The following is a 104168-nucleotide window of genomic DNA, read 5'->3' as shown; positions in this document are numbered from 1 at the left end:
TGTAGGTGTCAGTGGGTGTAGGGTGTTTCCGTGTAGGTGTCAGTGGGTGTAGGGTGTTTCAGTGTCAGTGGGTGTGGGGTGCTACTGTGTCGGTGTCAGTGGGTGTGGGGTGTTTCTGTGTAGGTGTCAGTGGGTGTGGGGTGTTTCTGTGTACGTGGTTCAGTGGGTGTGAGGTGTTTCTGTGCAGGTGTCAGGGGGTGTGGGGTGTATCTGTTTTGGCGGTCAGTGTGTGTGGGGTGTTTCTGTGTAGCTGTCAGTGTGTGGGGGGGTGTTTCTGTGTAGGTGTCAGTGGGTGTAGGGTGTTTCCGTGTAGGTGTCAGTGGGTGTAGGGTGTTTCAGTGTCAGTGGGTGTGGGGTGTTACTGTGTCGGTGTCAGTGGGTGTGGGGTGTTTCTGTGTAGGTGTCAGTGGGTATGGGGTGTTTCTGTGTCAGTGTCAGTGGGTGTGGGTGTGTCCGTGTAGGTGTCAGTGGGTGTGTGGAGTTTCTGTGTATTTGTCAGTGGGTGTGGGGTGTTTCTGTGTCGGTGGTTCAGTGTGTGTGGGGTGTTTCTGTGTAAGTGGAATTGGGTGTGGGGTGTTTGTGGGTGGTTCAGTGGGTTTGGGGTGTTTCTGTGTCGGTGGTTCAGTGGGTGTGGTGTGTTTCGGTGTAGGTGTCAGTGGGTGTAGGGTGTTTCTCTATCGGTGTCAGTGGTTGTGAGGTGTTTCTGTGTAGGTGGTTCAGTGGGTGTGGGGTGTTCCTGTGTCGGTGGTTCAGTGGGTGTGGGGTGTTTCTGTGTCGGTGGTTCAGTGGGTGTGGGGTGTTTCTGTGTAGGTGTCAGTGGGTGTGGGGTGTTTCTCTGTAGGTGGTTCAGTGGGTGTGACGTGTTTCTGTGTCGGTGGTTCAGTGGGTGTGAGGTGTTTATCGGTGTCAGTGGGTGTGGGGTGATTCTGTGTAGGTGTCAGTGGGTGTAGGGTGTTTCCGTTTGGCTGTCAGTGTGTGGGGGGTGTTTCTGTGTGGGTGTCAGTTGGTGTGAGCTGTTTCTGTGTCGGTGTCAGTGGGTGTGGGGTGTTTCTGTGTCGGTGTCAGTGGGTGTGGGGTGTTTCTGTGTAGGTGTCAGTGGGTGTGGGGTGTTTCTGTGTAGGTAGTTCAGTCGGTGTGGGGTGTTTCTGTGTAGGTGTCAGTGGGTGTGAGGTGTTTCTGTGTAGGTGGTTCAGTGGGTGTGGGGTGTTTCTGTGTAGGTGTCAGTGGGTGTCGGGTTTTTCTGTGTCGGTGTCAGTGGGTCTGGGGTGTTTCTGTGTAGGTGTCAGTGGGTGTGAGGTGTTTCTGTGTCGGTGTCAGTGGGTCTGGGGTGTTTCTGTGTAGGTGTCAGTGGGTCTGGGGTGTTTCTGTGTAGGTGTCAGTGGGTGTGAGGTGTTTCTGTGTCGGTGTCAGTGGGTCTGGGGTGTTTCTGTGTAGGTGTCAGTGGGTGTGAGGTGTTTCTGTGTAGGTGTCAGTGTGTGTGGGGTGTTTCTCTTTTGGTGTCAGTGGGTGTGAGGTGTTTCTGTGTAGGAGGTTCAGTGGGTGTGGGGTGTTTCTGTTTCGGTGGTTCAGTGGGTGTGGGGTATTTCTGTGTCGGTGGTTCAGTGGGTGTGAGGTGTTTCTCTATCGGTGTCAGTGGGTGTGGGGGTTTTTCTGTGTCAGTGTCGGTGGGTGTGGGGGTTTCTGTTTGTATTCACTGGCTGGTGAAGCCATTTTCTGGGTGGTCACCGTCAATGAGTATCCGCATCCTCACCTCTGACCCATCACTCCCTGACGTCAGTGTTCACGGCAGTTCCCTAGTGCCATGCAAGGACAGTTTTGTCTGGCACTTCTTCTGTAGCATTTGTTGACCTGTTTCGTTTCTTCCTGTGTGGATAAGAATTTAACATTTTAAAATTAATGGCCACTCCTCCATGTGTTGAAGTGATGTGACGATTTGCAGACAAACGATGCAGTCCCTGAGAGAATGAAGGTTTCGTCACGTCACTTCTATCAGACAGTGTCTGCCACAATGTCACTGCTACTGCACTTTATGCCATGTTGTTGAGATGCACTGAAAGCCAAGTGAATGGTTTGACTCAGAAGTTTTCATTCACAATATCTGGAAATTTAATGCAGATGCTTATATCTTTAATCCAAAATAAATTATCATGTTAAGCTTTAGATTTGGACTCTTGGTTCTTCAAAGGGAACAGGAGCAGTGTTGTGGCCGTCAGGCTGAGTGTTGACCACCACTGCTGTCGCTGATGTCCGCAGAACTCCAGGGCTGGGAGCTGTGGAACATGACAAGTAGTCAGCCAGATGATTATCTGAGGTATACATAAAACATAGAATAGTACAGCACAGTACAGGCCCTTTGCTCCACAATGTTGTGCTGACCCTCAAATCCTGCCTTTCATATAAGCGCCCACCTTAAATTCCTCTATATACCTGTCTGGTAGTCTCTTAAACTTCACTGGTGTATCTGCCTCCACCACTGACTCAGGCAGTGCATTCCACGCACCAACCACTCTCTGAGTAAAAAACCTTTCTCTAATATCCCTCTTGAACTTCCCACCCCTTACCTTAAAGCCATGTCCTCTTGTATTGAGCAGTGGTGCCCTGGGGAAGAGGCGCTGGCTATCCACTCTATCTATTCCTCTTATTATCTTGTACACCTCTGTCATGTCTTCTCTCATCCTCCTTCTCTCCAAAGAGTAAAGCCCTAGCTCCCTTAATCTCTGATCATAATCCATACTCTCTAAACCAGGCAGCATCCTGGTAAATCTCCTCTGTACCCTTTCCAATGCTTCCACATCCTTCCTGTAGTGAGGCGACCAGAACTGGACACAGTTCTCCAAGTGTGGCCTAACCAGAGATTTATAGAGCTGCATCATTACATCGCGACTCTTAAACTCTATCCCTCGACTTATGAAAGCTAACACCCCATAAGCTTTCTTAACTACCCTATCCACCTGTGAAGCAACTTTCAGGGATCTGTTGACATGTACCCGCAGGTCCCTCTGCTCCTCCACACTACCAAGTATCCTGCCATTTACTTTGTACTCTGCCTTGGAGTTTGTCCTTCCAAAGTGCACCACCTCACATTTCTCCAGGTTGAACTCCATCTTCCACTTCTCAGCCCACTTCTGCATCCTACGAATGTCTCTCTGCAATCTTTGACAATCCTCTGCACTATCTACAACACCACCAACATTTGTGTCATCTGCAAACTTGCCAATCCACCCTCCTACCCCCACATCGAGGTCGTTAATAAAAGTCACGAAAAGTAGAGGTTCCAGAACAGATCCTTGTGGGACACGACTAGTCGCAATCCTCCAATCTGAATGTACTCCCTCCACCACGACCCTCTGCCTTCTGCAGGCAAGCCAATTCTGAATTCACCTGGCCAAACTTCCCTGGATCCCATGCCTTCTAACTTTCCGAATAAGCCTACCGTGTGGAACCTTGTCAAATGCCTTACTAAAATTCATATAGATCACATCCACTGCACTACCCTCATCAATATGTCTGGTCACCTCCTCAAAGAACTCAATCAGGCTTGTTAGACACGATCTGCCCTTCACAAAGCCATGCTGACTGTCCCTGACTGTTTTTCAGTTAAATACGCAGGTATTTAACCGAAAAACAATCACCAGTGAAGACTGAAAACAGGGAGAGCACAAAAAATCTCCCTGAGATATCAAACTTCAGATATTGGGGCATCACACAAAGTGTGGGATAAACCCAGTGGGGTCAGACAGAAACACACAAAGTGTGTGAGAAACCCAGGCTGCATCTGTAAGAGAGAATCAACAGTTGTTTCATGTTGAGACCACTGAAAGGTAGAAGGGAAATATAATCATAAACCAGAGGAACGTACAGCACGGAAACAGGCCCCTTGGTCCGTCTAGTCCGTACCAAGCCATTTAAACTGTTTAGTCCCATTGCCCTGCACCCGGACTAAGGCACGTCATTCTTCTCTCATCCACATCGCTTTCCAAACAGCTCTTAAAAGTTGTCATCAAGCCTGCACACACCAGTTGTGCTGGTGGCTCATTCCACATTCTCACGACCCTCTGAGTGAAGAAGATTCCTCTCATGTTCACTTCAGCCTTTCACCCTTCTAGTCACAGTCACACTTTACTGATCCCGGGGGAAACTGGTTTTCATTACAGTTGCACCATAAATAATAAATAGTAATAAAACCATAAATAGTTAAATAGTAATATGTAAATTATGCCAGGAAGTAAGTCCAGGACCAGCCTATTGGCTCAGGGTGTCTGACCCTCCAAGGGAGGAGTTGTAAAGTTTGATGGCCACAGGCAGGAATGACTTCCTATGACGCTCTGTGTTGCATCTCGGTGGAATGAGTCTCTGGCTGAATGTACTCCTGACCCATGACCTCTAATTGTAGTTTCCCCCAACCTCAGTGGAAAGGGCTGCTTGCATTTACTCTATCTATACCCCTCAGAATTGCGCATACCTCCAGCAAATCTCCCCACAATCTTGTATGTTCCAAGGAATAAAGTCCTACTCCACTCAATCTTTCCTTATAACTCATGTCCTCCAGACTCAGCAACATGCTTGTAAGTATTCGCTGTACTCTTTCAACCTTGTTTACATCTTTTCAGTAGGTAGTTGACTGAAACTACACAGAATACTCCAAATTAGGTCACACCGATGTCTTATAAACTTCAACAGAACATCCCATCTCCTGTGGACAAACCTTTGATTTATGAAGGCCAATGTACCATGGGTTTTCTTAATGATAATCCACATACAGAGGGGTTAGTAGAAGGACAGGAGTTGGCTGCTGATGTGTGGATTGCGGGGTGCGGGTGGGTGATGTCAGAAGCTTAGCGGTCTGAAGATGATGGAATCTGAGAGGAGAGCACAGTGGAGCGTGGAATAAAGGGAAGGAGATGGGGAGGAAAACCAGAGGAAGGAATATGTGGGTGAGGTGGATGATGTGAGGAGCTGGGAGGTGATAGATGGGAGGAGATGGGGAGGTCACCCTACAACAGGAAATATTTACAAACATGTTGCCTACACGTGAGGGACTGAGGGAGAAATTGGGGGCTCCAATTTTTTTTCCTTGGAGCACGGGGACATAAGGGGGAGGGGGCTCATCCACTGAATTCACATTGCACCTTTCTAATTTTTGAGTTCTGCCAATCACTCTGAAGGGATTATACCACAGACCCGCAATGTGCTAGCTTGAAAGCCAGGCCAGCAAAAATAATTATTAACAACAAATGACTTGTAGAATCAGAGGAACCAACACACTGGACCATTGGTACACCACCATTAAGAGCACTTACACACCCACACTTTGCCTGTACTTTTACTCCTAAGTATAGGCAGAGACTGAAGACCACAGTATCAGTAGTGAGGACCAAGAAGGTACGGACAAGGAGCGCCTACAGGATTGCTTTGAATCAGTGGACTGGACTGTATTCAGGGATTCGGCTTTGAGTCTGAGTGAGTCTGCTGCAGCTGTCACTGACTTCATTAAACCCGTGAGGATGAGTGTGTGTCCATAAGAACTTATTGTGCATACCTAAATCACAGGTCCTGGATGAACCAGGTAGGTGACTGACCCTGCACACAATTCTCCAAATTAGGCCACACTGCCATCTTATAAACTTCAACAGAACATCCCTCTTCCTCCTATAGTCATCTGTTGAGGGCTAGATCTGTGGCATTCAAGTCTGGTGACCCAGGTCTGTACAAGAAAGCCAGGTACGACTTGCGGCGGGCTATTTCAAGAGTGAAGGAACAATTCCGTGCAAGGCTGGAGGTGACATTGGATGCACGTCAACTCTGGCAGGGATTGCAGTCCATTACTTCCTACAAAGAGAAACCCAACAAATCATGAATGGTGGTGATGCTTTACTCCAAGATGAACTCAATGCCTTTTATGCTGGCTTTGAAAGGGAGAATAAAGTTAAAGCTATGAGGATCCCTACAGCACCAGGTGACACTGTGATCTCTGTCTTGGAGGCTGACGTCAGGCTTTCAAGAGGGTGAACCCTCACAAAGTGAACCCTAACCCGCCCTGTCGTGGAAACACGAAGAACACCAGAGTGACTTCGAGATTTGTTTTAAGAGCTTATTAACATGATATCATGGAGAGTCTGCAGCAGTCTCCGCCACCACCAGAACTCTGATTTTCAGGTTATACCAAGCTCATAATTATGCTGCAAGACAAACAACTTCACATAACTTTGTTTGGCATCCCACAGTCAGTACATGATCAATCGTTTAAAAGACATGTCAATTATCTCAGTACGAGTCTAACAGTCCTCTTTGCTCCCTGTTATCAGGGCTCACGATTTACCCTCAGTTGCTTCCTCCCTCCTGGTCCCAGGGGCTGAATATCCTGTTTATTTGAATTCCCAGCTCTGCACTTGATCACCCAAGGTTATACTCGACTCACATCAGCAGTCTTATGTCCAGTTGCTCCAGAATGGTCAAGTATCCCATCGTACAGAGGCTCTAACCATTTCACCCACCGACTCCGATAGAGTACCTGTTAACCTTTGCCAACCAACTGGTGGGGGTGTTCAATTTCTCATTACTATAGTCAGAAGTTCCTCCCTGCTTCAAAAGGGCAACAGTTACTCTGGTACTCAAGAACAGCAGGGTGAGCTGCCTTAATGATGATCGTCCAGTAACCATAGAAACCATACCATAGAAACTACAGCACAGAAACAGGCCCTTTGGCCCTTCTTGGCTGTGCCTAACCATTTTCTGTCTAGTCCCACTGACCTGCACACAGACCATATCCCTCCATACACCTCCCATCCATGTATCTGTCCAATTTATTCTTAAGTGTTAAAAAACCCGCATTTACCACCTCATCTGGCAGCTCATTCCATACTCCCACCACTCTCTGTGTGAAGAAGCCCCCCCCCCCAATGTTCCCTTTAAACTTTTCCCCCCTCACCCTAAACCCATGTCCTCTGGTTTTTTTCTCCCCTTGCCTCAGTGGAAAAAGCCTGCTTGCATTCACTCTATCTATACCCATCATAATTTTATATACCTCTATCAAATCTCCCCTCATTCTTCTACGCTCCAGGGAATAAAGTCCCAACCTATTCAACCTTTCTCTGTAACTGAGTTTCTCAAGTCCCGGCAACATCCTTGTAAACCTTCTCTGCACTCTTTCAACCTTATTTATATCCTTCCTGTAATTTGGTGACCAAAACTGAACACAATACTCCAGATTCGGCCTCACCAATGCCTTATACAACCTCATCATAACATTCCAGCTCTTATACTCAATACTTTGATTAATAAAGGCCAATGTACCAAAAGCTCTCCTTTCGACCCTGTGACGCCACGTTTAGGGAATTTTGTATCTGTATTCCCAGATCCCTCTGTTCCACTGCACTCCTCAGTGCCTTACCATTAACCCTGTATGTTCTACGTTGGTTTGTCCTTCCAACGTAGCACTCAATCTATGGTGATGAAATGTTTTGAAATGTTAGTTATGGCTAGAATCAACTCCTTCCTCAGCCAGGATCTGGACCCACTGCAATTTGCCTATTTCCATAATCGGTCAATAGCAGACACGATCTTAATTGGCTTTTCATGCAGCCTTAGCATAGAATTGAATTAACCATATTTCTTACATCCTTCACATACATGAGTAAAAATCTTTATGTTACATCTCCATCTAAATGTGCAATGTGCAATTTATAGTAATTTGTACTAAATAGTATGTACAATGGGATACTCAATATAACATAGAAATACAACTGTATCAGTATGAATTAATCAGTCTGATGGCCTGGTGGAAGAAGCTGTCCCGGAGTCTGTTGGTCCTGGCTTTTATGCTGCGGTACCGTTTCCTGGACGGTAGCAGCAGGAACAGTTTGTGGTTGGGATAACACTATTCCCCAATGATCTTTTGGGCCCTTTTTATGCACCTGTCTTTGTAAATGTCCTGAATAGTGGGAAGTTCACATCTACAGCTGTGCTAGGCTGTCCACATCACTCTCTGCAGAATCCTGTAATTGAGGGAAGTACAGTTCCCATACCAGGCAGCGATGCAGACAGTCAGGATGCTCTCAATTGTTCCCCTGTAGAAAGTTCTTAGGATTTGGAGACTCATGCCAAACTTCCTCAACTGTCTGAGGTGAAAGAGGTGCTGTTGTGACCCAGCTGGTATGTACAGATCACGTGAGATCCTCGGTGTATTGTATGCCAAGGAACTTAGAGCTGTTCACCCTCTCAACCCCAGATTCATTAATGTCAATAAGGGCTAGCCCATCTCCATTCCTCCTGGAGTCCACAACCAGCTCCTTTGTTTTTGCAACATTGAGGGAGAAGTTGTTTTCTTGACACCACTGTGTCAGGGTGATGACTTCATCTCTGTAGGCTGCCACATTATTATTTGAGAATAGGTCAATCAGTGTAGTGTCGTCAGCAAGTTTAATTAACAGATTGGAGCAGTGTACAGGAATCAGCTGTACAAGGTAAGCTGAAGACTGAGGTCTTTAAGCTTCTTGTCGAGCCTGGAGGGAATTATGATGTTGAATGCTGAACTGTCGTTCAAGAACAGCATTCTCACATAAGCATCCTTCTTCTCCAGAAGTGTAAGCACGGTGTGTAGAACAGAGGCTATTGCGTCATCTGTCGAGCGGTTGTGTCGGTAGGCGAATTGTAGGGGGCCCAGTGTGGGTGGTAGCAAGCTGCAGATGTAATCCTTGACCAGCCTCTCAAAGCAGTTGCTTACTATCGAGGTGAGTGCGACAGGACGCTAGTCGTTCAGGCATGTTACCTTGGTTTCCTAGGTACAGGAATAACGGTGGATGTTTTGAAGCAGGAGGGCACTCTACACTGGGAGAGGGAGAGATTAAAAATGTCTGTAAACACACCTGCCAGTTGTGCCACGCACATCCTGAGTACCCGCCCTGGGACGCCGTCCGGTCCCGCAGCCTCGTGACTGTCCACTCGTTGGAAACATCTGCGTACTTCAGCCTCAGAGACGACCAAGGTGCAAGTCGCCTCAGTGGCTCTCCTCGCGGGCTCAGTGTTGGCCACATCGAAACAAGCGTAAAAAAGATTTACCTCATCTGGGAGAGAGGTGGCAATGTCAGCAGCACCACTGTGCTTAGCTTTGAAGTCTGCGATGATGTGCAGACCTTGCATAAGCTGTATGTGTTGTCGGTGGAGAGTTGTGTCCGGATCTTGTCCCTGTATTGTCATTTCACTGCCTTCATGACTTTGCACAGATCGTAGCTGCATTTCTTGAGGCTCCTGCTGATTACCGGCAATGTCAGCTCTGTCTCGCGCGATAAGTGCTGCTCACACAGAACTGTTGATCCAGGGTTTCTGGTTTGGGTAGACCCTGACCGATTTCTGGGGGACAATATCCTCGATGCACTTCCGGATGAAGCGCGTGACCCCTTCTGTAAACCTGGAGACATCCTCATCACGAAAGAGATTCCAGTTGATGTCATCAAAGCAGTCCTGTAGCATAGGACCAACTGGATGGTTTTAACTATGACTGCCTCTTGTTTCAGCTGCTGCCTGTACCTCAGCAGAAGCAAGATGGACGATTGATCTGATTTTCCAAACGGTGGGCAGAGGGGCATTTTGTAAACATTGCAGAAGGGGAGAGTAGCAGTGGTTGAGTGTGCTATCTCACGTGTCTTCACCTGGATGTGTTGGCAAAATTTTGGAGAGATTTTAGAGAGCGACGATCTATTAAAGTCACCAGCAACGATGAGGGCAGCCTCTGGGTGTGCAGTCTCCAGCATGTTGATGGCCTCGTACAGTTCCTTGAGAGCCAGGTCAGTGTCAGCCTGCAGTGGAATGTACACCGCTGTTATGATATCAGCTGTGACCTTCCTGGGCAGCCAGAAAGGCCTACACAGCAGCACCAGGTACTCCAGATCTGGGGAATAAAAGGATTTGAGGGCTTGCACATTCCAGGGGTCGCACCAAACATTATTGACCGTGAAACATACCTCTCCTCCTTTACTCTTCCCAGAGAGATTTTTGAACTGTCCACCCGGATATGGTATATGGTGATCCGGTATCTCCTCCGTCAGCCAGGTCTACACAAAGCAGAAAACGTTACATTCCTTTGTTTCCCGCTGATAAGAGATTCTGGCTCTCAGTTCCCACAGCTTACTGTCCAGGGACTGAAAGTTAACCAGGAGTACGCTAGGGAGCAGCGGCCCATTAGTACGCCATCTCAACCTCAGCAGGACGCCGGCCTCTCTCCCTCACCTCCGGTGCCACCTCCGCCGTGGCGGTGCTGTGATAAATGAGCCTCCTACTGATCTCGTAAGCAAGGGTTCCCGGTGTAGAAAAAGTGGCACTTCATGGGTAAATGCCAGCTTCCAATGTTCAGCAGAGTCTGACCTGAACAAGCTGATAGGCACCGGGACAATACAAGTACATTTGCCAGGATGCTGTTTATTGAGTACAGCTTAGTGTTTAACATCACCATTCCTACAGTTAGAAACATAAAACATAGAAAACCTACAGCACAATACAGCTCCTTCAGCCCACAATGCTGTCCCAAACATGTCCTTACCTTAGAAATTATTGAGGGTTACCCATAGCCCTCTATTTTTCTAAGCTCCATGTACATGGAGCTTTAACATGGAAATTTAACCAACTTCACCCGGGATCAATAAAGTATGACTATGTCCAAGAGAATCTTAAAAGACTATCATATCCGCCCCCACCACCATCGCCGGCAGCCCATTCCATGCACTCACCACTCTCTGCGCAAAAGACTTATCACAGACGTCTCCTCTGTACCTAATTCCAACCACTTTAAAACTGTGCCCTCCTGTGCTAGCCATTTTAGCCCTGGGGAAAAGCCTCTGACTATCCACACGATCAATGTCTCTCATCATCTTATACACCTCTATCAAGTCACCTCTCATCCTCTGTCGCTCCAAGGAGAAAAGGTCGGGTTCACTCAAACTTTTCTCATAAGGCATGCTCCCAAATCCAGGCAACATCTTTGTAAATCTCCTCTGCACCCTTTCTATGGTTTCCACATCCTTCCTGTAGTGAGGTGACCAGAACTGAGCACAGTACTCCAAGTGGGGCCTGACCAGGGTCCTATGGAGCTGTAACATTACCTCTCGGCTCCTAAATTCAAACCCACGATTGATGAAGGCCAATGCACCATATGCCTTCTTAACCACAGAGTCAACCCGCACAGCAGCTTTGAGTGTCCTATGGACTTGGACCCCAAGATCCCTCTGATCCTCCACACTGCCAAGAGTCTTACCATTAATACTATATTCTGCCATCATAGTTGACCTACCAAAATGAACCATCTCACACTTATCTGTGTTGAACTCCATCTGCCACTTCTCAGCACAGTTTTGCATCCTATCAATGTCCCGCTGTAACCTCTGACAGCCCTCCACACTATCCACAACACCCCCAACCTTTGTGTCATCAGCAAATTTACTAACACATCCCTCCACTTCCTCATCCAGGTCATTTATAAAAATCACGAAGAGTAGGGGTCCCAGAACAGATCCCTGAGGCACATCACTGGTCACCGACCTCCATGCAGAATATGACCCATCTACAACCACTCTTTGCCTTCTCTAGGCAAGCCAGTTCTGGATCCACAAAGCAATGTCCCCTTGGATCCCATGCCTCCATACTTTCTCAATAAGCCTTGCATGGGGTACCTTATCAAATGCCTTGCTGAAATCCATATACACTACATCTACTGCTCTTCCTTCATCAATGTGTTTAGTCACATTCTCAAAAAATTCAATCAGGCTCATAAGGCACGATCTGTCTTTGACAAACCATGCTGACTATTCCTAATCATATTATGCCTCTCCAAATTTTCATAAATCCTGCCTCTCAGGATCTTCTCCATCAACTTACCAACCACTGAAGTAAGACTCATTGGTCTATAATTACTCGGGCTATCTCTACTCCCTTTCTTGAATAAGGGAACAACATCCGCAATCCTCTGGAACCTCTCCCATCCTCATTGATGATGCAAAGATTATTGCCAGAGGCTCAACATTCTACTCCCTCACCTCCCACAGTAGCCTGGGGTACATCTGGTTCCATTCCCAGTGGCTTCTCTGACTTGATGCTTTCCAAAAGCTCCAGCACATCCTCTTTCTTAATATCTACATGCTCAAGCTTTTCAGTCCGCTGTACGTCATCCCTACAATCACCAAGATTCTTTTCCGTAGTGAATACTGAAGCAAATATTCATTAAGTACCTCTGCCATCTCCTCCAGTTCCATACACACTTTTCCACTGTCACACTTGATTGGTTCTATTCTTTCACGTCTTATCTTCTTGCTCTTCACATACTTGTAGAATGCCTTGGGGTTTTCCTTAACCCTGTCTGCCAAGGCATTTCCATTTCATTCTTAAGCTCCTTCCTACTAGCCTTATAATCTTCTACATCTCTATCGTTACCTAGTTTTGTGAACCTTTGGTAAGCTTTTCTTTTCTTCTCCACTCTTCAAGAAAGTAGAGAGGCAGAAGAAAGGAATTTACAGGTCAATTACCCTGAGCTCAGTGGTTGGAGCTGACTGTTGGAGGTCTCAGGGTAGTTGGAGCAGCATCATGAAGTAGGCCACACACACAAAACCATGGAGGAACACAGCAGGCCAGGCAGCATCTATGGAAAAGAGTCAAAACGTTGACTGTACTTTTTTCCATAGATGCTGCCTGGCCTGCTGAGTTCCTCAAGCATTTTGTGTGTGTTGTCAAGATTTCCAGCATCTGCAGATTTTCTCTTGTTTAAAATAGGACAGGGTCTGGTTTCCTGAAGGGAAAATCTTGCCTGACAAATCTGTTGGAATGCTTTGAAGAAACAACAAGCAGGATAGACAAAGGAGAATCGGTTTACTTTGTGTACTTGGATTTTTAGAAGTCCTTTGGCAAGGTGCCACACATGAAGCTGCTTACAAGCAAGGAGCCCATGGTATTACAGGAAAGATTTTAGCATGGATACAGCTGTGGTTGATTGGCAGGAAGCAAAGGGTGGGAATAAAGGTAGCCTTTTCTGGCAGGCTGCCGGTGATTAGTGGTCTTTCACAGGGGTGTGTTGGGAAGGATTCTGATACACATTTGTCAATGATTTGGATGATGGAATTGATGGCTTTGTTGCAAAATTTGCAGACGATATGAAAATAGGTGGATGGCCAGGTAGTTTTGAGGAAGTCGAGAGGCGACAGAAGAACTTACACAGCTCAGGAGAATGGGGAAAGAAGTTGACCATCTACAACCACTCTGGCTTCTCCCACAAAGCCAATGTCTACTCCAAGTTATCAGCTCATCCTGAATGCCTGGTGACCGAAACTTCTTGACCAACCTCTCTTGCAGGACCTTCTCAAATGCCTTACTGAAGTCCATGTAGACAACGTCCACTGCCCAGACTTCTTCAACTTTCCTGGTAACTTCCTCAAAAAACTATAAGGTTGTTTAGACATAACATACCACGTACAAAGCCATGTTTAATCAGTCCATGTCTATCCAGATACTCATATATCCAGTCCCTTAAATTTATCTTCCAACAAATTTCCCACTGCTGATATCAGACCCACCAGCTATAATAACCTGGTTTAGTTTTAGAGCCTTTCTTAAACAGCAGAATAACATTAGCTATCCTCCAATCTTCCAGCACTTCACTTGTCACTAAGAATGATTGAAACATAGAAAACCTACAGCACAATACAGACCCTTCGGCCCACAAAGCTGTGCTGAACACGTCGCTACCTTAGAACTACTGAGGCTTACCCATAGCCCTCTATTTTTATAAGCTTCATGTGTCCATCCAGGAGTCTCTGTAAAGACCCTAGCATTTCCAACTCCACCACCACCGCCAACAGCCCATTCCATGCACTCACCACTCTCTGCGTTAAAAACTTACCCCGACACCTCCTCTGTACCTGCTTCCAAGCAGCTTAAAACTATTCTCTCTCGTGCTAGCCATTTCAGCCCTGGGAAAAAGACTCTGCCTATCCACATGATAAATGCCTCTCATTATCTTGTACACCTCTATCAGGTCACCTCTCATCCTCTGTCGCTCCGAGGAGAAAAGGCCGAGTTCACTCAACCTATTCTCATAAAGCATGCTCCCCAATCCAGGCAACATCCTTGTAAATCTCCTCTGCACCCTCTCTATGGTTTCCACGTCCTTCCTATAGTGAGGCGACCAGAATTGAGCACAGTACTCCAAGTGGGGCCTGACCAGGGTCCTATATAGCTGCAACATTACCTCTTGGCTCTTAACCTCAATCCCACCATTGATGAAGGCCAATGCACCATATGCCTTCTTAACCACAGAGTCAACCTGCACAGCAGCTTTGAGTGTCCTATGGACTTGGACCCCAAGATCCCTCTGACCCTCCACACTGCCAAGAATCTTACCATTAATATTATATTCTACCATCATATTTGACCTACCAGAATGAACCACCTCACACTTAACTGGGTTGAACTCCATCTGCCACTTCTCAGCCCACTTTTGCATCCTATCAATGTCCCACTGTAACCTCTGACAACCCTCCACACTATGCACAACACCCCCAACCTTTGTGTCATCAGCAAATTTACTAACCCATCCCTCCACTTCCTCATCCAGGTCATTTATAAAAATCACGAAGAGAAGGGGTCCCAGAACAGATCTCTGAGGCACACCACTGGTCACCGGCCTCCACGCAGAATATACTCGTCTACAACCACTCTTTGCCTTCTGTTTGCAAGCCAGTTCTGGATCCACAAAGCAATGTCCCCTTGGATCCCATGCCTCCTTTCTCAATAAGCCTTGCTTGGGGTACCTTATCAAATGCCTTGCTGAAATCCATATACACTACATCTACTGCTCTTCCTTCATCAATGTGTTTAGTTACATCATCAAAAAATTCAATCAGGCTCATAAGGCACGATCTGTCTTTGAAAAGTCATTCTGACTATTCCTAATCATATCATGCCTCTCCAAATGTTCATAAATCCTGCCTCTCAGGATCTTCTCCATCAATTTACCAACCACTGAAGTAAGACTCACTGGCCTATAATTTCCTGGGCTATCTCTACTCCCTTTCTTGAATAAGGGAACAACATCTACAACCCTCCAATCCTCCAGAACCTCTCCCGTCCCCATTGATGATGCAAAGATCATCGCCAGAGGCTCAGCAATCTCCTCCCTCGCTTCCCACAGTAGCCTGGGGTACATCCCATCCGGTCCCGGTGACTTATCCAACTTGATGCTTTCCAAAAGCTCCAGCACATCCTCTTCCTTAATATCTACATGCTCAAGCTTTTCAGTCCGCTGTAAGTCATCCCTACAATCACCAAGATCCTTTTCCATAGTGAATACTGAAGCAAAGTATTCATTAAGCACCTCTGCTATCTCTTCCGGTTCTGTACACACTTCTCCACTGTCGCACTTGATTGGTCCTATTCTTTCACATCTTATCCTCTTGCTCTTCACGTATTTGTAGAATGCCTTGGGGTCTTCCTGAATCTGTCTGCCAAGGCCTTCTCATGGCCCCTTCTGACTCTCCTAATTTCATTCTTAAGCTCCTTCCTGCTCGCCTTACAATCTTCTAGATCTCTATCATTATCTAGTTTTTTGAACTTTTTGTTTTTCTTTTCTTCTTGACTGGATTTACAACAGCCTTTGTACATCACAGTTCCTGTACCCTACCATCCTTTCCGTCTCATTGGAACATATCTACGCAGAACTCCACGCAAATATCCCCTGAATATTTGCCACATTTCTTCCGTACATTTCCCTGAGAACATTTATTTCCAATTTATGCTTCCAAGGTCCTGCCTGATAGCCTCATATTTCCCCTTACTCCAATTAAATATTTCCCTAACTTGTCTGTTCCTATCCCTTCCAATGCTATGGTAAAAGAGATAGAATTGTGATCACTATCTCTCAAATACTCTCCCACTGAGAGACCTGACAAGGTTCATTTCCCAGTACCAGATCAAGTACAGCCTCTCCTCTAAATATTGCGTCAAGAAACCTTCCTGAACACACTAAGAAACTTCACCCCTTCTAAATTCCTCACTCTAGGGTAACGCCAATCAATATTTGGGAAATTAAAATCTCCCACCACAACAACCTTGTTATTATTGCTCCTTTCCAGAATCTGTCTCCCTATCTGCTCCTCGATGTCCCTGTTACCATTGGGTGGTCTATAAAAAAAACACCCAACAGACTTATTGAATCCTTTCTATTCCTAACTTCCACCCACAGAGACTCCGTAGACAATCCCTCCATGACTTCCTCCTTTTCTGCCGCAGTTACACTATCTCTGATCAACAGTGCCACGCCCCCACCTCTTTTGCCTCCCTCCCTGTCCTTTCTGAAACATCTAAATCCTGGCACTTGAAGTAGCCATTCCTGCCCCTACAACATCCAAGTCTCTGTAATGGCCACAACATCATAGCTCCAAGTACTGATCCATGCTCTAAGCTCATCCGCTTTATCCATAATACTCCTCGCATTAAAATAGACACATCTCAAACCGTCGGTCTGAACGCGTCCCTTCTCTATCACCTGCCTATCCTCCCTTTTTCATTGTCTCCAAGCTTTCTCTATTTGTGAGCCAACCTCCCTTTCTTCATTCCCTGTCACAGCCACTGTTGAGCCATTAACATGCGAGGTCATGACCCGCGCGTCATCCATGTCAGCGCGGGAAGGAGGTCAACTCCTCGAGCTTGCAAATGGCGGTGGGCTGAAAAGTATGTTTGACATAACATATCTGCCGGCATTCTAGATCAAAGTCAAGGCTGAATATCCTGAGATAGCCATGAAAGCACTGAAAACGTTGCTTCCATTTCCAACATATCTCTGCAATGGATGCAACGAAAACTAAATCGCGGAATAGACTGGACATAAGGAATCCCGTTCGAGTATCGCTGTCTCCCATCACCCCTCGATGTTGCAGGGAAACAAGCCCAGGGCTCCCACTGATTCAGCGATATTGGTGCGTTGCAATGATTTTATATGTTCATATGGGGGAAATATGTGCTGTGTGTTTAATATCCAAACGTTACTTAAAATATTATGATGCTATTGATTTACTTATATAACCATATAACAATTACAGCGCGGAAACAAGCCATCTTTGCCCTTCTGATCCGTGCCGAACGCTACTCTCACCTAGTCCCACCGACCTGCACTCAGCCCATATACCTATCCAATTTAACTTTAAATGATAATATCGAACCTGCCTCTACCACTTCTAGTGGAAGTTCGTTCAACACTTACTTCAAGCTCCCCTGTCCTCCCCTGCTAATTGACTTATCACTATATTCATGCGAGGAAAATATGCGCTGTGTGTTTAATATTAAATTCATTAGATAAACCCTTTTAGAAATGAAATTGAGTGATTTAGCCACTTATCACCCATATTCTGGTCGTGATTAACACCCCCCCCCCCGAACAGAATCGTCAAAAATGATTTTCAGGGAAAAAAAAAAATCGGCAGGTCCGCAAGGATATTGTCAATATTAGACCAGTCCGCAGTGCAAAAAAGGTTGGGGACCCCTGCTCTATGAGATCGAGCAGTAACTCTATAGAGGGGGAGAGAATCGTGAGGGGCTCAGACAGGGTGAATCCTCTCAGTCTTCAAGCTCTCAATCATCTGCGCCATCTCCACCAGATTGGGGGTGGGGGTGAGGGGGTGGGGGCAATGGGCATGTACTTGGCCCAGTTCCTGAAATCAATGACCTGCTCTTTTGTTTTGCTGTCATTGAGGTAAATGTTGTTTTGACACCATGCCTCTCGGCTCTCTACCTCCTTCCTGTACCGGTTAGAGTGGAGGGAAAGGCTAGCAGGATGAGGTAGTACTGGCTGATGAGGGACTGTTCAGGCCCCTGTCAGGAAAAAGATTGAGGACAGAGGACACACTCACATTTTCAGGCCAAGCGTCGATGTGCATGACAAACAGCAAGGGACACAGAGCCCATCCCTGTGGCACATCAGCAATCAATGTCCTGAAATCTGAAACACAGCCCGTTTGCTCCTGATCCGCCCCCCCACTGCCCGCTGAGACCCCCTAGTTGATGAGTTCTCTCTGGTCTGCAACTTCCGAACCAGGTTCTCATTCAATGGCTTATCAAAAAGCCTGTGGAAGAGTGGAAATGTCAAACAGCACGATGATGTCACTTTCAGGTTGGAGGATCAACACCTCATATTCAGTCAGAGTAGCCTCCAACTTTATGGCATTAAAATTGAATTCTCTAACTTCTGGTAATTTCCCCCCCCCCCCCGCTCTTTTATGCTTCCTCATTCCGGCTCCCTGCTCACCCTTTCTCTTACCCCCACCCCACCTGCCCATCACCTCCCTCTGGTGCCCCTCCTCCCTCCCTTCCACTCGTGGTCCACTCTCCTATCAACTTCCTTCTTCAGTCTTTTTCTTTTCTGCCTACCACCTCCTATCTTTTCAATTCGTCCACACCCCACACTCACCTTTCCCCATCACCTGGTCTCACCTGCCAGCTTGGTCTTCTTCCCCCTTTACTTTCAGTCCTGGCGAAGGGTCTCTGACCAAAGTGTTTCTGTTTATTCTCTTCCACAGGTGCTGCCTGAATTTTGTGTACGCTGCTTTTTGACGAATTCCAGCTTTTCCAAGTGTGGACTCACAAAGTGATTTCCAATAGCTTACCTGGCACTGACATTAATTATTTGCCTCATTGCCATTATCCTTCTGGAATATAGAGACCACAGGTAGTCTCTGCCACTCATCTGACACTTCCCTGTGGCCAGTGAAGATTTATAGATCTGTCAGGGCCCTAGCAAATCGTCAACTCCTCATCCAGCACTGCGGATACATTCACTATCATTTTACCTCCTTTCATAATGATGGGATAAGCTTGCATTTCTTATGCTTTGGGAGCTGGTACAATGGGAGGATCAGTGTTACCTGGGGCTACACACCACATGTGGGTAAATGGGGCCAGTACCGTAGTTAGCTTGGACATGCCAGGCCGAAGTGGCCTGTCCCCGTACTTGACAACACTGTGACTTGATGACAGAGGTGTATACAATTATAAGATAGAGAAACGATAAGGATTTGTTTTATTTGTCACAAACACATTGAAACTTACAGCGTCATTTGAGTCAAATCAGATAATCAGCGAGGTGTGCTGAGCAGTCCGCAGGTGTCACCACACATCCAGCACAAACTTAGCATGCCCACATCTTACTAACCGGAACCCGTAATTCTGTGGTATGCGGGAGTAAACCCACCCAGTGACAGGGACAGCTTGCAGACAGCAGCAGGAATTGAACTGGCACTCCCATGACTGCTGATAATAAGAAAGCTTATGATCACAGAGGTGTCGAGGACAAGAGGGTAAAACCTCAATATTATGAGGAAGAGGGTTTGAGGAGGTTTGTGAGGAATTGTCTCATGCTGATGGTGGTAGAATTCAGGAGCAAGTTTCCTGAGGGGAGAGTGGAGGCAGATAAGGTCAAACACTCTGATCAGCAAGACAGAGATATCCATAAAGCAGCGTGTTTATTCTGCATAGGTAGCTGGTGGTCAGTATGCAGACAGAGGGTGGAAGGCACTGTTTCTGGGCTGTGCCAGTCTATGGCTGTCAGTACATAGTGCCATGTAATGTCATTAGCAAACTGTGTTGGGAACTGCCAAGAGCACTGTAAGTGGCTGGAAAGTATTCTCAATGGCGTTCCATCTGACATTGTGCCTGGGATAGTCAGAGGCTTTTTCCCTGGGCTGAAATGTCTCACACGAGAAGGCACAGTTTTCAGGTGCTTGGAGATAGGTACAGAGGAGATGTCGGGGTAAGTTTTTTCATACAGGGAGTGGTGAGTGCGTGGAATGGGCTGCCAGCGATGGTGGTGGAGGTGGATACGATAGGGTCGGGTCTTTTAAGAGACTCCTGGATGGGTACATGGAGCTTACAAAAATAGAGGGCTATGGGGAACCCGAGGTAACTTATAAAGTAAGAACATGTTCGGCACAGCATTGAGGGCCGAAGGGCCTGTATTGTGCTGTAGGTTTTCTATGTTTTTATGTCATCAGTGGAGTGTGATAGAGTGCGGCGTAATCAGTGCAGAGCGGCAGTGTGCGGCGTAATCAGTAGAGTGTGAACGAGTGTGTTGTAATCACTACAGAGTGACAGAGTACAGTGTAATAACTACAGAGTGACAGAGTGAGGTGTAATCACTACAGAGCGACAGAGTGCGGTGTAATCACTACAGAGCGACAGAGTGCGGTGTAATCACTACAGAGCGACAGAGTGCGGTGTAATCACTACAGAGTGACAGAGTGCGGTGTAATCACTACAGAGAGAGAGAGTGCGGTGTAATCACTACAGAGAGAGAGAGTACGGTGTAATCACTACAGAGTAACAGAGTGTGGTGTAATCACTACAGAATGACAGTGTGAGGTGTAATCACTACAGAGTGACAGAGTGCGGTGTAATCACTACAGAGTGACAGAGTGTGATGTAATCACTACAGAATGACAGTGTGAGGTGTAATCACTACAGAGTGACAGAGTGCAGTGTAATCACTACAGAGTGACAGAGTTTGTTGTAATCACTACAGAGTAACAGAGTGCGGTGTAATCACTACAGAATGACAGGGTGCGGTGTAATCACTATAAAGTGTGACAGAGTGCAGTGTAATCACTACAGAGTGCTGTGTAATAACTACAGAGTAACAGAGTTTGATGTAATCACTACAGAATAACAGAAAGTGTTGTAATCACTACAGAGTGACAGAGTTTGGTGTAATCACTACAAGAGTAACAGAGTGTGGTGTAATCACTACAGAGTAACAGTGCGGTGTACTCACTACTGAGTGACAGAATGCAGTGTAATCACTACAGAGTGACAGAGTGCGGTGTAATCACTACAGAGCGAGAGTGGTGTAATCAGTAGAGCGCAACAGAGTGTGGTGTAATCAGTAGAGTGTGACAGCATACTGTGTAATCCATTTGAGTGGTGAAGTGTAATCAGTAGATTGGGAGTTTCACTTGTACACAGGTCTGACGATGAACCTGAGCGTGGAGAAAAGGCCAGACTCACAGCCGAAGAAGAAGAGGCCTTGTCCCTTAAAGGACGGCATCAGCGCACTGCTCTCCTTCACATCGTGCACGTAGGAGACATAGTGGTTGCTACAGAGAAGCAGGACCTTGTTGTAGTAGCGGATGTGGCTGTCTTTGCTGTGGCCAGTCCCGTGCAGCGTGGCAATGGGGTAGATAGTGTAGGGACACGGCACGTTGCTGCTCTTGCAGCTTTGAGCATTCAGATGGTAATATGCTGTCCAAACTACCTTGTCAGCAGCATAGAATGAGCTGGTGTACTGGCTGGTCTGGAAGGAGATGGTGGGCGAGGATGGTTGGGTGAAGCTGACCTGATGGACGTACTGGTAACCATTGTAGAAAGAATTTGAGGAGCTGTGGACCAAGCTACTCCTGTCAACGTGGAGGGGTGCACTCCACTCCGAGGATGTGTAAATTCGGGGCTCAAGCTCAAGGTCGGACACATGTCTATCTCCGTTCAGCTGTTCCACGGAGACAGAGTGGAACTCAAAGGCTTTCAGGAATCTCTTCAGGAAGAAGCTGTCGTGTTCTTCATAAAGTAAAGACTGCAGCTGGATCTTGGCGAGGTCCTCGGGTGAGATCATATGGAAACGAATTTTATCCATCAGTTCGTGCGTGAGCTGTGTTTTCTTCTTATTGATAATCCAGCTCTCCACAGCTTTGAACAGGGTCAGCTCATTCCAGATGACAAGATCTGACCTCAGCAGCAGGGTGTTGAGCTGATCGTCGCTGAGTTCAAACCACGTTGGAGTTTGGATCAACAACTCACAGTTCCAGGCAAAGAACTCCATGCAGATCTCCTTCAGAAGGGGGTCCTTGACTGCCTCTGCATAGTTGTACAGTTCCAGCTGGTGTTGGAAAGACGGGTCCTGGGGTAGGAGTTTGTAGAAGAGTTTATCGCAGTAATCACGGATAGCAGTCACACCATAGTCTGAAGCCAGTCTGTGGATACACTTCACTGAAGACAGGTTGATGTCAATACTCTTGGTATAAAAATATCTGTGGGAAGAGGTGGAGAAATTGTGTCAGTCTATGGTTCACCAGATAGCAGACACCAGACTATCATGCTACTGTTTTCCACCTCATACCAGGCCATCACTCTGTTGTGGGCCATCAGACACTGGACCATCACTCTGCCATTGTCCATCAGACACCAGACCATCACTCTTTGATGTCCATCAGACAGCAGACCATCACTCTGTTGTTGTCTGTCAGACTCCAGACCATCACTCTGTTGTTGTCCATCAGTCACCAGACCATCACTCTGCTGTTGTCCATCAGACACCAGACCATCACTCTGTTGTTGTCCATCAGACTCCAGACCATCACTCTTTGATGTCCATCAGACTCCAGACCATCACTCTGTTGTTGTCCATCAGACACCAGACCATCACTCTGCTGTTGTCCATCAGACACCAGACCATCACTCTGTTGTTCTCCATCAGACTCCAGACCTTTACTTTACAGTTGTCCATCAGACACTGGACCATCACTCTGTTGTTGTCCATCAGACACCAGACCATCACTGTGTTGTTGTGCACCAGACACCAGACCATCACTCTACTGTTGTCCACCAGACACCAGATAATGATTCTGCTGTTGTCTACCAAGTTCCATGTACCTATCCAGGAGTCTCTTAAAAGACCCTATCGTATCTGCCTCCACCATCACTGGCAGCCCATTCCATGCACTCACCACTCTCTGAGTAAAAAAAACTTACCCCTGACATCTCCTCTGTACCTACTTCCAAGTACCTTAAAACTGTGCCCTCTCATGTTAGCCATTTCAGCCCTGGGAAAAAGCCTCCGACTATCCACACGATCAATGCCTCTCATTATCTTATACACCTCTATCAGGTCACCTCTCATCCTCCATCGCTCTAAGGAGAAAAGGCCGAGTTCACGCAACCTGTTCTCATAAGGCATGCTCCCCAATCCAGGCAACATCCTTATAAATCTCCTCTGCACACTTTCTGTAGTTTCCACATCCTTCCTGTAGTGAGGTGACCAGAACTGAGCACAGTACCCCAAGAAGCTTCTGACTAGGGTCTTATATAGCTGTAACAGTACCTCTCTGCTCTTAAACTCAATCCCACGATTGATGAAGGCCAATGCACCGTACACCTTCTTAACCACAGAGTCAACCTGCACAGCAGCTTTGAGTGTCCTATGGACTCAGACCCCAAGATCCTTCTGATCCTCCTGTTACGTACACGCAACCCTGTAAAAGTACCAGCAGCAAAGGACCACACCTGGAGTCAGATCTTGTGGTTAACAATCACTTGCCCATAAGGATATTGGTTCCCCCCGGGTGGGTGTAACCCTTCCCTTTTGTACAGGTCATACCTTCCCCAGAAAAGATCCCAGTGATCCATAAATCTGAACCAATTCCCCTTGCACCAGTTCCTCAGCCACACATTCATCTGCAAAACTATCCTATTCTTACACTTGTTGTTGTGTAGCAATTCAACATTCTTTTTCAGCTTTCTACCTAACTCCCCAAAATCTCTCTCAGGGACCTCCTCACCTGTCCTACCTTTGTCATTAGTTCAAGATGCACAAGGCCTCTGGCTACTCTCCCTCCCCCTTTAGAATGCCGTGCACCCGATACTAGAAATCCCCGACCTGAGCACCTGGGAGGCTTCATATTATCCGAGTGTCTCTATCTTGCACACATAATCTCATCTCTGTTCCTCTGATTACCAGTCTCTTATCACCAGTGTGATCATCTTCACCTCTCTTCTCTTCTGAGCCACAGCTCCAGACTCAGTGCCAGAGACCTGGTTGCTGTGCTCTCCCGGGATAGGTTGTCCCCTCAACAATTTCTAAAGTGGTATACTTACTATCGAGGGCAACAGCTACAGGGGTATTCTGCACTGGCTGCCCACTTACCTTCCTTCTCCAGACAGTCACCCAGTTACATGTCCCCTGTAACCTAGGGCCAACTACCTGCCTGTAGCTCCTATCGATCACCGCCTCACTGTCCTGTATGAGCTGAAAGTCAAGGAGCAGCAGCTCCATACGTTCTCTGAGGAGCTGCAGCTCAGAGTAACTGATGCAGACATGGTTATCAGGGAGGCTGCGAGTCTCCCAGGATTCCAACATCAGATCAAATGTCAAGGCGGCTGGAAATAAGACCATAACACCATAAGACAGAGGAGCAGAATTAGGCGATTAGGCCGTTAGGCCCACAGAGACTGCTCCACCATTCCACCATGGCTGATCCTTATTTTCCCCTCCTCAACCTCTTTTTATGCTGTATATAAATGATTTAGATGATGGAATGGATGGCTTTGTTGCCAAGTTTGCAGATGACATGAAGATTGATGGAGGGGCAGGTGGTGTTGAGGAAACAGGTAGGATGCAGAGGGACTTAGACAGATTAGGAGAATGGGCAAGAAAGTGGAAAATGAAATACAATGTTGGAAAATACAAAGTGAGAATGCACTTTGATAGTAGAAATAAATGTGCGGAATATTTTCTAAATGAGAAGAAAATCCAAGAATCTGAGATGCAGAGGGACTTGGGAGTCCTTGTGCAGAACACCCTGTAAGTTAACTTGCCCGTTGAGTCAGTGGTGAGGAAGGCAAATGCCATGTTAGCATTCATTTCAAGAGGTCTAGAATACAAGAGCAGGGATGTGATGCTGAGGCTTTATAAGGCACTGGTGAGGCCTCAGCTTGAGTATTGTGAACAGTTTTGGGCCCCTCATCTTAGAAAAGATGTGCTGGCATTGGAGAGGGTCCAGAGGAGGTTCACAAGAATGATTCCAGGAATGAAAGTGTTGTCACACTAGGAACATTTGATGGCTCTGGGTTTGTACTCACTGGAATTCAAAAGGATGAGGGGGGATCTCATTGAAACTTCTCGAATGTTGAAAGGCCTGGACAGAGTGGATATGGCAAGGATGTTTCCCATGGTGGGAGAGTTTAGGACAAGAGGGCACAGCCTCAGGAGAGGGGCGTCCTTTCAAAACAGTGATACGAAAAAATTTCTTTAGCCAAAGGGCGGTGAATTTATGGTATGGTAGGATGCAGGAACCGTGGTGTACAAAGGCTATAATAAATCTAGTCCAGAAGAAAAGAAATGCTTACAAAAGGTTCAGAGAGCTAGGTAATGTTAGAGATCTAGAAGATTATAAGACTAACAGGAAGGAGTTTAAGAAGGAAATTAGGAAAGCCAGAAGGGGCCATGAGAAGGCCTTGGTGGGCAGGATTAAGGAAAACTCTAAGGCATTCTTCAAGTATGTGAAGAGCAAGAGGATAAGACGTGAAAGAATAGGAACTATAATGTGTGACAGTGGGAAAGTGTATGGAACCAGAGGAAATAGCAGAGGCACTTAATGAATACTTTACTTCAGTATTCACTATGGAAAAGGATCTTGGTGATTGTAGTGATGACTTGCAGCAGACTGAAAAGCTTGAGCATGTAGATATTAAGAAAGAGGATGTGCTGGAGTTTTTGGAAAGCATCAAGTCAGATAAGCCATTGGGAACGGAACCAGATATACCCCAGGCTACTGTGGGAGGCAAGGGAGGAGTTGGCTGAGCCTCTGCCGATGATCTTTGCATCATCAATGGGGACAGGAGAGGTACCGAAGGATTGAAGGGTTGCGGATGTTGTTCCTTTATTCAAGAAAGGGAGTAGAGATAGCCCAGGAAATTATAGACCACAGAGTCTTACTTCAGTGGTTGGTAAGTTGATGGAGAAGATCCTGAGAGGCAGGATTTATGAACATTTGGAGAGGTATGATATAATTAGGAATAGTCAGTATGGCTTTGTCAAGGGCAGGTCGTGCCTTATGAGCCTGATTGAATTTTTTGAGGATGTGACTAAGCACATTGATGAAGGAAGAGCAGTAGATGTAGTGTATATGGGTTTCAGCAAGGCATTTGATAAGGTACCCCATGCAAGGCCTTTGATGCCATGTTTAATCAAGCTTCGCCTTAAATACACCCAATGACCTGGCTTCCACAGCTGCATGATATAACAAATGCCATAAATTCACCACTTTCTGGCTAAAGAAATTTCTCCACATCTCTGTTTTATATGGACACCCTTCTATACTGCGGCTGTGCCTTCTTGTCCTAGACTCCCCCACCATGGGAAACATCCTTTCCACATCAAAAGGTTTCGGTAATATCCTCTCTCATCCAACAAGTACAGACCAGGAGCCATCAAATATGGCTTGTATGATAACCCTTTCATTCCCAGAATCATCCTTGTGAACCTCCTCTGGACCCTCTCCAATTTTAGCACATCTTTTCTTAGATGAAGAGCCCAAAACTGTTCACAATACTCAAAGTGAGGCCTCACCAGTGCCTTATAAAGCTTCAGCATCAAATTCCTGCTCTCACATTCAACTCTTTATATGAATGCAAGGATGCAGTTTTCTTCCTTACCACCTACTCAACCTTCAAGTTAACTTTTAGGGTGTTCTGCACAATGACTCCCAAGTCTCTTAGTATCTCACATTTTTGCATGCTCTCCCCAGTTAGAAAATAGTCTGCACATTTATTTCTACTACCAAAATGCATTACCATGCATTTTCCAACATTGTATTTCATTTGCCACTTCCCTACCCATTAGCCTAATCTGTTTAAGTCCTTCTGCAGCCTACCTGTTTCCTCAACACTATCCTTCCACCAATCTTTCTATCATCTGCAAAATTGGCAACAAAGCCATCTATTCCATCATCTCAATTATTGATATACAGCGTAAAAAGAAACAGCCCCAACACCAACCCCTGCGGAATACCACTAGTCACTGACAGCCAACCAGAAAGGGATCCTTTTATTCCCACTCGCTGCCTCCTACCAATTAGCCAATGCTCTAACCATGTTAGTAACTTTCCTGTAATACCATGGGCTCTCAACTTGGGAAGCAGCCTGTGTGTCACTTTGTCAAAGGCCTTCTGAAGTTCAAATATACAACATCTACTTAAGGCATCCGTTAGTCTTGCGAGACCTGGAAAATCTTCACTCTCCAGGGCGCAGGCCTGGGCAAGGTTGTATGGAAGACCAGCAATTGCCCATGCTGCAAATCTCCCCCCTCCATGACACCAATGTTGTCCAAGGGAAGGGCACTAGGACCCATACAGCTGGGAAGTAGTGTCGTCGCAGAGCAATGTGTGGTTAAGTGCCTTGCTCAAGGACACAACACGTTCCCTCGGCTGGGGCTCGAACTCACGACCTTCAGGTAGCTAGTCCAATGCCTTAACCACTTGCCCACACAACTACATCCCCTTTATCTATCCTACATGTAATCTCCTCAAATAATTCCAACAGATTTGTCAGGCAAGATTTTCCCTTAAGGAAAGCATGCTGACCTTGTCCTGTGACACCAAGTACTCCATAACCTCATCCTTAACAATTGACTCCAACATTTTTCCAACCACTGAGGTTAGGCTAACTGGTCTATAATTTCCTTTCTGCTGCCTTCCTCCTTTCCAAAAGAATGGAGTCCAGTGATTTTAGAAAGATCATTACCAATGCCTCTTCAATCTCTCCTGCTACCTCTTTCAGAGCCCTAGGGTGGGATTCATCTAGTCCAGGTGACTTATGTAGCTTTAGGTATCTGCACCCATTTCTCTTCCTTCACACACTACAACAGCTGGCACACTGCTAGTGTCTTCCACAGTGAAGACTGATGCAAAATACTCATTTAGTTCATCGGCCATCTCCTTCTCCCCTGTTATTATTACTGTCCACTTTGATATTGTTTGCTAGTTTGCTTTCATATTTCATCTTTTCCCTTCTAATGACTTTTTTTAGTTGCTCTCTGTAGGTTTTTAAAAGCTTCTCAATCATCTATCTTCCCACTACTTTTTGCTTTGTTGTATGCCCTCTTTTGCTTTTACGTTGTACACATCTCACGCAAAGAACATAACACAGCCCTTGGAATCATTCTCGCTGAACTAACTGTATCCCAACAGGCTAGGAATGGAAAAAAAAAAGAAAAAGAGAAACTTACCAGATACTTACCTTGCCCAAGCCAGATCTCACCAAAGACTGATGAACCCAGGCCACCCTAAAACTGGCCCACTCACAAAAGGCCGTCGCAAGAATCAAATCAAATCAAATTCATGTTTGATGGCTGCTCCACTTGTGCCTGCCTTATCTTTAATCATCCTTCCTAATGAATCTCGCTCAGTGATTGATCGCAGTCCAACTCCGTAAAACTGCACTGAATGTATCCTTAGGGACAGTGATGGACACCACATCCCTCCTGCACCCAGGGGGACAGTGACGGTCACTGCTCCATTCCTGCACCCAGGGGGACAGTGACGGACACCACATCCTCCTGCACCCAGGGGAACAGTGACGGTCACTGCTCCATTCCTGCACTCAGGGGGACAGTGACGGACACTGCTCCATTCCTGTACCCAGGGGAACAGTGACAGACACCACATCCCTCCTGCACCCAGGGGACAGTGACAGACACCACTCCCTTCCTGAACCCAGCGGTGATGGTCGGTGGAGAACAGCTCACTTCCTGAACATAAGAGAATGGTGAGTGGACACCGTGCACCCGTGGAGACAGTGGGTGGGGACCACTCCTTCTGCACATACACTGCCTTACCTCATCACGCTCCTCCTGGTCCCAGTGGGTTCACGCCACCTCCTTCCTGCACCCAACGTGTGCTCCCTCCACACAGACACTAATCTTCTTGCACCCAAGGGAACGGTAGGAGCTGAACACCTGGGGATGAATGTCTGTTGGACGACACGGGTCAAGGTCTGGGCAGCGGGCAGGAAGTGGTGACAAGTTCAAACTCCGATCAGCAGCCATCTATCTGATTGATTTCTTTAGAAATACGGCTCGAAACATGCCTTTTCAGCCCAGCAACACACTGATTTAACCCCTGGGCTCATCCCAGGACAATTTGCAATTATCAATTAACCTGCTAACTGGGGAAGAAACCCAGAGCACCTGGAGGAAACATACATGGTCAGCAGGAGGACCTACAAACTCGTTACAGACAGCGTCGGAATTAAACTCCCATTTCCAACAGCCCTGAGCTGAAATGGTGGCTGTTGAATTGTAGATAGTAAGCAGGGGTGATGGACCAAATGGCCTGCTCCAGATCCTAAGCCTTTTTCTTTGTTCCTTGCATGGTCTTGCAGATACCAATCACTGAGCTGGCAAGGTAAACAGGTTTCCTGAGCTTCATCACTGTCAGCAGGGATTGAGCCCGTGTCTGGCTGTGGCCTAAAGCAGGTTTGGCCAAATCACAGAAAAATATGTGGAGGCACAGAGTGAGGCCCTTCAGCCCAAGTGGTCCATGCTAACCCAAGGCAATGAGTGGGAATAAAGGGAGCTTTTTCTAGTTGGCTGCCGGTGACTGGTGGTATTCCTCAGCGTTCAGTATCGGGACCGCTACTTTTCACATTGTTTGTCAATGATTTGGATGATGGAATTGATGGCTTTTTTGAAAGGTTTGCAGATAATATGAAGGTAGGTGGAGGGCAGGTAGTTTTGAGGAAGTAGAGAGGCTACAGGAGGACATAGACAGATTAGGAGAATGAGCAAAGAAATGGCAGATGGAATACAGTGTTGAGAAGTGTATGGTTATGCACTTTGACAGAAGAAATTAAAGGGTTGACTATTTTCTAAGTAGAGAGAAAACAAAAAAACTGACCTGCAAAGGGACGTGCAGGATTTCCGAAAGGTTAAATTGCAGGTTGAGTCTGTGGTGAGGAAGGCAAATGCAACTGTAATGCCCTGGTTTACATTTTAACTGTTATGCTGTATGTACTTCATTTTGGCAGTTCTGCACAAGCAGTCTGTTCTGTTTTCAAGCTTGCTTGGGTTACTGTTGAAGATGGAGAAATATATGCCATCCAATTAGGCTGTTCAGATTAAGGGGAGGTTTCTCTGGTGAGGGAGACTGAGGTTGGGCTTTTGTTCGTGAGGAGATAAAGAGAGAAGACGCTGGGGAGAACCAGAGTCGTAACATACAATCTGGGAGGAGACTCATTTATTCGAGACGGACTGCGAGCGACGTTCGGAAGGTGGTGTGTGCTTTCACGTTGACCGAGGGCCCAGCGCGTGGGTGACAGAGAAGTTCAAGATGAGCTCCAGTTTGTGCACATTTGACTGTTTAATCAGAATGCGCCCTTTCCTTTTTGGTATTCTTTACTAACTCTTCAGTTAAGATTCATAAATATAATTCCTTTAATCATATGCAGTGTTATTTTGTGGCATTAATTTGTAACAAATGACACAGCATCCACACAGATAGGGGTTTGGGGTGGGATGGAGCGTGCCTCAGTCTGACGAGTTTGGTGGGGCCGGAGGTTGTCTTCTCTAGACCTACGCAGCCGAGGAAGCCAGGATGTTTCACAATGTTAGCATTCATTTCAAGAGAACTAGAATATAAAAGGAAGGTTGTAATTCTGAAACTTTATAAAGCACTAGTGAGGCCTCCGTTGGAGCACTGTGAGCAGGAGTGGGCCCCTTATATTAGAAAGGATATGCTGAAACTGGAGGGTAATAAGATTATAATAAATAGAGAAAACGTAGAATTGGCTGGCTGCATCGGAAAGAAAATGTGTTGATTGCACAAAAAATAGCTGGGTGATGTGCACTGAACAAATTGAACAGTATTTTAACGCAAATGGAACAGCCACTGAGAAGTGAGTGTCAGTTTTACTGAGTGCAATAGGTGAAGGAGCATTCAGTTTGCTTAGTTTAACTGCTCCAATCAAACTGGCCAGAATTAGCTTTGCTGATATTGTTAACATAATGAAAAAAGTATTTAGAACCCAAACCATTGTTGATTGCAGAATGCTTTAGGCTTCGTAAGCAGAATCAAGAGGAAAGGGAGTCCGGTTCAGCATATGTGGCTGAATTGAAGCTGTCTGAGCATTGCCAGTTCAGTGATGGGCTTAATGATGCACTGACAAATAGCTTAGATTGTGGAATCTTATAAAAAAGAATTCAAGATCAGCTCTTAACTGAAGAACAACTATTATTCAAAAGAGCAGTTAAAATTGCTGTATCAATGGAAACAGCAGACAGAGACACAACTGAGCTGCAGTCAGGAATGAAAATGAATGGGAACCAAATTGCTGCGTCTGGACAGAAACTGATCTGGCCAAACAAATTGTGTTACCGTTGTGGCAGAGGTTCACATAAACCACATAAACTATGCCGGTTTAAAAGCAAAGCATGCCAAAAATGTAACAAAGTAGGACACAGACAAAGAGCATACTGGGTAGACAAAAATAAATGGACTTCAGAAGGAAGAGAAAAAGATGAAAAGGCAAGTTGCAGTTTCAAAAAGAGCACTAATCTGCATGCTGTTGATGATCTCAAACATTGAAAATCTCAATCAGAATCAGATTTATTATCACCGGCATGTGACGTGAAATTTGTTAACTTAGCAGCAGCAGTTCAATGCAATACATAATCTAGAAAAGGAATAAATAAATAAAAGTATATGTATTTTTTGAATAGATTAAAAAAACGTGCAAAAACAGAAATACTGTATTTTTAAAAAAGTGAGGTAGTGTCCAAAGACTAAATGTCTTTTAGGAATCAGATGGCAGGGGGGAAGAAGCTGTTCTTGAATCACTGAGTGTGTGTCTTCAGGCTTCTGTACCTCCTACCTGATGGTAACAGTGAGAAAAGGGCATGTCCTGGGTGCTGGAGGTCCTTAATAATGGACGCTGCCTTTCTGAGACACCGTTCCTTGAAGGTGTCCTGGGTACTTTGTAGGCTAGTGCCCAAGATGGAGCTGACTAGATTTACAACCTCCTGCAGCTTCTTTCGGTCCTGTGCAATAGCCCCACCATACCAGACAGTGATGCAGCCTGTCAGAATGCTCTCCACAGTACAACTATAGAAGTTTTTGAGTGTATTTGTTGACATGCCAAATCTCTTCACACTCCTAATAAAGTATAGACACTGTCTTGCCTTCTTTATAACTACATCGATATGTTGGGACCAGGTTAGATCCTCAGTGATCTTGACACCCAGGAACTAGAAGCTGCTCACTCTTTCCACTTCTGATCCCTCTATGAAGATTGGTATGTATTCCTTCATCTTACCCTTCCTGAAGTCCACAATCAGCTCTTTCGTCTTACTGACATTGAGTTCCAGGCTGTTGTTGCGGCACCACTCCACTAGTTGGCATATCTCACTCCTGTACACCCTCTCAAAACCACCTGAGATTCTACCAACAATGGTTGTATCATCTGCAAATTTATAGATGGTATTTGAGCTATACCTAGCCACACAGTCATGTGTATATAGACAGTAGAGCAGTGGGCTAGCACACACCCCTGAGGTGCACCAGTGTTGATGGTCAGCGAGGAAGATGTGTTATCACCAATCCGCACAGATTGTGGTCTTCCAGTTAGGAAGTCGAGGATCCAATTGCAGAGGGAGGTACAGAGGCCCAGGTTCTGCAACTCCTCAATCAGGGGTAAAAGCACATCAAGAGTAAAATAGTGTTAAATGAATATGCCACACCCTCGTTTTGCAAAGCCAGTATGGTTCCTTATCAGAATCAGGTTTAATATCACCAGCATATGTCATAAAATTTGTTAACTGTGAGGCAGCAGTACAATGCAATGCATGATAAATATGGGAAAAAAACAATTACAGTAAGTGTGTGTGTGTATATATATATATATATATATACACACACACATATATATATATACACACATACATATATATATATACATACATGCACATATACATACATATACATATATATACATATACACATACACACATACATACACATATATACATACATACACACACATACATATACATACACATACATACACATATATATATATACACACACACACACAGTATGTTAAATAATAAAATTAAATAAGTAATGCAAAAACAGAAGTGACGTAGTGAGGTAGTGTTGCAACACACACAAAATACTGGAAGAACTCAGCAGGTCAGGCAGCATCTGTGGAAAAGAGCAAACAGTCGACATTTCAGGCCAAGACCCTTCATCTGTTCAGCATTTTGTGTGTGTTGCTTGGATTTCCAGCATCTGCAGATTTTCTCATGTAAGTGAGTTTAATGTCCATTCAAAGCTCGGATGGAAGAGGAGAAGAGGCTGTTCTTGAATCACTGAGTGTGTGTCTTCAGGCTTCTGAATCACCTTCCTGATAGTGGCAATGAGAAGAGGGCATGTCCCGGGTGGTGGGGGGTCCGTAATGATGGATACTTCCTTGTTTGCTCCTTGAAGATGCCTTGGATACTATGGATGCTGGTGACGAACTTTACAATTCTCTGCAGCTTACTTCGATGTTGTGCAGAAGCACCCCTATACCAGGTGGTGATGCAGCCAGCCAGAATTCTCTCTAGGTACAGATGTTGAAGTTTTTGAGTGTTTTAGGTGACATACCAAATCTCCTCAAACTATGAAATATGGCAGCTGTCTTGCCTTCTTTATAGCCACATTGATATGTTGGAACCAGGTTAGGTCCTCAAAGATATTAACACCCAGGAATTTGAAATTTCTCACTCTCTCCACTTCTGATCCCTCCATGAGGACTGGTGTATGTCTCCGTCTCATCATTCCTGAAGTCCACAATCAGCTCTTCGGTCTTACTGATGTTGAGTTCAAGGTTGTTGCTGCAACACCACTCAACTAGTTGGTATATCTTACTTTTATACGCTCTCTCCTCACCATTTGAGATTCTGCCTGCAATGGTTGTATCATTAGCAAATTTATAAATGCCATTTGAGCACAGTCATGGTTGAAGGCAGAGTAGAGCAGTGAGCTAAACACACATCCCTGAACCATACCAACATTGATCAGCAGCAATGTTATTACCAATTCATACAGATCATAAGAAGTTGAAGATCCAGTTGCCGAGGGAAGTACAGAGGCCCTGGTTCTGGAGAGTTTTGATCAGGACTGTAAGGATGATGGTGTTAAACATCAAGCTATAGTCAACAAACAACATCCTGACATTTGTATTGTCCAGGTGATCCAAGGCTGCGTGGAGAGCCATTGAGATTGTGTCTGCCTTACCTATTGTGACGATAGGCAAATTGTAGTGGGTCTGGTCCTTGCAAAGGCAAGAGATATACATCCATGGTAAAACAGCCAGTGAGCCTGATGGCGATGGAGGCTGAAGGAATTGTTTCCAAAGTTGAATAGAGTCCATGGCAATGCCAGTGATCCCAGTAACCAAAAAAACAGGTCGGTGAGAAAATGTGGTGATTTTAAGGATATCATCAACCCAGCACTATTCAATAGCCTCTGGTCAGGATAGTGGATATCTTTGCAGATCATTCTGGAAGGAAACATTTAAGCAAAGCAGACATAGCTGCAGCCGACCTACAGATGGAGATAAGCCCATAAGACATAGGAGCAGAATTAGGCCATTTAGTCATCAAAATGGAAGAACAGTCCAAAGTCACCGTAAACAATCACAAAGGACCTTATTGCTAATACAGTATAGGCTTATTTTTGGAGTGGCACCTGCACGCGCACTCTGACAGAAAGACTCCGACCAGGTGCTGCAAGGATGCCCGGGCACTCGGTGCCAGCAGTAAGGATGATAAGGAGCATTAGTGGCAGACCAATCGATTCAGAGAGTTTTGCACAGGTCGGGGAGAAAAGTTTTTAAAAAGGAGCATTTCACGGGTCTCGGTGCATTAGTGGCAGAACAATCAATTCGAAGAGAGAGAGAGAGCTTCACACAGATTGGGGAGAAGAATTTAAAAAAGGAGTGTTTCGAAGGAGTCAGTGCACTAGAGTGGTGGGTATGACTGTGAGGCCTGTTCTGGCTGTCAGACGTGGGATGTCTGGGAGATTTCCAGCCTCCCTGATGGCCGCATCTGTGCCAGGTGCATCAAGCAGCAGCTCCTTAGAGACCGAGTTAGGGAACTGGAGCTGCAGCTCGATGACCTTCGGCTTGTTAGGGAGAGTGAGGAGGTGATAGACAGGAGTGACAGGCAGGTAGTCATTCTTGGGCCATAGGAGACAGATAAGAGAGTATCACAAGAGGGAAGGGAGGGCATCAGGTAGCGGAGAGCAACTCTGTGGCTGTCCCCCTTAACAATAAATAAGTACTCCATTTTGAGTTCTGTTGGGGAGGGGACAACCTACCTGGGGGAATTAGCACTGGCCGTGCAAAAAAATAAGGATGGTAATTTGCCTCCCAGGTGCCAGGGTTCATGATGTTTCTGAGCGCGTCTACAATATCCTGAGAAGGGAGGGTGAGCAGTCAGAGGTCGTGGTATATATTGGTACCAACAACGTAGGTAGAAAAAGGGTGGAGATCCTGAAAGCAGAATACAGGGAGTTAGGAAGGAAGCTGAGAAGCAGGACCTCAAAGGTAGTAATCTCAGGATTGTTGCCTGTGCCATGCAGGGAACATTTGCATGGAGTTCTGCATAGGTATGTTTGATTGAGGCAAGGAAAGGATGGTAGAGTTAAACAGCCATGATGCACAAAGTATGTAGAAAATCTAGTTAAGAAGAAAAGCTAATGAAAAGTTCAAGAAACTAGGTACTGTTCAAGCACTAGAAAATTACTAGGAAGGAGCTTAAGAATGGAATTAGGAGAGCCACAAGGGGCCATGAGAAGGCCTTGGTGGACAGGATTAAGGAAAACCCCAGGGCATTCTACAAGTATGTGAAGAGCAAGAGGATGAGCTGTGTGAGAATAGGACCAGTCAGGTACGATAGTGGAGACGTGTGCACGGAGTTGGCAGTGGTAGCAGAGGTACTTAATGAATACTTTGCTTCAGTATTCGCTAGGGAAAAGGACTTTGGCAATTGTGGGGATGACTTACAGTGGACTGAAACGCTTGAGCATATAGACAATAAGAAAGAGGATGTGCTGGAGCTTTTGAAAAGCATTAAGTTAGGTAAGTCACCGGGACTGGATGAGATATACCCTTGGTTACTATGGGAAGCGAGAGAGGAGATTTCTGTGCCTCTGGCGATGATCTTTGCATCATCAATAGGGATAGGAGAAGTACCGGAGGATTGGAGGGTTGCAAATGTTGTTCCCTTGTTCAAAAAAGGGAGTAGAGATAACCCAGGAAATTATAGACCAGTGAGTCTGACTTCAGTGGGCAAGTTGTTGGAGAGATCCTGAGAGGCAGGATTTATGAGCATTTGGAGAGACATAATCTGATTCGGGATAGTCAGTATAGCTTAAGGGTTAGGTTGTGCCTTACGAGCCTGATTGAATTCTTTGAGGATTTTTTGAATCCTTACTGATGAAGGCAGAGCAGTGAATGTGGTGTATATGGATTTCAATAAGGCATTTGATAAGATTCCCCATGCAAAGCTCCTTCAGAAAGTAAGGAGTTACGGGATCCAAGGAGACCTTGGTTTGTGAATCCAGAACTGGCTTGCCCACAGCAGGCAAAAGGTGGTTGTAGATGTTCATATTCTGCATGGAGGTCGGTGACCAGTGGTGTTCTGCAGGGATCTGTTCTGGGATCCCTCTTTGTGATTTTTATAAATGACCTGGATGAGGAAGTGGAGGGATGGGTTAGTAAGTTTGCTGATAACACAAAGGTTGGGGGTGTTGTGGATAGTGTGGAGGGTTGTCAAAGGTTACAGTGGGACATCGATAGGATGCAGAACTGGGCTGAGAAGTGGCAGATGGAGTTCAACCCAGATAAGTGTGAAGTGGTTCATTCTGGTCAGTCAAATTTGAAGACAGAATGTAGTATTAATGATAAGACTCTTGGCAGTGTGGAGGATCTGAGGGATCTTGGGGTCTGTGTCAATAGGACACTCAAAACTGCTGCACAGGTTGACAGTGTTGTTAAGAAGGCGTATGGTGTGTTGGCATTCATCAGCTGTGGGACTTAGTTGTGAAGTAATACTGTAGCTATATAAGACCTTGGTCACTCCCCACTAGGAATACTGTGTTCAGTTCTGATCAGCTTACTAGAGGAAGGATGTGGATATTATAGAGAGAGTGCTGAGGAGATTTACAAGGATGTTGCCAGGATTGGAGGGCGTACTTATGAGAATAGATTGAGTGTACTTGGCCTTTTCTCCTTGGAGCAACGGAGGATGAGAGGTGGCCTGACAGAGGTGTATAAGATGATGGGAGGCACTGATTGTGTGGATAGTCAGAGGCTTTTTCCCAGGTTGAAATGGCTAACATAAGGGGGCGTAGTTGTAAGGTGCTTGGAAGTAGGTACAAAGGGGATGTCAAGGGTAAGTTTTTCACAGAGAGTGGTGGGTGCATGGACTGCACTGCCAGCTAAAGTGGTGGAGGGTACAGAAGGGTCTTTCAAGAGCCTCTTAGATCGGTACATGGAACTTAGAAAAATAGAGGCTATGTGCTCGGGGAATTCTAGGCAGTCTCTAGAATAGGTTACATGGCTGATACAACATTGTGGGCCAAAGGGCCTGTAATGTGATGTAAATTTCTATGTTCTATCTCCAAAATCTCAAGACAGAGTTAAAATGATTAGATGATTATGGGCCCAGAGCATGATGCAACAAGTGTGAATTCTTTAAACCAAGCATCACCTACTGTGGTCAACAATTGCCGTACAAGGATATAAGTGTGCCAAGAAAATTCAAGCAGAGATGGCCCCAAGACCAAAGGATGTGTCATGGTTGTGATCTTTTTAGGATTTGTCAATTACTATAACAGGTTCTTGCCAAACCTGGCCACTGTGCTCCATCCCATGAACTGTACTACAGATTGGAAAGAAATCACAATAGATGAAACAGTGTGAGGTGGCTTTCCAAAAGGCGGAGGAAATGGTGATGTCAGACACAGTGGTCACACATTATGATCCACATCATCCAGTGAAGCTTGCCTGTGACTCCTTGCCTTCTGATATAGATGCAGCCATGTCACATGTTATGAGTGATGGGAGTGAATGACCTGTAGCATTTGCATCACGTTTTCTTACCGTTATAGAGAAAAAATAAGCACAGGTCAACAGAGGGGTCTTGAGTCTGGCTTGGGGTGCAAAACATTTCAACCAGTACCTGTACGGGAGAGAATTTACCCTCATTACTGATCATCAACCACTAGTATCCATTTTCAATCCACAAACAGCAACAGCATGAATGCAGAGATGGGCTCTGTTTCTTGGAGGATACAATTACAAGATCAAATTCACGAGGGTAACTAATCATAGAAATACCTATGGAAAGCTGTTTACCTTTGGAAAAGGAATTAACTGAAAAATTTACAAAAGAGGACACTCCTCTTGCCGTATGACCCTAGTCAGTTTGGATTTCCAACAACATCTCTTCTTCAGTCTCCATCAGCGCAAGTACAGCAGAGGCTGTGTGTTCACCCCCTTCTGTACCCACTTTTCATGTATGATTGTGTGGTTAAGCACAGCTCCAATGCCAAACACACATTTGCTGATGACACCACTGTCATAGGCTGAATCAACAGTGATGATTCAGTAAGTAGGAGGGAGATTGAAAATTCGCTGCAAGGTGTCACAACAAGAACCTCTTACTCTATCTCAAGACCAAAGAACTGATTATTGACTTCAGGAGAAGGATACCAGCGGTCTGTGTGCCAGTCCTCATTGGAGGATCAAATGTGGAGATTCCTCGTTGTTATCATTTCAGATGAGCTGTCCTATGCCCAGCACGTAAATGCAATTAGAAAGAAATCACGGCAGCACCTCTGCTTTTTTAAGGAGTTTACGAAGATTCAGCATGACATCCAAAGCTTTGACAAACTTCTACAGAGGTGTGGTGGAGACTGTTTTAACTGACTGTATCACAACCTGGTATGGAAACACTAATGCCCTTGAATGGAAAATCCTACGAGTATTGGATACGGCCCAGTCCATCACAGGTAAAGTCCTCCCCACCATCGAGCACATCTACAGGAAACGTTGTCCTAGGAAAGCAGGGACCTCGCCAACCAGGCCATGCTCACTTTGCACTGCTGCCATCAGGAAGGAGGTGCAGGAGTGTCAGGACTCACACCACCAGGTTCAGGAACAGTTACTACCCCTCAACCATCAGGCTCTTTAACCCAAGGGGTTAATTTTACTTGCCCAATCATTGAAATGTTCCCACAACCTATGGACTCACTTTCAAGGACTCTTCATCTCATGTTCTTGATATCGATTGCTTATTTATTTATTATTATTAGTTCTTTTTTTTGTATAGTTTGTTGTCTTTTGCACACTGGTTGAACATCCAAATTGGTGTGGTGTTTCATTGATTCTATTATGGTTATTATTCTGTGATGGATTTAGTGAGTATACCTGCAAGAAAATGAATCTCAGGGTTGTATATGGTGACATATACGTAAATTTACTTTGAACTTTGAATATTCTCCCAAATATTCGCGTGGCCACTTCGGTGGTGATGTCTGTTATCTGTCAAGTAGGGGACCGTGCACAATTCTGATTTGATGATAGGCCTCCAAATAGTAGCCAAGATGTGGGATTGAGATTTCAAAGGGAGCTGGAAAAGGCATGTAATAAGAGTAATGACACAATTGTAATGGGGGTCTTCAATATGCAAGGTGATTGGGAAAATCGGCTGGTGTTGGATCGCAAAAGAGGGAATTTGCTGAATGCCTGTGAGATGGCTTTATACAGCAGCTTGTACTTGAGCCTGCTCGGGGAAAAGCTATCTTAGATTGGGCGTTGTGTAATAACCTACAGCTTGTTGGGGAGCTTAATGTAAAGGAACCCTTAGAAGACAGTGATCATAATATGATTGAATTCAAACTACAATTTGAGAGGGAGAAGCATAAGTCACACGTATCAGTATTGCAATGGAATAAAGGGAATTACAGAGGCATGAGAGAGAAGCTTGCCCAGGTGGATTGGAGGAAGATACTGGTGGAGATGATGGCAGAGCAGAGGTGGCTGAGGTTTACGGGAATAATTCACAAGGTGCAGGATAGGTATGTCCCACAGGAGTAGTTCTCAAATGGCAGGGGTAGGCAACTGTGACTGACAAAGGAAATTAAGGACTGCATAATAGCCAAGGGAAGGGCATATAACGTAGCAAAAGTGAGAGGGAAATTGGATGATCGGGAAGTTTTTAAAATCTAAAATGAAACTGAAAAAACAATAAGAAAGGAAAAAGATGAAATATGAGGGCAAACAAGAGAAAATCTGCAGATGCTGGAAATCCAAGCAACACACACAAAAAGCTGAAGGACTCAGCAGGCCAGGCAGCATCTCTGGAAAAGAGTACGCTCGACGTTTTGGACCAAATCCTACTGAAGGTTCTCTCCCACAATGTCAGCTATACTCTTTTCCAAATATGATGTCAGACTAACCAATAATATAAAGCAGGATACCAAAAGTTATATAAAGAGTAAAAGGAAGGTGAAAGTTGATATTGGACCACTGGAAAATAATGCTAGTGAGGTAGAGGGACAAAGAAATGGCAGATGAACTTAATAAGTACTTTGCATCAGTCTTCACTGTGGAAGCCACTAGCAGTACTCCAGAGGTCCTTGAGTGTCTGGGAACAGAGGTGAGTGCCATTGCAATTACAAAGGAAAAAGTGATAGTCCAACTGAATGGTCCGAAGGTGGATAAGACACCTGGACCAGATGGACTACATCCCAGAGTCCTGAAAGAGTGCTGGAGAGATAACAGGTGCATTGGTCATGATCATATAAGAATCACTTGATTCTGGCATGGTCCTGGAGGACTGGAAAATTGCAAGTGTCATACCATTCTTTAAGAGGGGAGGAAGGCAAAAGAAAGGAAATTATAGTCCAGTTAGCCTTACCTCAGTGGTTGCGAAAGTGTTGGAGTCCATTATTAAGGATGAGGTTTCGGAGTACTCAGAAATTAATAATAAAATAAGTCAAAGTCAGCATGGTTTCTGTAAAGGGAAATCTTGAATGACAAATCTGTTCGAGTTCTTCAAGGAAGTAACAAGCAGGGTTGACAAAGGAGAGGCAATGGATGTCATTTACTTGGATTTTCAGAAGGCATTTGATAAAATGCCACACATGAGGCTGCTTAACATGATAAAATCCTATGGTGTTACAGGAAAGATACTGGCATGGATAGAGGAATGGCTGGCAGGCAGGAGGCAGCGAGTGGGAGTAAAGGGGCCTTTTCTGGTTGGCTGCCAGTGACTAGTGGTTTTCCGCAGGGGTCAGTATTGGGTTGCTACTTTTCACATTGTTTGTCAGTGATTTAGATAATGGAATTGATGGCTTTCTGGCAAAGTTTGCAGATGATACAAAGATAGGTGGAGTGGTAGGTAGTGCTGAGGAAACAATGTGATTGCAGCGGAACTTGGAAGAATGGGCAAAAAATTGGCAGATGGAATACAGTGTTGGGAAATGCATGTTGGTAAAAGATAGAATAGTGAAGACTATTATCTAAATGGGGAGAAAAGTCAAACAGGAGAGGTGCAAAGGGACTGAGGAGTCCTCATGCAAGACCTCCACACAGGTTGAGTCTATGGTAAAGGCGGCAAATACAATGTTGGCATTAACTTCAAGGGGATTAGAATATTAAAACAAGGTGAATATTAAAACAAAATATGATGAGACTTTATAAGACACTTGTCAAACTATACTTGGAATTTTGTCAACCGTTTTGGGCCCCATATCTCAGAAAGGATGTGTTGTTATTGTAGAGAGTTCAGAGGAAGTTCACAAGGATGATTCCGGGAATGAAAGGGTTAACATATGAGAAGTGTTTGGCAGCTTTGGCCCTGTGCTCACTGGAATTTAAAAGAATGCTGGGGGGATCTCATTGAAACCTACTGAATGCTGAAAGGAGTAGAGTTGGAGAGGATGTTTCCTGTGGTGGGAGTCTCCAGAACTAGGCGACACAGCCTCAAAACTGAGAGGCAACCCTTTACAACAGAGGTAAGGTGGATTTTTTTCAGCCAGAGTAGTGAATCTGTGGAATGCTCTGTCACAGGCAGCTGTGGAGGCCAAAGCCAAAGGTATATTTTAAATCAAAAATTGATAGTTTCCCGATCGGTCAGGGCATCAAAGGTTATGGTGGGAAGGCAGGTGTACGGGGTTGCGTGGGATCCGGGATCAGCCACGATGGACAGCGGAGCACTCCTCTGTCTGCGAAGTTGAATCGTTTATATGTATATTGCATACATTTCATGTACCTGCTGAGCAGATTAGACAAGCTGAATGGTCTCCTATGTCTAATGGTCTTACGGTAAGAGGATGAAGGGTGGGAGAGGATGAGTGGGTGGAGAGTGGACGGGGGTGGGAGAGGGTGAGGGTAACCATTCCCTCAGGCCATTCCTTGGGACCCCCTCACTGGGTCCCAGTGTAAGGAGACACCCTCCATTGCCGGGGCCTCACTCAGAAAGACAGACGGAAGTGGATCTCCCTACCTGATGAAGTTCTCGACGTAGCGCAGACACTCTTGTCTGACTGTGATCTGGACACCGCTGGTCCTGTTCGCGCTAATGAGGTTTCCATCGTTGCTCAGACCCAGGATGAGGCGATGGGCACACAAGTGTAGCTTCACAGGGCCTTTGCTCGCTGTCTGCACCAGGATCTTCACCTGGCAGTTTTTCTGGCTCAGGTACAACTTGTTGAGGGATTGGTGCAGATTGGATATCTGGTCCAGGCGATAAGTTGGCAGCTCCCCCGCCTGTCCTGTCAAGTCCAATGTGACCCCATCATACTTAGTCACAGACCAGCATTTCCACCTCCCAACCTGGGCCCCCACCCGTCTGTCCCATCCATATCCCCTACCCTCCCCTCGCCAGGAGTTACAGCAACCTCTAACATCTTCTGGCACACTTTCCCCTGTTCCCTTTCCCACCTTGCTCCCCCAGGCTGGTGCTCACGGGGGTCACATCGAACTCTAGCATCCTCCGACACTCCTCCCCGCCATTTCCACCCCCTCCCCTTGGGCTGGTTCTCACGGGATCACTGAGAAACCCGGCATCCTCTGACACCCCTCCCCACAATTCTCACAACCCTCCCCATTCAGGGGCTGGTGCTCACGGGGGTCACATCGAACTCCAGCACCCCATTCCCACCCCCCCATTCACGGGCTAGTGCTCACGGGGGTCACATCGAACTCCAGCATCCCATTCCCACCCCCCAGGCTGGTACTCACGGGGGTCACAGCGAACTCCAGCATCCTCTGAGTGTTGGCAGTCGTGGATCTTCCAGCCTTTGGTCTTGCAGTCGGCGAGAGAGGTCTCGGTTCCAGTACAGAACACATCATCCAGCAGGATTGGGCCTGACCCTAGGGGAGAGGCAGATAACAGTCAGCACAGCCCCAGGGACATCCCGGTCCACAGGCATCGAGACCGCGCCACACAACAATCGCTGATTAGAGTGACTGAGACCTGAGAGAGACTGGTGGCGTTCCACAGGGGTCAGTGCCATGCCCTGCCACTCGTAGGGTATGTAGACAAGTTAGATTTTGAATGTAGGAAGCAGGGTCAGTATGTTGACACACTGGAGCTAAGTGTGGAAGATGAGATTATTACAGATGGGCTGAATGGCCTGTTGCCTGCTGTGTCACTCCAGAGAGACACCCACAAGAAGACAGAGCCCTGCACGGTCGTCACTCCCTCATCCTGAGGGACCTCACCCTACCCATCTGCATATACAGCACACGTCCACATATATAATCCTGAGGGACCTCATCTCCTGGGTACCGGCCCACGTTGAATCTTGCTCTCTTCGCATATGCACCCATGTATATAACTTTCTATAGATATTCTGCACCTCACATAACCCCCACCTCCTTTTACACACAAAGATACAAACCAGGGCAGGCCTCTCTGCCCATCTAACATAGTCATACTTTATTGATCCTGGGGGAAATTGTTTTTCGTTACAGTTGCTCCATAAATAAGAAATAGTAATAAAACCATAAATAGTTAAATAGTAATATGTAAATTATGCCAGTAAATTATGAAATAAATCCAGGACCAGCCTATTGGCTCAGGGTGTCTGACCCTCCAAGGGAGGAGTTGTAAAGTTTGATGGCCACAGGTAGGAATGACTTCCTATGACGCTCTGTGCTGCATCTCGGTGGAATGAGTCTCTGGCTGAATGTACTCCTGTGCCCACCCAGTACATTATGTAGTGGATGGGAAACATTGACCAAGATGGCATGCAACTTAGACAGCATCCTCTTTTCAGACACCACCGTGAGAGAGTCCAGTTCCATCCCCACGACACCACTGGCCTTACGAATGAGTTTGTTGATTCTGTTGGTGTCTGCCACCCTCAGCCTGCTGCTTCAGCACACAACAGCAAACATGATAGCACTGGCCACCACAGACTCGTAGAACATCCTCAGCATCGTCTGGCTGTATCCCACCCTAACCTATCCCACTGTAACAGTGACATGCCTCACTGTAGGGAAGTTTGCAGTAACTGGTGGGATTTTGGGAACATTGGTATACAGAAGGATCTTGGGTCCAAGGCCATAACTTGCTGAATGTGGCAATACAATGGCAACGAAGGCACATAAACACACTTGCCCTTTTTGGTTGGCACACTGAAGTTATGTTACACCTACGAAAAACTTTGGTTTTGGAGTCGTGTGTGCAATTCTGGTCACCCTTTTACAGGAAGGGTATCAAGTCTTTGGAGAGGATGCTGAAGTGTTTCACCAGAGTGCAGTCTAGATTAGAGGGTATGAGTTATAAGGAAACACTGGACAAATTTGGGTTGTTTACTCCAGAACAGAAATGGCTGAAGGGAGGTCTGATAAAGGTTTATCAGGTTATAAATAGGATAGACAGTCAGAGTCTCTTTCCCAGGGTGAGAATGTCCAATACTCCAGATCACAGGTTGAAGGTGATAGAGGGAAGTCTAAAGGTCATGTGAGAAGCAAGTTCTTCCACACAGAGTGGTAGATGAGACCGTAAAGTCATTCAGTTGTACAGAACAGAATCACCTCATCCATGCCAACCATCTTTACTAGTCCCATTCCCAGCATTATTTCCAAATCCCTCTGTGTCCTGTGCATTCTAGAACATATCCAGATACTGTTACCGTCCCTGCCTCCACAGGCAGCTCATGCCACATCCAAATTATTGTGTGTGTGAAACATTTATCCCCTAGAACCCCTTTAAACCTCCTCCCCCTCGCCCAGACCAGAACAATCTTCTGCACAATCTTCAGCATTATCACATCCTTCCTTCAGTGAAACATACAAAACCCACAGCACAATACAGGCCCTTTGGCCCACAAAGTTGTGCCGAACATGTCCCTACTTTAGAAATTACTAGGCTTACCTACAGTCCTCTATTTTACCAAGCTCAATGTAGCTATCTAAAAGTCTCTTAAAAGACCCTATCCTATCCGCCTCCACCACCGTTGCCGGCAGCCCATTCCACGCACTCACCGGTCTGAGTAAAATACTTATCCCTGACATCTCCTCTGTACCTACTCCCCAGCACCTTAAACCTGTGTCCTCTTGTGGCAACCATTTCAGCCCTGGGAAAAAGCCTCTGTCTATCCACACGATCAATGCCTCTCATCATCTTATACACCTCTATCAGGTCACCTCTCATCCTCCATCGCTCCAAGGAGAAAAGGCCAAGTTCACTCAACCTATTCTCATAAGGCATGCTCCCCAATCCAGGCAACATCCTTGTAAATCTTCTCTGCACCTTTTCTGTGGCTTCCACATCCTTCCTGTAGTGAGGTGACCAGAACTGAGCACAGTACTGCAAGTGGGGTCTGACCAGGGTCCTATATAGCTGCAACATTACCTCCCGGCTTCTAAATTCAATCCCACAATTGATGAAGGCCAATGTATTTTATGCTTTCTTAACCACAGAGTCAACCTGTGTAGCAGCTTTGAGTGTCCTATGGACTCGGACCCCAAGATCCCTCTGATCCTCCACACTGCCAAGAGTCTTACCATTAATACTATATTCTGCCATCATATTTGACCTACCAAAATGAACCAGCTCACACTTACCTGGGTTGAACTCCATCTGCCACTTCTCAGCCCAGTTTCGCATCCTATCAGTGTCCGGCTGCAACCTCTGACAGCCCTCCACACTATCTACAACACCTCCAACTTTTGTGTCATCAGCAAACTTACTAACCCATCCCTCCACTTCCTTATCCAGGTCATTTATAAAAATCACAAATAGTAAGGGTCCCAGAACAGATCCCTGAGGCACACCACTGGTCACCAGCCTCCATGCAGAATATGACCCATCTACAAACACTCTTTGCCTTCTGTGGGCAAGCCAGTTCTGGATCCACAAAGCAATGTCCCCTTGGAGGTGAATGGAACTGCACATGGTATTCCCAGTGTGCTCAAACCAACGTTTTATATGGCTGCAGCATAATTTACAAATTGTTACACTCACTTCCTCAGCTTTTTTTTTTTTACACCTAATTTATTTTGTAATTTTCCATCTTTACACTATCCTGTTGCATGTAAGAGAGTGACAGTACTGTGGTGAGCATTCAGTGACAGACAAGGAAGCTTGTTAACCTCAGCGACAGTTTTACTGTGATTAACACAAAAGCAGACCGGCCGCTATGGCTCAGAGAGGGAACAGCTCAGTCTCATACAGACGGCTGAGGTGATTACTACACACCTCCGTTACGGTTAGGGTGGCCACAAATACACAAGCGAATAATTGTATAACCCAAGCTAAAATGTAACAATAAATGAACTGGAACTTCCCACCATATTCCCACAAAAGCATTTGAACAAAGAACAATAAACAATGCAGGTTATTAGAAATGCAGGGGTGGGTTGTCGACCACGTCCCCTCCACACACCTCACCTCCACCCTGGAGTGTCACAATACGTTTGATTCTGTTTGTCTTGAGGAATGAGGCAGGGCAGGTAACTAAGACGGCAGTCACAGGGCACTTTGGCTTTAGTGGGTGTGGGGTGTTTGTGGGTGGTTCAGTGGGTTTGGGGTGTTTCTGTGTCGGTGGTTGAGTGGGTGTGGGGTGTTTCGGTGTAGGTGTCAGTGGGTGTCGGGTGTTTCCGTGTAGGTGTCAGTGGGTGTGGGGTGTTTCTTTGTTGGTGGGTGTGGGGTGTTTCTGTGTCGGTGTCAATGGGTGTGGGATGTTTCTTTGTCAGTGGTTCAGTGGGTGTGGTGTCTTTCGGTGTAGTTGTCAGTTGTTGTGGGGTGTTTCTGCGTAGTTGTCAGTGGGTACGGGGTTTTTCTGTGTCGGTGTTTCAGTGGGTGTGGGGTGTTTCCTTTCAAAAGAACAAACACGCACTTCAAAGGGAAATCAGGAGAGTAAAGAGAGCATATGAGATGGATCTTCCAGGTGAGGGTAAGGAAAATCCCAAGAGTGAAAGGCAGGCAGTGGAGTGAGTAGGTTCTCTTAGAAATCAGCAAGTCTGCCGTGGCCCAGGTGGGTGGTAGTTTGCAGGGTAGGGAGTCCAAAGCTAGGGGCAAGGATCTAGCGTGAGAGGGGAAAGGCTGAAGAGGAACCCGAGGGCAACTTTTTCATGCGGAGGATGCTGGGTATACGGAGCAAGTTGCCAGAAGACGTGATTGAGGCAGCTACAGTAGTTTCAGTTAAGAATCACTTGATTCTTAAGATTATAGCTGGGAGCTGAACGTCCAAGATGCACAATGTATCAAAAGTATAGATGCGTAGCAGATAAATGCATGGCTGAGAAGCTGGTGCAGGGGGCAGGGCTTCAGATCCTTGGGATCTCTTCTGGGGGAGGCAGCGTGCAGTCAGTGTATCAGTACATTAAGCATGCAAGTACAGGACTCAGGTGTTGTATCTGAATGCACGGAGTATAAGAAGGTGGATGATCTTGTTGCACTTTTACAGATTGCCAGGTATGATATTGTGGCCATCACTGAATCGTGCCTGAGGGATGGGTGTAGTTCGGAGCTGAATATCCAAGATCGTCGTTGGCCAGATTTGGGAATAGCTTCTTTCCAACTGTGATAAGACTGCTGAACGGATCCTGACCCGGATCTGGGCCGTAGCCTCCAAATATCCAGACCCGCCTCTCGGTTTTTTTTTTGCACTACCTCACTTTCCATTTTTCTATTTTCTATTTATGATTTATAATTTAATTGTTTAATATTTACTAATTTTTACTATTTTTAATATTTAATATTTGTACTCCAGGGAGTGCGAAGCGCAGAATCAAATATTGCTGTGATGATTGTACGTTCTAGTATCAATTATTTGGCGACAATAAAGTATAAAGTTACACATTGTATCGGGGGGATAGGAAGGTAGGCAGAGGGGCTGGTGTGGCTCTGCTGGTAAAGAATGGCATCAAATCAGTAGAAAGATGTGACATAGGATCAGAAGATGTTGAATCCTTGTGGGTTGAGTTAAGAAACTGCAAGGGTAAAGGGACCCTGACAGCAGTTATATACAGGCTTCCCAACGGTGGCTGGGATGTGGACCACAGGTTACAACAGGAAATAGAAAAGATGTCAAAAGGGCAATGTTATGGTAGCCATGGGAGATTTTAACATGCAGGTCGATTGGGAAAATCAGGTTGGTAATGGATGTCAAGAGAGTGAATTTGTTGAATGCTAAGAGATGGCCTTTTAGAGCAGTTTGTCGTTGAGCCTACAAGGGGATCAGCTATACTGGATTGGGTGTTATGTAATGAACCGGAGGCGATTAGAGAGCTTAAGGTAAAAGAACCCATAGGAACCAGTGATCACAATATGAGTGAGATCAACTTGAAATTTGATAGGGAGAAAGTAAAGTCTGATGTAGCAGTATTCAGTGGAGTAAGGGAAATTACAGTGATATGAGAGAGGAGTTGGCCAAAGTAAATTGGAAGGAGCTGCTGGCAGGGATGTCAGCAGAGCAGCAATGGTGTGCGTTTCTGGGAAAAATGAGGAAGGTGCAGGACATGTGTATTCCAAAAATGAAGAAATACTCAGATGGTAAAATAGTACAACTGTGGCTGACACGGGAAGTCAAAGCTATTGTAAAAGCAAAAGAAAGGGCATACAACAAAGCAAAAATTAGTTGAAGATAGAGGATTGGGAAGTTTTTAAAAACCTACAGAGAACTAAAAGAATCATCAGAAGGGAAAATATGAAATATGAAAGCAAGCTAGCAAATAATATCAAAGTGGATAGTAAAAGCTTTTTCAAGTATGTAAAAAAGAGAGATGAGAGTGGATATAGGACCACTAGAAAATAAGGCAGGAGAAATAATAATAGGGGACAAGGAGATGGCAGAAGAACTAAATGAGTATTCTGCATCAGTCTTCGCTGTGGAAGACTCTAGCAGTGTGCCAGGTGTTGTAGTGTGTGAAGGAAGAGAAGTGGGTGCAGTTACTATTACACCCTAAAAATTAACTTGCAGGTTGGATCAGTGGTGACGAAGACAAATACAAAAAGCTGAAAGATCTAAAAGTATGTAAGTTACCCGGACCAGAGGAACTGCATCCTAGGGTCCTGAAAGAGGAAGCGTTAGAGATTAGAAATGATCTTTCAAAAATCATTGGACTCTGGTATGGTGTCAGAGGATTGGAAAATTGCAAATGTCACTCCACTCTTTAAAGAAAGGAGGAAGACAGCAGAAAGGAAATTATAGACCAGTTAGCCTGACCTCAGTGGTTGGGAAGATGTTAGAGTCAATTGTTAAAGATGAGGTGATGGAGTACTTGGTGACACAGGACAAGATAGTACATAGTCAGCATGGCTTCCTTAGGGAAAATCCTTCCTAAGAACCTGTTGGAATTCTTTGAGGAGATTACAAGTAGGTTAGATAAAGGGGATGCAGTGGATGTTGTATATTTGGACTTTCAGAAGGCCTTTGACAAGGTGCCACACATGAGGCTGCTTACCAAATTAAGAGCCCATGGTATTACAGGAAAGTTACTAACATAGTTAGAGCATTGGCTGATTGGTAGGAGGTAGCAATTGGGAATCACAAGGATGATTCCAGGAATGAAAGGGTTATCATACGAGGAACGTTGTATGTTTCTGGGTCTGTATTCACTGGAATTTAGAAAGATGAGGGGGGATCTCATTGAAATTTTTCGAATGTTGAAAGGTCTAGACAGAGTAGATGTGGAAAGGATGTTTCCCATGGTGGGAGAGTCTAGGAAAAGAGGGCACAGCCTCAGGATAGAGGGGCACCCTTTCAAAACAGAGATACAGACAGATTTCTTCAGCCAAAGGGTGGTGAACATGTGGAATTTGTTGCCACATGCAGCTGTGGAGGCCAGGTCGTTGGGTGTATTTAAGGCAGCGATTGATAGGTTCTTGATTGGACATGGCATCAAAGGTTATGGGGAGAAGGCCGGGAACTGGGGCTGAGGAGGGGAGAAAAAAAGGATCAGCTATGGTCGAATGGAGGAGCAGACTCGATGGGCTAGATGGCCTAATTCTACTCCTATGTCTTATGGTCTTATGGACTTATGATAGGCAGGAAGGCAGGAAGGGAGAGGCTGTGGAATGGCTCTGTTGGTGAAAAATAAAATTAAATCATTGGAAAGAGATGACATAGGGTTGGAAGGTGTTGACTTGTTGTGGATAGAGCTAAGGAATCATAAGGGGAAAAAGACCCTACTGGGAGTTATGTACAGACCTCCAAATAATAGTAAGGGCGTGGTCTACAAGTTACAACGGAAGATAGAAAATATATGCAAAATGAGTAATGTTACAATAGTCATGGGAGATTTCAATATGCAGGTAGATTGGGAAAACATGGTATTGTGGGGTTCCAAGTGAGGAAATTTCTAGTAGGCCTATGAGATGGATTTTTAGAGCAGGTTGTGGTTGAGCCCACTAGAGGATTAACTATTCTGGATGGGGTGTTGTGCAATGAACTGGAATTGATAAGAAAGCTTAAGGTAAAAGAAGCCCAAGAGGAAAGTGATCACAATATGATTAACTTCATCCTGAAATCTGAGAATAAGAGCTGAAGTCAGATGTATCAGTATTACATGGAGTAAAGGAAATTCCCAAGAAGGGAAATGTAAAGGAATGTTCAAATTACCGAACAATTTCACTAATTTCACTTGCTCACAAGGTCATGCTAAAGATCATGCAAGCAAGACTCCAGCAATATATGGAATGAGAACTGCCGGACGTACAAGCGGCAGGGGCACCAGAGACTAAATTGCTGACCTACCCTGGATAATGGAGAAATCGAGGGAATTCCAGAAAAGTATTCATCTAGCTTTTGTTGACTATTGTAATGCCTTCGACAGTGTGGACCATGATAAACTACGGTAAATCCTTAAGGAAATGGGGCACCTGAATGCCTGATCTGCCTTGTGAGAAACTTGTACGAAGATCAAGAAGCAACAGTTGGAACTGAACACAAACAGGTTCAAGATTGTGTAAGGAGTATGACAAGGCTGCATACTGTCACCCTACCTATTTAATCTATATGCTGAATACGTCATGAGAATGCTGCTCTAGAGGACTCAAATGTTGAAATCCAAATTGCCGGATGAAATATTAACCACCTCAGATATGCAGGTGACACTACTCTAATGCCTGAAAGTGAGGAGGATCTGAGGAAGCTTCTAATCAAAGTGAAAGAAGAAAGTGCAAAAGCTGGCTAGTTGCTCAATATTAAGACGACCAAGATTATGTCGACCAGCCCTGTTAACTCCGTGGTAATAAATGGAAAGGAAGTGGAAGCAGTGACGGATTTTGTCTTCCTCGATTCAAAGATTTCTACAGATGGTAACTGCAGCCATGAAATTAAACACACTTACTTCTGGGGAGGTCAGCAATGACAAATTTAGATAAAATACTGAAGAGCAGGGACATAACATTGTCCTCAAAGATCCGTATAGTCAATTCTATGGTGTTTCAGTTGTGATGTGTGGCTGTGAGAGCTGGACTATCAGTGAGGTTGAATACAGAAGTTAACACCTCTGAACTTGGATGTTGGAGGAAAGTGTTAAGAGCTCGTTGGACAGCAAGAAGATCTAACAAGTCAATACTTGAAGAAATACAGCCAGACTGCTCACTACGAGGCTTGGCTATGAGACAAAAGCTCAGATATTTTGGCACACCATGAGAATACGGGATTCCTTGGTGAAGACTCATGTTAGGTAAACATAAGCACACAAGAACATAAGAAATAGGAGCAGGAATAGGCCATCTGGCCCATCGAGCCTGCCCCACCATTTAATAAGATCATGGCTGATCTGTCTGAAAACTCAGCTCCATCTACCTGCCTTTTCCCCATAACCCTTAATTCCCTTACTATGTAAAAACATATCCAACTGTTTCTTAAATATATTTAGTGAAGAAGCCTCAACTGCTTCCCTGGGCAGAAAATTCCACAGATTCACCAATCTCTGGGGAAAACAGTTTCTCCTACGAGAGAGGATGCAATACTTGATCTCCTATTAGGGAACCAGACAGGTCAGGTGACAGAAGTATGTGTAGGTGAACATTTTGGGTCCAGTGACCATAATGTCATTAGTTTCAAGTTAATTATGGATAAGGATAGGTCTGGTCCTCGAGTTGAGGTTCTAAATTGGAGAAGGGCCAATTTTGTGGAAATGAGAAAGGATCTAGGAAGAGTGGATTGGGATAAGTTGTTTTCTGGCAAGGATGTGTTCAGTAAGTGGATGGCCTTCAAAGGTGAAATTTTGAGAGTGCAGAGTTTGCATGTTCCTGCCAGGATTAAAGGCAAAGTTAACAGGCATTGGGAACCTTGGTTTTCAAGGGATATTGGCGATCTGGTTAAGAAAAAGAGAGAGGTGTATAGCAAGTATAGGCAACAAGGAACAAATGAGGTACTTGAAGAGTATAGAAAATGTAAGAAAATACTAAAGAAGGAAATCAGGAAGGCAAAAAGAAGACATGAGGTTGCTTTGGCAGATAATGTGAAGGTAAACCCGAAGGGTTTTTACAAGTATATTAAGAGTAAAAGGATAGTAAGGGACAAAATTGGTCCCCTAGAAGATCAGAGTGGTCGTCTATGTGTGGAGCCTCACGAGATGGGGAGATCTTAAACAGTTTTCTTGCATCAGTATTTACTCAGGAAACTGGCATAGTGTATATGGAAGGAAGGGAAACAAGCAGTAGTGTCATGGAACATATAGAGATTAAAGAGGAGGAGGTGCTTGCTGCCTTACAGCGAATAAAGGTAGATAAATCCCCTGGGCCTGACATGATATTTTCTCAGACCTTGAGAGAGACTGTTGTAGAAATTGCAGGGGCCCTGGCAGAAATATTTAAAATGTCCTTAGCCACGGGTGCGGTGCCGGAGGACTGGAGGATAGCTCATGTTGTTCCTCTGTTTAAAAAAGGCTCCAAAAGTAAACCAGGTAATTACAGGCCGGTCAGCCTGACATCAGTAGTAGGTAAGTTATTGGAAGGTGTTCTGAGAGATCAGATATACAAGTATTTGGATAGCCAAGGGCTGACTAATGATAGTCAGAATGGCTTTGTGGTGGTAGATCATGTTTAACAAATCTTGTAGAGTTTTTCGAGGAGGTTACAAGAAAGTAGATGAAGGAAAGGCTGTGGATATTGTCTACATGGACTTTAGTAAGGCCTTTGACAAAGTCCCACATGGGAGGTTAGTTCACAAGGTTCAGACACTAGGTATCCATGGAGAGGTTGTAAACTGGATTCGAAATTGGCTGTGTGGGAGAAGACAGAGAGTGGTAGTGGATGATTGCTTCTCAGACTGGAGGTCTGTGACTAGTGGTGTGCCACAGGGATCTGTACTGGGACCATTGTTGTTTGTTGTCTATATCAATGATCTTTATGATAATGTGGTAAATTGGTTCAACAAGTTTGCTGATGACAGTAAGATCGGAGGCGTTGTGGACAGCGAGGAAGGCTTTCAAAGCTTGCAGAGGGATCTGGACCAGCTGGAAAAATGGACCAGAAAATGGCAAACACGAGGAAATATGCAGATGCTGGAGTTTCAAGCAACACACATAAAAAATGCTGGTGAACGCAGCAGGCCAGACAGCATCTATAGGAAGAGGTCACTCACAACACGCTGGAGGAACTCAGCAGGTCGGGCAGCATCCGTGGAAACGACGAGTCGACGTTTCGGGCCGGAACCCTTCGTCAGGACTGAAGAGGGAAGGGGCAGAGGCCCTATAAAGAAGGCGGGGGGGAAGGTGGAAAGAAGGCGGCTGGTAGGTGCCAGGTGAAAAACCAGTAAGGGGAAAGACAAAATGGTGGGGGAGGGGAAGCAGGGAGTGATAGGCAGGAAAGGTGAAGGAGGAATAGGGGAAAACACAATGGGTAGTAGAAGGAGGCAGAACCAGAGGGAGGTGATAGGCAGCTGGGGGAGGGGGCAGAGTGACATAGGGATAGGGATCCCAACTTCTGGTAACTCCCTCCCCCTCCCTTCCTCTATCCCTATTTCACTCTGCCCCCTCCCCAGCTGCGTATCACCTCCCTCATGGTTCCACCTCCTTCTACTACCCATTGTGTTTTCCCCTATTCCTTCTTCACCTTTCCTGCCTATCACCTCCCTGCTTCCCTCCCCCACCCCTTTATCTCTCTCCTTACCGGTTTCTCACCTGGAACCTACCAGCCTTCTCCTTCCCACCCTCCCCCCACCCTCTTTATAGGACCTCTGCCCCTTCCCTCTTCAGTCCTGACGAAGGGTTCCGGCCCAAAACGTCAACTCATGGTTTCCATGGATGCTGCCCGACTTGCTGAGTTCCTCCAGCGTGTTGTGAGTGTTGCTTTGACCCCAGCATCTGCTGGAGTTATAGTGAGAGGGACAGAGGGAGAAAAAAGGAGAGAGAGAGAAAAGAAAAGAAAAAAATAATAATAAATAAATGACAGAGGGAGAAAAGGGAGAGAGAGAGAGAGAGAGAATTTTTATTAATTGAAAGTGGCGTCACAGGTAGACAGAGTTGTAAAGAAGGCTTTTAGCATCCTGGCATTCATAAATCAAAATATTGAGTATAGGAGTTGGGATGTTATGGTGAGGTTGTATAAGACATTGGTGAGGGCAAATTTGGAGTATTGTGTACAGTTCTGGTCACCTAACTATAGGAAGGATATCAGTAAGACTGAAAGAGTGCAGAGAAGATTTACTAGGATGTTGCCAGGTCTTCAGGAGTTGAGTTACAGGGAAAGATTGAACAGGTTAGGACTTTATTCCTTGCAGCGTAGACGAATGAGGGGAGATTTGATAGAGGTTTTCAAAATTATGAGGGGTATGACAGAGTAAATGCGAGTAGGCTCTTTCCACTTAGATTAGGAGAGATAAATACGAAAGGACACGGCTTTAGGGTGAAAGGGGAAAGGTTTAGGGGGAACTTCTTCACCCAGAGAGTGGTGGGAGTGTGGAACGAGCTGCCATCTGACATGGTAAATGCGGGCTCACTCTTAAGCTTTAAGAATAAATTGGATAGATACATGGGTGGGAGAGGTCTGGAGGGTTATGGACTGGGCGCAGGTCAATAGGACTAGCAGAATAAAGTTTCAGCACAGACTAGAAAGGCCGAATAGCCTGTTTTCTGTGCTGTAATGTTCTATGGTTGTATGGTTCATCTCCGTCCTAAATCTTTTCCCCTGAATCTCGAGGCAACGTCCCCTAGTTCTAGTCTCACTTACCAATGGAAAAAACCCCATCTGGTCCCCTCCCACAATCTGGCCTTCCCTCTGTGTGGATACACAAATCCACGATCCCCCCCCCACCTAATCTAGCACTCCCTCCAGTGATCAGAGAGATACACAAATCTGTCATCCCCACCCAATCCCCTCACCTGGTCCGAAGACGCCTCCAATTGCAGCCTCCGTGGCGTTGAGGTAACCGAGACTGCGGCAGACAACGTGAGCATCAGTGAGGTCCCAACCGTCATCACACACGGTGCCCCACTCTCCATCGTAGTACACCTCGACACGGCCCTCGCTGGGCAGTTGGCCGCTGGACAGACGCAGTTCTTCGTACTCCAGTCCTGGGGACAACCACATGTCAGCTTGAGAAACTGGAACTGTGTTCTTGTCTAAGTCCCTCTCCAAGTCCTGTGTCAGTATCAATGCCCCAAATCCATGTCCCAGTTCCCATGTCTGGGCCCCAGTCTCACATCCACACCTGTCTCACATACGTGCTCACACCCCAGATCCCGCATCAGTTGGCCAAGTCATTGGGTGCATTTAAGGCAGAGATAGATACCCTGTATAGTTGCAGCATGACCTCCCTGCTCTTGAATTCAATCCCTCTAGCAACGAAGGCCAACATTCCAGTGACTGGTGGTGTGCCTCGGGGATCTGTACTGGGTCCAGTGTTGTTTGTCATAATGATCTGGATGATGGGGTGGTAAATTGGATTAGTAAGTATGCAGATGATACTAGGATAGGTGGAGTTGTGGATAATGAAGTAGGTTTTCAAAGCTTGCAGAGAGATTTGGGCCGGTTAGAAGAGTGGGCTGAAAGATGGCAGATGGAGTTTAATGCTGATAAGTGTGAGGTGCTACATTTTGGTAGGGCTAATAAAAATACGTGGTAAATGGTAGGGCATTGAAGAGTGCAGTAGAACAGAGGGATCTAGGAATAATGGTGCATAGTTCCCTGAAGGTGGAATCTCATGTGGATAGGGTGGTGAAGAAAACTTTTGGTATGCTGGCCTTTATAAATCAGAGCATTGAGTATAGGAGTTGGGATGTAATGTTAAAATAGTACAAGGCATTGGTGAGGCCAAATTTGGAGTATTGTGTATGGTTCTGGTCACCGAATTATAGGAAAGATGTCAACAAAATAGAGAGAGTACAGAGGAGATTTACGAAAATATTGCCTGGGTTTCAGCACCTAAGTTACGGAGAAAGGTTGAACAAGTTAGGTCTTTATTCTTTGGAGCGTAGAAGGTTGAGGGGGGACTTGATAGAGGTAATTAAAATTATGAGGGGGATAGATAGAGTTGACGTGGATAGGCTTTTTCCATTGAGAGTGGGGAAGATTCAAACAAGAGGACATGAGTTGAGAGTTAAAGGGCAAAAGTTTAGGGGTAACACGAGGGGGAACTTCTTTACTCAGAGAGTGGTAGCTGTGTGGAACGAGCTTCCAGTAGAAGTGGTTGAGGCAGGTTCGATTTTGTCATTTAAAAAAAAAATTGGGCAGGTATATGGACAGGAAAGGAATGGAGGGTTATGGGCTGAGTGCAGGTAGATGGGACTAGGTGAGAGTAAGTGTTCAGCACGGACTAGAAGGGCCAAGATGGCCTGTTTCCGTGCTGTAAATGTTATATGATTATATTCCATTTGCCTTCTTAATAATTTGTTGTACCTGCAAGCCAACGTTTTACAATTCATGAACAAGCACTCCCAAGTCCCTCTGAACAACAGCATGCTGCAATCTTTCACCATTTAAATTATAATCTGCTCTTCTATTATTCCTTCTGAAGTGGATGATCTCGCATTTACCAACATTGTATCCCATCTGCCAGACCTTGGCCCACTCACTTAACCTATCTATGTCCCTCTGCAGGCTCTCCACATCCTCTGTACAATTTGTTTTTCCACTCAGTTTAGCGTTATCAGAAAATTTTGCTATGCTACACTCAGTCCCCTCTTGCAAATCATCAATGTAAATGGTAAACAGCTGCGGGCCCAGCATTGACCCCTGTGGCACCCCACTCACCACTGACTGCCAACCGGAGAAACACCCATTTATACCAACTCTGTCTTCTATTGGTTAACCAATCCACTATCCATGCCAATACACTTCCTCCGACTCCATGCATCTGTATCTTATTTATAAGTCTCTTGTGCGGAGCCTTATCAAACGCCTTCTGGAAATCCAAGTATATGACATCCACCTGGTCCCCTCTATCCACTGCACTCATTATGTCCTCAATTTACTCCAGTAAGTTTGTCAAACAGGACCTGCCCTTTCTGAATCCATGCTGCGTCTGTCTAATGGAACCACTCCTTGCTAAATGTTTCACTATTTCTTCCTTAATGGCAGCTTCAAGCATTTTCGCGACTACAGATGTTAAGCTAGCTGGCCTCCAGTTGCCCGTCTTTTGCCTACATCTTTTTTTAAAAAGTGGTGTGACATTTGCTGTTTTCCAATCTGTCCGGGACTTGCCCAGAGTCTAGAGAATTTTGGTAAATGATTACCAACGTGGCTACTATAACCTCCGCCAATTCCTCAGCACCCTGGGATGCATCCCATCAGGACCAGGGGACTTATCTACCTTCAGGGCCTCTAGTTTACTCATCACTACCTCTCTAGTGACAGTGATTTTATCGAGGTCCTCACCTCCCATTTCGTCCATCACATCATTCTTTGACATATCAGACGTGTCCTCCAACGTGAAGGGCGACACAAAATAGTCATTCAATGTCTCAGCCATTTCCTTTTCACCCAATATCAATCTCCCTTCTCGTCTTCCAAGGGACCTATGTTGACTTTAGCCACCCTCTTCCGCTTTATATATTTATAAAAAGTTTTGCCATCTGTTTTTATATTTTGTGCTAATTTACTTTCATACTCTGTCTTCCCTTTCCTTATTTCTTGTTTAGTTGTTCCTTGTTGCTTTTTAAAGTTTTCCCAATCCTCCAGTCTCCCGCTGCTCTTTGCCACTTTGTACATATGAGCTTTTAATATGGTACTATCTTTTATTTCCTTAGTTACCCAAGGCTGGCTTTCCCCACACTTACTGTCCTTACTTTTGACTGGAATATACTTTTGTTGAACACTGTGAAAGATCTCTTAGAAAGTATTCCACTGTTCGTCAACTATCCTACCAAATAGCCTGTGCTCCCAATCCACATTAGCCAACTCATCCCTCATCCTGTTGTAATTCACTAGTTTTAGATCTAACTATTTCATCCTCCATCTGTATGCGGAATTCAATCATACTATGATCACTCTTTCCAAGAGGATCCTGAACTACAAGATCATTAATTTTACCTGTGTCATTGCACAGGACTAGATCTAAGATAGCATTTTCCCTTGTAGGTTCACTAACATGCTGCTCAAGAAAGTCATTATGGATGCATTCTATGAAGTCCTCCTCAAGACTTCCTTGACCAACCTGATTCACCCCCATGACAACTGCCGTTCCGTTCTTACAAGCCTCAGTTATTTCTTGGTTAATCACCTCTGCCACTGCAATATTTTTGTTAGGTGGCCTACAGACAACTCCCACCAGTGATTTTTTTCCCTTTTCTATTCTTAATCTCAACATTCTGATCCATGGATCTTATATCGTGTCTCACAATCGCTCTGATCTCATCCTTAATTAAGAGCACCACCCACCTCCTTCGCCTTCCTGCCTATCTTTCCATATTACCTGATACCCTTGGATATAAAATACCCAGTCAGCTCCACCTTGCAACCAGGTTTCTGTAATGGCCTTGATACTGATCTGTGCCACAAGTTCACTAAAACCTTGTTTCTAATACTACGGGCATTTAGATAAAGTGCCCTTATACTTATTGTTCCTTTAGGATCTAGTGACCTATGCGATTTTTACTTTTTACTTTTATGCACTCTACTCTTACTTTTTTCTTCACTACCTCTAGCTTTGGTCTCTGCATCACTTCCCTTTTCTTTTCTGCGTTGGTTCCCATCCCCCTGCCATATTAGTTTAAAACCTCCCCAACAGCACTAGCAAACAATCTCCCTATGACATTGATCCCGGCCCTGCCCAGATGTAGACCGTCCAGACGTTACTGGTCCCACCTCCCCCAGAAGTGGTTCCAATGACCCAAGAATCTGAAACCCTCCCTCCTGCACCACCACTCAAGCCACATATTCATTGTAGCTATCCTGCTATTCCAACTCTGGCTAGCACGCAGCACCGGTAATAATCCTGAGATTATTACCTTTGAGGTCCTACTTTTTAATTTATCTCCTAGCTTCCTAAATTCAGCTTGTAGGATCTCATCCTGCTTTCTTCCTATATCATTAGTACCTACATGCACCACGACAGCTGGCTGCTCACCCTTCCCTTTCAGAATGCCCTGCAGCCTCTCCGAGACATCTGTGACCCTTGCACCCGGGAGGCAACACACCGTATGGAAGTCCCGTTTGTGGTCACAGAAGCTCCTCTCTATTCCCCTCACCATGGAATCCCCCACAACAGCTCCACCACTCTTTCTGTTGCCCTCATGCACAGCAGAGCCACCCACGGTGCCATGATCCTGGCTACTGCTGCCTTCACCCAATGAGCCATCTCCCCCAACAGACTACAAAACGGCATATCTGACCACAGAGGACTCCTGTACTACTTGTCCTGTTGGTCACCCATTCCTATCTTTCCTTAGATCCTTAAACATACGGTGTGACCAACTCTCTAAGTGTGCTATCCACAACATTCTCAGCATCTCCATCTAACAGAGATGGGCTAACGCCTATTGACATCAATGGATCTGGGGTTGAGAGGGTGAACAGCTTTAAGTTCCTTGGCATACACATCACCAAATATCTCAGGTGGTCTGCACATACCGGCTGTGTGGTGAAAAAGGCACAACAGCACCTCTTTCACCTCAGATGGTTGAGGAAGTTTGGTAGGGATCCCAAATCCTAAGAACTTTCTATAGAGATACCATTGAGAGCATCCGGACTGGCTGCATCACTACCTGGTGTGGGAACTGTACTTCCCTCAATCACAGGACTCTGCAGAGAGTGGTGCGGACAGCCCAGCACATCTGTAGATGTGAACTTCCCACTATTCAGGACATTTACAAAGACAGATGCGTAAAAAGGTCCCGAATGACCATTGGGGACCTGAGTCACCCCAACCACAAATTGTTCCAGCTGCTACCTTCCAGGAAATTGTACCACAGCATAAAAGCCAGGACCAACAGGCTCCGGGACAGCTTCTTCCACCAGGCCATCAGACTGATTAATTCATGCTGATACAACTGTATTTCTATGTTATATTGGTTGTCTGCTTGTACATACTATTTATTATAAATTACTATCAAGTTCACATTACACACTTAGACAAGAGGTAATGTAAATATTTTTACTCCTCAGTATATGAAAGATGTAAATAATGAAGTCAATTTGAATTCGAAATAGAAAAGGCACATCAAAAGGGCAATGTTATGATAGTCATGGGAGATTTTAACATGCAGGTTGATTGGGAAAATCAGGTTGAGAATGGATCTCAAGAGAATGAGTTTGTTGAATACCTAAGAGGTAGCTTTTTAGAGCAGTTTGTTGTTGACCCTACTAGGGGATCAGCTATACTGGATTGGGTATTATGTAATGAACCAGAGGTGATTAGGGAGCTTAAGGTAAAAGAACCCTCAGGAGACAGTGATCACAATGTGATCAAGTTCAACTTGAAATTTGATAGGGAGAAAGTAAAGTCTGATGCAGCAGTATTTCAGTGGAGTAAGGGAAATTACAGTGGTATGAGAGAGGAGTTGGCCAAAGTAAATTAGGAGATGCTGGCAGGGATGACAGCAGAGCAGCAAATGCATGAGTTTCTGGGAAAAATGAGGAAGGTGTAGAATAAGTGTATTCCAAAAATGAAAAAGTTCTCATATAGCAAAATCGTACACCCATGGCTGTCAAGGAAAGTCAAAGCTACAGTAAAAGCAAAAGAGAGGACATGCAACAAAGCAAAAATTAGTGGGAGGACAGAACATTGGGAAGCTTTCATAACCCTACAGGGAACAACTAAAATAACCATTAGGAGAGAAAATATGAAATATGAAAACAAGTTAGTAAAAAATATCAAAGTGGATAGTAAAAACTTTTTCAAGTATGTAAAAAATAAAAGAGAGATGAGAGTAGATATAGGACTGCTAGTAAATGAGGCTGGAGAAATAATAATGGGTCAAGTAGATGGCAGATGAACTAAATGAGTATTTTGCATCAGTCTTCACTGTGCAAGACACCATCATTGTGCCAGGAGTTAAGAGTAGGAGGGAAGAGGGGTGCAGTTACAATTACAAGGAAGAAGATGCTTAAAAAACTGAAAGACCTCAGGGTACGTAAGTCACCTGGAACAGATAAATTGCACCCTTGGGTTCTGAAAGAGGTAGCAGTATAGACTGTGGTGGATAGCAATGATCTTTCAAAAATCATTGGGCTCTGACATAATAGGGGGTGGCATGACGCAGCATGCGCGGCTGCTCCAAAATGATATCGTACACCGCTCCCTGGCCTTTAGCATTATCATGGAAAAGGATAGGATCAGAGAGAAATGGAAAATTTTTTAATTGGGGAAGGGCAAATTATGAGGCTATAAGGCTAGAACTTGCGGGTGTGAATTGGGATGATGTTTTTGCAGGGAAATGTATTATGGACATGTGGTCAATGTTTAGAGATCTCTTGCAGGATGTAAGGGATAAATTTGTCCCGGTGAGAAAGATAAAGAATGGTAGGGTGAAGGAACCATGGGTGACAGGTGAAGTGGAAAATCTAGTCAGGTGGAAGAAGGCAGCATACATGAGGTTCAGGAAGCAAGGATCAGATGGGTCTATTAAGGAATATAGGGAAGCAAGAAAGGAGCTTAAGAAGGGACTGAGAAGAGCAAGCAGGGGGCATGAGAAGGCCTTGGCGAATAGGGTAAAGGAAAACCCTAAGGCATTCTTCAATTATGTGAAGAAAAAAAGGATGACAGGAGTGAAGGTAGGACTGATTAGAGATAAAGGTGGGAAGATGTGCCTGGAGGCTGTGGAAGTGAGCGAGGTCCTCAATGAATACTTCTCTTTGGTATTCACCAATGAGAGGGAACTTGATGATGGTGAGGACAATATGAGTGAGGTTGATGTTCTGGAGCATGCTGATATTAAGGGAGAGGAGGTGTTGGAGTTGTTAAAATACATTAGGACAGATAAGTCCCCGGGGCCTGACGGAATATTCCCCAGGCTGCTCCATGAGGCGAGAGAAAAGATTGCTGAGCCTCTGACTAGGATCTTCATGTCCTCGTTGTCCACGGGAGTGGTACCGGAGGATTGGAGGGAGGTGAATGTTGTCCCCTTGTTCAAAAAAGGTAGTAGGGATAGTCCGGGTAATTGTAGACCAATGAGCCTTACGTCTGTGGTGGGAAAGCTGTTGGAAAAGATTCTTAGAGATAGGATCTATAGGCATTTAGAGAATCATGGTCTGATCAGGGACAGCCAGCATGGCTTTGTGAAGGGCAGATTGTGTCTAACAAGCCTGATAGAGTTCTTTGAGGAGGGGACCAGGCATATAGATGAGGGTAGTGCAGTGGATGTGATCTATATGGATTTTAATAAGGCATTTGACAAGGTTCCACACGGTAGGCTTATTCAGAAAGTTAGAAGGCATGGGATCCAGGGAAGTTTGGCCAGGTGGATTCAGAATTGGCTTGCCTGCAGAAGGCAGAGGGTGGTGGTGGAGGGAGTACATTCAGATTGGAGGATTGTGACTAGTGGTGTCCCACAAGGATCTGTTCTGGAACCTCTACTTTTTGTGATTTTTATTAACGACCTGCATGTGGGGGTAGAAGGGTGGGTTGGCAAGTTTGCAGACGACACAAAGGTTGGTGCTGTCATAGATAGTACAGAGGATTGTCGAAGATTGCAGAGAGACATTGATAGGATGAGAAGTGGCAGATGGAGTTCAACCCGGAGAAAGGTGGTACACTTTGGAAGGATAAACTCCAAGGCAGAGTACAAAGTAAATGGCAGGATACTTGGTAGTGTGGAGGAGCAGAGGGATCTTGGGGTACATGTCCACAGATCCCTGAAAGTTGCCTCACAGGTGGATAGGGTAGTTAAGAAAGCTTCTGGGGTGTTAGCTTTCATAAGTCGAGGAATAGAGTTTAAGAGTCACGATGTAATGATGCAGCTCTATAAAACTCTGGTTAGGCCACACTTGGAGTACTGTGTCCAGTTCTGGTCACCTCACTATAGGAAGGATGTGGAAGCATTGGAAAGGGTACAAAGGAGATTTACCAGGATGCTGCCTGGTTTAGAAAGTATGTATTATGATTAGAGATTAAGGGAGCTAGGGCTTTACTCTTTGGAGAGGAGGAGGATGAGAGGAGACATGATAGAGGTGTACAATAAGAGGAATAGATAGAGTGGATAGCCAGCGCCTCTTCCCCAGGGCACCACTGCTCAATACAAGAGGACATGGCTTTAAGGTAAGGGGTGGAAAGTTCAAGGGGGATATTAGAGGAAGGTTTTTTTTACTCAGAGAGTGGTTGGTGCGTGGAATGCACTACCTGAGTCAGTGGTGGAGGCAGATACACCCGTGAAGTTTAAGAGACTACTAGACAGGTATATGGAGGAATTTAAGGTGGGGGCTTATATGGGAGGCAGGGTTTGAGGGTTGGCACAACATTGTGGGCCAAAGGGTCTGTACTGTTCTGTACTATTCTATGTTCCATATGTTAACTAGGGGCTGCACACAATCCTGATTTGATGGAGACGGACGTGAGAAGCACAGAGGAACACCTAGAGAAACTTCTGAAATGCCTGCTTCGCTGCCACTGTGTGATCAAGAATGTCTGGAGGGGAAGGCCCCAAATCCTCGGCTTTGCCTATTGCCTGTTACCGGGGCCAGGGTCAAGGCGCTCAGCAGAGACTGTGCTCGGTGTCGGAGGCTCGAAGTTTTCGGACGGACTCAAGAGTTGGCTGTGGTCCGGTGTTTCCAGGATGCTGCATCGGCAAGTTTGCGGCGCTGGAAGCTCATGGCAGGGAGAGTTTCTCTTCCTTTTACCGTCTGCATGAGATGATGGGACTTTCGAGAGACTTTGAGACTTTTTTTTACCGCGCCCATGGTCTGTTCTTCATCAAATTACGGTATTGCTTTGCACTGTTGTAACTATATGTTATAATTATGTTATTTTCGTCAGTTTTTCAGTCGGTTTGACTTGTGTTTCTGTGATATCATTCTGGAGAAACATTGTATCATTTCTTAATGCATGCATTACTAAATGGCAATAAAAGAGGACTGCGTGTCTTCAATCTAATCTATAATCTAATCTAATTGTAAATGTCACTCCACTATTTAAGAAAGGAGGGAGGTAGCATAAAGGAAATTATAGACCAGTTAGCCTGACACCAATGGTTGGAAGGATGTTGGAGTCAATTGTTTAAAGATGGAGTGATGGAGTACTCGGTGACACAGGACAAGTTAGTATAAAGTCAGCATGGTTTCCCTCAGGGAAAATCTTGCCTGACAAACCTGCTGGAATTCTTTGAGGAGATTATAAGTAAGATAGATAATGGGGATGTAGTGGATGTTGTATATTTGGACTTTCAGAAGGCCTTTGACAAGGTACCACACATGAGGCTGCTTACCAAGTTAAGAGCTCATGGTATTACAAGAAAGTTACTGGCATGGTTAGTATATTGGTTGATTGGTGAGTGGGAATAAAAGGAACCTTTTCTGGTTGGCTGCCAGTGACTAGTGATGTGCCACAAGGGTTGTGTTGGGTCAGCTGCAGAAGGACTTAGTCAGGTTAGGAGAATGGGCAAGAAAGTGGCAAATTAAATACAATGTTGGAAAATGCATGGACATGTACTTTGGTAGTGGAAATAGACGTGCAGTTTATTTTCTAAATGGGGAGAAAATCCAAAAATCTGAGATGCAAAGGAACTTGGGGTCCTTGTGCAGATCAACCTAAAGCTCAACATGCAGGTTGAGTCGGTGGTGAGGAAGGCAAATGCATTGTTTGCATTCATTTCAAGAGGTCTAGAATACAAGAACAGGGATGTGATGCTGTGGGTTTACAAGGCAACGGTAAGGCCTCACCTTCAGTATTGTGAACAGTTTTGGGTTCCTTATTTAAGAAAAGATGTGCTGGCATTGGAGAGAGTACAGAGAAGTTCACAAAGATGATTCTGGGAATGAAGGGGTTATCATATGAGGAATGTTTGATAGTTCTGGGTCTGTACTCACTGGAATTCAGAAGGATGAGGGTGGATCTAATTGAAACCTTTCAAACGTTGAAAGGCCTAGACAGAGTAGATGTGAAAAGGATGTTTCCCATGGTGGGAGAGTGTAGGTCAAGAACGCACAGCCTCAGGATGGAGGGGTGTCCATTTAAAACAGAGAAATTTATTTAGCCAGAGGGTCATGAATTTAGAAACATAGAAAACCTGTAGCACAATATAGGCCCTTCAGCCAACAATGCTGTGCAGAACATGTACTTACTTTAGAAATTAACTAGAATTACCCAAAGCCCTCTATTTTTCTAAACTCCATATACCTATCCAGAAGTCTCTTAAAAGACCCTACTGCATCCAAATTGTGGAATTTATTACCACAAACAGCTGTGGAGGCCAGGTCATTAGGTATATTCAAAGCAGAGTTGACAGGTTCTTGAATGAACACAGCACCCAAGGTTATGGGGAGAAGGCCGGGAATTGTGGCTGAGCTGGTGAAAAAAAGTATCAACTGTGATTGAATGGCAGACCAGACTCAATGGGCCAAATGGCCTAAATGTGCTCATATGTCTTGTGGTCTTATGGTTATAGAACTCTGGTTTGGCCACATCTGGAGTATCACATACAGTATTGCAGGAGGATGTGACTGCGAGTGAGGCGGGTAGTGGGATCCAAGAGACGGTGCTGGAGGAGCCTCAGCCCTTGGGCTTGTCCAACAGGTCTGAGATTCTTGCTCCCTGTGTGGCTGAGAGTGGGGGCGGTAGGAAGGATGAGCAACCGAACTGTGGCACTGTAGTTCAGGGAGCCATTCAAGAGCAGGGATAGCAAAGAAACATAGTGGTAATTGGGGATAGTGTAGTCAGGGGAATAGACAGAGTTCAAGCAACACACATCAAAGTTGTTGGTGAACGCAGCAGGCCAGGCAGCATCTCTAGGAAGAGGTGCAGTCGACGTTTCAGGCCGAGACCCTTCGTCAGGACTAACTGAAGGAAGAGTGAGTAAGGGATTTGAAACTTGGAGGGGGAGGGGGAGATCCAAAATGATAGGAGAAGACAGGAGGGGGAGGGATGGAGCCAAGTCAGAGTTTGCTGTCACAGGGATAGAGTGTCCTGAAGGCTGTGTTGCCTGCCTGGTGCCGGGGTCGAGACATCCTATCCGACCTGCAGAGGAATTTGCAGTGGGAGGGGAAAGATCCAGTTGTCATGGTCCATGTGGGTACCAACGACATGGGTAGAATGAGACAAGCAGTTCTGCTCAGGGAATTGGAGCAGCTAGGGACTAAACAAAAAAGCAAAACGGTGGTAATCTCTGGATTACTGCCTGAGCCTCGTGCAAAGTGGCAGAGGGTCAAGAATATTAGAGAGTTAAATACGAGGCTCAAGGATTGGTGTGGGAGAAGTGGGTTTGAATTCACGGGAAATTGGCACCAATATTGGGGAAGGAGGGAACTGCACCAATGGGATGGTCTCCACCTGAATTGTGATGGGACCTGGATCCTGGCAAATTGCGTAACTAGAGCTGTGGGTAGGGCTTTAAATGAAATAGTAGCGGGTTGAGTTCAACAGATTGGAAAAGTATGGATAAAGTAAAAGAGAAAAGTGTGGATAAAGATAAAGAAAAAGCAAAAATTAAAAAAGAGAAAAGTAAGGGTGGAGTAAAGAAAAGTGCGTAAGAGACAAATATTACTAGATTATAAAAGCACAATGAGTGTAAGAGCACTTCATCTGAATGTCCATAGTATTAGAAACAAGGTCAGTGAATTTGTGGCGGTCATTACAGAAACATGGTTACAGGGTGGAGAGGATTGGGAATTAAAATCCAAGGATATCAGGTAATATGGAAGGATAGGCAGGAAGGTAAGGGAGGTGGGCTAGCACTCTTAATTAAGGATGAGATCAGGGCAATAGTGAGAAACAAAATAAGATCTAAGGAGCAGAATGTTGAATCCATCAGGGTAGAGATTAGGAATAGTAAAGGGAAAAAAAATCACTGGTGGGAGTTGTCTATATAATAACAACATTACAGTGACACAGGTAATAAAGTGAGAAATATCTGAGGCATGTAAGAATGGAACAGCAGTTATCATGGAGAACATTGATTTGCACATAGATTGGGTGAGTCAAATTGGTCAAGGAAGTCTTGAGGAGGACTTTATACAACGCATCCATGATAGCCTTCTTGAACAGCAATTTACTGAACCTTCAAGGAAACGTGCTATCTTGGATCTGGTCCTGTGCAATGAGACAGGTAAAATTAGCAATCTTGTAGTTAGGGATCCTCTTGTAAAGAATGATCACAGTATGATAATTTCTCATGCAAATAGAGGGTGCAATAGTTCAATCTAAAATCAATGTATTATGCATAAACAATGGAAACTACAATGAGATGAGGGAGGAATTGGATAGGGTAGACTGGGAACATGTAGCTATATGGTGGGAGGTTGAGGAACAGTAGAAGACTTTCAAAGAGATTTTTCACAGTGTTTAACAAAAGTATATTCCAGTTAAAAACAAGGACAGTAAGGGCAGGGAGAGCCAGCCATGGATAACTATGGAAATAAAGGAAGGCATCATACTAAAAGCTCGCGTGTACAAAGTCGCCAAGAGTAGTGGGAAACGAGGACAGGAAAAACCATATGAAGCAACAAAGAACCACTAGGTAAGGAATAAAGAAAGGGAAGATAAATTCTGAAAATAAACTAGCACAAAATATAAAAACAGATAGTAAAAAATCTTTGTAATATAAAGCAGAAAAAGGTAGCTAAAATGAATGTAGATCCCTTGGAGGACGTGAAGGGGAAATTGATATTTGGTAATGAGGAAATGGTCGAGACCTTGCATGACTATCTTGTGTTGGTCTTCACAGTGGAGGACCCATCTAACATGCCAAAGAGAGATGATATGGATGTGATGGGAGGTGAGGACCTCAATACAATGATTATCACTAAAGAGGTAGTGTTGAGCAAACTTGTAGGCCTGAAAATAGACAAGTTGCCAGGTCCTGAAGGAATGCATCCCAGGGATCCGAAAGAAATGGCAGAGGTTATAGTAGAAGCTTTGGTGATAATCAACCAAAATTCTCTGGACTCTGAGCAGTTCCCAACAGATTGGAAGCAGGTGAACATCACATCACTGTTCAGAAAAGAATGTAGTCAAAAGGCAGGTAACTATAGACCAGTTAGTTTAACATCTACTGTTGGGAAAACGCTTAAAGCTATTATTATAGAAGAAATAGCGAGGCATCTAGAAAGAAAAGGATCCATCATGCAGATACATCATGGATTCAGCAGAAATAGGTCCTGTTTGACAAACTTACTGGAGTTCTTTGAGGATATAATGAACACAGTGGATAGAGGGGAACAGATAGACATTATTTACTTGGATTTCCAGAAGGCATTCGATAAGGTGCACATGAAAGATTTATCCATAAGGATGCATGGAGTTGGGGGTGATGTATTAGCATGGATAGAGGATTGGTTAACCAATAGAAAGCAAAGAGTTGGGGTACATGGGTGTTTCTCTGGTTGGCAGTCAGTGGTGAGCGGTGTGCCGCAGGGGTCGGTGCTGGGCCCACAACTGTTCATGATATACATTAATGACTGGAAGAGGGGACCAAGTGTAATGTATCTCAATTTGCTGATGATGTTAAATTGAGTTGAAAAGCAAATTGTGCAGAAGATACAGAGAGTCTGCAGAGAGGTATAGATAGGTTAAATGAGTGGGCAAGGGTCTGGCAGATAGAGTAGAATGTTGCTAAACGTGAGGTCATCCACTTTGGAAGGAGAAATGGAAGGTCGGATTACTATTCAAATAGTAAGAGATTCTGACATGCTGCTGTGCAGAAGGACTTGGGAGTGCTTGTTCTTGAATCACAAAAGGTTGGTTTGCAGGTGCAACAGGCTATCAAGAGGGCAAATGAAACGTTGGCCTTCATTGCCAGAGTGACTGAATTTAAGAGCAGGAAGGTTATGCTCCAACTGTACAGGGTACTGGTGAGGCCGCACCTGGAGTACTGTGTGCAGTTCTGGTCTCCTTACTTGAGGAGGGATATACTGGCTTTGGAGGCGGTGCAGAGGAGGTTCACCAGGTTGACTCCAGAGTTAAGGGAGTTAGACTATGAGGACAGATTGAGTCACCTATAAATGTATTGGCTGGAATTCAGAAGAATGAGAGGATAGAAACATATAAAATTATGAAAGAGACAGATAAGATAGAGGCAGGAAAGTTGTTTTCACTGGTAGGCGAGACTAAAACTAAAGGACATAGCCTCAAGATTCTGGGAAGTAAATTTTGTATGGAGATGAGGAGGAACTGCTTTTCCCAAAGAGTGGTGAATCTGTGGAATTCTCTTCCCAATGAAGCAGTGGAGGCTACCTCAGTAAGTATATTTAAGACAAAGTTGGATAGATTCTTGCATAGTTGGGGGATTAAAGGTTATGGGGAAAAGGCTGATAGGTGGAGATGAGTCCATGTCCAGATCAGCCATGATCTTATTGAATGGCAGAGCGACTCGATGGGCCAGATTGCCTACTCCTACTCCGATTTCTCATGCTCCTGTGTTCTTATGTTCCGGTTGCTACTCTCTGGGAAGGACGTTGAGACTTTGGAGAGGGTGCTGAAGAGGTTTTCCAGGATGTTGCCTGGTTAAGGTGTCTTGAGCTATCATGAAAGGCTGGACAAATTTGGGTTGTTTTGTCTGGAGTGTCTGATGGAGGTTTATAAGACTATGAGAGGCACAGATAGAGTGGACAGAAAAAATGTCTTTCCCAGGGTAGAAATGTCTAACACCAGAGGGCATGCAATGAAGGTGAGAGGGGGTAGGTTCAAAGGGGATGTGAGGGGTAAGTTTTTAAACTCAGAGTGGTGGATGCCTGGAATGTGCTGCCTGGTATGGTGCTCGAGGCAAATACATTAGAGACTTTTGAGAAACATTCAGAGAGGCTCATGGCAATGAGGAAGATAGCGGGATATGACATTGTGTAGATAAGGGGGATTAGTTTTGGGGGGGTTTTATTTGCTTTTTAGCTGGTTCAGCACAACACTGTGGACTGAGAGGCCTGTCCCTGTGCTGTGCTGTTATATGTTCCAAGTCACTGGCTGGTTGTAGGCAGGAGACTAGCTCAGGGGCAACATAAAAACTGCTGGAGGAACTGAGCATCTGCGGAGGAAAATGGACAGTCAACATTTCCATCCAAGACCCTTCATCAGGATGCAAGTAATTCAGAAGGGTAGACAACAGCTGATGTACCTGGCAGGAATAGGCTGATGGGCTGTGGAATTTGGAACTGGAATTGGTATAATATTCCCACTGTAAGAAGCAGGGCAAAAGAACTGGCAGATGGAATACAGTGTCAGCAAGTGTATAGTCACGTACTTTGGTAGAAGAAATATAAGGGTTGTCTATTTTCAAAATGGAGAGAAAATTCAAAAATCTGAGCTGCAATGGGACATGGGAGTTCTTGTGCAGGATTCCCTAAAGGTTAATTTGTACATGAGTCTCTGGTGAAGGCGGCAAATGCAATGTTAGCATTCATTTCAAGAGTACTACCATATAAAAGCAAGGATGAACAGAAGGACCTTGGGGTTCAAATCCATACATTCCTCAAGGTCGCTGCACAGGTTATAGGATAGTTACGAAGGCCTATGGGATGCAAGGCTTCATTAATAGGGGGATGGAGTTCAAGAGTAAAGAGGTCATGTTGCAACCCTACAAATCTCTGGTGAGACCACACTTAGAGTATTGTGTTCAGTTCTGGTCACTTCTTTATAGCAAGAATGTGGAAGCTATGGAGAGAGTGCAGAGGAGATTTACCAGGATGTTGCCTGGATTGGAAAACAAGTCTTCTGAGGCAAGGTTAGCAGAGCTGGGACTTTTCTCTTTGGAGCGTAGGAGGATGAGAGGGGACTTGATAGAGGTCTACAAGATTATGAGAGGCATAGATGGGGTGGATAGCCAGTACCTGTTTCCCAGGGCACAAATAGCAAACACCAGAGGGCATATGTACAAAGTTAAGGGAGGGAAGTTTAGGGGAAACATCAGAGGTAAGTGTTTTTTTTTAAAACTACACAGAGGGTTGTGCGTTCCTGGAATGACTTGCCAGGGATGGTGGTGGAGCTAAAACATTAGGGGTATTTAAGAGCCTCTAGGACAGGCACATGGACGAAAGAAAAATCGAGGGTTAGGGGGTAGTGTGGGTTTAGTACTTTTTTTTTAGGAATATATGGGTCGGCACAACATTGAGGGCCGAAGGGCCTGTACTGTGCTGTAGTATTCTAGTGTCTAAAGTCTAATGTTGAGACTTTATAAAACATCAGTGAGGCCTGACTTGCAATATTGTGAGCATTTCTGGGGCCTTTATCTTAGGATGCGCTGAAACGGGAGAGGGTTCAAAGGAGGTTCATGAAAATGATTCCAGGATTGAATGGCTTGTCATATTCGGAACAGTTAATGGTTCTGGGCCTCTACTCACTGGAATTTAGAAGAATGTGGGGTGACCTAATTGAAACTATGGAATGTTGAAAGGCCTCAGTAGAGTGGATGTGGAGAGGACGTTTCCTATGGTGGGGGGTTTAAGGCCAGAGGACACAGCCTCAGAATAGAGGTGCATCCTGTTAGAAGGGAGATGAGGAGGAGTTTCTTTAGCCAGAGAGTGGGGAATCTGCAGCATTTATTGCCACAAGCGGCTGTGGCAGCCATGTTATATTTATTTAAGGTTGATAGATTCTTGATTAATCAGAACATGAGGTGGTACGGGGAGAAGGCAGGAGATTGGGGCTGAGAGGGAAAATGGATCAACTATAATGAAATGGTGGAGCAGACTCAATGGCCAAGTGGTTTAATTCTTCTCCTGCAACTTACGGTCTTTTGTCCGTGCGTTATCCAGACAGATGGTTTCATACGTAAGCACGCCAAGGCAGTAGAAAGGGAAAAAGAAGCCAAATCCAGAATACATTGTGGCAGACGCCTACACTTCTGCTTCTTAATCTCCCTGGTCTGTTGGGGAGCCTGTTGTCTCAATGATTGCTCTTTACTATTTGTGAACTCTACCCATACGGACAATTTGAAGGTTCTCCAAGGCATGCTTCTCTGTTGCCGTGGTGATGAATGTTCTGATCGAGAGGTGTGACATGAACAGTGAGATAAGGGTAGGACATACACCATGACTGCTAATTGCAAAGGCACTACCGACAAACAGAGGCCCTTGGTTTACAGTTTAACGTTCTCTGAAGATGGGAAGCATTATCAATAAGGTGGTGAAGACATATTTTCCATCATTAGTTGGGATAGTAAAAATCAGAGCAGGGGATTTACAGCTTGATAAGACCTTTCTGAGACCTCGTTGTACATTCCTGGTCACCACAATGAGAGGGGTGTGATAGTTCTGGAGAGGATGCAGCAGAGATTCACGGGGACCATGCCTGGTATCAAATGCTTCAGCTACGAGGAGCAAATGTAGGTATATTTAAGGCAGAGGTTGATAGATTATTGAGCAGTTAGGCCACAAAGCGATACAGGAAGAAGGCTGGAGATTGGGGCTGAGGAGGAAATGGATCAGCATGTTGAAATGGCGGAGCAGACTCCATGGGCCAAATGGCCTAATTCTGCTCCAACAACATATGGTCTTATGGATGGGCTCTGAACTGCCTTCAGTGCAGAAGGTTAAGAGGGAACATAAATTATGTCTATAAATAGGGGCAGACTGCAGGGTACCTTTCCCCATATCAGCGGTGAGCATGTCAAAAGGGGGCGTTGGGAGCGGACCCAGATGCAAGACACAGACACTGAAGTACTAGGAACAGGACAAGGTTTATCAAGAAAGCAGGCGGAGTCAGGAAGAAACACAGGCTCTAGATGAGACAAAGACACTGGGCTTGGGCTAAGATTAAGACTAGGACCAGGACAAAGAACTTAGAACTAGAATCCTGGGCTTGGACTCCAAGCCAGAGACTAGACAGGGACCCAGAACCTGGGTCTTGACTTAGGCTCAGACCCCAGATCTAGGCGAGGACAAGACGTGGCTATAGGAGTGGATGTGGCTAGGCTACAGGACTGGACATGGAACTCCTGCACAGGACGAGGCACATAGACAGGACAAGAACACAAAGCCGTGGCTTGGACTGGGCGAGGTTCTAGGACGTGGCTTGGACTAGGCGAGGTTCTAGGACGAGGTTCTAGGCGAGGGAACTCCAGCACCGGGGTGGGCGAGGTACTCCAGGGCAAGGACTCTCCTAGGACGCAGGGTTGAGATCTGCCTAGGACACAGGGACAGGATTCTTTCTAGGAAGCAGGACTGGGACCCTTTCTTGGACGCAGGGCTGGGATGACTGCTGAGGATACTTGTCGAGGTGACTGCCAAGGAAACCGCTGAGGAAACTGTCAGGGATTCAGGTGGGAGGGAACAGGACAGTCCAGCAGGGAATCCTTGGTTTGCAGAGGTATTTATGTCTCAGCCCCAAAACAAGAATCAGGTGCCTTGATTAAGGCACCCACTGGAACAAGGGAAAACAGGAAAACCTGGAATAAGGATCGATGAACCGGACCATGAACCGGAATGCGGACTTCACGGACCGGACCATGACAGAGTAAACTAAAGCACATAGACTAGAGTAAGAGGGGGTGGAGGCAAAGAGGGCACCTGAGGGTAAGGTTGGGAGGAGAGGGAGCCTTGGGAAGGCCTTTCTCACCCGGAGAGTGGTGAGTACCTGGAATGCACTGCCAGAGAGAGTGATAGAAGGAGGGTGTCTGAAGGCACAGGAACTGAATGGGCGAATACTGGAATCACTCAGACACTAAACGCTGGAGCATGGGAAAGGTGCTCACTGGTCAGCATGGATGAGTTGGGCCGAATGGCCTGTTTCCATTTTGTGTAACCATGACTCTACACCCGACAGGAGATAACAAGATAAATTCAACATTTGGAGGCAAAGGCAGCCAACGTTTATTCAAATCGTTTATAGATATTGAAGTCACAGAAGAGGATGTAAAAAGATACAACGCGTGTGAAGAACCGGCAAATGGATATGGTATGGAGTTGTTCAGATGCCTGAACTCCCCGTCCCCCATGGTCGTTTCCCTTCCCACTGGCGCTGATTGACCCACTGAGTGTTTCCAGAACGTTCTGCTTTGTCTCGGATATCATACAGTTGGACTGGTTTTGATTTTGATTTTGTTGTTAAACATTTCTGGACATGGCGAGTGTGGAGAGGGTCCCGCTGCAGCGTTTAGTAGTAGTAGTCATACTTTATTGATCCCAGGGGAAATTGGTTAGAGGGTGGGTCTTACCTGTGGCGAGTGCGCAGAGGAGCAGGGACAGACACAGTTCCAGGCATCTCTCCATGGTCAGCGCGCCAGTCAGCCTGTGGGAAGTTGGTACTCGGTTACTCGACACTGCCAGGACCCGGGACAGGATGGGGAAGAGGCTCCCTGCAACCTGCCCCACTGCTTCCCCTTGTCTCCCTATCCCCTTCCCCCAGAACAAGAGGGAGAGGCTGCCTGCAGCCTGGGAAATCCCCCTCCCCATTGCCTGGGACCCTCTCTCCCCTCCTTTTCGCACTATGAGATCCCGCCCAGTCACCTGCCTTCTCTGACCTTCCTCCCTTCCACCACCCGAACCTCCCACCTCCCTTCCCCAGCCCACCTCCCCTCGCTTTCCTGCCCCCTCCACACCCAACCTCCCACCTCACGTCGGAGTGAGGTCGAAGGTCATGATCCCTGAGGGTTCCGACTGTGTCCTAAAGAGGCAGCGATACCGTAGCTCAGTCTGGTGTCCATGTCGGCCGTGTCCGGCTCCTCGCCAGAGCCTGCCACTTCTGCCCCATGTGCGCTCTGGGAGAGACGGTATCAATTTGCCGCAGGTTCCTGGCTCCGGTTACTGCTCAGTAAGCGTGGGCAGTCTCAGCGTTGACCGAGATCTGCGGAGGCTGCCTTAAGGAAGTGTCGGAAACTTATCCTAGTCGGCTGTAAACTTCCAGATGGAAGTTTGGTCACATCTCTGTGGACCCCCTGTTCCACAAACAGCGGGAATGGAGGTACAGTACTGCACTGACTCGTTAATCCACTGGATTAACGGGCATTAACTGAAACATGAGCAAGGGCCCGTCTCCCTGAACCCCCCCCCCCCCCCCAGTCCTTAACGTGAGACAGCACTAGGAGTAGCAGGGGCAGTGGGGACCAACGTCCATCAACACGAGGGGCTCCGGCAACGCAGCACGGACCGAGCTGTCCGGGTCCGGAAGGGTACTGTGTCCGAAAGTGCGTGGCCAGTTTCCGGGGCATCAGAACTCTGACAACAGCGAAGGGTTCAGTCACCTACCTTCGACACACGGGTTCTCCGTCACTGAATCCCTCACCACCAACATCCCGGGCGGGGGAGAGCCCCCATTCAGCAGAAACATTGTTGCAGTCACGTAAACAGCGTGCAGAGGCGCACGGCCTGCAGTGCATGAGCCACCTCCGATAGCCAGCGCCGCCAAACCCACTCTCCAGGATACAAATCAGACGACCTGTGGAACACTCAGCATTTGTCTGTGAATGCAGACCCAACCACTCATTAACATCAAGGACACACGAGCTCCTTGGTCGCCAGCCCAGCATACAGCGCCGATCACGCAGATTACACCATCGGAACATCCCGAGAAGTTGTAAACACACAGACGACAACATCGGCACCTCCCGACTCTGTGTTTACTCACATACACTGCACCACCTTCCGAGACCCTGTAGTTACTTACCACATCGAAATCGATGACATCCGAAGAAGAGTTACTTACAAACACTACACCTTTGACACATCCCGAGAACATGTAGTTACTCACACACGCGACTCCATCAGCATCTCCCGAGACCCCGTCATCACACACACTACAACACTGGCATTCCCACGACCCTGTAGTTACTCACACAGTCTACACCATCGGCACCTTCCGAGACCCTGTAATCACACAGACTACATGATTGGCACCAACACCTACGCAACCTCGCGGGACGATGTTGTTACTCACAGACGCACCTCCATCGGCACCTGCCGAGACTCTGTTATCACGCAGACTACATCACTGCCACCAACCGAGACCCTGTAATTATTAACAATGGCCACGGTATCGGCACTCTCCGAGACCCTGCAGTTACTCACTCAGACTACACCATCGGCTCCGCCCGAGACCCTGTAATCACTCAGGCTACACCATCAGTACATTCGAGACCTTGTAATCACACAATTTATGGAAAGGTGTAATAATAACAGGGTTGGCGTGGTGAGAGATTTTAATTTCCCAAAAATCAATTGGAATCTCCCTGGAGCGAGGGGTTTAGATGGAGTGGAGATTGTTAGGTGTCTTCAGGAAAAATTCTTGACGCTATATGTAGATAAGCCTACAAGAGGAGAGGCTGTACTTGATCTAGTATTGGGAAATGAACCTGGTCGGGTGTCAGATCTCTCAGTGGGAGAGCATTATGGAGATAATGATCACAATTCTATCTCCTTTACCATAGCTTTGGAGAGAGATAGGAACAGACAAGTTAGGAAAGTGTTTAATTGGAGTAAGGGGAAATATGAAGCTAAAAGGCAGGAACTTGGAACCATAAATTGGTAACAGGTGTTCTCAAGGAAATGTACGGAAGCAATGTGGCAAATGCTCAGGGGATATTTGTGTGGAGTTCTGTATAGGTATGTTCCAATGAGACAGAAAAATTATGGTAAGAGTACAGGAGCCATGGTGTACAAAGGCTGTAGTAAATCTAGTCAAGAAGAAAAGCTAACAAAAGGTTCAGAGAGCTAGGTAATGTCAGAGATCTAGAAAATTATGAGGCTAACAGGAAGGAGTTTAAAGAGGAAATTAGGAGAGCCAGAAGAGGCCATGAGAAGGCTTTGGTGGGCAGGATTAAGGAAAACCCCAAGGCATTCTACAAGTAGGTGAAGAGCAAGAGGATAAGATGTGAAAGAATAGGACCAATCAAGTGTGACAGTGGGAAAGTGTGTATGGAACCGGAGGAGATGGCAGAGGTACTTAATGAATACTTTACTTCAGTATTCACTATGGAAAAGGATCTTGGTGATGGTAGGGATGACTTGCAGCAGACTGAAAAGCTTGAGCATGTAGATATTAAGAAAGAGGATATGCTGGAGCTTATGGAAAGAATCAAGTTGGATAAGTCGCCAGGACCGGATGAGATGTACCCCAGGTTACTGTGGGAGGAGAGGCAGGAGATTGCTGAACCTCTGGCGATGATCTTTGCATCATCAATGAGGATGGAAGAGATTCTGGAGGATTGGAGGGTTGTGGATGTTGTCCCCTTATTCAAGAAAGGGAGTAGAGATAGCCCAGGAAATTATAGACCAGTGAGTCTTACTTCAGTGGTTGGTAAGTTGATGGAGAAGATCCTGACAGGCAGGATTTATGAACATCTGGAGAGGTATAATATGATCAGGAATAGTCAATATGACTTTGTCAAGGGCAGGTCGTGCCTTACAAGCTTGATTGAATTTTTTGAGAATGTGACTAAACACATTGATGAATGAAGACCAGTATGGATTTCAGCAAAGCATTTGATAAGGTGCCCCATGCAAGGCTTATTGAGACAGTAAGGAGGCATGGGATCTAAGGGGACATTGCTTTTTGGATCCAGAACTGACTTGCCCATAGAAGGCAAAGAGTGGTTGTAGATGGGTCATATTCTGCATGGAACACACACAATGCTGGTGAACACAGCAGGCCAGGCAGCATCTATTAGAAGAGGTACAGTCGACGTTTCTAGCTGAGACCCTCTTCTGTACCTCTTCCAATAGATGCTCCCTGGCCTGCTGCATTCCACCAGCATTGTGTGTGTTGCTTGAATTTCCAGCATCTGCATACTTCCTCTTGTTTGCGTTTTATATTCTGCATGGAGGTCAGTGACAAGTGGTGTGCCTCAGGGATCTGTTCTGGGACCTTTACTCTTTGTGATTTCTCTAAATGACCTGGATGAGGAAGTGGAGGGATGGGTTAGTAAGTTTGCTGATGACACAATGGTTGGGGGTGTTGTGGATAGTGTGGAGGGCTGTCAGAGGTTACAACGGGACATTGATAGGATGCAAAACTGCTGAGAAGTGGCAGATGGAGTTCAACCCAGATAAGTTGAAGTGGTTTATTTTGGTAGGTCAAATATGATGGCAGAATATAGTATTAATGGTGAGACTCTTGGCAGTGTGGAGGGTCAGAGGGATCTTGGGGTCCGAGTCCACTGGACGTGCAAAGCTGCTGCGCAGGTTGACTCTGTGGTTAAGGCGGCATACGGTGTATTGGCCTTCATCAATTGTGGAATTGAATTTTGGAACAGAGAGGTAATGTTGCAGCTAAATAGGACCCTGGTCAGACCCCATTTGGAGAACTGTGCTCAGTGCTGGTCACCTCACTACAGGAAGGATGTAGAAACCATAGAAAGGGTGCAGAGGAGATTTACAAGGATGTTGCCTGTATTGGGGAGCATGCCTTATGAGAATAGGTTGAGTGGACCTGGTCAATTCTCCTTGGAGCGACGGAGGATGAGAGGTGACCTGATAGAGGTGTATAAGATGAGAGGCATTGATCGTGTGGATAGTCCGAGGTTTTTTCCCAGGGTTGAAATGGTTGACACAAGAGGACACGGGTTTAAGCTGCTGGGGAGCAGGTACAGAGATGTCAGGGGTAAGTTTTTTTCCCCCCCCCACTCAGTGGTGAGTGCGTGGAATGGGCTGCCAGCAATGGTGGTGGAGGCAGATATGATAGGGTCTTTTAAGAGGCTTTTGGAGAGGTACATGGAACTTAGAAAAATAGAGGGCTATGGGTAAGGTTAGTGATTTCTAAGGTAGGGACATGTTCGGCACAGCTTTGTGGGCTGAAGGGCCTGTATTGTGCTGTCGGTTTTCTATTTTTCTAAAACCATGCGGACTACGGCCTATTTTTCAAATGGCAGCGGCGGATCACAGCAGCTTATTTGAGCTCTGACCAGCGACCAGTCCGGACGTGAGAAGTTTGCGAGGTGGGGATTCCACTCAGGCGCTCTGACCGAACAGAAATGGGCTGCGGTATATCGCGGCAGCTTATTTTAGCTCTGACCAGCGACCATTTGGCGTTTGGGAATGATAGCAGGAGAAAATCAAAGGCAGTCAGGGGCAAGCGCAGCGACCATAGTCGGGGGTGGACAGTGTTCTGAGCTCTGTATATTTCAATGCAAGAAGTCTCGTAGGAAAGGCTAATGAGCTCAGGGCATGGATCCACACATGCAATTATGACATTGTACGCGTCAGTACGACTTGGTTGCAGGTGGGGCAGGACTGTCAGTCAGTATTCCGTCCGTGAGAGCGGCGTTACCAGTCAGGGAATATGTCACGGCAGTGCTCCGTCAGAACAGACTGGAGAACTCGAATAGTGACGCGGTAATGGGAGGATCTGAGAAATAAGTATGGCCACGTTAATGCGGCTACATTACAAACTGCCCAGCAGTCTGAAGGACACAGGACAAATCTGTAGAGAGATCACAGACTATTTCAAGAAACAGAATTCTTATGGTAGGTGATTTGCACTTTCCACAAATTGACATGAAATCCCATACTGTAAAAGGACTAGATAGGATAGAATCTGTCAGATGTGTTAGAACCATAGAAACTACAGCACAGAAACAGGCCCTTTGGCCCTTCTTGGCTGTGCCAAACTATTTTCTGCCTAGTCCCACTGACCTGCAGACCATCCATGTATCTGTCCAATTTATTCTTAAATGTTAAAAAAGAACCCACATTTACCACCTCGTCTGGCAGCTCATTCCATACTCCCACCACTGTGTGAAGCCCCCCCTAATGTTCCCCTTAAACTTTTCCCCCCTCACCCTTAACCCATGTCCTCTGTTTTTTTTCCCTCCCCTTGCCTCAGTGGAAAAAGCCTGCTTGCATTCACTATCTATACCCATCATAATTTTATATACCTCTATCAAATCTCCCCTCATTCTTCTACGCTCCAGGGAAAAAAGTCCTAACCTATTCAACCTTTCTCTGTAACTGAGTTTCTCAAGTCCTGGCAACATCCTTGTAAACCTTCTCTGCACTCTTTCAACCTTATTTATATCTTTCCTGTAACTTGGTGACCAAAACTGAACACAATACTCCAGATTCAGCCTCACCAATGCCTTATACAACCTCATAACATTCCAGCTCATACTCAATACTTCGATTAATAAAGCCCGATGTACCAAAAGCTCTCTTTATCACCCTATCTACCTGTGACAACACTTTTAGGGAATTTTGTATCTGTATTCCCAGATCCCTCTGTTCCACTGCACTCCTCAGTGCCTTACCATTAACCCTGTATGTTCTATGTTGGTTTGTCCTTCCAACGTGCAATACCTCACACTTGTCAGTATTAAACTCCATCTGCCATTTTTCAGCCCATTTTTCCAGCTGGTCCAAGTCCCTCTGCAGGCTCTGAAAACCTTCCTCACTGTCTACTACACCTCCAATCTTTGTATCATCAGCAAACTTGCTGATCCAATTTACCACATTATCATCCAGATCATTGATCTGGATGACAAATAACAATGGACCCAGCACTGATCCCTGTGGCACACCACTAGTCACAGGCCTCCACTCAGAAGCAATTCTCTACCACCACTCTCTGGCTTCTTCCATCAAGCCAATGTCTAATCCAATTTACCACCTCTCCATGTATACCTAGTGACTGAATTTTCCCAACCAACCTCCCATGCAGGACCTTGTCAAAGGCCTTACTGAAGTCCATGTAGACAATATCCACTGCCTTCCCTTCATCCACTTTCCTAGTAACCTCCTCGAAAAACTCCAACAGATTGGTCAAACATGACCTACCACGCACAATGTTGACTCTCCCTAATAAGCCCCTGTCTATCCAAATGCTTGTAGATTCTGTCTCTTATTACTCCCTCCAATAACTTACCTACTACTGACGCTAAACTCACTGGCCTATAATTTCCCAGATTACTTTTCAATCCCTTTTTAAACAACAGAACAACATGAGCCACTCTCCAATCCTCCGGCACTTCACCCGTAGACAGCGACATTTTAAATATTTCAGCCAGGGCCCCCGCAATTTCAACACTAGTCTCCTTCAAGGTCCGAGGGAAAACTGTCAGGTCCCGGGGATTTATCCACTTTAATCTTCAAGACAGCAAGCACTTCCTCCTTTTCAATCTGTACAGTTTCCATGGTCTCACTACTTGATTCCCTCAATTCCATAGATTTCATGCCAGCTTCCTTAGTAAATACAGACGCAAAAAACCTATTTAAGATCTCCCCCATTTCCTTTGGTTCCGCACAAAGCCGACCACTCTGATCTTCAAGAGGACCAATTTTATCCCTTACAATCCTTTTGCTCTTAATATACTTGTAAAAGCTCTTTGGATTATCCTTCACTTTGACTGCCAAGGCAACCTCATGTCTTCTTTTAGCCCCCCTGATTTCTTTCTTAAGTATTTTCTTGCACTTCTCAAGCACCTGATTTACCCCCCGTTTCCTATACATTTCATACAACTCCCTCTTCTTTATCAGAGTTGCAATATCCCTTGAGAGCCAAGGTTCCTTATTCCTACTCAATTTGCCTTTAATCCTGACAGGAACATACAAACTCTGCACTCTCAAAATTTCCCCTTTGAAGGCTTCCCACCTACCAATCACATCTTTGCCAGAGAACAACCTGTCCCAATCCATGATTTTTAGATCCTTTCTCATTTCTTCAAATTTGGCCTTCTTCCAGTTCAGAACCTCAACCCTAGGACCAGATCTATCCTTGTCCATGATCAAGTTGAAACTAATGGTGTTATGATCACTGGAACCAAAGTGCTCTCCTACACAGACTTCTGTCACTTGCCCTAATTTGTTACCTAACAGGAGATCCAATATTGCATCCCCTCTAGTTGGTCCCTCTATATACTGATTTAGAAAACTTTCCTGAACACATTTTACAAACCCTAAACCATCTAGACCCCTAACAGTATGGGAGTTCAGGAAAGTTTCTTTCATTGGTATATAAAGGAACCAACCAGAGATCATGTGATGCTGGATTTGTTTTTAGTGAATAAGACAGTAGGTGGAAAAAGTTTGTGTAGGGAAACATTCTGCATCCAGCGACCACAATGCTATTAGTAAATATGGAAATAGATTGACCGGGTCTGCGGGTTGAGATTTTAAAATGGAGAAAGGGCAACTTTACTGGCATCAGAAATGATCTGGCAAGTATGGATTCGTACAGGCTGCTTTCCGGCAAAGGTGTATTTCATAAGTGGAAGGCAGCAGAAAGGAAGTTATAGACCAGTTAGCCTGACCTTGGTGGAATTTGTTACCACAGGCAGCTGTGAAGGCCAGATTGTTGGGTATATTTAAGGCAGTTTCATAGTTTGTTGATTGGACTTGGCATCAAAGTTTAAGGGAGGAAGGCCAGGGAGTGAGGCTGAGGAGGGGAAATTGTATCAGCTATGATCAAATGGCAGCGCAGACTCGACAGGGCAAATGGCCTAATTCATCTCCTGTGTCTTACTGTCTCATGGCCAGGTCTCTGACTGGAGGCCTGTGACTAGTGGTGTGCAGCAGAGATCAGGGCAGGGTTCTTTGTCATCTGTATCAATGATCTGGATGATAATGTGATGACAGCAAGTTTGGGGGCTTAGTGGAGAGCAAGGAAAGCTATCATGGGATAGAGGGATCTGCATCAGCTGAAAAAAAAATGGGCTGAAAATAGTAGATAGTATTTAATGCAGCCAAGTGCAAGGCTTTCCATTTCGATAGAACCAACCAGAATAGGTCTTAATAGTGAATGGTAGGGCAGTGGGGAGTGTGGTAAAACCAAGGGATCTGGGAATAATTTGTTGTAAGTGGCGTCACAGTTAGATAGGGTCGTAAAGAGAGCTTTTGGCACATTAGCCTTCATTAATCAGTGTATTGAACATAGGAGATGGGATGTTATGTTGAAGTTGTGTATGATGTTGGTGAGGCCTAATTTGGAGTATTATGTGCAGTTTTTGTGACCTAACCACATGGAAAAAGGTAAACAAGTTTGAAAGAAGAGAGAGCAAATTACAAGGATGTTGCCAGATCTGTAAATCCTGGATGGTAAGGAACGATTGAATAGATTAGAACTGTATTCTTTGGACTGCAGAAGATCGAGAGGAGATTTGATGGATGTAAACAAAATTATGAGGGATTTAGATGCAAGTAGGATCTTTACACTGAGGTTGGGTGGGACTACACCAGAGGTCATGGGTTAAGGGTGAGAGGTGAAAAATTTAAAAGAGGAACATGACGGAAAACTTATTCACTCAGACGGTCTTCAGCTGCTAACAGATGTGGTGCATGCGAGCTCGCCTTCGTTTCAGCGAAGTTTGGGTAGGTACGGGTTTGTCTGGGATTATAATTCCGGCGCGGGTCGATGGGAGTAGGCAATTTAAATATTTTCCGCATGGATTAGTTGGGCCGAGGGGCCTGTTCCTGTACTGCACTTCTCTACGATTCTATGGTATGGTGGTAAAGACTAACACATTGCGACACCTACCAGACCGCGCCAGTCTCCAGGGTTCGGACGCTCCAACTCTCCAGAATATGCACAGTTGTCCAAGCCCTTTTAAAGATTCAGGCCCGCGCCGCTAAATGACGGCCATGTTTTGGCACCAGGATTTTAATACTTAAAAGGGCACCTGAACTGAGAATCGGTCCTTAGTCATCAGCTGTACTTTGGATTCTAGTTTAGAACCCTGTCTTCGTCCCAGCACTTGCGTGCAAACCATTCTCGTGTTGCAAGGACGAGGCCGAGGACGAACCCAAGTGCAGGACACCGGCGCAGAGGCAGAGTCGTGAGGCGTTAGCACCGACGCGAAAGTGGAACCGATATCCAGGAGAGTCTTCACACGGGGACAAGGTTTACGTAGAGTATCCAGGAAATGATGCGGAGCTTAGAACTGACAGTCCCAAGGAATCAGAAAACGGGGTTTACTCATACTAGTCAACCAACGAACTGGCGAAGTATGGCTGTGCCGCCGGAGTTTGACCCTACGTTCGCTAATGGGAACCAGGTGTGCTGTGATTAGTGGAACAGGGAATGATTGGAAATCAGACGAGGGGATTAAGGCCCAATTGAGGTGGTAATAGCAAGATGGGGAATTGCCAGACGGGTCCATGACAGTAACCCCCCCGCCTCACCACTACCAACCGGAGCCTCCAGGCGAGCCTCCAGGCTTGTCCCGATGGAAGTCTTGGATGAGTGTAGGGTCCAGGATGAAGGAGCGGGGAACTCAGGAATGCTCCTCTGGGCCGTACCCTTCCCAGTCGACCAGGTATTGGAGGCCCCCGCCCCGACGGCGCACATGTACTAGCCGCCGGACGCTGTATGCTGGATGGTGGCCGATGATCCGGGCGGGTGGAGGGGTTTCGGTTGGAGGACACAAGGGGCTGAGGGAAAGTGGTTTTAATTGGGAAACATGAACAGTAAGGTGGATGTGTATAGATCTTGGTAGTTTAAGTCTGACTGCTGTGGGGCTGATGACACTTTCGACCTTGAAAGGTCCCAGGAAGCAAAGGGGCGAGTTTCTTAGGCTCGTTTTTGAGGGATGTCTTTGAATGAGACACACACCATCTGCCCAGGTCGATACTCAGGCGCAGGAGTCCGGTGTCGGTCAGCAATCCTCCTATTGCGATCGGCTGCTCTGAGCAGGGCCGGGCATGTGTCCTGCCAAACCTTGAGCACCGATCGATATGGGCCTGAACGGACGGCACCACAATCTCTTCTTGCGCGGAGACCAGCGGGGGTTGGTACCTAAGGGAGCACTCGAAGGGAGACCTTCCAATGGCAGTACTGACCAGAGGGTTGTGGCCTTACTCAACCTACGCGAGGTGGTCACTCCAGGTAGACGGGTTGTTGGTTGTAATACAACGTAGCGTCGTCTCCAAGTCCTGGTTGACCCGTTCCGTCTGCCTGTTCGTCTGTGGGTGGAGGCCGGATGACAGGCTGACCGAGGCACCCAAGGCTTGACAGAAGGCCTTCCATACCCGCGAGATGAATTGGGGACCTCGATCGGAGATGATGTCCGCGGGGATTCCGTGGAGGCGGAAGACGTGGCGGACGAGAAGGTCTGCGATTTCCTGAGCGGAGGGGAGTTTAGGGAGGGCTACAAAGTGCACCGATTTGGAGAATCGGTCTACCACGGTGAGTACGGTGGTGTTTCTGTGTGAAGGGGGTAGACCGGTGATGAAATCTAGGGTGGTGTGACCAAAGACGACCAGGGACAGGTAGGGGACGACGTAATCCCGCGGGTGGCCGATGGCAGGCTTTTCCACGGGAACAGACGGACATGCAGAGATATAGGAACGGGTATCCGCCTCCATGGAAGGCCACCAAAAGTGTCTTTTCAGGAGAGCCAGGGTCCGATCACTCCTGGGGTGGCAGGCGAACCGAGATGTGTGCCCCCACTGGAGAAGCTGAGACCTGACGGAACCAGGCACAAAAGGCGATCGGCGGCTCCATTGCTGGGGTCAGGGTCATCCCGTTGGGTTTCCTTTACTATGGATTCAATCTCCCAAGTGAGGGTTGCCACCGCACAGGATGGTGGGAGGATAGTCTCTGGGCCAGAAGTCGTATTGGCGGGAGAACGCGTCCGGCTTCTTGGACCCTGGACGGTATGCGAGGGGAAAACTTGAACCGACCAAAATATAATACCCAACGGGCCTGGCGGGAGTTCAAACGTTTGGTGGTCTGAATATATCCCAAGTTTTTATGATCAGTCCAAACAATAAACGGGTGTTCCACCCCCTCCGGCCAGTGGGAGGATAAAGGTCGAATAATGCTCACCGCGAGGGACTCACTGATGTATTTCTCCATGGTCTCTCTCTCTCTCTCTGGTCGCGGTACGTTATAAAAACGACTGGTGGGTAGCGAAGCCCCGGGGAGAAGGTCGATAACGTAATCATACGGGTGGTGCGGAGGCAGGGAAAGAGCCCGTTGTTTGCTGAATACCTGTCCCGGTCATGGTATTCTGCAGGAACTCCGGACAAGTCGAGGGGTTCCAGGACAGGCGAGGTCGCGGTAGCCTCCCTAGGGGATGGAGCCGAACGCCGACAGGTGGCGTGGCAAAACAGGCTCCAGCTGGCTGTCCTCCCAGTACACCAGTGGATGTAGGGGTTGTGTTGGTTCAGCCAGGGATATCCTAGAACTACAGGGGCTTAAGGAGAGTGGATGAGATTAAATCGTACCTCCTCTCGATGGTTTCTGGACAGAATCAAGGTCAGGGATGGCATCCAGTAGCTAATCTGAGCTAGTTTTCCGTCCAGCGCCCGGGCCTCTCGAGGGGTACTTAACGTCTTCCGAGGTATTCCAGCCCGGGAGATTTGCCTCGGCACCGGAATCCACCAACGCGGATAGGGACAGGGACTTTTTGTAATTCACGGTAGCCGAGATCTGCATCGGGTCTGGGGCAGTGAAGGGAGTATCGTCCGGCTCACCAGGGTCCCCCTTTCTACTGGTAAGCCCTCCCTTTTGGCCGCAGAGGACCAAGTATCGCGGAAATGTCCCGGCTGGCTGCAAAGGTAACAATCCCGAGCTCTCCGCCTCCGAAGTCGCTCGGCAGGGGAGAGACGATTCCGTCTCACCTGCATCGGTTCCTCCCCCAGGACAGTGGGGACGGTCGGAGCAGGAGCTACACTTAGAGCGGCTGGGGAAGGGAGGCTGGCTGAAGATGGTAAGGTGGGACGTGGGCTGACCTGAGGAGCGGGGCAACTGGTCTTTTCTCTCAGACGCTCTTGAAGTCCATTATCGAGCCTGGTGGCTAGAGAGATCAGAGTGTCCAGGCTGTCCGCGTCATCCCTTGCTGCCAGTTCATCTTTTACCTTACCTGAGAGGCCCTGTCGGAACACATCCCGTAGTGCCTCATCATTCCACCCAGAGTCGGCCGCTAATGTTCTGAACTCGATGGAATATTTTGCTACGCTTCGCGAACCCTGATAGAGTTAGCAAGCGCTTCGCGGCGTTCTTACCGCGAATGGGCTGTTCAAAGTCCTTCTTCATTTCGGAGACGAAGGAGGAACAGATCTCTGATCATTTGTCCTAGATCGCGGTGGCCTGTGCCAAGGTATCCCCTCGTAACAGCCCCCTGATGCACGCAATCTTTGATCTGTCCGCAGTGTTGGTACGTGGCTGTTTGCTCAAAACCAAACAGCATTGTAATAAGGCGGCCCTAGGTCCCCACCGTAGGGTTCCGGTTCGGTATGTACGGCTCTCGAGGGGATTGTGTTGCCGATCCAAGGGGTGTAGCCCTCCCAGGCTGTGCGGTTTGGTCAGTCGGGGTTCTTGGAAGGGATGGAGTAAGGGAGGCGGGTACGTGATCAGCTTGCTCACTGACCTTCCTCACATTCGTGGACTACGCACGAAGGTTTTCTGTGACCTCTCTGAGCAGTTGGTCGTGGGCGTCCAGTCGGTAGCCCTGGCTGGCGAGGGCCTGTTGTATGGTGTCTGTGTCCGCTGGGTTCATTCTTGGCTAGTTCATTCTGTTGCAAGGACGAGATTGAGGACGAACCTAAGCGCAGGACACAGGCGCGGAGGCGGAGTTGTGAGGCGTTAACACTGCTGCAAATGGGGAACTAGTATCCAGGAGTGTCTTTACACGAAGATAAGGTTTACGTCGAGTATCCAGGAAATGATTAGAGCTTAGAACTGATAGTCCTAAGGAATCGGAAAATGAGGTTTACTCACAACAAAGTTGAACAACAAACTGGAAAACCATAGCTGTGCTGCCCGAGTTTTGTCCTATGTTCGCTAATGGGAACCAGGTGTGCAGTAATTAGTGGAACTGGGAATGATTGGAAATCAGACGAGGGGATTAAGGCCCAATCAAGGATGGAATAGCAAGATGGGGAATTGCCAGTTGGGACTATGATACCTCGCTTATGTCTCTGGTCATAGTACAGTTGAGTCTCAGATGGACCCAGCAGCGTATTAGAGTCTCTCGTCAGCTCTGGCTAGCCACAGTGAGCAAATTTCTAGATACAGCCTGAAGATACGCGACCTGCAGATCGCCATGCGTCAACTATTACAAGGAGGAAGCTGTCGGTCGCTCTGCGGAGTCAGTTTACTTCCGGCCCTGGAGAGATTCGGCGGTGATCCGGGCTCTTGGCGCGGCTCCAACTTGGTGTTCACTGGAGTTTAAACTCCACCCATCCCGGTTCCCTACGGGGCGCGGGAAAGTGGTCTTCATCATCTCGCTACTGATTGAGAAAGCCTTGCGCACTGGGAGTGATGGTTGGAGACCTGCTTAGATTCTGAGGAATTCATGTGGTTATGAAGGTGTACGGTGTATTGGCCTTCATCAACCGTGAAATTGAGTTTAGGAGCCGAGAGGTACTGTTGCAGCTATATAGGACCCTGGTCAGACCCCACTTGGAGTACTGTGCTCAGTTCTGGGTCGACTCACTACAGGAAGGATGTGAAGACCATAGAAAGGGTGCATAGGAGATTTACAAGGATGTTGCCTGGTTTGGGGAGCATACCTTATGAGAATAGGTTGAGTGAACTCGGCCTTTTCTCCTTGGAGCGATGGAGGATGAGAGGTGACCTGATAGAGATGTACGAGATAATGAGAGGCATTGACCGTGTGGATAGTCAGAGGCTTTTTCCCAGGGCTGAAATGGCTAGCACGAGAGGGCATAGTTTTAAGGTGCTTGGAAGTAGGCACAGAGGAGATGTCAGGGGTAAGTTTTTTACGCAGAGAGTGGTGAGTGCGTGGAATGGGCTGCCGGTAATGGTGGTGGAGGTGGGATCGATAGGGTCTTTTAAGAGACTTTTGCATAGGTACATGAGCTTAGAAAAATATAGAGCTATGGGTAAGCCTAGTAATTTCTAAGGTAGGGACATGTTCGGCACAGCTTTGTGAGCCGAAGGGCCTGTATTGTGCTGTAGGGTTTCTATGGTCGCCGTGAAGAAGGTGTTCCACCATCCCGACAGAGCAAACAGAACCTTGGACCATCTGATGAAAGTGAAGTAGTGTAGTCAGTCAGCAGTGGACTACGCTGTGAATTCTGGACCTTGGCCGAGGATAGTGGCTGGAACGCCACCCGAGGCAGACTAACGGATGCCCTTGTCTTGGGCGCGCCGGTAGAGGACCCAGGGACTCTGATGGGCCATGCGCCTCGATAATCGCCTAGGGGAGCGAGAGTGGGATTAACTCAAGAGATCCAAGGGGCCTAACCCGAACCCGGCCTCAATGCGTTGCAGTTCTACTTCCCGACCTCGGACAGTGTCTCCTGTTTAAGATCCTGCCGAGCCTATGCGAATCGGCCACACAAGACCCTCCGCCGATGAGAGGTCGCGACGTCGGCGTCGAATGTCCGAAGCTGCCGTGGTCGGGAGAACTGTTCAGATGGTCAAGTGTCTGGAGGACGATGACGGCAGTAGCTGCTGCGCCCAACCCGACGGATTCTGCTGTCATGTTCAAGGCGGCGATCTCCTGGGGTGAGGACTGACGAGAGTTAAATGTCCTTGTGGTCTCTGGGGCGGCCGGCAATTTGCTGAACCTGCCCGTCGGGTCAACATACCGCTGCAGAAGCTGAGCCAGCCTATGCCCGCAACAGCCCTGGGCCGTCGTCCTCTTGGTTCCGCAGTTTTGCGGATGAGGATAGAGGAACGAACGAAGGATATTTGCTTTATATCATCGATTCTCCTCACAAATATTTGACCCTCGGGCACTCAGGACTGTCCCATCATTACCCATCCGTGAACAGGAAGGAAGGGGGGGGCGCGGGGGAGGAATCATTCTACAGTCTAGTCTTTGCAAAAGAGTGTTTGCGGCTTTCCCCAGACTCGCCCGAGACAAGTGGCCGACAAGAAAGGAGACTCTTGGGGGTAAACTGGAGTCTTCAGGAGACCCAGTCACACCTCCAAGGACAGACAAGCCGACTCCAACCAGCAGGACCGTGTGAGACCCGATCCTGCGCTGTCGGGGCTGCGCTGGAACTAGAGAGAGAGGGTCTTTAGTTCGGGAGCAAGCCAACGAGGTGCCCAAGCGCTCTGCAGTTCTAGCACCCACACCTAGGGGATCCAGTCTCCAGGTCCCAACTAAGAGAAAGCATCGTAAACGTAGACCCTTGGAGCCTAGTTCAGGAAACAAGGACCATTTGTAGCCTCAGTGCCGTTGCGTGAGGATATGGATGAGGGATTGGACTCTAATTTGGTTTCTGTTTCAAATAAAGATTCTAGTGAACCCATGGACTAGACTCTGAGGACTGACGAATCATCCCCGCTACCTAAGGAGACTCAGGTGTCGTCCTCGAACGGAGGTTCGGGGGTAGCTGCATCACCCAAACCGGTCAAAATCTCTTCCGTCTACAAGATCTTCAGCAAAGGAAAGGCCTCGGCTCTTCCACCGCACCGACCCTACGACTGCGCTACAGATCTACTGCCAGGTATTTGTCCTCCGTGGGGTCAATTATACACACTCCCGGGCCCGGAGGGAAGTGCACTGGAGGAGTATATAAACGAGGATTCATTCAGTCCTTCACCTCACCAGCTGGCACAGGCTTCTTCATCGTACAGAAAAAGGACTGGAGCCTGCGACCATGAATTGATTCTGTAGGACTGAATCGCATAGCGGCTAAAAATCGTTACTTATCCCTTCCACCTATGAACACTAGCTTCGAGATTCTCAGGGACAAAAGCTATTCTCAAGGCTAGACTTGAGGAGAACCTACGAGCAGGTCCGCATGAAGGAAGGCAACGAGTGGAAGACGGCTTTCAACACAACGGCAGGACACTGAGTACCTGGCCATGCCCCTCGGCCTTGCAAACGCACCAACATTTTTCCAGTACTTCACAAACGCCATACTCCGGGATGCTCTCCATAAGACCATAGGACATAGGAGCAGAATTGGGCCATTTGGCCTATCGAGTCTCCTCCGCCATTCAATCATCGCTATTCCTATTTTTCAATTCTCGGTCCTATTCCCCGGCCTTCTCCCCATAACCTTTGATGCCATGTCCAATCAAGCACCTATGAAGCTATGCCTTAAATACACCCAACAACCTGGCCTCCACGGCTATCTGTGGGAATAAATTCCATAAAATCATCACCCTCTGGCTAAAGAAATTCCTCCGCATCTCTGTTTAAAATGGACACTCCTCTATCCTGAAGCTGTGCCCTTTTGTCCTAGACTCCCCCACCATGGGGAAACATCCTTTCCACATCTACTCTGTCTAGGACCTTCAATGTTTGAAGGGTTTCAATGAGATCCCCACTCCCCATCATCCTTCTGAATTCCAGCGAGTACAGACCCAGACCTATCAGACGTTCCTCATATAATAACCCTTTCATTCCGGAATCGTCCTTGTTAACCTCCACTGAACTCTCTCCAATGCCAGCACATCTTTTATTAAATGAGGGGCTCAAAACTGTTCACAATACTCAAGGTGAGGCCTCACCAGTGCCTTATAAAGCCTCAGCATCACATCCCTGCTCTTGTATTCTAGACCTCTTGAAATGAATGCTAACATGGCATTTGCCTTCCTCACCACCAACTCAACCTGCAAGTTAACCTTTAGGGTGTTCTGCACAAGGACTCCCAAGTCCCTTTGCATCTCAGATTTTTGGATTTTCCCCCGTTTAGAAAATAGTCCCCACATTTATTTCTACTATCAAAGTGCATAACCATGCATTTTCCAACATTGTATTTAATTTGCCGCCCTATTGCCCATTCTCCTAATCTGTCTAAGTCCTTCTGCAGCCTACCCGTTTCCTCAACACTTCCTGCCCCTCCGCCAATCTTCATGTCATCTGCAAACTTGGCACCAAAGCCATCTGCCCCATCATATAAATCATTCATATAATGCATAAAAAGAAGTGGCAGCCAACCAGAATAGGATCCTTTCATTCCCACTCGCTGCCTCTTACCAAACAGCCAATGTTCTAGGCATGCCAGTAACTTTCCTGTAATTCCATGGGCTCAACGTAGTAAGCAGCTTCATACGTGGCCTTTTGAAAGTCCAAATATGTAACATTCACTTCATCCCTTTTATCTATTCTACTCGTAATCTCAAAGAATTCCAACAGGTTCGTCAGGCACGATTTTCCCTTCAGGAAACCATGCTGATTTTGTCCTATATTGTCTTGTGCCACCAAGTACTTCATAACCTCATCCTTAACAATTAACTGCAACATCTTCCCAATCACTGAGGTCAGGCTAACTGGTCTATAATTTCCTTTCTGCTGCCTTCCTCCTTTCTTAAAGAGTGGAGTGATATTTGCAATTTTCCAGTCCTCTGGCATGTCAGAGTCCAATGACTTTTGAAAGATCATTACAAATGTCTCTTCAATCTCTACCACAACCTCTTTCAGAACCCTAGGGTGCAGTTCCTCTGATCTGGGTTACTTATGTACCTTTACGTCTTTCAACTTTTTGAGCAGCTCCTCCCTTTTAATAATAACTGTAGTCACTTCTCTCCGCTCGCACCCTTCAACATCTGGCGGACTGCTAGATTCTTCTTCAGTGAAGACTGATGCAAAATGCTCATCGAGTTCATCAGCCATCTCCTCGTCCCCTGCTATTATTTCTCAGGTCTCATTTTCTAGCGGTCCTATATCCAGTTTCATCTCCCTAGCCTTTACTATCTATTTTCAATGGTAAGCGATGTGATGCTGGGGTTGGTGCTGGGCCCGCAACTGCTCACGATATACATTAATGATCCAGAAGAAGAAGCCGAGTGTAGTGTACCTAAGTTTGCTGATGATACGAAATTGAGCAGAAAAGCACATTGCAGAGAGATATCTTCTGTACAGAAGAGTCTGCAGAGAGATATTGATAGGTTAAGTGAGTGGGCAAGGGTCTGGCAGATGGAATACAATATTGGTAAATATGAGGTCATCCACATTGGAAGGAAAATGGAAGAGCAAATTATTATTTAAATGGTAAAAGATTGCAACATGTTGCTGTTCAGAGGGACTTGGGAGTGCCTGTGAATGCATCACAAAAGGTTGGTTTGCAGGTGCAGCAGGCTATCAAGAAGGGGGTTGTCCTTCATTGCTAGAGGGATTGAATTTAAGAACAGGGAGGTTTTGCTGCAACTCTACGGGGTACTGGTGAGGCGTCACCTGGAGTACTGCGTGCAGGTTTGTCTCCTTACTTGAGGAAGGATATACTGGCTTTGGGGGCGATGCAGAGGAGGTTCACCAGGCTGATTCCAGAGAAGAGGGGGTTGTACTATGAGGAGAGATTGAGTCGCCTAGGACTGTACTGGCTGGAATTCAGAAGAATGAGAGATCTTATAGAAATATATAAAATTATGAAAGGGACAGATAAGATAGAGGCTGGAAAGTTGTTTCCACTGGTAGGTGAGGCTAGACCTGGAGGACATAGCCTCAATACTCGAGGGAGTAGATTTAGGATGGAGATGAGGAGGAACTGCTTTTACCAGAGTGTGATGAATTTATGAAATTCTCTGCCCAATGAAACAGTGTAGGCTACTTCAGTAAATATATTTAAGACAAAGTTGGATAGATTTTTGCATAGTAGGGGAATTAAGGGTTATGGGGAAAAGGCAGGTAGGTGGAGATGAGTCCATGGTCAGATCAGCCATGATCTTATTGAATGTCAGAGCAGGCTTGACGGGCCAGATGTCCTACTCCTGCTCTTATTTCTTAGCTTCTTAAGTTCTTACTTTGATATAGTTTGCTAGCATGCTTTAATATTTCATCTTTCCCCTCCTAATGATTATTTTAGTGGCTATCTGTACCGTTTTAAAAGCTTCCCAATCCTCTATCTTCCCACTAACCTTTGCTTTGTTGTATGCCCTCTCTTTTGCTCTTACATTAGCTTTGACTTTCCTTGTCAGCCACGTGTTACATACGCTCTCGTCTGCTTGGATGATGTCCCATTCTTCTCCATCCGTGAAGGAGACAATGCTCACGTTAGAGGTATCTTAAAGAGACTTCTCGACCATGAACGTTCTGTCAAGCTGGGGAAATCCGATTTTCACGTAATTCCGTTTTCTTTTTGGGTTTCATCCTCTCTCGTGGCAATATCAAGACGGACTCTACTAAGACACAGGCAGTCAGAGACTGGCCACAATCATCCAGTATGAAACAAGACCAGCAAATCCTGGGATTTGCCAACGTTTGCAGAGAATTCATCAGGAAATTCAGCTCCACTGACAGTGCTAACCAAGAGATCCACGGTTCCTGTAGTTTGGACGACCAAAGCAGAAGCTGTTTTTGCGGAGTTCACACAGGGGTTCACTATTCTGGTTTCACCTAACCCGGCCTTCCCCTCATCGTGGAGGCGGATGCCTCGAACGTCGGAGCGGTTGCGGTGTTACCTCAACGGACACCTTCAGATAGTGAACTTCACAAGTCAGCGTTCTTCTCCAGGCGGCCATTCCCGGAAGAGATGAACTATGACATCGGAATTAGAGAGCTGCTCGCGGTCAATCTGGCTTTGAAGGAATGGAGTCGCTGGCTTCTCCTCAAGAATAAGTACACCGCTGTGGATACTGTTGTGGGGGATGACCTCCCAGGGGAATGTCATGGAGACCGGGTCACTGACACTGAGCATGGGATGGTGGTGCAGAAGGGAAAGAGGGAAGAGGGGAGCGGTAGTGATAGGGGACTCAATAATCAGAGGAACAGACAGGAGATTCTATGAATATAAACGGAACACCTGAATGGTAGTTTGCCTCCAAGGTGCCAGGTGCAGGGGCATCTCGGATCGCGTCCACAACATTTCAGAGAGGAGGTGAGAGCTGCCAGGCAACCTGGCACGTATGGGTACCAATGGCATAGGAAGGAAAGTAAACAAGTCCTGAGAAGAGAATCTAGAGAGCTAGGTAGAAAGCTGGAGAAACAGGGCATCCCGGCTAGAAATTTCTGGATTGCCACCCATGCCACGTGCCAGTGAGAGTAGAAACAGGATGATTTGGAAAATTAATGCGTGACTTAGAAGCTGGTGCAGGGGGCAGGGCTTCAGGTCCTTGGACCTTTGGGATCTCTTCTGAGGGAGGTACGACCTGTTCAAAAGTGACGGGTTGCAGCTGAACCCGAAGGGAACCAATATTCTCGAGGGCAAGTTTGCTAGCACAGTTGCGGAGGGTTTAAACTGATTTGGCATTAGGGTGGGAATCCGAGTGAAGGCCTCAGGGTAGGGTGGATGGTAGAAAAGCAAAGATAACGTGCAGTCAGACTGTCAGGAAGGGCAGGCAGGTGATAGGACATAATTGCAGCCAACAGGGTGAGTATCAGTGCATTAGGGATGCAGAATCAAAAAGGGTAGCAAATACAGTACTCAAAGTGCTATAGTGCACGGAGTATAAGAAATGAGGTGGATGATCTTATTGTCAGGTACGATATTGTGGCCATCACTGAATCCTGGCTGAAGGATGGTTATAGTTGGGAGCTGACTGTCCAAGGTTACACGTTGTATCGGAGGGATAGGAAGGTAGGTAGAGGGGGAGGCGTGGCTCTGCTGGTAAAGAATGGCATCAAATCATTATAATGATGTGACATAAGATCCATAAGAACATAAGACGTAGGAGCAGAATTAGGTCATTCAGCCCATCATGGCTGATCCCAGATCCCACTCAACCTCATACACCTGCTTTCCCGCCATACCTTTTTAATGCCCTGATCGATTAACTTGTGCCTTAAATATACCCACAGATCTGGCCTCCACTGCAGTCTATGGCAGAACATTCCACAGATTCACTTCACTCTGGCTAAAAAAATCCTCCTTATCTCTGTTCTAAAAGGTCGTCCCTCAATATTGAGGCTGTGCCCTCTAGTTCTGGATACCCCCACCACAGGAACCCCTCTCCACATGTGCCCTATCTAGTCCTTTATACATTCAATAGGTTTCAATGAGATCCCCATGCATTCTTCTAAATTCCAGTGAGTACAGGCCCAAAGCTGCCAAACGCTTCTCATATGTTAACCTTTTCATTCCCGGAACCATCCTCGTGAACCTCCTCGGGACTCTCTCCAATGACAACACATCCCTTCTGACATACGGGGCCCAAAACTATTGACAATACTCCACGTGTGGCCTGACTAATGTCTTATAAAGCCTCATTATCATTTCCTTGTGTTTATATTCTATTCCCCTTGAAAGAAATGCCAACCATTTGCATCCTTCACCACAGACTCAACCTGCAAATTAACCTTCTGGGAGTCTTGCATCTCTGTTTCAACATTCTGCCCATTTAGATAATAGTCCACACTATTGTTCCTTTTACCAAAATGCATTATCATACATATTGCAACACTATATGCCACTTTTTTGCCCATCCTTCTAATTTGTCTTCATCCTGCTGCAATCACATTGCTTCTTCAGCACTACCTACCCCTCCACCAATCTTTGTATCATCCGCAAACTTTGCCACAAAATCGTCAATTCCAATATCTAAATCATTGACAAACAATGTGAAAAGCAGCGGTCCCAATACTGACCCCTGCGGAACACCACTAGTCACTGGCAGCCAACCAGAAAAGGCTCCTTTTATTCCTACTCGCTGCCTCCTGCCTGCCAGTCATTCCTCTATCCATGCCAGTATCTTTCAAGTAACGCCACAGGACTTTATCTTGTTAAGCAGCCTCATGTGTGGCACCTTATCAAAAGCCTTCTGAAAATCAAAATAAATGACATCCACTGCCTTTTCTTTGTCCACTTTGCTTGTTACTTCCTCGAAAAACTCTAACATATTTGTCAGACAAGATTATCCATGTGGAATTTGACTTCTTTTTATCATTGGTCTCCAAGTACCTTGAAGCCTTATTCTTAATAATAGACTCCAACATTTCCTCAACCAGTGAGGCTAACTGACCTATAGTTTCCTTTATTTTGCCTTCCTCGCTTCTTAAAGAGTGGAGTGACATTTGCAATCTTCCAGTTCTCCGGGACCATGCCAGAATCAGATCGTCAGATGTTGAATCCTTGTGGGTTGAGTTAAGAAACGTCAAGGTTAAAAGGACCCGGATGGTAGTTATATACAAGCCTCCCAACAGTTAATGGGGGGTGGGGCTTAGATGGCAACGGGAAATAGAAAAGGCGTGTCAAAGGGGCAATATTATGATAGGCATGGGAGACTTCAACATGCAGGTCGATTTGCAAAATCAGTTTGGAAAGGGATCTCAAGAGAGTGAGTTTGTTGAATGCCTATGAGATGGCTTTTTAGAGCAGTTTGTCGTTGAGCCTACTAGGGGATCAACTGTACTGGACTGAATGTTATGTAAAGAACTGGAGGCGATTAGGGAGCTGAAGGTAAAAGAACCCTTAGGAGGCAGTGATCTCAATATGATTAAGTTCAACTTGAAATTTGACAGGGAGAAATTGAAGTCTGACATTGCCATATTTCAGTGGAGTAAAGGGAACTACATTGATATAAGAGAAGAGTTGGCCAAAGTAAATCGGAAGGAGATGCTGGCAGGTATGACGGCAGAGCAACAATGGTGTGAGTTTCTGGGGAAAATAAGGAGTGCAGGAAAGATGGATTCCAAAAACAAGGAAATACTCAAATGGCAAAACAGTACAACCGTGGCTGATAAGGGATGTCAAAGCTATTGTTAAAGCAAAAGAGAGGGCATACAACAAAGCAAAAATTAGTGGGAAGATAGAGCACTGGGAAGCTTTTAAAACCATACAGAGCTTGATAGGTTCTTGATTGTCAATGATACGGAGAGAAAGCTTGAGAGTGGGGCTGAGGAGGGGAGAAAAGGATCGGTCATGATTGAATGGCAGAGAAGACTCGATGGGCCAAATGGCCTAACTCTGTGCTTATGTCTTATGGTTTTATGGCTTGAGTGGTCTAACAACGCCTTTATTGTATGGACAGATCACAAGAACCTGGCTTATAGTCAGGAGCCCAAAAGACTTAATTCCAGGCAGGACAGGTGTTCTCTTTTCTTTAACTGCTTCAATTTCATTCTGAACTACCGACCGGGGTCAAAGAATCAGAAACCAGATTCCTCGTCCCGTCGCCGGCCGCTATTTTTCTCTAGCTAACGTGATAGCGCTAACTCGCTGGAGAACTAGTTTGCAAGGTTCGGGCGCAAGGGGAGATTCCCAAGAACGGTCCTCTGTGTCGACTGTTCGTCCCAAGTTCGTCAGATCTCAAGTACTTGAATGGGAACACGCATCATGAATGACTTCTCACCTGGAGATTGGCAGGGCCTTCGAGTTCATCAAGAGAAGATACTGCTGGCCTGAAATGACGGGAGAGCTCCGACTATAGGTACGGGCATGCGAGATGTGCACCCAATGTCAAGTGCACCTTCAGCCTCTACCTGTTCCGGATGTTGGAGATCTCTTACGAGTCTGTTGTAGCGAGTGCAGTCTTCTTTGCAGCTTTACGTTGGGAGAGCAGCGTCAGCGCTGGTGATGCGAAAGGACTAAATAATCTCGTCTGAAAGGCTGGATCCATCCTTGGCTACAACCTGGACTCTCTTGAGTTGGTGGTGGAGAGGAGGTCACTAAGCAAACTTATCCATAATGGACAATCAGGCACATCCTCTCCATGACCTACTGAATAAACAGTTATGCACCCTTTCAAACAGACTCCGCAGTCACAAGGATTATTACAAAAAATCTCTCCTACCAAATGCAATAAGCATACACAACAGTTCATTTCTGAGCGACAGGAGAAGACATTATTATTGCAATTATTGCAAATTATTGCACATTGTTAAATTATTATTGTGTGCATTATTCTTCTGTACTTTATTATTAGTTAAGTCTACACACTGCTGTGCGTTTTTAAATGTTGCTGCTGTAACGAAAGAACTTCCCATTTAGCATCAACAAAGTTTATTATTATTGTAGCGATGTGCTACACGCAGCGCTAGAATAACCACACGGAGTCGGTGAGTTAGAGTTGCGATGAAAGAGATTTATTCAAACTTCGCGGCCTGCTTTAAAGCCTTCCCGTTCCCGCCCTCCCTGAGGCGGGACTGCTGTGGGGAATGCATATTCCCAGACCCTTTCCGCGCGCGGGATTTTCCCCTGCTGGTGAAGATGGCCTGGCGCCCTTTTCGGGGCCGGCCCTCTGTGAGCTGCTTCGTGCGTGCCAGAAAGTGGGTCGCCACAATATTATTATTATTATTGTTATTTATTATTATCTACAGCATTGGTGGCTGAAGTTGCCCTACACCAGGTCTTCAGGATCCACGGATTTCCAGTGGACGTTGTGTAGGATCGCGGTCCTCAATTCACGTCACTTTTTTGGAGGTCGTTCGATTGTGGCAACAGCAAATCTTTCCTCTGGATTTCATCCACAGTCTAACAGCCAGACCGAGCGGGTGATCTCGGATATGGAACGAACCTTGAGATACCTAGGCTCAGAAAAGCCAGATGAGTGATGCGACAATTCGATGTGGGCAAGGTTGGCCCACAATACTTTGCAGTATTCGGCTCAGGACTTGTCTCTCTTCGAATGCCATTTTGAGTGTTCTCCACCACCCCTCGCTGAGCAGGAGGTTGAGGTTCCTGCGGCCGAAGGTCTTGCCCGATGCTGCAAGGAAGAATGGACTAGGGCAAGGGAGATTTTGGTGGCCTCTACCCAGAAGGCTGAAATAAAGGCTAACTGCAAGAGAAGATAGAGACCAGCTTTGTAGCCTGGCAACAACTCTGGTTGTCTACTCAGGATTTGCCTCTCGGAGTGTTTTCCAGGAAGTTGGCACCCAAGTTCATTGGGCCCTTAAAGGTTCTCAGGAAAGTAAACACGGTGACTTACACCTTGCAGCTCCCCAAGACCCTCAAGATGAATCCCACCCTCCACATTTCCAAATTGAAATCTGTAAACACCAGTCTTTTCTCTCCATCACCATCAGTCCTGTCAATTTCCTGTGCCCTGCGCCGTGGGTGTAATTATCTCTCTATATGTCCTATCTATCAGCTTCTCAACCTCCCGAATAGTCTGGAGTTTATCCAATTCCAGCTCCAGCTTCTTAATGCGGATTGTTAAATGCTACAGCTGGATGCACTTCTCACAGGTGTAGTCACTGAAAGTCTCTCTGCCTCCCCACACCCTGCAAGAGGAGCATTCCACTCTCCAGCCTGGATTCTCTATGGTTCTAACTGAGCAAATATAAATGTGGGGGAATATTCTACCTACAGTTTTTTTGCCTTATCTCACTGAAGCCTGAAAGATCTAAAACCTCAAAATCTTCACTCTAACCCTGTCTATTCCAATGATGACCACTCCGAAAAATGGCCACTCCGTTTGCTCCTGCCTTACTTTTTTTTTCTTGCCAATCAATCCCGAACACTGATTGGGTTCTGTTCAAAGATCCAAAGACGCCGTTTGTAAATTTGCTGACGACACAACTATTGTCAGGATTTCAGATGGTGATGAGAGGGAGATAGATCAGCTAGTCGAGTGGTGTCGCGGCAACAACTGTGCACTTGTTGGAAGCGGTGTGCTTTAAAATGCTTTTTATGTACTATTAGCTGAACAACTGAAGACTAAAATCGTAGGTTTTTTTCCTGACATAATTACTATTTAAACAATTTATATCTTTAATGAACTCATATATTTTTCACAGTATCAACTGTTCCTCTCCACTTACTGGTAGTGGCAGTACAGCAGTTATATATTCTTTTTCATGTTATAATTGGCTAAGTGGTAGCATATTATACACTTATTATAATTATGTAGCTTTTTAATTTGGTTGTCTTTATTTAGGAATTTCTATTATCTGGATATAAAGGTGATAGATTTTTCAAAAGTGCCATATCGAATATTTTTAATTTCTCGTTCCTCATCTGCTTTGTATCACCCTTACTTTGGTCTGCTTAGTAACTGTATCTTAGTTTTAACTTGAAAATAAACAATCGTGAATAGTTAAAGTCTTAAAAGAACCTAGAGATCGAAAATTACCGTCAGTAAGACCAAAGAACTGATGGTGGATTTCAGAAAGCGTAAGACGAGACAATACAGAGAAGTCCTCGTCGAGGGGCCAGGAGTGGAAAAGCGAGCAATTCTAAGCTCCTGGGGGTCAGCATCTCTGAGGATCTATCCTGCCCCATCAATTGCAGTTCCAAATAAGACGCAGCAGGGGCTATACTTCATCTGGCATTTGAAGAGATTTGGTTTGTCACCAAAGACACTTGCAGATTTCTACAGATGTACGGTGGAGAGCGTTCTGACTGAGTGCATCACCGTCTGTTATGGGTGTGTGAGGGGAGGGTGCGACTGCACGGGATTGAAAGAAGCTGCTGAAAGTTGTGAACTCACCAGCGCCATCATGGGCACTAGGACACGTCCAGGGAGCGATACCTCAAAGGTGCCATCCATCATGAAGCACCCTATCCCACAGGACATGCCCTCGTCTCATTACTACCATCGGGAAGGAGCTACGGGAGCCAGAAGACACACTCAGTGTTTCCTCCATCTGATGGTGGGGGGACATCAGATTTCTGAAAGGACATGAATGAACGTTGAGCCCATGAACACTATCTCGCTACCTTTTTGCACTGCTTATTTAATTTAACATATATATATATACGTTTGTGTGTGTGTGTCTGTGTGTGTGTCGGTGTGTGTGTGTGTATACATCTATATCTTCTGAAACAGGGATGTGATGCTGAGGCTTTATAAGGTCTGTACTCGTTGAAATTTTAAAAATGAGTGGGATCTGACTGAACCCTATCGAATGTTGAATGTGGGGAGATGTTTCCTATTGTGGAGGTGTTTGGTAACAGAGAGCACAACATCAGAACAGAGGGATGTCCATTTAGAACAGGTATGAGATCTCATGCCAGAGGGAGGTGAATTTGTGGAATTCGTTGCCACAGGCAGTTGTGGAGGGCAGGTCATTGCAGCTCCCTAAGGCAGAGGATGATAGATTCTTGATAAATCAGGGCGTGCTATATTACAGGGAGAAGGCACAAGAATGAGGCTGAGAGAGCAAATAGATCAGCCATGAACACATGATAAAGCAGACCCGCTGGGCATAATATCTCATGGTCTTATGGACACACTCACACTAAACACAGTCTAACTGAATGCACACTCACTACACCCACTGACACACTCACTCAATACACATGCTCACTACACCCACTGCCACACTCACTCTGTACACATACTCACCACATCCACTGACACACTCACTCTATACACTTATTCATCACACGCACTGACACACTCACTCTATACACATACTCACTAAACCTGCTGACAGATCACTGAATACAGACTCACATTAAACACACACTTATTAAACATACTAACACAGTCACTGAGTGCACTCTCACGGTAAACGTACACACTTTAACTCTGACACACACAATAAGTGCACATACACCAAACCCACTGACACATTCATTGAATGCACACTGACTAAACCCACTGACACACTCTCAAAATGCACGCTGCCTAAACCAACTAACACATTCATTGAATGCACACTCACTAAACCCACTGTGATGGGATCCTGAATTACCCCTATGAACTGTGCTGGTTTACCCCTATTAACTGTGCTTTTGAAAAGAGAGAGAAAGTTATTTAACATCAATATCTTGTTTTAAAGAGAGAGATAGACGAAGACTAATTGTTGGACTGTCACTTTAAGGCACTGGAAGTAACTTTTGGATTACTGCTGAGTTGGAGAGAGAGGTGACACCGAGCAGCTCGTAAGTTGCTATGGTGACCGAAGGCAGTTTTATTTGATGGACACTTGATGTTATGATTTCTGGCAGCGTATTGATACTTCCCAAGGACATAGCATACTTGTACATTTCTTACACAGAGAGAATGGAAGGAGGAGTTATTTGAGTGACGGTTGATGCTCATCACGGGAAGATAAAATAAGAGGTCAGATGATAGACCTCAGACACATGTTTTGGACAATGAATGTGCCCTCACAAAAAGTGGGTTTTTGGAGGATCAATCAGGCAGATCTATCAGTTGCTCTTGCAGTGAAAAGGAAAGGGGTTGACTGGTGGGGAGTTGTCCATGTGTCCACCCTCACCTGGGTGATAGTTCCACCACAGAAAACTGGTCCCCATTGTTGTGATCACAGTCGGTGACTTTTAAAGGATTTCGAAGGACAATGAGAAGATCGATGGCATCAGCTCACCTGAGGACTCAAATCTCTCCCTCTCTCTCTCTCCATCACTACTCAACTCAATACCACGAACTGAACTGAACTGAACTTTACTCATCATTGTAAGACCGTGTCTTTTTACCCCTAGACTTAAAGAAGCTTGGTTTTCAAATATATTTCCACACTTACTGATTTACTTACTTATATATATATAATCATTGCTAACCTGTTTGATTTATCTACATTTATATTACAGTATTGCATAGTTACTAATAAATATTAGTTAATAGCAATACTGGACTCCAAAGTGTTTTCTATTTCTGCTGGTTCTTTCTTCCCGTCACGGGGTACGTGACACCATTGACACACTCTCAGAATGTACACTCACTAAACCCACTGACACACTCTCAGAATGCACACTCACTAAACCCGTTGACACACTCTCA

General features: G+C 46.0%; 1 protein-coding gene across 1 annotated transcript; it reads right to left on the bottom strand.

The window, feature by feature from the left end:
* Positions 1 to 20968: 20968 nt before the first annotated feature.
* Positions 20969 to 75624, bottom strand: LOC140197109 (galectin-3-binding protein-like). Its single transcript, XM_072257024.1, has 6 exons — positions 75441 to 75624; positions 74974 to 75047; positions 55630 to 55821; positions 43078 to 43209; positions 42341 to 42608; positions 20969 to 22040 (listed from the first exon to the last, which is right to left on the bottom strand). Exons 2-6 carry the CDS (start codon positions 75026 to 75028, stop codon positions 20969 to 20971), a joined length of 1719 nt encoding a protein of 572 aa, XP_072113125.1. The 5' UTR covers positions 75029 to 75047; positions 75441 to 75624.
* Positions 75625 to 104168: the final 28544 nt, after the last annotated feature.

This window comes from Mobula birostris, chromosome 4, assembly GCF_030028105.1.
Source record: "Mobula birostris isolate sMobBir1 chromosome 4, sMobBir1.hap1, whole genome shotgun sequence".
Lineage (NCBI taxonomy): Eukaryota > Metazoa > Chordata > Chondrichthyes > Myliobatiformes > Myliobatidae > Mobula > Mobula birostris.
Note: the sequence above shows the minus strand (reverse complement) of the source record. Positions and strands in the feature narration are given on the sequence as shown.

What these genes read in the sequence shown, in the direction of transcription:
- LOC140197109 (XM_072257024.1), bottom strand. Translation starts at nt 75,028, where the DNA reads ATGGAGAGATGCCTGGAACTGTGTCTGTCCCTGCTCCTCTGCGCACTC. An exon ending in CCTCTGCGCACTCGCCACAG is followed by an intron (nt 55,822 to 74,973) that starts GTAAGACCCACC and finishes GGTTGTCCCCAG; the next exon opens with GACTGGAGTACGAAGAACTG. An exon ending in TACGTCGAGAACTTCATCAG is followed by an intron (nt 22,041 to 42,340) that starts GTAGGGAGATCC and finishes CTCTTCCCACAG; the next exon opens with ATATTTTTATACCAAGAGTA.